This window comes from Pipra filicauda, unplaced genomic scaffold (genome assembly GCF_003945595.2).
Source record: "Pipra filicauda isolate LSUMZ 115617 unplaced genomic scaffold, ASM394559v2 scaffold238_size1193820_pilon, whole genome shotgun sequence".
Lineage (NCBI taxonomy): Eukaryota > Metazoa > Chordata > Aves > Passeriformes > Pipridae > Pipra > Pipra filicauda.
In genome coordinates, this window is record NW_024104352.1 from 492964 (window position 1) to 594742 (window position 101779).

General features: G+C 40.5%; 1 protein-coding gene across 4 annotated transcripts; it reads left to right on the forward strand.

Annotated features, from left to right (window-relative positions):
* The first annotated feature begins 4058 nt into the window (after positions 1 to 4058).
* Positions 4059 to 101269, forward strand: ARNT2 (aryl hydrocarbon receptor nuclear translocator 2). 4 transcript variants are annotated; one of them, XM_027746167.2, is made up of 20 exons: positions 4059 to 4269; positions 28613 to 28724; positions 34402 to 34449; positions 37528 to 37572; positions 40153 to 40366; positions 41789 to 42002; positions 58750 to 58852; positions 60833 to 60898; positions 61373 to 61458; positions 68628 to 68704; positions 70653 to 70787; positions 71596 to 71670; positions 75806 to 75957; positions 81754 to 81826; positions 81981 to 82104; positions 86168 to 86264; positions 88759 to 88897; positions 91388 to 91553; positions 94101 to 94237; positions 96649 to 101269. In XM_027746167.2, exons 1-20 carry the CDS (start codon positions 4239 to 4241, stop codon positions 96745 to 96747), a joined length of 2193 nt encoding a protein of 730 aa, XP_027601968.1. In that variant the 5' UTR covers positions 4059 to 4238; the 3' UTR covers positions 96748 to 101269. The 4 variants fall into 4 exon arrangements, with proteins under 4 accessions (XP_027601968.1, XP_027601967.1, XP_027601971.1 ...); XM_027746166.2 differs by having other exon boundaries at positions 4060 to 4269; positions 86165 to 86264; XM_027746169.2 differs by lacking the exon at positions 4059 to 4269 and adding an exon at positions 23033 to 23137 and having other exon boundaries at positions 86165 to 86264.
* Positions 101270 to 101779: the final 510 nt, after the last annotated feature.

A 101779-nucleotide genomic window follows, 5' to 3' on the forward strand; every position in this document is an offset into this window, starting at 1 on the left:
TTTTGATTATACTGTATTAAATTGTCTGAAGTTTCATTTCATGTCCCCAGAAAAGAAAATTCTACTAGGGAACTGTAGGTTCAAGGTTTCAGACCTTGTTTTTCAATGTTGCTATTAGAGAGGACTTGTACTGGTAAAAAACACCAAAGATCTTTTTTAAACCATTTTTGACACTGAAGGTATGATCTCATTTGCTTCAATTTATTGCCTTTTTCTTTTGTGATTTTTGTTTCTGGACTTTACTCATTCACATCCATCTTGGAAAGACTTAAGTTTTTCAAAGGAAGTAATAACCCCTTTTCTACACTTCCTCTATTAAAAAATATTAGAAATTATTCGTTCATGGCATGGAAAAGTACCACGTCGAAGTATTTCAACTGGCAGGGCAGTGCTGAGCTTTCAAAGGAAAGGTATTAATGGAGAGCATTTTCAGTGAGCTGCAGTGCTCAACTGATCTATTTCTGCTTCTGAAGCCAACACACACATGTATGCTGAGCACTGCTATCAGTGGTAATAGCCCTCTAAATTGGAAACAATCATTGTAAAGACATCTAACAGACATTCTCCGGTACATAATAACAAGATTGAGGTAAAAATCACTTTTCTTAATTCGTTTACTTTCCTGTTGCTACACATCATGTCAACACTTGTTTGTAATTATATTAAAATGGTGACGCACCCCCTGTTGTGAGGCAGGAACAGTGTAAAGTTTGCATATTGCTGTCTTGCCTATCCATCCTATTTTGTGCTTGGTATTGATACAGCACTGTTCAGCCTCTCTGCAAGCGCAAAGGTAAAGTCCAGCACTGTCCCTGCTTTTGTTGTGAGGAGCCCCATTCCACAGGAATTAGGCTTTACACGTACATAGCTTGGCATGAACTTGGAGAAACATGAATTCATCAACTAAATTGATTTCTTGCTTTACTCTGTACATGTTCTTTGCGTTACAGTGAAAGTAAAACACAGAGCATGCATTTCCACCATGACTAGAACATAATTTTAAGAACAGTGATGGTTTCTCTCTCCAGTGACCAACGTTACAGATCTTACCAGAGGTATGGAAAGGCTCAGGACGAGATAACAAGGAAGCAGTTTATTACAGATAAACAGAGAATAATTCCATTACATTTATGGATTGTTTCTGGGATTCTGAAAGACTCTGCTAATACTGCCTATTAAGATAGAGAAGATGGGGAGGAGAAAAAAATCAATTTGTTTCTTAATCTATTTAAGTGAACAAAGAATTGCGAGTGAAACTGAACAGAGAGAGTCAACAAAGCTCACAGCAAACAAAAAAGAAAAGAAGCTCTATTTTTGCATAATTATGTCTGAACCACAGTAGATTTGACAGAACCTGTTCCATGCTAAGCCCTAAGGTCTTATTTAGGCGGAGCACAACATCAAATACCCTGGCTGTAATGTGCTCTTTCTGGGCTAATCTAATATCTCATGGGATATCACGCATGGGGACAGCACAGGCAGTTGAATGGTTTTGTTGGTTTATATTCAGTCATTGTAGGACTTATCCCATATGTTTGTTGAAAGCTATGATAGCACACTGTCAGATCTGTTTGTTTTTTTTTTTTTGGGGGGGGGGGGTGGCTTCCTTATCTCTAAAATAGAAATGAAATAAGAAATATTAGTGCTTTTCTGGCAGGAGAGAGATAAGGTTTAACCCCTAAACACTTGTAAATGCCTTCAGAGGACACTTCAGAAGTGCCTAATGCTGTAAGTTATGGTTTTATAAGGCCTTTTACTATCATTATAGTGTTAGGGGTTTGATCCTTTAACCTTTATGCATGTATGTAACTTGACATAATGGAGGCTCATTGAAAAGCTTTCATGAGCAGCACTAGCCATGCAATCTGAACACCAGATTTGATAGGAACCTAAAGGAATTGAGCTCTGACCCTGCATCAGGGTAAGTCACTCCAAATGTTGCTTTGTTCAAATCACAACGTTTTATCTGAATGGAAATAGCTGTATTTACAAAATTGCTGATATTAACACAGTCTTCCTGTATTAGCAGGGTAAATGCCTCAAGATAAGAATTAAGATTGCCTGCTGAGCATCCAAAACTCTACAGCATCAGGAGGCACTAAAGCAGTTAAGTTGCTCAGAAAAACAGCTCCACATCTGATAGACAAAAGCACAATAAATCAAAGATAAAGTAAACTTTCTAGATAACCAGGAGCGTTTAATGCTGTTCTGATTAAACTCCTCTATAGGAAATCAGTAAATACAGCCTCCATGCTTTCCTCATTTTTCTGCCAATTTGCATCTTAATGGATAAACTGGTTCAGGTTACTCATTCAGCAAAGCAAGGGATTGATTTGCAACTTTTCATTTTGAGTGCTCCCATCAACTACTGCAGGGCTGTTCAGGGCAACTGAGCACAGCCATGGGCAGGCATTTAAAGATTAACAGGCCTTTGTGGCATTCTGGGGAGATGACAAAGCCATCAAAATTCATTAATTTTTTTCCAGTATTACACACATGCTGCACGTGACTGCTACAGTTATTACACCAGTGGCTTTTCAGAAATCTTGTGGTTTAAATCTGTGATACTCATTTTTTTTTTCCTTAAAGACCTGAGTTATGAGATTATGAGAAAAATCTCCAATTCCATTGAAAGTGTATTTTTCGTCCTTGTGTTTGCAATGGAAAGGTTTGAAATGTGAGAAGAGTTACAAAGGCTCAGTTGTTCAGTTGTGCTACTTAGCGTGAATGTGAGTGCAGTGTGAGGCAAAATAAGGTTTTTAGAGGAATATGATACAATTCATATGTTCCACCTGGAGAGGCATAGAATGTCTCTGAACTCCTGGATATTTTTTTAAAGAACTCCAAGAGTTATTACACTTTCCTCTGTAATTCCAGGAAATTAGTATTATTAACAAAGAACTAAGATGTTTCTGTACAACACTGTCCATTTGAAGCACCAAGTCCTCCACCTCAAAGTCAGAGGTACTGTAACATGCAGATTACACCACAGCTACTCTTTTCCCCCAAAAGATCTTTATCTAGCGCTTGACCAAGCTGCACACCATGTCAGCACGTGTGATCCTGAGGAACCACAGAAATGGCTCTCCTGAAACCCAAGTGGAGAAGGTGTTGGAGGTGTATGGACTCAGAGGGCTCTGTTCCCCTTCCACCTCCCAGAGGACATCGCCACCTCAGGGGTGAAGGGATGTCATTGTCTGGGGACAATAGGGATGGCAGTGACATTGTCCAACAGCTTCCCTTCTTCACTACTTAAGCTCTACCACAATCACTACCCCTCAGTTTTGGGGACAGCAGGCGTGGCCCAAGATTCCCCCTTGGTTTGGGGGGTGGTGGACAGCACCCCTACCTTCCACTCGTTTAGAGGGTGATGGACAGCACCTCACAGCTTGCCTTGGTTTTGAGGGCAGCAGGCAGCACCTCAACATTTCCCCTCAGTTTTGGAGGTGATGGACAGCCCCTCAAACACTTCCCCTTGGTTTTGGGTGCAGCGGGCAGGACCCCAACCTTCCACCTCCGCTTAGATGGTAATGGACAGCACCCACAGTTCGCCTCAGTTTTGGGGTGGTGGGCAGCACCCCAGCCTTCCCCTTCAGTGTCAGAGGTGATGGACAGCACTCCAAGCACCCTCCTTGGTTTTAGGGGTTGTGGGCAGTACCCCGACTTTCACCCTGAGTTTCGGAGGTGATGGAGGGCACACTAACCTTTCCCCTCAGTTTCAGAGGTGATGGACAGCGCCCCACAGCTGCCCCTGGTTTCGGGGGTGTTGCGCAGCCCCCCGCCCTTCCCCTAATTTAGGGTGGTGGGCAGTTCCCCGCGCCCTTACCCCCGCCACCGGCGGCCCCTCCCTCGGGGGAGTTCGCGCCCCGGGGGTCGCGGGTTCGAGCCCCGCCGGAGCCGGGGCCGTTGCGGGGCCGTGTCGCGGGGCGCCCTGGCCGGTTCTTGCGGGGGGTCCCGGGCGGGCACCCGCGGCCCGCGGGCCCAGCGCACATGTGCGGCCGCCCGGCACATGCTCACTGAGCGCGGCGCATGAGCAGAGGCGGCGCGGGGCCATCGGACATCTTGGGCCGCCCCGCTCGGAGCGCGGAGCGGGACCCGGGGCGGGAGGAGCAGCCGCCGCCCCCGCGCCGCCCGGCCCGCCCGCCCCGCCGCCTTCCCCCTCCCGCGCCTCCCCCCCGGGCTGCTCAGAGCATCCCTCCGCCCCTCTTGCATTTGTGTTAATTCTTCTCAGAGACAAGATGGCAACGCCGGCGGCGGTAAACCCTCCCGGTGAGTAGCTGCCGCCTCGCCCCCCAAGTGGTACAACACGCCCCCGCCGCAGGCTCGCACCCGCCCGGCTCGGCGCGGCCCCGCAGCCCTCGGGCCGGGCGGTCCTCGCCGCTCCTCCCGCCGCCCCCGCTGCGGGAGAGCCGGGCCAGGAGCCCCCCAGAGCCGGGAGCCCTGGGCGGGTTCCTCGGGAATGAACAGTTTCGCATAAGCATCGCGGGCACAGGGCAGGAGAGGAGCGGGGTCGGGCAGCGGGGCACCGCGCAGACCTGTGCGTGCCCCGCTGCGAGGGGCAGGTTTATTGTCGGGCGTGCGAAGCCAAAACAGGGTGTTGAAACTGACCAAGGGCACCTCGGCGTGTGCCATGTGTTTATTTGTTTCCCAAAGGATGCAGTAAATATTTTGTGTTAGTGCTACAGTTACTAAGAGAAAAAACTTACAAAAAATTTTCCCTTTGAATTTTTGCGTGAGGGAAGACATTCCCTGACGTTTCGTTATGTGTCTGTGAGATGCAACATCTGTTTTGTTGGGTACTTGATGAAATAAAGTGAGTTTGGATGAAATGACATATTTGGATGAAACGACATATTTTGGAGATGTACTTGGGTCAACTTAGTGTGAATCAACAGGTGTCTGACACTAAAAATAAGTGAGACAAGGGATCTTGCACTGAGCTCAATACTAATGAAAAGTGTTGTTATCAAAGGTCGATTCCTGGTTTACTTGTTTTAGTATGTGCTTGCATTGTGTCACTTTTTGGAGAGCCAGGTTCAGTTCTGACAATTAAGGGCTTGCTTGAGTAAATGCCAACTAATGTGTAAAGCCTGTTCATTAGATTAAATCCTTCTGTAGTTGGTAGTGTAGCTGTCATGCTGAAAGTAAATATTGTGATATAAACAATTAATTTGGTTCAGTAAGTGCCAATAAATTAAGCAGGAACTGATATTTGTCAATCAGATTAAGTTTTAATGTCAGAATTCTACATATTAAATAAAAATCAATATTTAATGGAAAGTTATTAAATTAATATTATTTAGTTTCCAGGATACCATGTTGCACATGATAACGGAGAGTTTCACAGTGTGCACTCACAGCTACAATTCAGTGAGTGGTGTTGCAGACAGAGGAGGATACAAATAGCCTTTTTTGACATGGGTTTGGTTTGCCATTCTCCCATCTGCTCCTCCGAGCTACACACTGAAGGAACAGCCCTGACTGCTTAGAGGTCAGTGCTGAAACTGCTGAATTATAGCAGAGCCTGGTGCCCCTTTTGCACCAGCCCTCTCCTCTTTCTATTTCTACCTGCCTGCAGCTGAAGCCACAGAAAGATGTGGTTGCAGGAGGTACAGTGTGCATGGATTGCTTAGCCTTGGAGTAGGGCTTTACCATTGTTCCCACTTGGGAAATGAGAGAGCGTTATGGGATTATGGAAGAAACTTCAAAAAAAAAGAGGGAAAGAAGAGCCAAGTGTGTTGTCTGTGTGCATCTCTGTGCATCTGATATGGTGAAAGTTGACTTGCAGTGTGGTCCTCAAACTCTCTGAAGCACAGATTGATGGTCTGCCGGAAGGATGAGGAAATGTGTTGGTTTCCTGAAGTGAACCAACATCTTCTGTAAGGCTGAGGTTACAGAGCATCATTTCACTCCTTGTCTGCGCAGTTGGGATAGATCTGAGCTGAAAGACAAACTCGCTGGCTGTTAATGATCCTCCCACCTTTTCTGTGTATAAGCATTGTCAGACGCAGCTGTGCATGGACAAAGTCAAAATGAGGGGGTTTTGGGCTGTGAGGAGAGGAGACCTTTGATCTGTAGCATAGTGCTGCATTTGCTCTACCACGGACAGCAGAAGACAGAGCTGTGTGAAATACCTTGATTTGTGCTGTGGTTTTTTAAAGTCATAATTTGTTGCTTCCGCTATTTTTTTGCCTTAACTGTGAAGTGGTGCAGAGAAACAGTCAAAATCTGTAACGAAATTATTTTAATCCTGCTGTTTTCTCTTGGGGACAGATCCTCAGCTGAAGGACCATGAAAGTAGCCCTGTTAGTGGTAGCGAAGCTGTGCTGCCTTGTGCCAGTTGACTTTCTGATCCGCAGTGTTAGGGGAGCACAATAGAGAGATTAACTTGTTAAGCATCTTTAATGATGATTAGAAATTACAATATGATTAAATTTTTATTAAGCAATTGTCTGGGGTTCTAATAACAGTTGATAATTTAGGCAGGACATTAACTTGCAGCTACTACAATACAAATACATGTGATTTTAGTCATATTCTAGGCAGTGGAATGGGGATTAGGCGAGACAGAAAAGCTGGGTGTTCTGTAACTCTGGAACATCTTTCAGTGTGGGATCTCTTGGTTCAGAACCATGCACTGCTCTGCAGTAGCATCTTCTCTCTCGCATTAGATGCAGATTTATCCATTTTCCCACTGTTCTTTTTTCAATGGCGAGTTTGAGTTGGAGAAGTTCATGGGAGTGGGGGCAGTTGGCAGCCTCTCCAGGCTGGGGCTCATGGGAACTGCAGTGTCAGGGACTGAAGTGTGGTGGAGGTCACACTACCTCTCTGGACTTCCTGGGCTGTGTTACATCTAAACTTATAGTTCTTTTTGGTGAAGGTGTTTGTCCATAGCTGCAGCTGGAAATTGCACTGACAAAAATGGGGGCTCTGTGAGATAGGCTTCTTCCTCTTCCTGCATGCTTAGCTTTGGGAACAGATCTGGTTAGAAGTACTTTGTTCGTTTGTCGTAATCTGGATGACTAACTGGAGTGTGAAACACAATACAGGTGTGTGGGAAGCTCATCTGCATTGGCACAAAGCATCAGAGTTAATTTATTTCCTCCTGAAATAAGATTGGCATATTAAATGGGATTTAAGAACAAAAAAATTGTGGAGGTGTAACAAGCATTTCATAAATTATTGCTTGCAGCAAAGTAACTTAGTGCCATGTCTGTTTTAAATGTGTGTATTTTTGGAATGCAAACTTTGTCCATAACTGTTGCTACTTTGGGGTCAAACTTTGGTTAACTTGTGTGCAGTACGTGATGTGGTCGTTTGTATATTAGCTAAGTTGGATTGAAAACATAAAACTCTTAATGAATGTAGGATTTTTTTTTTTCCTGAGACATTGCTTGGTCTTGGGTAATGAGTTCCAGTCTGGCTCAGTCCAATGTGTGAGCAGCAACTTTCTGCTGTGGTCAGGTGATGTGAAATGAACTGCTTGTATCCTTTCAGTTCCTCCTGGTGAGGTATCCCTATGGATTGCCAAAATGCCACAAATTCAGAAGTCAAGTTAGGAGAAATCATGAGATTTTTGAGTTGATCTATAGTTACCTTAGAGGGAAGATCCCTTAGGATGCATTTTTGGCTGTGTTTTAAGATTTTGTGAATCCTTAGGGGTATATCCTTATATTTAATTGAAAAAAAATCCCAAGCCCGGGTTGTTCATGTAATCCCTAAAGCTCCTTTTAACATTTTCTTTTTAAACAGAGAGCCCAAAATCCAAAGGGTATGGAGAACAGCATGTCCTCAAAAGGGCATCTACTAGAGATTGCCTTGAGGTGGTGGGACATAAGAAAAAAGAGTTGCTGGGACTTAAGAATGATCATTACAACCACAGCAGCTCACGAGGGGTACTTCTAGCCAATGGCTAATTCAAGATGTGAAAAAATTGGGGTTGTAACTTGAAGAAAGATGATTAAATAAGCTCTCTTTGCTTCCAGTTTGTAATTTTATGTCATATCAGTGAAAGCTTGTAAATCAGCCCTGCATCTGAGCTCTTGTTCTAGGCAAGTGCACTGGGTTCTGGGAGTTGGTTTTGGTTTGTTTTTGTTTGATTTATCTCCACTAAACTCCCAAGTTGAACGTTCTCCTGTTTCAGCCGGACATTCTGAGAACCAAATAATTTGTTACCCAGTTTTACATTTGCACTCAAGTTACTGAGATATTAAGTGCTGTGGATGAATTTTCTTGATGCTGCCCATTCCATATTCCCCTAAGGAACTGGCTTTCTAAAGCTGACAATCTGGCCATTCTCCAGCTTTCACACAGCTTTGAAAGGATCTACTTCAGTGTATTAGATTTTGAATTGTCTGTTCAACTCATAGCCCAAAAGTTGTGTTTTATTGTTGCAGTTCTACCCTTCATTCCAATGGAGCCGATCCAGTAAACCAGGAAATCAATTTCACAGCATCCTGGGAAGTAAATGGAATGTTCTAGTGATGGAGGTTGTAATGAGTTCTGATGTGTCTGGGATGCAAAAAAGTAGTCTTCATTCTAAGATAAAGTTGAAAAAAAAGGTCTCAAAAATAGAACACTCATTAGCTAATGGGAGGTTTACATTGCAGATCTTTTTGTTCTCTTGTTTTCATAGTTTTTTTTGCTGCAGAGTTGGTCCATAATTCAGTCAAACTATGAGGTGCTAGTGCCTCTTGAATTGTTCTGTGATAATGTTTTGTCCTTCAGGACTGTGTACTGAACATAAACTGGCACTGATGAAATCTCTTCTTTTTTAATAATTCTAATATATAGGTATAACAAAAGATTTCATTATGGGATATCTCTTCTATCACAGAATAGTTATTTAAAATTTGCATAAGTAGCTTGTGGTTAGTTCCAAATGTTTTTTCCAAGTAGAATAATGTTTCCCCATGCCTCTAATAAAAACGCAAAATAAAAGAGAGATTGCTGATTTCTGTAATACCATATGGTGTTGCTGATTTTTCTTACCAGTAAGGAAAATTGCAACAGAGATTAGGTAGCAAAGGGAAAAAACCCAGGCTTTTCAAAGCAGGCAAAATAACTCTGTTGATGTAGTGATTATTGTTATTAAGAGGACAGAAATGGGGCTGTCATTATGAAGATGTATTCAGAGATTATGCTTAAATGGTTGTGAAGATCAGATATGTGTGTCGTTTAGAGTAATTTTGGGGGGCTTACTGCTTCATAACTGACAAGCAAGAATGGAAAATGCGTTAATTCAGTGCTACCTGCAGAAATCACAATGTTATTAAAATATGCAGTAGAAAAGGGAAAGAGATGTCTTTGAGTTTAAGAGATGGGAATTTAGTTCTTGGGTCTTGTAGATCTGTGGCAGATTTTCCAGTCTATCTATAGCAAAGTGTCTTTGGCTGGCCAGCAGTGTCTAGAGACGGATGAATCAGCTCAGGATGAGCTGTTCTGTCTGGCCAGCTCTGTGGAGTGCAGAGATGCTGCCTTGGATGCAAAAGTGTGCACCCACCGACACAAGCTACAGTCTTTTCTGACTGTGAGAGTGTTCTCAGTAAAGGTTATGTGGGAAAGAAATCTCCAAAGACAGAGGTGCTACTTTACTATTCTGTAACATAATTTGTGCAAAAACTTAGATTTGCTGGACGATACAGGCAAAAAAATTGACATTCCAGAAATCGTGGGTGGGCACTTGCTGTACAAACCATTGGTACAATTTACTTCTTGCTAACAGTATTTTCTTTGTTCAGCTGTAAAGCATTTCCTGTCACCCCATCTGTATCAATCATTCTGTCAAGTGAGGAAAAGAAAAATTTTGTGAAGCTGCCTTTGTACATTTAAGTTACCTTCTGATTGTAATCTGAATAAGATAGATGCACATTGTTAGCAAAGCAAAAACTTTAAAAAATTCTTTGCCTTCCATTGCTTAAAAAAAAATACATGTGAAAATTAATGGATTGAATAAAGCCACGTGGACCAAATATCCACTTTTTGGCTGCTCCAGGAAGAACTACTTTGTCACAAAATGTTACAGGATTCTGGCAAAATCTGCCCTTTAAAGTGCAGAAATTACGTGGTTTGAAACTGCAAGGAGAAACAGAATTTTTTAATGAGGGCTGGTTCAAACTTTAGTTTGAGTAGTCAGAATTTCAAATGGATCTCGGTTTTATTGTTTACATGGATTAATGTCTGTAGTCATGCGATCAGCAGTGAATTAGAAGCTGTTTTCAAGATAGATGTAATTTCCATTTTTTTGTACCCAAAGCACGCTGGTCTTCCTTGAGCAAAGCCATCTGCGCAGGGAGAAAGAGAAATCCTTTGTTTTGGATACTCTACATACTGATGAATGTTTCTAAACTTTCTGCTTCCTCTCCTTTTTGTCAGCTTTTTTTCCCATTTTGCCTATCTTTAGTATTTCTGTCCTATGGTTTCAATCCTGCTTTCCACACTTAGGTGCCTCTACCTTTCTCACAGCTCCTGTAAGTACCATATTTTCTCTGTGGAGCTGTGCTGAGCTTTGTATTGACTTCTCAGTCAGTGTTGTTTAAATGTAAATGAATCCTGGCATTCTACTGGTGCTACTCCCAGGTCTTTCAACAGTTTATAAATTCAGATTCCGTTCTGTAGGGAGCGTCTGAAGTTCCCCTTAGAGAAAAGTGGTACTTTTCTGTTGTAAGGAGCAACTGTGCTGCCTTCTGTGTAACCCAGCAGGTACTGTAAGGTATAATGAGTTGGCTCAAATTAGGAGCCTCTATTAGCTTGCATCTACCCTAGATGTGTATGTGTTGCTGTTTTGTTCAAGGACAGCTCATAATATTAATTTCAAATGCTTAGATTTGAGCTGCTGCAGGTTTTTCTCATCTGAATGTCAACTGCATGTGACAAATAGAATAATATAAAATAATTATAATTTTTTTCTCTAATCAACCAAAAGGAGTGTTGAATTGTTTAATTACTGGCTTTACCAGCATGCAGATGGAAAGGCTTTTCAGGTAAGTTGCTCCTACAAAATGCCTGAAATGGATAGTAATTAACAACTGGCTCTTCATTGGTATGTTAATTATGCTGCCATTTGTCCTGGTGCCTGTCGTTCTTTAAATGTTCAGTTACACTGAACTGAAGCGTTCACTTCCTGGCAAACACAGAATGTATCAGAACAGTTTGACTCTCAGATATATGCAAATATTTTATGGGAAGAGGCATGCCAGTAAATCACTGAGCTGCAAAGAACAAAAACAGTGCATATTTGTATTCTTCAGAGGTAAAAGCAAAACCTGTTTCTGAGGAACATGCAGGCCTGATTTTGAAAAATGGTCTCTAGTACTCTACCAATAACAATCCAGAACACAATTCCATGCAAGTAGGTCATTTTAGGGGCTTGTTACTGCTGGCTCTTTCTATTAGTAAAGGTAGGTGGACAGCTGGGTGCTGTTAAACGCCCTTGAAATGCACATGCTTTAAAACTGCAGTATCTGGAATGAAAAATCAAACTGGAATAGAAATACTTTTAAAACTTGGGATAAAACTCATTATTTTGAATGCAAGGAGAATTAAAGTAACTTCTTGTGAATAGATCACAGTCTCAAATGTTATTTAATTTAGAGTTTAATTCTTTAGAGAATGCAGGTTGTCTTCTGTTTTCCGGACAGTACTTTGCAAAGTGCATCCCCAGTCTCCATGTACTACTGCAATAAATAACAGGCTGCATCTGATATGCCTCCAAGTCATTCAGTAATGTCCTGGAGAAGGGCAGGCTGCTGAAGTTATGTGGCTGACCAGCATGTGAGTATGAGTCTAGTTAGTATTTTAATTTGCTAAGCTGCCAGATGCGAAGTGGGTAATCTGCCCAAGGCATGGTGACCCTCAGCAGGTGGCAGAAGTCAACCCCTGAAATGAGGTGCTGATTGTAACAGTAACTGTGGGAAGTGGATTATAGTAATAAAATTAGCTATAAAATGGCACTGTGTGTCACTGCCCTCTGAGTCACGCTTCATCTTTTAATGGACAAAAAATGTTGTTGCTGTTGGTTCTGCAGAGCCAACATGGGCTTGGGGTGAGCTGGATTTCCATTGTGTTGTGTCCAGTGGAGTTGTGAGCAAAGTTCCCAGCTCAGTTTTGAGTTCAGCTTTAAAGTGCTGTTAGCTAGAAAAGCTTGGTTTGAAATGCTAAATTCTGACGTTTGCAGCCACTGAGAGGCAGCTCATTCAGCATCGGTCTGTGGAGGCTTCCCTGTGAGAGAATTTGGGAAAAGAGAGGCCAGTCTGATGACTACTCCCGTGAGTCATGTTCATGTAATAGTGTTTGGGGACACCAATGGTTTCCTCAGATTTAATTTTATTTTTTTTAAAGCATTTTTAAGAGATCCACTGGCTTTCTGCATATTGCTGGCTCACCCTGAAAATGCTCTGCACTTTCTGTAATGCGTAGTGTTTTGACCAGTAAAAAACAAGGCTCTCTAATGAAAACTTCCATTTTTTTAATGAGATTTTTCAGTGGCCTTAGAAATACGATGTCAAATTATTGGAACTATGTAACGAATTAAGGATTTCTGGGGATAAAGTTTCCTCTGCTAATTTTTTTTGTTTTCATAGGCAATGTTTCTGGTTTATGAGAAAAAAAAAAAGAAAAAAATAAGTGTAATTTGCTGTGCAATCAGGTTTGTGGGAACAGCAATTGCATCTTAGTTGCAGTGTATTTTTGCTTATCAGTGAAAGTTTGAAGTGTGCATTTTCATTGTTGAAATTAAAGTAAACGAACCATTGCTAAGAAAAATACAGGAGTATTTTCAAACTCTTTTGTGAGGACTGGAAAATAAGAATCCTTTCTGACTGCATGAGATCGTTAAAAAGGTGCACTCAAGTCCTAATAATTAGTCATCACGTCCTTTCTTGCAGACAACTTAGCAGACCAGAGTTTCTGTGAAAATAACTTTGGGGATATCCAGCCCTTCATTGGCTGTGAAGCACAGTTTGTGGCAGAGGTATCTGTCTGTCTGCACTGCAGGAGGATTGATGCCTCCTGCCCACTGGGTTCTGACCACCCATGATCCTGAGCAGGCATGAGGTGTTGAGGATGTGTTCTGTTCTGGCTCTCCAATCATAGCAGGGATCTCCAGGAAAGGGGAGAGGGGACTGCTGGGATTAAGAATTTCCTAAGTGAACGTTAACCGTCTTTCCTGAGTGCCACGTGTTGAGGCCTACAGAGTCCAAATTTCCCATTTCCAAAACACCTTAAAATGTGTAATGTCTCTGTAGATTCCCTGCCATCTCTGAGTTAAGGTTGGTCCAAGTGGAGCTATTGTGCTGGAACTGAATTCTCACTAAGAACAAAACATTCTAGATCAGACTTGTGCTACATGGAACCGCTGTCCAAAAATATCCCATTACAGACATTTTAGAGTTAAGTATAAAATTTCCATTACGGATACTAACAGAATAAGACAACAATGGAGAATTTTCTTCCTTCTTTGTTGATGGTAGTCACTGTGAAGTACTTGGGTGTTGTATGAGTCTTTGGGTTCCTTGTAGTTTATTCAAGTTTGAGACTTAGATATTGAATGATCACAGCTGTTGGGTTGTTTTTCTTCTAAGTTAAACCTGAGTGTTTCTGGACTTTCTGTACTATCTGATGTCTTCTCGATAAACCAAATAAACCTCTGCCTTTCTGAGATACAGTAGTCTTTTGCTTAAATATATGTTGATACTCTTTCACTGTTCAGACAAGCTAACATCATACATTTCCTGACTCAAGACTTAATCTTACTTTTTAATGGTCCTCCTTTCTGCTTCAGAACCTTTTGGTTCTGAACTGTAAATGGGACTGAGGCTTATAATGGTCTTTAACATTTTAGTGAAAGCTGCCAGTGCCAGTGTCTTTGCTCTTCCCTTTTGTTACTTGTATTTCTCTCTCCAGGTTCCATGCATGTTTTTAAAAAAAAGAGGCATGTAAATATGTAAGTAATGTTTGAGGTTAGGCAGCTGTAGGATGGCACTGTAAATGAAATCTTAGCACTGGTGTACAAGAGCTCAGTTAAAAGATGGGTGGTTTTACTTGTTGGCATTTTGGTTGAGTAGAATCAGTTGGAGATGTGTGAGTGGGTGGAAAGAACATTAACGTGAAGTTCATGCTGAATTATGTTTTGCTTGAGGAAAACTATTCATTACTCTCATAGCTGGCACATGCCTCTTTATTCCTTCTCTAAAGTAGTATCTGACGGCTTTGATGAAAAGGTTGATATGACATTGAGGAATTGGTTCTGCCTCATCCACTGATGATGTGCGAAAGCCTTTTTGCCCTTGGCAGAACTGAACAAGCCACAGGCACTGTGCCAGTCCTCACTTTGCTCTAGGAAGGGCATACATGTGGTAAATGGTTCAGGGTGTGAGGAGTCTTGGCTCCATCTCTGTTACCTGTGGAGGTTAATGACGTTGTATTTGAGTTCAGCTCCAGAGCTTGTTGTGTCTCCACCTAATCCCCTCTGTTGGTACTGGTTTTTCAAGATGGTTTTAAGGACAAAATGTTCTTTCATCATTGCTAAATTTAAAATGAATGTGGTGATTATGAATAAGAATTTCAAAGACCAGTAAATTGTCACTGTGCAGGAAAATTCTTGGCTGTTACAAACTGGCTGCATGTCCCCTGTGTGTCACTGGCTGTCTCTGTCTGAGAACTGAGCAGGGAAAGAAGGCAGGCTGGTGGTACGGGCACAGGACAGGGCTCAGGTTTACTACAGATTTCCTGATGAACCTCTGACAAGTAACATTTGCATGCCACAGTTAAGTCATGTGATTTTTGTTTCCATTTCTCTTACCTCCAGTTTGCATGTTCTGTTTATAAGACTGTGTATTCTGGGATGCTTTTTTACATTTGTGTCCATTATAAAATGACATATTTGCGGGAGAGTGTGAAGTGTCTATCCTGGAGCAAGCAGAGAATATTTTCTTTTTCATTGCAATGTCCTAATTGATAATGTTTTAATAATAGGCTTTTATTGCAACCACATTTATGTTGGATTAGCAGAAATTTTTTTTCCCTTTGGGAAGGAGCAGAGATAAAAAAACAGAATATGTAGCTTCTTTCTCACTGGAAACAGCAGTTACTATTTATTCCAGACACGTGAATAACCATTAATTTGTATTTTCTTTACAGAGTAGATGTGATATTTGGATAGTGTGCTTTTTAAGTGCCTTAGCAGAATATACACATGACGGATAGTTATTTCACTAACTAGCAATGATCCACCTGGCTTTAAAGTATTAATACAGATTTTACAACTTATTTCTTGTTGTCTTGACTTGTGGTTGTTTTCAACACTTAATTTGCCTTTGAAAACACAATAATTTGTTCTCATCCAGTTACCATTTGTATTAAGATTGAGAGCAAAATGTACATTGCTTCATACACCAAAGAAAGGATCAAACTATATAAAAAATACAGTTGCACTGAGTTAAAATTCTGATATAGTTTTCGAGTGTTTATTGTGTGTTTGCAAGTTGAATTTGAAAGTAGGAAAATGCATTATATGGGGGTATTTGGTTAGTGGGTTAACTCAAACTGCTCTTTAATTCAAGTCAATGAGCTGTCACTGGAAGTAAATAAATTTCCAGAAATCAAATTGTGATTCTTTCTAATGTTGAAATATAAATCATAAAGTATTGGTAGTGATTTCTTGGTAAACGCATTTGGCTGCCACTGGTTGTTTGCTTTGTTGTGCAGGGTCCCCTGTAGTAGCTGGAACCTCATCGCCCAGCTTGGAATTCAGACTAATCTTGTGTGTCCTGTGTACTTGTCTGGGCTGCTCTTCAGTCAGCAAATAGCAAAGCAAAAACCTTAGTTTGGTCAATATTTACAGACAAATAATAAGCTTGTTTTTTAACAAACATCCAGTTTGTTTGCAGTGAGGCTTTTTTCAGTATCATTCTTCACTTCTGTGTTTGATATATCCACAGAACTGTCTGTATACTTTTGGGAGCAAGTGGCTTGTAATGGATGTCAAATCATGTTTAATATGAGTATGGTGACATGGAAAAATAATGCTTTGTTGTTTTATGCTTTCTTTGTTTAGTAGTTCACTGGTAGAACATCCAGTGAATTCTTGTATTCTGTACTTCTGAAAAAGCAGTAAGAGCCTGGCTATTACTGATTGCTTATTGAAAGTCTAGCAGAGCCTACCTGAAAACAGCATTTTCTCTCTTATTTTAAGATTGGTAATTTCAGAAAGCAAAGTATAAAATTCAGTATTATAAAAGCTATTCAGGAAATAGCTCTATGAAGAATTTAATCATTAAAATTTCAAAAATTCATGAGACATTTTTGGGTGTGTAGTAATCCTAAAGTAACACTAACAAAATCTTAGAGTTATGCAGCAGAGCATAGCATTTTGTATTTTCTATATGCCATAATGATGAGCTGTGCTATTTGGAGCATTTTTGTGGGAATAAAAAATTCTAGAATTTAATGGGAAACAAAAAGGCAAATGCAGCTACCTTTGAGTATCCAAAAGCCTGTGAGCTTTTGTTTTGGATTTTGTTGTTGTATTTTGTTTGTTTGGTTTGGTTTGGATTCTTTGTTGTTGTCGTTATTTGCAGATATGGAAGATATAATATGTGAAATGAACCAAAAGGCAAAATGTTCTAAAAAGCATTTAGTGAAGGAGCAGTGAAAGGTGGGAAAATCACTAAGACTTTAATTGTCATTTTGTTTATTTGCAGAAAAATTCACAGTTTGGGAAACTCATCTGCAAAGATGAGGGTAGCTGCTAATAAGGGTTGGTATATCAGAACAGTTAAGACTTCAGAAGAAATTCTGAAGGTTGTCCTTGGCGGGAGGTTGAACTGAACACATCCAGATCACTGAGAGGTGCCAGATGAGCATTGTGGGAAGACTGCACTACTCTTTTTGGGTGGCTTTTCGAGGTTCAGTTTGATTTGAATTGAAATTTTCTTATCCACAGCCCTTTTCCCATGGTCTGAAGGCTGGACTATAGTGTTTCATAAACTGGGCCTGGGATTTGGAGAAGTGATGGCTTGGAGTAATAGATTACACAAGCAGCCTGTTCACTTGTACATCTTATTTGAGTCATATAAAGTTTTTGAACCTTGTTGCTACTATGGGAAAGTGAGGTTGGCTGTTTTCTCCCATCTTTAGGGAAAAAAAAAATAAAAGAAATGTTAATCAGAAAATATCCTTTGACCTACTGGAAGTTCAGTCAGGGATAAAATGAACTGAATATTTACTATGCTCAGGCTGAGTTTTTGAAATGGAATTAAGTGTGGGATTTTTCCCCCTGCAATTTTTAGACAGAGAATGCTACCTTAGAAATTGTGAGGAAAGGAAAAAATACTAAACCACACCCTATTTTTAGAATGTGTTTTGTGATGGATAGTTATTTTCTTTTTAAGGTATTTCACATTAATATTCTTATTCTTAGTAATAAATTGGGGTATGGAAACACCTGAAAGGCCCATTAATTATTGTAACATCAAATAAGCATCATTTGCTTGTTGATCATGCAGAACTGAAGTCATTAGTGCTATCAATAGAATGCTGTTTAATGAAAACAATAGCATTCTGATTACCTAACAGTGCCCAAGGACACTGTAAATATACTGATAATTAAGTATTTGGTGATGCAAGTTGCTGTTCTGAATGAAATTTAAAATTAACATACGCTTCTGAGGCACTCTTAAAAATCTTTGTAACAAATAACGAAGGCATTTGAAGGACATGAGTAAGTAATTTTCAATGAGTAATTTAAATCAGAGTGGTTTGCATTTTACATCTTTGTTGTTGGGCCGTGTTGTTCCTGAGCTTTCTGCAGCTCATGGAGAGTCAATGTCTTGGTTTCTGTGGGTGAACCACGAAGAGCTCAGGTCTTTGAGCCCAGCTTGGTCAGTGGCTTGCAGGGCAGCTGGTGGGTCACCACCACAGCAGTGGTGGTGGGTTTGGTGTGATGTAGTTTGACAGTCACCACTTCCTCAGAAACAGGATGTGCACATCTTTCATGGTCTTCCTTAACAGCCCCTCCATGACTTGGCTCACTAAGGTGACGACCAGAGAAGATTCCTCCTGCTCTGTTGCAGGTCAGGTACGACCACTTCTGTCTCGGTCTGGATTCTTGGATTTTCAAATTTTTAAATTTGGGATAAATTTTAGAAATACTTGCACCTGTGAACTTAGACAATGTTTTCTCAATGAAAATCGATTGAGCCAAGTCATGGAATGAATTCATTCACAAAAACATCTCTGCTCATTATTTCAGAAATATCTTGTCAAAGTTCTTCCAATGTGAACCAAAAGTTATAAATACTGCCTTGAATGCTCATGAAATCCCCTGACTTCTACTGTAATTAACAGAAAATACGGACAAGTGATGTTGGCAATGACTTTCATGTGAATTTTGTGCATTTCTGGGTAGAGAGAAGAAGTAAAATTGTTGAGAGAAGACGTTGGATTCCTTGGAAGGTTAGGCTGCCCCTGATCTGCATTTGGTTAAGATCCGGTTTGGTCAGTGTTGTAGACAGATTTATTACCAATTAGCTTTATTTCTTTGCATATTTATAGCTATTGAGTAAGTTTTATGTAGTTATTAGGACTTTAAAGCGCTGTTGTCTTTTTATGATGTAAACTGGAGAACTACAGTATTGATCTTGGTGGTTTCTTTCTTGTGTATTTTAATAGCAGTTTCAAAACAGTTTCCATAAATTAGTAGCTGAACTTGTACATGAACAAAATAGATTTTTGATCAAGCACTGATACTGTTTGAAATCCAAACCAGCTTCTATTGCTGGAAGGTAGTTGCTAGATAGATAGTAAAAAGCCAGACTTCTCGATAGAAAATCATAGAAATGTTATTTTAAAATAAATAGTTTGAATATGAATGAATAAAAATGAAAGCTTAAATGATGTTGTAGTGCATATAAACTATCAAGCAGTTACTATTGGTTTTATTTATTTATCATAAAACAGTTGCATAGGACTTTATAAAAGGAAATTCGCTTGCAAACATTTTTGACTTATATTTTGAATTATATAACGGAGAGGAAAAAAGATGAGTTTGGAGAAGGACAGATAACAGTGATGGTATAAAACAAATAATGAGTGATCTAGAGCAAGGGCATACTATGGAAAACACTTGATTTGATTGCTAATAAAATAAATTATAGTGGTAATTGGCTAATTTCTTATATTTGTAGAAGAAACACGCTTAAGGAATATTCATATCCACTACTCATGAAGTAAAAATGTGCTGTCCTGTCCCAAAAGTAAAAATTTTCAATCCCAGCTTGTCTTTTCCAGCACTGACCAAAAGCAGGTGCTTGAAGGAGTGTAAAATCAGAAGAAGCATGTGTGGTGCTTCCCTTGGGTACCATCCCACCCTCCAGGCATGTGTGACTCGGAGGCTTCTTGAGACAGGCATGACATTTGATTTGTAGAGCTCAGTGAATTTCCTTTCCACAGTTTTGGACAGGCTCTACTAAAACCCCAATAGTTTTCTAGCATCCTCAGGTTCCCATTGCAGGGAGTTTGGGGCGTCCAAAGATAGTTGTGGCTGGTCGGGAAGGCTTGGCAAAAATAGTAAGGGTGTGGAAGATATAAAAGGTGACAAGGGAGAAGTTGTGGGACAGTCTGACTGTAGCTGAAACAGTTCATGTTGCCCTTGAGGAGAGGACTGGCTTGGGGTGACTCCCAAGAGGGGACAAGCAATGCAGTGGGAGAAGGAATCTAGGTTTACTCTTGTGTTTTATCTTTGTAGTCATGAGGGTGGCCAGCAAGGGATGTGACATTGTACAAGGCAGGAAATGAGGAGTGGTTGGATGAGAGGGTTTATCTTTCTGTATAGACGGAAGTCCAATCTCAGTAAATCTTCAGAATGCAGAGGTAGATGTGACAGAACATGCCCATAACTGAAATCACAGTAAAGCTGATGTACAGTGGTGTGGGTTATTTTTTTTTTAACTTGCACTTGAACAAATTGAGAGTTATCCAGTATACTCTGTGTGTTTACTGAGCAGCACTCATTTTACCAGGACCTTTTAACAATTAGTGATAATCTTGTGGGGCAGGGCCATGTGCAAGTGTTTTGCCTAATTCAGTGTTATTATGCCTGGCTTTAGTGTAGCTTCAGCTAGTCTTGCAGCTTCCACTTTACCTCCTGAAGTTTTACTGGATGAAATACAGCAAGTGTTTGTTTCGAAAAGGGAAAAAATTGTCCTGTACATGAATTTCTAATTGAATGCCAGCTAAAACAAGCTAAATGAAACAACCTTGTTAAATGAAGAATTAATGGACTGAGTGTGATCTGTCTCTGAGAAACTTGAAAAAAAGTCACTGCAGTTTATTATTTTTTCCTGGTGTTTGTTTGCTCAGGCTGGGCGTGTGCTTTCACGGTTTGTGTGAGTTCATTAATGGGTCAGCTTTGGGCACTTCTGCATAACAGAACAGCCATATATGCTGTTTGCTCAGTCTGATGCTAAGTAAAAAGTATGGAAAATAACATTGAATGTTACCTTCTGTTTCTTGCACACAACTTATAATTATGCAGTTATTTTTGGCAAATACAAAATGTCAGAGAAGGAGAGAGAATCACCATTCATTTCAAATGGAAATGATGCATAGGGAGCTTTGTTTTTTGGTAATTTCCGTACTACTTTTGCCATGTGTCAGTAATATCAACCAAAATAATGTCAATAAAACCAGGGCAAATTAATGGAAAAGACAATAAAGTGTAGAATTATGTTTTATCAGTGCATGATCATGTGTATAGTGGCCGAAGACTGTCAGGTTCACATTCAGACACCTCAAATGGTCCTGCTGCTGTTGACTACAGTTTTACTGTGACCCTTCGTGTAAGGACCTGCCTCCCTTCTTTTAATAATGTTTCCATCAATCCTGAAACAGCCTTTCAAAGCCAGATTTTCATCCTCTCTGAAAACCGGCCTCTTACAGTTGCTGCCCTACTTCCCTGCGCAATTTGCATGTTCAGTTTCCCACTTGTGACTATTTATACCTGAGACACTTGCCAAGTGCTGGAGGCTCAGGTTGTGTTTTCAATGTGAGTCTACCCCAGGTCCTTGGAGTTGTTTCTAGCTCACTTTCCCTCATGCATTTCCAGACCTTGGTTGTAGAAGTGCTTTTCTTCTAATGCATCGGTCCATTGTAATCGCGGTCCAGACCTGGGCACTCTTCTGTTTGTCACGTCTGCAGTGAGAAAGATGGTCAAATTTTAGAGGCAGGCCAGGTGCTTAAGTTCAGGTGCATCTTCGAGTTCCTTCTGCAGTGCAGGTACAAGCCTTGTTTTAATTCTGAGAGGGCTTATTGTTTTCCAGGACTAGAGACATGCTTTCAGGGCAGGAGCCATTGAAGCCTCTTTTTTAACCTTTCCTCCTTGTTTTGAATTCCAGCAACCTCTTTTGAGGGGAATGGTCACAATTTGGCAGGACTTGTCAGCAGTTGGATGTATTGGCTTATTAGAGGGAGTACAGGGAATAGTTCACCTCAGTCAGAGGCTGAATAGGTCAAGAAGAGATAACAAGGAATTATGAATAAGAAGCGGAAAAATAGCCAGAGAAAAATTCAGGGTCATAGGTGCCATGCCATTTGTCAGGAAGATAAGAGGAATGACAAAGCAGCTACCCCTTCCCTTCTTCCCAACCTAACTTTAGGTAGCAAAGTGCATTTTCTGTCTATGCCTCAAGTTTAATTTTTAGTCTATAGCATTCCCTGCAGTAGGGGCAGAAGTGTGACTCCAGGTCTTCTTCTGGATCATGCTAAAGGCCATCCTGAGTTTATTCAGTTGTATATGGGTTGTTGTTGGTCATGCAGGCACTGAGCATGGATGTGGTCCCCACCCTTTTCTTATGCCCTGATATCTGTGAAAATTGTTGTGCCTTGACCACAGGATAGATATTAGATATGGATGGATGGAATTACCAGACATGACTGGAATAAACAGAGTGATTAACATGAAAATAGGAAATAAAAATAAGAATATTTTCAAAATAGCATTCAAAATCACATAGTACTGTATGAAAGTTTTTTTGTTTAAAGAATCATAAGATTGACATTTTTACAACTGGGTTTTTGGGTACCATGGTTTCTGTATCTAGTTTTGAATGCTTCAGAGGACTCTGATTTTCAGTGTCAGCTGCTCATCCTGCAGAGATCTATCTTGCATTGTCCCTCAAGATGAACACTTGAAGCAAGAATTCCCCTAAAGCAGACCAAATCCCTCTTAGTCAAGGTCTATTTCTAATTCTGTGTCTGCATCCCACCTTCTTTTGCACATCCTTGTGGTGGTGTTGAACTATAGGACACGCAAAAAAGTATGGATTGTACTGAGATCCCAGGGCTCCATGAATGGGTTGTGTGAATACAGCAGTCAGGTGTGGAGGCACTGTAGAGTATTTCACCTCTTTGGCTTCTAATCCTGCTCTCCTGGTCTACTGATGGGGCGTATGGTAAATATCTCTTAGATTTGTCACTAACTCTGGCATCTCCTCCAGAGTCACAGCAGAAAAGGCAGTGAGCAAGATGACTGGATTTGGCATCTGGAACACCAGTTAGATCACTCTCTTAAATTGCTGGTCCCTGTCTCTGCTGAACAGCCCCTCAACTGAACAGCTTCATCTCCCCCCCGCACGTCTGCTTAACATTCACCTGTGATGCAGACGGATGATAAAGCTCTGATTTTAATTTTAAAAAAGGGAACGTTTCTCTAGTAATGTTCTAGTAACTAACCATATGCCCTAGTTTTTCTTCAAGATCAGGGGTGAGCCCCCACACAGACCCCAAAACACAGGACATTGTGGTGGAGGGGGAAGTTTTTAATTAATTAGGGTTTATATATTATTCATAAAAGCCCTTCCTATCTTAGTAGCTATTTCCAGAACCTAAATGGTTAAAGTAGAAAATGTTAGTAATTTTGCTGCAAATAAATTGATCAGTATGCAAGACGGTTGTCACCGGCTGAATCATGGTCCACAGTTAAGGTAAACAGATCTGTGATGACATTTTCTGAGCAGAATACCAATGCTGCTACATTTCTTCCCAGAGGTTTCTGACTCTTCTATATGCGGATAAAATTTCTCTCCTAGAAGGTTTTGTTCACGGGAGAGAAATAGCATCTTTGTAAGAATCTTCCTTAAAGGTGGGATTTCTTATATTTTGTGATTTATTTGTAATCGTGATTCTGTTGAGAGCATGGAAAGGAATGCTTTTGCTTTTCTGCATATCCTGTCGTACAGTAGATCTTTTTGATGTGGAATCTATTTAAAGTGTCTGGCAATGGAATGCAAGTAAAACAGTATTTAACGGAGTTATCAGGAACAATGAAAACGTTTTATTTTTTATAATCTTTGAGAGTGAGCTCTGTTTTATAATCTCTGTAGTTAACACATAAAAGCAATGACTAAATATACAGCTAGATTTCTAGCATTAGTGTTTCTGTGAAATATTTTTGACTACATGATGGCTTCATATTTTAATTGGCATATTCTGAAGTAAGAGATATGATAAATTTTATTCTTAAATGTCTCTGTGCTAGGCAGAAAATCCCCTTTGCAATTGACTGCAATCAAAACCTTTTAGCTGAGATGCATCCAACTCCCGTATGACTTCAGGGTAATGAAAAATACAGTTTCCAAAGAAGTTCTTGAAATCTGCTTTCTCAGAAGATTTAAAAGAACATTTTAAAATCTCTGTGTATGATGCTGTTGATGGGAGAGGGCACGTTCGTAATTCTGTGTTTAGGCTTAGATCCACATTTACTTGGAGGTGATTGACATCTCAGTCATTCTATGGATTAGTGGCTGGAAATCTGTCGCATTTGTATTGATAAAAGCAGAATCTCCTTCGTTCAGTCAGATGCTGGTATCTGACTTTAATCCCATTTATTACAGTAGATGCTGAAGGATAAAAGAGCCCTGTGGAGAGCATGCTCAGTAATAGCAAACCTGGAACTGGTCGTTAAAGTCAATGTCAGGGATTCAAAGTCTCTTGGAGTTGGCAGAAGCATTTCTCCAGTAGACTTTGGATTTAAACCTGGCCCTGTCCGTGTCTGGTGTTTGTAAGCAAGGGGAGTATAGTTTGGGTGCTTGAGTTGCTGAAAACAGTGTAGTTAATAGGACCTTTTGTAAGATGGGCTTGGAAAGTCTTGTCATGCACGGCGTCTGGTTGTATTTCAAAGCTGCACAACAAGATGCATGGCTGTGATTTCTGGAGAGAAGCAGAGCAGGGACCATCAGCCCCGGAGCTGTGTGGTGCAAACTGTGAAGACATCTGGCCAAAGAGCTGAACTTCTCTGGGGGATGCCTCAGCAGGTCACAACATTTGTGTCAGAGACAAGTTAAGGCTGCATTTCAGGTGGTGGTTCTGGGGTGGGGTTCACGATTTAAAGTTTGGCCTTAAGAGCCACGGTTTAATAGTTCTCTGCCTGAGAAGTCCGGGTTCATCGTGGTGTATTGCACTGTCCAGTAATTCTTGCTGTGACTGTGGTTCTCATGCACTTTCACAGTATCTTTGTGCAGCATTTAGCTTGCTCTTTGTGTTTTGCTTTGTGAAGACACAGTAGCTGTTTCTTGTGCAGATCTGTATAACAGAGTTTGAGATGAACATGGATTTTATTGGGAATAAAACCCTATGTTTTATCCCTGTATTTTTAATGTGCATTTGCAGATTGTTTCTCATTTCAAAAAGATCCCTGATTATTTTGGGGGTGACTTACATGTGGCACTGGAGAAAAGTGTAATATCCAAACTTGGAGTGTTCAACAGTGAAATTAATTCTGGATGGAAATGGGGGGACTAATTCTGCTGCTTTTACATTGAGCACTGACATTGTCCCTGGATTAATGAGGCCCCTCAGAGATCCCCAAGATGAATATAAGTATTAGGGGCAGGATCAGGCTTGCTTCCAGTGGTAAGACAAGAGCTGTAAGGTGTCATCTAACTGGAAGAATTGTGAGTGAAGATCACTGAAGATTGTGAGTGTTGTGTTGGGTTTTGTTTTAATAGCATTTCTGTGTTCTTTGGCAGATCTCTAGGTAACTCTGTAACCTTGAAAATTAAATATTGTATACATTTTTTTTCAGCAAAAAGTAACTTCTATTTGGTGCTAAGGAACATCTTTTAAGTAAAGTTATTCAGAACACTGCCTTGATGCTTGCAGATGATTTTCATGAATGTTCAGCTTGACCTTGTTTTACTTTCTGAGAATTATACCCTTATGCTCATGTTTTAATTTTGGGTAAAGTAAGCAGCACTTGCTTTATTTCTGTTGGAAGAAGGAAGGTCCACTCTTGGAACGTTCAATCTCAAAAAGAGAACATCTTGTTTCATAACTTTTGTTGCGGCTGAAACATTTCTGTGAAGATCAATGTTAACATGTGTCTGGATGTGGGTTTGCTTATATGAACCTGGAAACATGATCTTTACGACTGTTGACCTAGCATGTCCTTATATATATATATATATATAAAAATATATATATATATAAATATAAATATCAATAACCAACTTGACACCCTTCTGCAGTGCTGGCCTTTTATACTAGTTTATGCTCCAGCAGAGTAACTGGGACTGCCCTCAGTTTACGTTGATGTAACTTCACACAATTGCAGGTTACTCTTATGATTTTTTTATGTTGGGTTTTTTTTAGCTCTGTGTCCAATGCACACACTACACCTTTTCTTTGTTCTGTTTATGGTAATAGGCTCCCTGGAATGCCACTCTACTACAGTATTTCTATCTGAGACTCCAATTTATGGGTGTCTTTTTTCGTCTCTCTTGTTTTCTTTCCTGAGCAGGCACAGACAGGTAACTTCTCAGGTGCTTGGTCAAAGAAGCAGCTGATGGTTCCATCAGATTTTGCATCTGGCTCTGCCTTCCCAGGTTGACCCTCATTTCTGAGATAACACGTCAAAGTTTCTACTTTTCTCACCAGCTGTATTTTATAAATGTAAAAATATCATCTTGTCTTTTTTTATATGCTTGTGAATGAGTAGAGATGAAAGTAATTTGAGAAGTAGTTCATATCCATTCCTTGGTCTCCTCAGTTCTTTCAGCCTTCAGCAGAGAACTGGTCCTTTTGTGAGCCAAGTTTTTACAACCAGAATCCATTGCTTACGTTTCTGCGCAACCACCCAACTTCGATAGGGCTTCCAACACCCTTCCAACACCAGCACAATGACCTTGGTTTCATTCTCCCAGGACTGTGAAGATGTACGTGAAGGCTATTTGGTGTAAAGAAGTTACTTTTGGTATTGCACTGTTTTCGATGGCCATTCTATAGAATCAAGATACTTATATAGTAACTCTTTGGCTTATACCCTTTTACACCAATGGTCTTTTTTTTGCAGAATGTTTTATTTCAGGTGTTTTTGGACAGTGACATAACTGAGCCTCTGGTTTGGTAGTTTGGCCATTCCTTTAACCTTTTATTTTTCTTTTTCCTTATACACAGTTTCTGTTTGTCCTTCCTACTTGAAACCTGCTAGCTACCCTTGTCTCTTTTATCTTCATACATGAAAGGCTGAATGTAAGAGCAGAAAAGCAACTCATTCTGCCTATCCACAACCACTCAAACTGCAGAATGATCAAAATGTATCTGTCTGGGTCTCCCCAAGTTGACAGTGGTGAGAACAAGTGCCCTATAGAAAGAGGTTTGCTCAACCTGTTTGGATGTACCACCAAGCATGGGATGCATATGGGAGTGCAAGGGGTCTTTGTTTCCTTTTTAGTGATGTGTAAAGTTGCCTTAAATAGTTAACTTTGGCTTTTGGACTTTTAAGAGTAGATTAATCCAGCCTGTTTTTTCATCATCTTTGTTTTAGATTGAGGAAGATGAGGTTACAAGAATTTCTCATCACAGTAACAAAAACGATATTGTTTTTACTCTCTAAAAATACTGCTCAGAGATGATTGAAATTGTTTTACAACTACTACTTTAAAAAAATCTGATCTCCTTGATGATCTATACTGAAATGTGTTTCTGAGTGACAGGGACGCTTTGTAGGTAGATTTATTATGGTTTTTACCATCTGCTTTAATAAATGAGCGAGCAGAGCATTTCAAAATGGCCTTCAGTTCTGTCCATGAAATGTGAGTTTGAATGTTCTGAATGAATTATGGGCATTAGACTGCTAGGGGTACTTATTCTGGAAATACTGATTTACTGTTGTTTGGATGCTCATGCTTTTATTTGTATGGAAATATGCTAATGTACATTAATGTTGTGTTTCCAGATAGCTGCAGCTTTAGCCACAGTGGGACTTTCTGTGGTGTGGGGTTGTAGGCAGAGATCTCATTGTTTGGCCTTGTAGACTTTGTTAAAAAATATTGCTCTGTTGCTTTTTAGTTGAAGAGGAGTTAATAAAAGTAAATGTACTAGAAGAAATTCATGAAATCAGTGAACAGATGAAATGTTATTATTTGAAATGCATAATATTGCATAATGGATGTATATAAAGTATGGCAGAGATGGAAGTGCTCTCCAGACATAATGAAAGAACATGGATTCCTGTTTCCATAATTGAAGGTATTTTGTACTTATCTGTTGGGAAAAAAACCCAGGATTTTTTAACAGATTTGCTTTCCATTAGTAATTATATTTAGCTATAACTCCAGATAACTTGCCAAGATTTTTTTAAAAAGAAAAGTTGGAAGGAAGATGCATTTTCTTTCAAGATAATTAAATGTTTTGACTGTAGATTTTACCTCCAGAGTGAATAAAGTATATCTGCATTTAAAAGTTATAATTGCTCATATAGTTTATAAGAGTTACATAGAGGAAAAACATGCTTAATCCATGGGATAGAAGGAAAAATTATGTTAGGAAAATATGTTATATTCTACTTTTCTTTTTTGAAGTGTTATTAATAGGTTTTATAAATACTTGCATCAGTGGTATGAAAACCATTGCATAAGGTGAACTCTTGCTGTTTCTCGGATCAAAGTTTAGAGGTTTGAGGAGCCCATTGTCTTGTGGCTATACCTTGAGCACTGGCAGAGGGATGAATATCAGCCTGGATTTTGGGCTCGGTTCTGCTCTGCAGGACACCACACAGAAGTGCAGGAAACCTTCAAGCTCTGCTAAGTTCAGTCTGGTCCTCTAATGCCTTCAGAGCATAAATAATAAAAATCAGTGTCATCTGATAATTCATCTCTAAACTCTTGACCTCTCTGGCAAACTGAGAAGGTGGATTTTTTTTTATTTTTCTTGAGACCCTGGTACCACAATCCACAGTTTCATTTGTCTTGGGAATTCAGCTCTGCACTTCTGTACAGGGCACTTTAACTGTTGCAGAAAGGTTGTTGGCCTTTATCTGACAGCCCCTTGGAGACATAAAATGAGAACCATTAGGTCACTTGAAATACAGAGGTACCTACCTGTGATTGTCTCCCAGGCACTGGTAATGGCTATTGACACAACTGGGCTTCTTGTAAGGGAGCTGTAAATCTGCTGGGTTTTGGTAGGAGAGCTTTATTTTTCCTTTAGAAATAAAATGAAAAACTTCCTCTGTTTATTTTGGAAAGGGCCTTTGTCTAATGTTGTCACCATGGGTTTCTCCTTGAAGGTAATGGATTAAAGGATTTCCCCCACCTCTTTCCCTACCTCTGCTTTACAGAAATGGCATCAGATATTCCTGGCTCGGTGGCCTTGCCAGTGGCTCCAATGGCAAGTGGACAAGTGAGGATGGCAGGATCCATGCCTTCCAGAGGGGGAAAGCGTCGCTCTGGGTAAGCCATTTCTTTTTTTTTTTTTTTTTTTTTTTTGAGGTCTGGAACTGGAAATTACTGGTATTGTAAAACTCAAAATGTACCTGTATGTATGTGTACATTTAGTATGTAATGTTTTATGTATCTAAATTACATTATGACATTAGTCACTGACGTGTTGTTTTTCTCTTCAATATATCTACTCCTTCTGCAAGATCAAACGTGCTGCTGTGTGGCTTCTTGTTTTGCTTGTTTCAAAAGACTTCCATGTTTGGCAAAGCATCCAGAAATGGAGCTTGGATCCTGTGACTGTCGTAAATGTAATGAATGCATATTGCCTACATCTGCTTAATCCCAAAATGATTTATCATGTGAATAAAAGCAGCAAGTTTGCACATGCAGACTTATCCAACTTCACCTGAGGGTTGCACTTGGAGTCTCTTAAATGGAGGCCTGTTTAAAGATGTTTTCTTTATAGTTCCAGGTACAGAAATACCATGAACAGTCCTCCTTCACAAATCGTGGATTATGATATTCTGGGTCTCTCTGGAAGTGCAGCAGTCTGCTGCTGGGAGAAGGGCCTGAAGCAAATTCAGCCCTTACACAAGTGTGGGGGCTCTGCTAAAGAAGAAGGAGAAACCAGGGAACTTCAGAGGTTGATGTGGTACAGGGATGGTTTTTCCACATCAGACTGCTCTGTGGCAACTCACAGTAATCCTCTGTGTTAGAAGAAAAGTGTAGCAAGAGCTTCAGAAGAGTAGAAAATTCTTCTCTAGTATTACAGTAAACCCCTGTTTTTATCAGTGGTTGATCACATATAATAATGGTCTTTAGGTGATGCGTTCTCAGAGATACCTGATCTGAGACTGCCTTCAAAAGAGATTGATTTGGTCCTGAATAAGACAATGGTAGGGCTTAACAGGGTTGATAGTGGGAGTAAAACCTTCAATGAGGGGCACCTAAGGAAAAGACATTATTCCTTGTGAGGCTGCTCTAGGGATTGTTTGCCAAGGTACATTGCCAGTTTTAGGTGTCTGCTCAAGTAACAGTGCTGGACTCTCAATCTTGGAGTGAATTAACAAGGGAGAAGGTGGTCTGTGCCTCCAAAGGGGAGTTAAGTTGGTGTGACATGAACACTCCGGCTGTTGTTCCGAGGCAGATTCCTTTGAACAGAACAATCTGGAGATCTGCTCACACTGAGTGTCCTTCCTTTGCTGAGCTAGCTGTATGAAACTGGTCTGAGAGACTTCTGAAATCTGTCTTTTGACAGGCATCACATTTTTATTTTCAAGCTGCTGAATGAAAAAACCTTTTTAAACTTGCACTCAAAAGAGAAAACAAAGCATTAACATATTTTCATTGCTACCTAACATAGATAAGCTTTTGTGCTTTTGAGTTGCAGGATATTTGATCTCGTTTTTGATCATAAACCATGTCAACTGTGAGTACCAGTTTGCAATTTACTGTTGCCAAGGGTTGGTGCTGCTGACTGTGAAATATTCTGATTATATTAAGTACTGACTTGATATTAATTAAAATGCTTTAACTGTTGTGTTTTAAGTATTGTCATCTATTTGCAAGAAGGTGGAGTGAGGGGAGGGTGAGAGGAACATAAAATCAAATTATTTTAAATGTATTTAACATGAAAATTCAGTGAGTCAGTATAGATTTGCTTTTATACCCAGATGGTGGTATTTCATTTGTGCACCACAGCTCTGAACTAATAGCCCTTCTCCAACCCTGAGCTGAGGGTGCATATTTTTTTTTTTTTTTATGCTCAGTATGTGTGTATTCAGACCTTGAGGGAAAGAATGCCTGCTGTGTCTGATTCCTCCAAGCCTGTCTTTGAACAAAGTTGCAACTAACACTTGGTCCTTTCATTACTGTCCTGGCGATACATCTTTGTACACCTAAATCCTTGGGCATTTTAGAAATGAATGCTTTGTGTCAGACATAAAGGAATGGAGCTGGTGTACACAGCCAGCTTTCCCAGTTTGGGTTATCTCTGAAAATTGTTTCTTTTCTCATAATTGCTGAGGCAAGCTGGCAGAATAATTGCTGTATGGACTTGAATGTAGATTAGTTTAAACTCATTGGCTACCCAGAAGGTTTCTCTGCTGTGTAGGCATTTGGCTTCATTGACAGCTTGGAAAAATATTTTTCCTTTCTATAAATTACACCAACTGCTTTATGGAAAAGAGTGACAGCATAAGATAATGCATTGCAGTGGTCAATGACTACCTTAGACTAATGCACCCTCAGTTCTTTATTTAATGTGTTTTTAATTTAGGCTTTGCTGTGTTAGAGAATAAGGGGCTCTTTCACCTTCCTGGCTTGTCTGTACTTGGGCAGGGAGGGTTTGGGGTTTTTCTGATTATTTGGTTTCAGTTGCATTGGTTTTGTTCTGGTCTTTTCTTTGACCCAGAACTATTAAGATCTGGGGAGGAAGAGACCTCATCCCACCATTGTACCCCCACAATATTTTACTGAACAAAAGGCTGTAGTACAGATCCCCATCTGCCTCTCAGCTGCGTCTGCTCCTGACCATTCCTGCCTGTCCCCTTCCTACACTGTATAATCATGGCAAGCATTTTTTGACATTTCCTGGGAATTTTACATAGTAATTTTGTTGTAGTCTTGAAATTCTCTCCCATCTCAATTTTTTAACCTGTGCAGGTCTACCTTGTTGTAGAGTTTTAGGGGGGTTTTGTATGAAAATAATTGAGAATAATTAAATTTTTAACAATATTTTTATCACTGTATTTATGGTACCCACACATCTTTTAAGGAAAATACATTTTAATAAGTACCTCATACATCAGACCTTTTCGCGATTGATGTGAACAGTATGAAAGAGGAAAACAAGATTTATGCTGTCTCTTCAAAACAAGAGAGCATAGTGCAGCTCTTTTTAAAGCCTCTTTTTAATGGGAATTTTAAATGAAGATAAAAGATAGTCTTTCTGAATCTTCTGAAATGATGTCATTTGTCTTCTGGGAGGCTGCTTCTACTGTTTTGCTAATGTGCGGTATATTCTATCTAAACAGAAGATCTTATCTGTCAGGGTATGAGGAGGTTGATGGAATATTATTTTTACGTGTTCTGCTGTGTTCTGCTAAAGGTTACAACTGATTCACTGTCTTCCCCTCTGCCTCACTGTAAAGCAGACACGGTGGATCAAGCAGGACATTGGAATCAATGACTTTATACCTGAGATTTTTTTTTTTAATGTTTCAAAAGGGTTTTTTCATTTTGCACAGGGAAATGTGAAATTAGGAAATGTGTTTATTAACAAAGATGGGACAAAGATACATTTTGCTGTTGCATTTTTACAAGTATTGATAATTTTAATGAACTTTATGTTCAATACCTGGATTTTTTTATAATATTGCGTTTGGGATAAAGTCAAGGGGTTTGGGTAGTTTAACAGAACAAAGGCATTATTTAAAGATTTAGGGTACAGACTGATAGTGCACCCTAAGCACTCAGGTTATGCCATAATGAGCCCACTGTCGATGTGGGAGTTGTTACCTATGGTATTAACCCATGTAAGGTGAGAAGCTGATATCCAACCATCTTGATAAGTAGGTGTGTTAGTCCCCCTTACTCCTTCAGAGGTGGGGACACAGCGTGGGCAGCAGGATCAAGCCTTTAACTGTCATCAGCTTCTCTGTAATTCTCTGCATTGTATTCCAGAAATCATAAACTAGACTAAATGCAGTAGAGCTAATTTTTGATTTTGGGGGAAAATCCACTCAGCTGGAGTATTTGGCTGGAAGCTAAGAAAATCATAGAATCATATCTACCAAAGCATGAGATCTCAGTGTACTGGAGAGGAAGGAAAAGAGTTACAAAAGTCATCTGTCCCATATTAAAGCAGTGTCTCATAAAATCCCTGAAGAAAGGCTTTTCCTCATAGGTGTATATTTCTTCTGCAGCCCTTTCCCTCCTGGTTTGACACTGGAGGTTTCTCTCAGTTGTGTTTCAGTGAAGGACCTGCCAGATGTGATGCTTTTGTGAGAGATTTTGGGTGGTGCCAGCCCAGTGCTGGTCTGATGTGCCCTCCACTTATGGACCAGCAGTTCTCCTGTAACTTTGACTTTCACATTTTCAGTGTGGGTAGAAACACTACAATTAGAATAACTCAGAAGTTTGTTCTGGAATGTCACCTGCAGGCACATTATTATATGTGGGGAAGAAGCAGGTAGGTAAGAGGAGACCTTTGGCTAGGCAATAATATGTAAATGTTAAATTGCTGGGAGTATTGTCTGTGGTAAAAGGGGAATTCAGGCTGCTGGTGTCAGCACTGAAGGCCACATTTGGGGTGACAGCAGCAGCTGGGTCCTGGCTTAGCTGCAGCCCCATGACATGGGTGAGGGCACTGGCCACTGGAGGTCGGTGGTGTTCTGCACAAGGCAGCTGAAAGGTCACAGACTTCGGGACTGGATTTGGTGGTAATTAAGTGAGCAAAGATGTAATTTATAATGAAAATGATGATTGCATCAAAGTTAAGCAAGTTATATACACAGCTTTTCTTACGACTCTTTGGGGAAAATGGTTTTCCCTCTGCTTCCTTCAGAAATGAATAATCACTATAACCATCTGGAAAATATTATTGTGACTTTCCTAATATTGTGTCCAATTCCTGTGCTGATTTGCTGCCCTTGTCCCAGTTGTATGGAGGTTGCTGTGACTTGGACACATCTTTTATGGGCCAGTCTGTCTTGGTTATCAGAGTTAGGAAGTGAGGCAATACTGCTTAACTGGCACTTCTGTATGCTGATGTAGTTCTAGAGAGTGTTTTTACATCATTGTTACCACACCCTAAACATAGAAATCTCAACTTGTAATTGGTAGGAATTCTTTTAATACTGAGATAAATGTCATTGTCACTTTGCAGGGATTTTGCCTTTAATAGGACTTACATGTGTTGTTAATATGAAGAGTGTTACATATGTAATCTGTAATTGTATGAAGTTTTATTACAATGAAATGTTAGAAAGCCTAGGGTGTCAAAGAAATCTGACAAAGTTGTTTGCAAAACAGATCTATGATTTTCTATCTACACAAATTAAAGTGACTAATCAAGATCTGTATATCATACTAATGTATTATCTTATTAAAATAAATACACTAATACAATAATTGTATGTGGTAATTTTATATTGGCTTGGTTCTTACTCTAAATTAGTGGCAGAGTCACCGCCTTGTGATTGGGATATATATATTTGTCCATCTCCTTTTAAAGTATAAAAATGTATAAAATGCTTTGGAAATTATTCTATTGCTTAGCTTTGTAGTGGCTTAATATCAGTGGGAAGGAGACAATCACACTGCCTAACATAGGAAACTAATTTAGATGTCTACTTTAGGAAGTTAATCTTCCCAGTCATTCTGTGTGAGAAGTGAAGAAAGAGGTTCCTGCATTTTGTGGCTCCTTGGAGAAGCCAAACTGGAGGGCTGGGATTTGGCCCAAGGAAGAGCTCATCTCTTCTGCTGACTTAAGAAGGAGGTCTGGGACATAAGTCAGCTAATGAGCTGCTTCTAGGTCTGGAGAATATGAGCAAGACTGGAATCTGCAGTCGTTAACATCTCTAGTCAAAACACAAACCAAACAAGTTTGAGAACCACTGGCTTGAATGTTCATGGCCCCATTGCCTGTGTCTTGATTACTGATTTGGAAATCTTGCTTTCACAGAATGGACTTCGATGATGAAGATGGGGAGGGGCCCAGCAAATTTTCAAGGTGAGCATTTACGAAGAGTCAGCCAAATCACTGACTTCTCTCAGTGAAGAAAGACAGCTGTCTCACTACTGATGTTTTAAAGTCAATATGAATATAGCTGAAGAACTTGCCAGCAACTTGACCCAAATTCTAGTTACTGTTTTTATCAGCTTCCTCTGCAAATTAGGCATCTCGATAGAAATCTGCCTAATGTAGTTATTGGTTTATAAAGCTGACAGTGTGTGTGTCATAATTTCACTCTGCAGCTATGTCAAATGAAAAAAATTGTGATTTTTAGCTTATTATTTCAAATGCTGTAGATGTACTTTGGTTATTTGATATTGCTGAAGTTGTCTTTCTGCCACTGAAAATGGAATTTTATTTCTAATTTATTTCAGATGTTAACTGCTTGTTAAGACAATTTGACAGATCCTAGAGGTGGATTGAGTTTTTTTAAGATTAGTGAGCTTTACATAATGTACCATTAGGCGTAACTGAATAGTAAAAATTGACAAAATAAATGTTAATTAACGTGGAATATTCTAAGCTAGAAATAAACAGTAAAGCATCATTGTCATTTTCTCACTTTTCCTTTTCATTTCTGGTCACACTGTTTGCGTTTTTTCATCAGAAACCAAGCAGCTGCAGTAAGGGGTGTAGACACTTTGAGGCTTGTAGGTAACTGCTGATTATCCAAATTGTAATTGCAGCTCTCTAGCAGCAGCCATGTTGAAACACAGCTGTCACCGTAGGGTTTAACAGATCTTCCTAGTCAGTCTGAAAGATAAGTGTGCTGAAGATATGCTGTAACACTCTATCAGAATTTACTGGACAAGACCAGCAGCACCCCTGTTGAGCTGATGTCATCTACAGAAAGGCTACTCCAGTCCTTGCTGTTAAAACTGGTGATCTGAGGGCTTACTCCTAATATTTGCTAGAAGATACATGTTAAGGGAACAAGATTTTTGATGAATAGGACCTGATTCATGCCTGCATAAGCATCAGGGTTTCTAGGCACACTGGTGCACATGTGTTGGTCTTTCTCCATTCTGGCTTCAGCTTTTCAAAGTTTGCTGGTGGGTTGAGCCAATAGTTCCATTAGTTTTATTGGAGAGGTATGCTGTGATGTGCTTAGACTCAGTTGATTTTAGATGTCAGATCAAAATCTGGTATTCAAATCTGAAAAGCTGTACAGACCTCAGATTATCTCTTTTTAGAGAGTACAGAAAAACAGTGCAGAGACAACCCACAGCTATGTTCAGACATCCTCTTCTAGCTGTGCTCTCTCTCTCTTTATGACTTTTCCCTTCTCCAGGGTGCTCACATGACTGATTCCTAGTTTATCTCAGTCAAAACTATTTGGTTAGCAAAGAACTGCTGTTTAAATGTTTAAGCTAACCCAGCTGGCTTTGACTGAAGTGCCTGAAGGAGCATGTGTGCAGAAAGGTCAGCTGGGAGACTGGAAATAAAAAAGCAGTAGTTGGAGGCAATAACATCTTCAGCCCAGTCAGGCAGAGAAGGATGAGTAGAAAAGCCCCAGGCTTGTGGGAGCACAGGAGTAGTGGTGTAGTACAGTACTCCACGTGAGTTAACACACTTTGCTTCTCAGGGACTGCCAGGTCAGCTCAGGTATCTCTGCATGGCATCTCATCCTCACAGGAGCCGTCTGCATGTGCTTCCCACATGGTGGCATGTGGCCATTCCTCATGGAATCTGTCTTTTTGTTTGAAATTTTTAGTCTCGGTCTGTTCTCTGGGCACAGAGGGGAATAAAGTGGCATTTTCACTTGAATGTTTTGAGGGTGCTGGTGTTAAACACAACAAAAAGACAGCTCAAGTCTTGCTTAAGCTTTGTCTTCAGTGTTTGAGTCTTAATGAGGAAGGAAAATATGAAACTTCATTAGGAACTTAGTTTTAATTCAAGAAAAAAGAAAAAGTTCATTATTAGTTTTTTAGAAGAGAAAAACATGCTTATTTTGTATTATTTTGTTAGCTAATACATGAGACCTTCATATGCTGTCTGTTGTAATAAATTACATTATTTTGGAAAGGTGTAATTCTAATAAAAAATCTCACTTAAATATTCTTGAGCAGTAATACCCTTACTTTTAGAAAAGACATTACCTTATTTTTGTATTTTCCAAAACCTACATTTTCTGTTTTGGAACAAGCAATTTGGTTTCTCCAAAAGTAAGAGCTTTTTCAAACAGATGTGTCTTTTTGTAACTGTGCTAGCAAAATCTAATTTCAAATTATTGGAATGTTTTTTAGGAAAGGGAAAGAGGAGCAGCATGTAATTTTTTGCTGAAATGTCACACTACTGCCTGTCTTTGGGACAATGGTTCAGAAACAGTGAAGCTTTGGTCTCACAGGACAAAAGTCCCATTGGTTTGGATTTCCTTCATAAAAGTGCTGCCAATACACTGCACATACCTGGCTGGGCATCCAACTTCTGTTGATTTGTGTAGGAACAAAGTACCTGTTTACTTCTAGGGATTTAAGCCAGTTTAAAATTTCACTTCTATTTACCGAGCAGTTTCACCTGCCTGCTTGACTTTTGCTGGTCTCCACAACAGCCAGTGCAGTGTCTGTACCTCCAAAACTTTTTTCTGAAGGCGTCCTTACATAACACATTGCACTTCAGCCGAGTCTCTGCCCTCCCATGTTATCTGTAGACCATCAGTGCCCTCTGCTGAATGGAGTGAGCTGTGGTTGCAAGCTGGAACAGAGACAGCTCGTTCACTTCCAACGCAGCAGTGAATATTTCATGGGCTGCTGTCGATAAAAGCTCACTGGTGTTTTCTGTAATGGTGCTGGTTGTCGAGTTTCCCAAGCAATCAGTGTATGTCAAAGTGTTTGCATAAATCCACTGAAACATGTCTTCTACTTTTTTAAATATACAAGTGAAGCTTTTTAGTCGGCATGGCTTAGAAGTATCATCAGGCTCTGTGTTTTCTTTGCTGTGTCATTCTCATTCCCTTGCTTTTCTTGCTGTTATTTGTAATAGTTTGCAGTTGTGCACCTCTTTGCTTTCTACTGTGTGTTGACTATAATGCAACGTGTGACCCTTGTTGACTGACGTACTATCTCTTGTTTCTAGGTATGATGGTGATCAAATCTCTGGTGATAAGGAAAAGTTTGCAAGGTAGGCGTGTCCTGTAGAGCTTTTCTGCTGAGAGAAAAGAGGGGGATGTTCGTGTCCAAAAATGTCAGTACGTGTGCCTTAGCTTAGAGAGCTGGTTATTTTGTTTTAGATGGGACGATGATCAAAGGCCTACTGACACAGGTAGGAAAAAGGGAAGTCAAATACCGTTTGCCCCCATTTTTGCTTTATATGATGCCATTCTGACTGATCAAAAGTCAGAATGGATGGCGGATGCTAAAGTGCTTGAAATCAGAAATACAAACCCTAAGTGGTTTTGAATCAGCTCCCCGGTATCCCAGAATTTAACGTCCTTCCAGAATTTCCATATAAAAACAAGGGTAGAAATGACAGAATTAGGACATCATTCTGTATACATGTTTATGAATGCCAGGGTTCCTAGGACACACACTTTCAGAAGAGGACCACATCTCCTCTTTTTCTTTTAAGGATTTAAATTTTAACAAGTTTCAGGAAAGTGTCAGGGTTTTTGTTTGCTTGAACATTTTCACGGCCAGTAGATTAACATGCTATTACTTTTAGCTTTTATGATCATAAATGAAATGGACTGTTGGGATATTCTTTTCTTCTCGTGAAGTTTTGCAGTCTCTGTTTACTCTGCATAATGGTTGTTTTTATAGTTCAGGAGTATTAAAATACTTTAGTGGCAAGACAATGTCATATGTATTTATAAATGTAAAATGTATGTTGAATATGTCTGTTCTTTGTCTCTCTTTCTTGATCATCGCTTCTGTGAAAATGCTGAACTTAGAGCAAGCTTTCATCATGTAAAATGCTTTTTTTCTTCCCCTTGTCCACATTTACCTGCATGTATAAGCTGACATGTACACAGGTGTGCTGTATGTACGTGTGCACTGTCACACAAGCTTCTCTGCTCATGTGTGTGTACATGATCCAACTTCCACATCTGTGCAGACCCACACAAAGGCTATTTATCAGCCAGGTGAAATGAAAGGTTCACAATTACAGTGTAATAGATAGTAGGCAGGCTTGGCTGTGATTTACTGAGCAGCCAGGGGCTGTCATTGCAGGCACCTACAACTGGGTTTCCTGCTGAGTATCAGACAGTAAGCACAGGCATCAATAGGAGTGATAACTCTGCATGTAGCTCCAACAAGGGGTATTTCTGGAGACAGTGCCTCATGCATGTAACACCTGTATGCAGGGGCAGGATATGCATTGTAAAGCAGGCCAAGCCCATGCATTCCTCTGTTTCAGAAAGCAGCATACAGCAACTCAGATTATTTCCTGCATTTTAAGAAAAGGCTTCATTCTTCAAAGAAGCCAAAAAGTGTGCCAAGCCTATCTTCTGCTTTCATGATCAGTCTTCATAGCAGTCAGCTCTAAAGAACGTTCCAGTTTCTTTTAATGTTGTGTTATCACATCAGTCAGTGCTGGTGGACTCTCCAAGCGATCACCTCTCACGTCTTGTTGGATCAGCCAGCGATCCCACAAGAATATGCCATGCTCAGCTCATTGAAATGAGTGGAAGATGCTGCTTTGACAACTGAAGCATCATCTACCTGTTGTGTACTTGTATTTAGCTGCCACCTGACAGGTACAGTATAAGAAGAATAAGTGCAAGGCACTGAAGCATTCTAGGTCCACTTGGACCATTTCAGATATATTGGTGTGATTCCTTAATAGTGATCAAACTGTGGTGATTTCCAGAAGGGGAAAACTGAACTCCCAGGTCTTTGTTTCTGAAAGATTTTGGTGGCTGTCCATTTTGAGAATTCTCAAATTTGACTCACCACCTCAGTCATATGTTTCCTCTAAAGGATGAAAACATTGGAGCTCAGCCCAATCTGGGCAGCATCAAGTACTGTCATTGTTATTTCCCTGCTGTGCTAGATTGTTTTTGAGCATAAATTCCAGTCTATGTCTGACAAGCCAGATGTTTACTTGCTGTCTTTCATGCTCATTTTATTTATTTATTGGGATTTTTTTTGTGTGTACTGTTATACCATATATAGTCCCAGTGCTGCAGTCTGATCCTGCAGTCATGTAGTTACTCCCTGCAGGGATGTGGGATGTTCCAAAGAGTATTTCAGGACTAGAGATCTGTGTATCATTGAATGGGTTTTTTTTTGTAAGTCAGCACTGATGCTGCTGACCTGATCCAGCTATTAGTGAGAGGTTTCCTCTAAAAGACACCTTTTATAAGCAAATCCAACATCTTGAGCTAGGACTGGAAGCTGAGAGATGCATCTCAGCAAATTTGGGAGTTTGGCTGATGTCAGTTCCTCGTATCTTTCTACTTCATTTTTGTCCTTAAGCCAAAGGAGATTAAGCTGGTTAAGAGATTAAGGTCACAAGCCGATAATTAGAAATATGGGTTCTTTTCACAGCTATGAACAAATCATATTTGTCTGTCTGTGGCCTGGATTTTCTGCCTGTAAACTGGGGGGATAATAGTGGTTTGCTTTGTAAAGGACTTTGCTCTCCTGGGGTTCAATCAGCAAAAGAAGTGCAAAGTATCGTGATTAGTTACCTCCAATTTGAATTCTTACACTGCTCATGTCTCTTTTCTGTTGGTTTGGTGTTTCTTTAAATGTTCAGGGAGAATCATAGTGAAATCGAGAGGCGCAGGAGAAATAAGATGACCCAGTACATCACGGAGCTGTCTGATATGGTGCCCACCTGTAGCGCCTTGGCTCGTAAGCCCGACAAGCTGACAATTCTTCGGATGGCTGTTTCACACATGAAATCAATGAGGGGCACTGGAAACAAATCTACTGATGGAGCTTACAAACCTTCATTTCTTACAGAACAGGTAGAATTTCAACAAATGTCTGTCTTCTCTGGTGTGAATACAGTCAGTTTTTTGTGACCGTTTGGACTTGATCTTAACTCTATGACAGATCTTCCTCTTTGAAGAAGCAAATTGGCGTTCTTACTGTTGAGGTCTGTCTGAAAAACAAGGCACTTGCTGCCTCTCAGAAAGGAATTTTCACCGCCAGGTCTGAGTTCTTCCCATCCTAACAAAGATTCTCTAAAATAATTTAAAAATGAGTCTGGAAAGACCTGTCTGTCCCTCTGGGGGTTAGAGGAAGGTTAAAAACATTGTTTAGTCTTAACAGTGAAATTCCCAGCAGCTGAACTGGGCAGAGATGAATCCCATCTGTACTGGCCGAGGTACTTCCATGGTTACATTTTTGATAGAAGAAGGGAGATGCATCCAGTGCTTGAAGGAAAACTGTGTTTAACTGAGTGCATTTGAAATTCCTACCACCTCCATTGTTTTTGAAGTCCTATGGGTGTAATGTGCATTTTTGTGGGCTGAAATGATTTAAGCACTTACACATGTAAGTTATGACCAGAGGCAATGCTGCTTTCTATTAGAGAGACAGCAGCTGCTGCTGACCTCTCAGTGCTCATTTCTTTAGTTATTCTGGCTTTCCTGAAGTGTGTTTCTGGAGGGACTGTGCCTCCAGGTGGTTTCAGGGCTCTGGGTGCTGCATCTCTGGTGGATGTCTCAGGACAGAATCACCCAGGATGATGAGCAAGGGACCATGTAAAGAAAAGGACGAAGACTGGGTTGCTTCAGACCCTTTGGATCTCTGAGGCTTAATATGCACAGACTGGAAAATGAAAGCAAGGAGTGATACAACCTTCTTGTGTTGTGGCTCAGGCCCCCTAATGGAAGAGGAGGCTGGGGATTCCTTCTTTGTTCCCATTACACTTTCTTTCTTTTATCCAGTGACTGTTTAATTTACAAATGGAGCCCATCCTGAGAAGGGCCAGGGGAAACCAAACTAGAAAGTTTTGTTGGTTTCTTTCCAATTAAATTATTCAGGACATTTAATTAAGGAATGAATTTGCTATATGAGTTAGAGCTGTTCATTTCTTCTGTTTTTACTTTGGAATATCTTTTTTTTTAATATGTATATAATGTTAGATGCCTATCATGCAATATGCAGTGAGTATTAGTTGCTTGGTTTTCCTAAAGTACACCAGATGATCACCAGATGAAAGGCAATAAAGGAAAACAAAGTGTTGTTTGTTACTAAGATTGGCAGTTTATGCCTTGCTACAAGTTTGGTTGTGTTTTTACATCAGCACTACAGTGCAAATTTCAGTCTAGGTTTTGATCAACTAATAAGATCACAAGAAAACAATGTTCTTTGACAGGGACAGATGTTTTATTTAATTCCCTTTTCATGTTGGCATTCTAATCAAATCCTTTCTTTGGAAGGAACTGAAACATCTTATCCTGGAGGCTGCAGATGGGTTCCTGTTTGTAGTTGCAGCTGAGACGGGGAGAGTGATCTACGTATCAGATTCTGTGACTCCTGTGCTGAACCAGCCTCAGTCTGAGTGGTTTGGCAGCACTCTGTATGAGCAGGTTCACCCAGACGACGTGGAAAAGCTGCGAGAGCAACTGTGTACATCTGAAAACTCAATGACAGGTCAGATACGTCTGATGTATGGTTCTGTGTGTTACGGATCCCTGCAGAGTTTTTCCCGACCTTCAGAATGCCTGGTTTAAAAATCTGGTAAAAATGAAATTCAGCAAGATTAAGCTGTTTTCTTGCGGGTAGTGCAGTAATATAAGTCTTCTTTTGCGTGACTGCATTTTGCTCCCTATTTGTTTGACTTCAATCAAACCACCTTCACATAGCTCTGTGTTCAGACTTCTGGTTTGGAATCTGGGTTGTTCTCAGGCTTGGTCTGGAAATCTAGGTTGTTTTCATTCTATCCTCAATGAACTTGTGACTTCTTTACAAATACATATTTCTTTAGGGCAGTGTTTGATTAGAAATTGAAAATCATACTTCAGACTTTTCCATTTTTGTAAAAGTTTCTTGTGGTTTGCTATCTGGAATCCTGGGGAAAAAATCCAACGTTTGGCAACTGAAAATGTAATGGATTTTAAATGGGAGGCTTGCTCCTATAGCAGTGGAGTAAGTTACCTGTAAGTTGATTACCTATCATGTTGCACATAAAACTAAACCATATTCATATATCCACTATAACTCTGGCTTTTACATCATGCTCAAAGCTGCCAATAGGAAACTACCTCATTTTGAATAGGATATGTGTATGTTATAGCTATGAGAATTAGCTAAATCCTGGTTTAACTCAAACTTGGAAAGGAGGGAACCCAACTTCTCTTTTTATTATCCACATATTATGTTTATAGCTAAAGGAAAAAATCTAGGGGATAATATTTAACAAAATCCTGATCCATGCAAAAGTCACATATTTTCTCTTTGCTTTAGTAGCTAAGAATTCTGACCTGGTTTGCTGGAAGTTTTGTTGTGTTTCATAACTCAAAGAACAGTGATCCACTTCTGAGTGAACCTGCACACTGTTTACAGCTTCCATGTCAAAACAGTGCCAAATTCATGATTTCCTGTGGTTTGAATGTGATGTGGTTTTGGCAGAACTTTCATGTATTCACATTGTAAGCTCAAAGCAAAATTCTGTGGTGAAAATCCCGATGGATCAAAACCAAGTGAACAGTTAGGGAAACCTGTGCAGGGCAAAACAGCAGAGTTTCATACCATGAGACTTGCAAAGGAGCACAACCTCTGTTTTTATTCTGTAGCCTGAAATACATCTTAGTGTATGTACCATCTTCCTCCAAGAAGCCTCAGTGAAGTCATGTTTTGACTTCCAGAAGTACTGAGTTATGGGACTTAACCTGCTCAAACTAGAGGAGGACTAGACAGATGCAGAGCACTTCTGAAAACCCAACTCTGTATTTTTCCAGCCTTAGCTATGTGCTTTTCTTTTACACTAAATTCATCTCTAGCCAGTGGAAAGAGATCAATAGTATTTATAGAGCTAAATCTTTTCCCTGCCTGAGTCTTTTGGAGTTGTCAGATTGACACAGGAGACCTATAAATCTGGTGTACACGGACAGCTGAACATTTTCCCAGTGTGAGGAAAGCAGGGTTGCCTGTTTAACTTTTTGAGTAGTTTTGTTTTAAAGATATGGCTGGTGAAGTACACCAGCTATACTAGTAGTTCTGTCAGTCTGTGGAGCATATAGATAAACAGAAAGCTCTAGATTTATTATATTAAACTTGTATTTCCTTGATTCCATAAGGTACCATTAAGTAAGAGAAGCAGTTTTCTGTAAGGGCTGTCAGTCCAGCCTCAGTTTGTTTATAAACAGCAATGCAGCAGGACTTCAGCATTTTACTCTTGCTCCTTTGAGATACCTTTCTGGGAGAAAGGTGATTCTAGAGTGCATTCAGCCAGTTGCACTTTTCTTCCTGTCACACAGATCATACTGAGAGTAGCTGCTTTGTAACAGGTACTAACTGAAGCATTGCGGTGACCTGAAAAAATCTGTGCCTTAGAGACATTTTAAAAGAAGTCAAGTAGGCAAATGCACTTCCTTTAAGTCAGTGTTTATTAAACCATTTAGGCAGCCCCCAAATTTCCCTGGGCTTTTAAAAGTCATGTTTCATGCAGAACAAAGGGCAATGGAGAGTTTGAAAGAGATGGAAACCACTAGCTAGTCAGCTGCGTTTGACGTTTTTCCTGCTCAAAGTGAAATTCACTTGAGGCAGCAGGAAAATCCTCATCTTTTAGTGACCTCTGGCTGTGGAGGACAGGATCTGCTTAGGGAAAAGATTTTCAAATGAAAGTGTAGCAATATGTTATTATTTTTAATTTTACTCTCTTCCTCATCTTCTCAGGGTCCATTTTCTCAGCTCTATAACCTTCTCCTTCAGCCCTTGATCTGGGGAAGCAGTGACAGCATCTTAACAAAGGAGAAACTTCACTTGCCTTGCAGCAGATTGGAGCAGTGTCCTTTGGTTATATTTGTCTTGTTACAAGTGCTGATCATTAGTGCTGTATTGCTGGGATTTTCCCAGCACCTCTTAGCAATCCTGCTACCCAGAGAAGCCACTGCAGACCCTGAGAACTTGGGAGGCTGCCACTGCTAAAGGGGAGCAACAGAGAACAAGCCTGTGGAGAAAGGAGGCTCCTGCTCACATTTCTGCCCCCAGGAGTAAGACTGGGACTGTGCTCACATGAGCATTTCTTTGGCAGTCACACAGCTTATGCAATCCTCACCTCATCTCACCCTCTCCCTTGGCATTTATGTGGTACTACAGTGAGTCACATCAAGGGCCCAGCTAAAAGCTAAACTAAGCTAAAACCCTTGGTTTTGGTAGAGACAGCTCTCTGGCCCACCTTATCACGGGGGTTCTTGAACTCTGAAGAGTGCTAACACCAAGGAGAAGCGGGAAGTGAATAGTTAAGGATAAGGAGAAGACAGGACTTCAGGAGCTGTAAAAATTTATGTCAGATTGAAGTGGCTGTTTAACTATGGCCTCAACCACATAGTGTGTTTGGGGAGTTAATTGCTTGCTCTTTTTTAAACTCTTAGGATTATGGGGAAGGATGCATAGTTTCTATTTCATTTTGTGCCCTTGGAGATTTTATTCCCTGGAAATGGAACAATTGACTGCTTGTTTGTTGTATGTTAATTGCTAACACATTGTAGCAACAGGAAAGCTGAACTGTGAAGTGTGTGCAAGGTTTGAAATGCTCTAGAAAAGAGGGCAGCTGAGGCTTGATGATAGCAACAAATAGTACTCCCAAAGTCTTTACATGCAGTCATGTGCCTGATTAATCAGAATGGGCAGATATGCGAAGTGATAATTCATTTTTCCTTGACTTCAAATATGGATGAAGATCAGATCCCACAGGAGGATCTGTTAGCAAAGACCTCTTTGCCCTTAGGATGCACTGATGGAACTTGGTGGATGTTGGGTTCAGATGCAGGCTCAGTCCTGGTGCAAGTGAGAGCCTCTAAACAGACACCAAATCTCTAATGGTGCAGAGAACAGACAGAACTTAGATTGAAGTGCAGAGAAAAAAACATTTTTGAAGAATTCCTCTGCTACATTTACTTGTAAAAAAATGTCTGAACAAGTACTGTAGTAGACTGTCCTATTAAAATACAGCATTCCAGAGCACTTTGCAAGACTGATTTCTACTAATCTAGTTCTCCATAAGCAGGTAATGAAAGAGTAGAGTGATGAATATAGACATCTTTGTATGGTTGCCTGGAAATACTCCCAAGTGATTCTGTGATATGTCTGAGATGTGCTTGTCAAGGCTGTGAGATCCCTGTTCTTGCACCCAGCATCTCCAGTGGTGCAAATGGGAAACACCCAAGTTTGTTACCTTCGGCTCTGAGGTTATCTTCAATTCTGAGCTCCAGGTAGGACAGCATGTAGAAATCGAGCTATAACATCTGCCTTCAGCCTCACTCTCTATGCTAGGGCAAGGCAGGGGCAGCATATGCGTGGCACAAAGCCTCCTCAGGACATTTGGGTTCAGAAGGTGTCCTTGCAAACTGCTTCAGCTGAACAGTTAAGAGGTGCTGAAAGTGTGGACCCATGACTGCAAGAAAATTATTAGAACCAGAATTTTTACAGCTTTCATTTTCAACTGATTTAAAGATGACTAAGTCACTTCACTTGCTAGCTGAAAAAGATTAATTGAGGTTACTTCTGGACAGAACTTGTATGCCAAGTTTAGTCTTGGCATGATCTTTTATTGCCATATGTTATAAGTGCAAAAAAGTAGAACTTTATGACGGAAATGGTGACTGACCACAGAAAAAACTGAGCTGATAGATACCTTTTGAGAAGAAAAGAGCATTTTGTGACAATTTGCTGTGGTTTGTGTATGTTATGGAAACATCACTCCATGTTATACAAGCAGAGATTTGGATTGGGGAACCTGTCTTGCAGAACCTTCAAATAATGTGTTGTCTTGCAGTGATGATTTCACCACATGCAGTTTTCTGTCCAACTGCAAAGCTCTGTTACCAAGCAGTTTGTAGACACAGCCACAAAATGCAGATGTTGTAGAGTCAAATTGTGTGTAAAAATGAGAAAAATGGTGTTCAACTTGAAAGAGAGCAGTGCCAGAGACCAGTAGCTCACCAGCGGAGAAGCAAAGTAAAGCTTTCCACAGCACTGAACAGATGGGAAGTGCTCAACAAATGGTAGATAACCATGTGAAAGAGAAGATTAGGGATAACTTCTCTCTACAACAGATACTCTTCCTGAAAATCAGCACATGATTTTTATGCTGTGAGCTGCCTTATACTCCCATGTCAGTTTTCCAACTCTGATTTCTGCATGATCTTTCTTAGAAGAGAGGGGGTGGTTCTCATATTGACAGCCAGCCAAGTGAATGCAAATGTGATTTGAACTCTGACTTTCCATGAATTATTTAGAACTCCAGCTGATACATAGAAGAGCTGGATGAGACTCCTATTTGGCTTCACATGTAAAATTCTCAAAAGAAATTCAAAGACCGACTTGAGGCATGACCAGAAACTCAGCCCTAGCAAATATAATTCTGTCATGCCTTAAATGTCATCATCAGTAACAGTAAAACTCACGTCTAATGGAAAAGTAATATATTATCAAAACAATTAATGAGGTGACTTCTGCACTGTATTAGCAAACCACATTATTAGCTTCTCCACATCCACTTAAAAGTTGGATCAGTCTATTTATTAAAAAAAAATGGTAAAAAAGTCTATTCTATTGTAGGCTTTTGTGCCAAAAATTTTATACCAATAATATATTGTCAGAAGCTCTGTCTTCCCCATGTCTTTTGTAGACATTAAGATACTTGTCAAAGATTGATGCTTTTCTACCCAGAGCTCTTAATGCTCCTTGAAAAAAAAATGGAAAAAAACCAAACAAACCCTTTTTTCAGAGAAGTATGTCCTTGCTGAGACAGTCAACGAAACAAGGAGCTGTCATAAAGCTCCTTTGGGACTTTGTTCTCTGGCCTTTGGTTCTGAAGAGCACGTTTCTCAGAGGTTCATGCATCAGAAAGGTACTCTGCGTGTAAAGGGCGGTTTCAACTGACAGCACTTGATTTCTTTATTATTTTTTTTACTTCTGTCTGTGAGCTCTTTTAAGTACATGAACCCTGAAGAACCATCTGTCTCTGAAATGTGCCCAGCCCAGCAGCTTAGGAAGTAAGAGAACAGAGAATTAAAAGCAGATCTCAGTATTTTCGATTTTAACATCTTAGCACAGGATAACTGACCCAGTATGATAGTTGCCTTCTGGGCAGGTAGGGAATGAGTTGTATAATATTTTGTTTATAGAGAGATTAATAGCTACTTGTGCTTTATATCCCAGGATAAAACAATGGTTCCTCATCAGCTCTTTTCACGGAATGTCCATGAAGCACCACAACCTGTAGGATGAAGATGAGCAGACATCCAGTAAACAACATGGAACAAAGCTGGTGGGATGGGGAGGAGAGAAAGTTTCCGTAGACATTATATGAGATGTTCTGAATTCTTTTATGTCTCTGCAGAACTGTCTGAGACTTGACTCAATATTTTATGGGATTTTCCACCTACCCACGCACACACGTACCCACATGGCCCCCACTTTATTCCTTAGGAGAGTGGAGGCTGGAGACAGCTGTGCCAGGATTATTGCACCTGCAGTGGAAGGGAATTGAGATTTTGGAAAACAGAAGCTTCAACACTGTAGTTGCCCTGTAAAAAGAGGGAACAATTCCTGAAGCATACTGCCATGTATAGAATATATATGAGTGATTGTGAACAGAATATTTCAAGTTTCATTCTGTTTTTACTGTAGAAAAAGCCAGTTTTGGCAAGGCATGTTTTAAGTGTGAAATCTTGGAAGAGATTTGGCTTGTTGTTGACAGCTACCAAATCATCATGTGATACCTGTTTTTCAGTAAAGTTATGTGGTCCCACTGGCATTGCGGAGAGTGAAGAGGATGTTTCAGAGGTGAGACTTTCCACACACACCAGCCCATTGCTGTCCTATTGTTCCAAAGCAAAAAATCTGCCCACGTTTTTGTGGACTGTTTGTTCCCATAGCAGGAAAGTCACAGTGCCAGCCACATATGACCTTTGAACTTGGGCAGTGCCAAGCATAGGACTTCATGGATTTTCAGCTTTAGTCTGTTCATCTGACAGGTTTCTTAAATGTAGAATGGAGGAAATGAATGTTCTGCTTCCTCAGTCCCCATTCTGTTTGCAAGGAAATGCATTAGTGCAGTAAGTACTTAGGAGTAGAAACAGGGAATCTGTGACTGTACAGCATCTTAAGAGTGCCATTCCTGCCCTGTCACACACTAGACAATAACACAGAAATAAGACAAACCCAGTCTGCTCTCAAAAAATCAGTACTTTCAAATGGTCATATTTTAAATGTATGGTACATTTAATCTCTCAAACATTCCAAGAGAATTTTGTTTTCTTTGGTCTCTAGGACTGTTTCTGGAGGGAAAAAAAATCCCTAATGTTGGGAGAAGCCAGCTATGTATAAAAAAGTTCAAAAAGCAACTCCTACACAAACACAGTGACCCAGTGGTATCCCTGGTGCTGACACATTCCATTTGGGTGGAAAGTGCTGGAAGGAAAACCAGTGATAATAAGTTGAATTTTTTTTTAAATTACTTTGATAATTATAATGGTGGTTTAAAGAGGTCAGTACATGCTTTTACCAAAATAAGGAAGCAGTTTTAACCTTGTACTCTGAGGCAAACTTATTACACCTGATTAGCATTAGGGAATGCTTTTAGGGTGAATTTTCAGGTGTTTGGACATGCATGTGCAAGTGGGTTTTGCGGTCACTATTTCTTTCAGTCTTCAGTTTCTCACTTGGAAACTGCCACGTACTTTGGTCTGTTGTCACAGATGTTGGACTGGATCATTTTCAGTTGCTGGGTTTCAAGGGTGGTGGGTACTTTTTTAATGTTCAATATTTATTCAACCTGCTCTGTTTAGTTAAACACGATGAGATATGTGAAGTTGATGATTTTTTTTTTTTTACCCCCTTTGAAAAATACCAGTGTTTTACAAATGCTTGACCAACTTCTTTGGTTAACACATCGCCAACAAAGCAGTCCAAGTGTGCATCTTGGAATGTTTTGGCACTGGCCCTGCTTGCAGCCTTCCGTAAATCTCAGGTGTTTCTGTTCTTTGATGGCAGCTCCACAGATGCTGGGAGGGTGCAGTATTAGCCTTAACATCTGCCCTGTGGAGCAGGAGCTTTTCCTTTAGCCTCATTTGAATGTTGTGTTGTCTCAATGCAGTTAATATGATGCACTAAAATATTTTATTATTACGTGATGAGTTGTAACAACAGCCTGGGGAGGCACAGGGAGGAGGAGTGCCTCATGTGTGTGGTAGTATTCCACCCACTTGCTTCAAAAGGGGAATAATTGTTTTACCCCATGCTGCTGTCATCTCTCTGTCCTTACCTGAGGCTCAACTGTTTCATAATACTGAGAGAGCAGAGGCAGGAATTCCACAGTCTTTGATCCTTCCCTGGCCTTCCACCAGCCTGTTGAGACTCACTTGCTCCTCACTGGTACCCTGCACGGAGCTGCAGGGAGGGAAAAGCCTCCTATGTGGCAGCGCATAACCGGAGTGGGAACGTGGCCCACTGGCAGTTTTCTGTGGTTTGATCGGTTTTGTTGTAGCGCCTTAAATGTGAACTTATGTCATCAGACATTCTTCTTTGTATTTTCATAGCGTGGAGACTTTTGCATGTGATTTCTAAGTGTCTCGAGTCTTCAGAAAGAGAGTTAAAACTTACAATGATGTTTTGCCTCACAAACTTTATTTTAATTGAGCTAAAGAAGTAGCCTATAAAAACAGCCAGACAACATCCTTGGGCCTTTTTCTCCTTTCTCTCTTTCCCTCTCATGTGTTTCAATTTCATTCTGTCCGCAGCAAAACATCTTACAAAGTCATCTTGTGGTCAGTATTTATTTCCTCTAATGGACTATTCCGTGGTGTGTCACCACAGCCAGATTTCAGAACCAGACAATGCTAGTGTTTACTAATAAGCATAAATCCCAGTTATTTGAGTTTGATAATGAAGTACAAATAATACGGAATGCCAGGAGCTGAAGCTTTTTTGGCAGAAGGGTTTTTCAGTAAAGCTTCTTGCTGAGCATTCAAGTGAAACAAATAGGTTAATTTAAAAGCTACTTACAACCTTTATATATTGATTTATTATGCAGCTGTGAATGGCAAAAGAATCAATTACGTATTTCAGTGTTATTTTGGATAGCTGTCCTGTCCTGGGAGTATCTGCTGATGGTGCTTTGGAGTTTCTGGGGTTTTACATCCTTTTTCTAGTTACAGCAAGTCTGACTGTCTTTTGAGGAGCCATTTGTATCTTGGATCACAGGCAGGCCTTTGTATGATAGTTTTCTCCAGCTCAGTCTTTCCTTCAAAGACATCTGATATGGTATTTGTAACAGAAGTGCTACCCCAGCTGCCCAGCTCATTGAACCACGAGCTTTGTTGTGTGTATTTGTTTAGGGACTGAGCCTGAAAGTACCTGCAAAGATCAGAGCGTGGCCGAGTCAGGGCTTGTATGAACCTATAGCACAATAAAGCTGCTGCTAAGGTTTAAATGAACTATGCAAAGATGAAAAAAGAAAGGATCATTGCCCCATTTTACAGGTAGGGAACTGGAAACAGAGATAGATGCCCTGTGTTTATGTCTAGGGAGAGCTTATACATCTATATGGGCTTCTATAAACTATTTTCATTAGTACACTGATTATTTCCTATACATAAGGTAACCATTCTCGAGAGTTCAAAATACATTTAGTTCTTAAAATGTTTTATGAGTTGGTTTTTTGGTTGTTTTTTTTGGTGTTATAACTTAACTTTCAACATATGCTTTGAATTATTTGCTCACTTTTTCAATGTCCAGTTTTTCCAGGTCCATCAGCATGCATGTGATCTGTAACACTATCCCTTCAGATAGTCCCTTAAAATTAACTCAATAGCAAGGCTCAAAAGAGCACATAGTTTCCTTTTTAATTTAATTAAAATGATGCATATTTGCCCAGCACTGTGGAGAATGACACGATGCAGACTGGTTAGTCAAACATGAAGGCAGGCACAGCAGAGACCTTTTGGTCTTGTGAGCTTTTATAATAACAAGTTGTATTAAGCAAACAGCTGTGTAACATGAGGGGTTTCTTATTGAAAAACAAGAGGGGGTGAGAAAGCTTTTCAATTCTCCCTTTGTGGGTCAGTGTCTCCAGTTGGTAAGTAGGGGATAGACAGATATTTAAAAATAGCTGCATTTCTATTGCATTACTACTTCTTTTATTTTTTTTTTAACTTTGCTGTTGATTGGATCAACTCTTCATTCTATTGTAAGAATGTCATAACTTGACTCTAATGCTTATACAACGCCTTTTGCAATTAGATGATGTAAACCTTAACATATTTAGAGAGGTTCAAATAATCCCCCTGAGAAGCTAGACTAGTGAGGAGACTGAGCTTTGATGGTTTATATTTATAATCATGGAATAGTTTTGGTTGGAAAGGCCTTAAGGATCATCTAGTTCCAACCTCCTTGCCGTGGGCAGGAACATCTTCCACTAGACCAGGTTGCTCAAATCTCTCTCCAGCCTGGCCTTGAACACTTCCAGGGATGGGATGTCTGCTCCAGGATAGGACAGCCTGTGCCAGGGTTTCACCACCCTCATAGCGAAGAATTTCTTCCTTATATCTAATCCAGCCCTGCCTTCCTTTAGCTTAAGAATCAGGAAAGATTTAAATTGCATCAACCATCTCCACATGATAGGAACATGTCCACTGTTGTTTTCATCCCTATCCCCTCACCCCGTGTCATGTCCTGACTTTCCTATAAACCAGAGATTGGAGTTGTGATTGTGGTCTGTAAATGCTGTGATACCAGTAAGTGGTGACTTGCGCTACCAGACACCTTCCAAGCAGAACCCAGGAGCTCCTGCACCACAGGGGAGACAGTCTGGAGAACAGACCCTTTCCACATGTGAATTAAAACTGTACGTACACGAATCCAAAGTATGAAAGATTCGTGAGCCTGCTGCCTGTTCCAAGCCCATCTGCTCTGCATCATCCCAATCCCTGGCCACAGTCCCACATCGTGGTGCTGTGTCTGGTGCTGGGGAAGGAGTGTTGTGGGGAGTGCCAGTGTCTGCACGCTGGGCTTATTTGTGAACGAGATGAGCATCACGAGTTAGCAAATTTGTTCAGGGAAAACAACCTCATCAGGCTCTTAATTTCAAGAAGTGTGCATTCTTCATGGCCTCTCAATGTGTTTTAAATGTTCAAGAATTGGTGTCTTTTTTGTCAAAGATTTAAAAGACCATTAACTAATCAGCAAATATGAAGGAGTGGTGTTACAATAAACAACAGGTTTTGGGTGGGTATTGCCTGTGGGATCTGTGCCGTAACCTTGATGTGATCAAGGGAGTCCCGCTGTAAAATCAGTGCTGGTTGTAGGTGCACAGGGTAACTGGTGCCAATCATATGGTTCTGCCCTTAGTCTGTAATTTTAAGTTAGGATGGTCTTAAGCTCATCTGTTGTTTTGAGCGTTCAGGCTATTTCTATTCCTCATGTATTTGTTTTCTTTTCAATGAGGGGGCAGAGACATGCACTTCTTATTGGTACAGTTTTGTTAATATTGTATTGTTTGGTGGATTCACTCCACATATGTGGTGGTGTAATGCTGAAGGGATGCTCTGTTTTCCTGTTTATAGAGGATACTTGGATGCCCTGCAGCCTATTTCCGAGCTCTGGCAGTTGCTCTCAGTCTCACCAACTCTACAGTAAATACCTTGATATTTGTAGGGCAGGGACTTGGGCTTTCAGGACAGAGACTGTGTGCTCCAGTGTGTGTATGTGCATGGTAGATAGGTCTTTGCATTTATGAGTGTTGCCTTTATGTAAATAATAAACCCTAAAATGCTGAAAGAAAGACTGTCTATGGTTCTTTTGGGGTTTTGAGGGGTTTTTATGTGTATATTGTCTTATTTGTATATTATGAGCTTCTAGAATCTAGTTTATGTAAATGTGAGTTCCTGAAAGGTGTTTGCATTGCAACTGTGATTCTTAATGTATTCTTGTATCATCATCTATAACTTTTTTTATGTTGGAATCCACAGGGTGGATGTATATTTATTAAACTTAATAGAGCTTAAAGCAGTTGCTGAGCTGCACTGAACATGAGATAAAATTGTATCCCTTACAGTTTTAAGGCTGTACATTTGTAAAGATTTTTATTTTGTTTTATTGTTGAATTAATGCAGAATAATAGCTCTGTCATAAGCTTATCAAGAGTAATTTAACATAAATTGATCAAATTTAGGCTATTTAATCTTATTGAAGACATTTTCTTCATGTATTCATAATGTCTCTGTTGCTTTCAAAAGGGACTCTGTCAGCTGAGCACCTCAGTCGGTGTAAAGCTGAATGTTCAGCTCTAGTCAGGTGTAAACTGATAAACGAAAGCTTAAAAAAGTTTCACCTGGTTTTCTTGAACTTGATTGTTTGTCCCAAGCAGTGACCTGTATCTTGATTCTCTACAAACTGTTTTAGTTGAGAACAGTCATCTTTCAGCTGATCTTTGCTACTAATTTATAAAGACTTAATGTACTAATAGAGCATCACCACAGAAGTCCTTTGTTGTCTGACCCTTCAGTTTGAGGGTGAGCTTGCATTTGAAGCTGTGTTCAGAAGCAACAGTACCTTGACCATCACTTTGTTTTTATTTTTAATTATTTCCTCTTGTTTTCCTGCATCCCTGTCTTGCTTTTTCCGGTTTTATAGTAAGATAAAGATGTTTTTAGTTTTCATAAGGATTTTTGGGTTCAGTATTCCTGTGTTCTGTTTGTCTTCCTTGAGCAGCCTGTGGAGTATTTTTGATGAGCACAAAGTTATCTTTTGTTATCTTGTCCAAACCAAACTTAGTTTATCCTTTATTTTATTTTGCCTGGAAAGAAATATGTGGACAATCTGGTGGCTGAGAAGAATTATGAAATATCTAACTTGTTCTTTGTAAGACAAGACATTATCATCTAGAGAGTGAAATTTGCTGGGTTGCTGAAGATATTGAGGGCAAAGTGAGACTCCATGTATTCATTCAGACTGTTTCCTTATCAGGTCCAAGATTCTGTGCAGGACAGCAGTCCATGTACTCATGAGTTAGAGGGAAATGGAAAATTGTATCTTGTACTTTGCCAATAGTATTTTTGTGCACGAGGCCAAAGCAAATTTCATCCCATCTCTGTAAACTGGGTGTTTCCATGCTGCAAACTGGATGTGAGCACCATATGCCTGTTTTTAGAGGCAGTGATTTCAACTTGCACTGAAATTTTTGCAGAAGAATGTCCTTATGTAGCAACTCTTCCTTCTGGTAACAGACTGAAGGATTCTTAGAACTAGAACTCCAGCAGAGAAAGCATTTGTGGTGGAATTAGGTGTTGAAGTTTATGGGAGTTTCGAATCCACCAAAAAAAAGAGAAAGAAATGAAAAAAGTAACAAAGGACAGACTGTGTTTGATTACGAGGCTATAAACCTTAGCATGCGGTGCATAAACACGGAGTAACAAATTTTCTAACAGGCTGGTGCTATTGTGTAAAAGTGGATTTGAGCCAAACTCCCAGATTTGAAACCCCATGAACTTCAGTAGGCCTGGGCCAATCCTTGGCTTAGGTTCATCTCAAACACTGCAAGCACAGAAAACGTGTTTGAACATTCACAGTAGCAATTGGAGGTCCAAAAGGGGAAGGTTTGTGCATAATCCGGTCACTGTTTGCACACGCAAGGGATGTATCGGTGCCAATATGAACATTTGTCCCCCTGATCATCATGAGAGTGGTTTTAGAGCATCTTTGAAAACACCCTGCAGGGAATGTTTCTGGCATGTATCCTCATTCCTTGAATCTGCTACCAACTTACCTCTTTAGAGGGAAGAGTTTTATATGGCCTCTCTAATTTTACCCAAATAATGAATCACTTGCTCATTGTCCTCACCTCTGTGGCCCCCTCTGACAGCCCTTTCCTGTCATGACAGCTGACATCAGGTTCCTGGATCACACAGCAGGTTCCTGCTCTGAGGACAACTGTTTTTATTACAGGTTGAAGCCACACTGCCTTCTGAATGGGGGCTGTAGTGGGGAGATTTCAACAAATTATCAATTATACCCAGACCAACCGTAGAGATTTATGTGCTAGTTTTACAAGCATTGTGCTCATTTGTTTGCTTTCTCCTTTGCAGCAAAGCAAACTCTGGTTTCCTCCAAGTTGTGCAGCTGCTGTAAGTGGCAATAAGACAGCAGTGTCAGTCACAGCAGTGCTCCTGCACTTGCTGTATCCCACGGTTGTGTCTGGAGCTGGAGAGGAGAAAAGTTTAACATGAAAATGAACTACATGCAATTACCAGTTTGTGGGGAAGCTCATAAGGAGTCCAGCTGGTGGTGGCACTGGGATGTTAAACTCTTCTACTGAAGAAACTAGAAGAAGAAATTAAAAAAATACACGCATGCACTGTTCAGTTAACAGAAGTTGTCAGAGCATCCTGGAATATTTCTTATTAATAAAAATGTAATTGTCAGCTTTAACATCAGATGCACTTCATGTGCATCCTGTGGAGAAACTTAAATGAGTATTTATCATGGAGGATGCAGGAACACAGAGATAAGAATATTTTATGGTTCTGTGACAGAGCTATCATCAGGGCATGCCACCTCCTTGAACTGAGCTGCCTTTGTGACGCTGAGATGTGATTTATGCTGTTTTGCTTTACTTAGTCTGTTGATCTATAATTCTCTTTCTGATACAATTTTATCATGTTTCTAGTACCAGATGAGACACAAACTGCTTGTTCTTTGTCAAAATCTGCAGTATATTGTTAGAGCTCTGCAAGGTTAACACATGGATGATGGACTATTGAAACAAGCTGCTGAGAGAGCTTTGTTGTAATATCTGTACACCAAACATTTCTCTGACTCATACTCCCACATACCCCCTGCAGTGATTTTGTAAGTTAGGGCAAAATTTAGACTTATGTTTGTTATCTGGTACATATTTCTAAGACATTGCCAAACAAAAAAGCTAAATTTAAAAACTCTGTCTTTTGTTGTTGGGGGTTCCACACATGCCAAAGGAACACGTGTCAGCAATTCTAGACTTAGTGGCCACGTAATTGTGAAGCATCCTTTTTGGTTTTTTTTAATAGATGTTCTTGGATGATAAAACCAGAGAAATTCCTTTTAGCTATTTGAGTTACATTTACTGTCACTGCTTTTTGATTATATTAGTGTCTCTTCAAGAATTTATTTTGGAACGGAAAAAAAAAGTTCACAGAAAACAACTTTTGTTTATGTGTATGACAAAGTTAGTGTGTCCAAAGAGAAAAATGCTTTTAATGATTTGATTTGACTGGCATGCTTACATGGACAGCCATTGGGTCCTGCACATGTATTCTATCTTCTTTTGCTTTGTCATGTATTGCCCTCACTTGTGAACAGCTTGCCTTCTGCCTGATGATACTTTATTTTTCTAAATTGTGTGATTATTTGAGGTGATGGGGAAGTAGACTGTGGCTTTGGCTATACAAAATAAGACAGAGAGACAGACTCGAATGCAGGGAAAGGAAGTGTGTTTGAACTTCAGATCCATCCTAACTCATAGGGTCAGCATAACTGAGCTGGGAAATATGGTGGTATGATTTCATCCCATCTCACGCCTGAATTGTAGACCAGTACTGATATACAGCACAGTGCTCTGAATTGAAGCATCTTTAGGAATTGTTCCCAGACTTGTTAACTTCTTAACCATCCAAGATACACCTTGGAGATACACCAAATGACCTGTTGGCAAGGATGGCTTTCCTCCAGAAGGAGTTATTTGGAGTATACCTTAAGAGTTGCTGCTGCCTAGTTCTTTAGCTAAAACATTAATCTTTAAATTATTACGTAATTATTTTATTCTCGTTCATGGATGGAAGCAAATATTTAAGGGTAAAGTAATTCTGAAATTGGTGTTTGGCAGTAGGATTATTTCATAACTTAATTTTTGGACAGAGACTTTTAAGTCAGTCTGGTGAGGAGACTGAATGTATTCTGCATGATTTCTACAGTACAGACAGAGTATGGTATCTTACATTGCTGTAAACTTGGCTAGTTATATAACAGTAAAGACTTAGGCTTATATAGTTTGTTACTGAAAGATACCCACCTTAAGCATGTGGGTTTGCTTATGGTCTGATGTTGTCAGCACTGGTGGCTGTCATTTAATTGCCCAGCAGATGTTGCATTGCATTTCTCTTGCCCACTGTCACTTCTGTGGCTGCCTCCAGCCTTGTAGCATCATGGACCTGGGCCAGTGATTCATTTCTAGTCTGTGCAAGATTTTATACTCATCTGTTATTTGTTATCAACTGAGCTGTAGATACAAAAGTCCATTCTGTTAGATCTTTGGTGATAAACAGAAGGATTCTGGGTGATAACTAGTACCCTGCAGTCACTGATCCGAACCTATCTGTAGTAACCACTGCCTTCTGTTTTGAATGAAAAAATTAATCTGTTACCCCCTGTTTTTTACTAAAGACCTCCCCCAGCTTACCATAGGAGTGCCAGCTCAGTGGTCCCTCTTGACAACTTGGTAGCTGTCTGCACTTTTCAATGCTATGCCTCTGGTGTGTGATTCTGAGGTTTGTAGTCAGCAGGGTCTGGACATGGACCTTGCATGGACTCGTGTTTCTGTTTGGTGAGTCAGATCCTCTCACTGGTCCAGCTGAAAATTAACTTCAGAAATACTCTGACTTATCAGGTTTTCATCAACTATGAAAGGGCCCCGCCACAAGTGATGTATCTCGCTATCCAGGAGAAAAGTTTGGTCTTACGTGCTTCTCACCATCACAACAGTTCTGGCTGTGTGAGGTGCTGCTGTGATGGGAGCATCTGGATAAGCACAAGCACAGGGAAAGAGAGCAGCTGTCTGGGGAATGATACAAGTTGCTTTATCCACAGTTCTGGTAAAGAGTGGAGCGAATCAAGTCAAAAGCTGTGCCTGCTGTCATTGTCTGCCTCCAGACATTTGACTCTGCCTTGGAAGTTGGTCTTGGGCCAATCAAGAGAAGAGCCATCACTGTTGTGACTCAGAGTCAGCCTTGCTGAAATCGTTAGTTAAGCCAGCACATAACTGATCCTCCCCTCTGAGACCAGGATCAAGACTTTTCGTTGGTATTTTTTCCCCTAACTGGGCTAATGGCATTCGGCTTATGAACTTCTTGTTATCTTAGTTTCTAGTAAACGGAATTAAATTTATGCACTGAACACCAGTTGCTCTCCCTGGCATTTCTAGGACGAATCCTGGACTTGAAGACTGGAACAGTAAAGAAAGAGGGTCAGCAGTCCTCAATGAGAATGTGCATGGGATCCAGGCGCTCTTTCATTTGCAGGATGAGGTATGCATTTACCTTGGATTCCATGATGGTTCCAGTCCTGCCTCAGATTGTCTGACTTCAGACCTTGCTTAAAAGCCAAAGCTGTAATGACATTCCCATGAAGCATTGCTAGAATGCTTGCTTTTGGAATTGGAGGAAAACTGAAACCTGTCTTCCTTTACCATTAATGACAAAACAGCACCTTGTTTGTGTGTTGTAGTTATTCTTATTAGTGTGGGGTGTAGGATGCTTTTTTCAGAGAACTTCATGACCACTTCACCCCTGGAATGTTAGCCATTGTCTCTTCCAGTTAAGTTGTTTGAATCAATACTTTAGGAACAAAGCTTTTGCAAGAGTAATGGAAGCCCAACTCTGTGTATTTTTTCAGCAAACCAATAATATTAAAAGAATCTTGAAAATAAACAGGAATTCAGTTGCAAACTAGCCAGCTATGTAGGAATTAACCTAAGCCTGGTATGAATTACCAGATGTCAGCTGGCTGATACTAGATAAATGAGTAATTGTTAGAGGGTTTTTAATTCGCAATTTTCCAACCTCTCCTGCAATGCTTGGGCTTCTTTAAAGATATTTGCCTGCCCAGTGCTTTTCATCGGGGCTCATGAGCACTTCTGTTGTTTTAGGTGCTAACAGGCTAAAATGCCTGTTGCTATTGCAATAAATTTCTGTCTGCGTGGTTAAGAGGGGAAAGTACATAATTGCATCTGCAGCCTAAATACAATATATGTGCTGAAAACAGCAAATGCAAAATTCGTCAGAGAGTGAAAAGCACAAAGCAAAATATTTGACATATTAAAGTACAGATACCTATACTTTGGTTTTGTGGTGAATTTTCTTTGTCGTGTGAGGAGACTGAATGTATGGCTCTTGGGTGCCATTGTAAGGTGTTTATACACTTTATGCTTGCAAGATCAGACTTCACAGATAGAGCACCTAGAGCACTTTTCCCCCCTTAACTGGGAGGAAAGAAATTGAGTTAGGAAGAGCAGCACTGGGAACTTTGCTATTTCTTCCTCCAAGCTGCACACACTGATGGTGTTAGGAGGACTTTTTTTGTACACAGAAAACCAGGCCTAATGTCCTGTTTGCAGTTGTTCCCCAGCTTTCGAAACAATTCACATTGGAGTTATTTCCTAGCACCCTGTTTCTGTAAACTCCAGTGCACCAGAGTGATTGTACATGTGCCAGTAGCCCCATTGTTTTCTAATTCTAAATCTTATTTTAATTGTTCATTCCTTCTCCTTGGCAATGACTGAGAAGAAAAAAAGAAGGGGAACTAAAAAAAACCTTCTGGGAAGAATGAGCCTCAAATAATGTGAACTTTCCTTGTGATTGCTTCTTTCATTGTTATTATTCCTTTTCCCATTGAAAATGAACTGCATTTACCCTTCAAACTATTTACTCAGCTTCAAATGAATTTTTGAAATTATACAGTTAGGCATGGTTAGAAATATAACAAAATGCACATCAATAAGTGTTAAAGTTTCTTGACAGTGTACATAGTTTGATCTTGCAAACATTAGTTTAATGTCTGTTGACATTGTAGCTGGGCTATGGCAGTCAAAATGCTCTGTCCAGGGGAGCTACTGGAAAACTGAGATTGGTTTGTGTGGGTATTTGGTGTCCTGACTTATGTTCTTCTCCAGTTTTCACCCTCGTTTTACGGTATTTTGGAGAGTGTCTATTCTTTAGCCACCCTTGGAATATCAATTTCAAATAATTTTTAGGTTGAGGGAGTGCAGAAGGGAATCTTTTCCTAGTCTCTTCTATTTTTCTAAAATAGAGAAAATATTTGTAGCATACCTAAAAAGCTCAGCCTGCGGAAGCAGCACATTTTGAGAAAACATGAGTCTGCAACTTTTTGTCAGAAATAAGTATCCATTATTGTCTACTTATATATGCTAATAAAGATCTGAAAGTGCATTTTCATCATGTATGTTTATATTTATATTTGAGTCCTATAAACTGTTAATTTACTTTTAGGTGTGGAAATGCTCCTCTGGATCATTTACCTCTGAACAGGATAACAACCATGAGAAAAAGATACAGGTACTATTATTTATTTTACCACAAACTAGTTAGTTGCCATTACCTCAGTGGGAAATGGGAGTGCTCATGCTCTCTCCAGGAGTGCTACCTGGACAAACACCTGCATTAGCACACAGCATAAAACAGCCCTGGGGCTGGGGAGAGGAGAGCTCACCACCAAATTCAGCTGTGCTGGAGTCACTGGGCCTTTTTGCAAACAAAATCTTTTTGCACATGTCACTCAAATTCTTTGTCTTAACCAGCTCCATCTCTGAATTAAGCTTCAGTATCTTTCTTGGAGAAATATTATGCAAGACAGGTAAAGCTTGAATAGCAACGTAATGGAGCTGACAGTGCACAGAACTCTAGGTTGACACTTGGTTGTTTCCAACATAACTTACAGATACCTGTAAGTCATTAACTGTCATAGTTTAAAAGCACAAAGCTATTCTGCATGTCAGTCAACATGATATTTTTGTGTTCTTGTTCATTTAGGAATGGCCTTGGCCCAGTGAAGGAAGGAGAAGCACAGTATGCTGTTGTCCATTGCACTGGCTATATCAAGGCGTGGCCACCAGCAGGTGAGTATCTCTCATGGGAGGTGGTGTGCACCACACTGTCAGTGACACCTGAAAACCTGGCTCAGCTTTCTTTGCTTCTAGAAAAACAGGATGAGTTTTAGTGGGGTCACCGATTAAAGCTCATCTTGAGAAGCTCTTGATAACAAGAAATCAGTTGTTGTTATTTACTCAGGGCATCCCCATTTTTCCATGTGACACCCTTCTCAATTTCACTGGCACAGAGCAACTGTAGGAATTGTCAGTAATGCAGGATTCCAGCAACTGAGAACAAAAGTTTTCAACCTCATAAACCAACATAAAAATGGTCTGATTTGAAGAAGGTGGATGCAAAGCATGTGTACCTCTAGAAAACACCGGCTAATACTTTACACTTAAGTACTGAATTGCAAGCACCTGTGTATGAAAATTTGTAGTTACAGTTTAGGCACGTGGGTCCTCACAGTGATGGTGTTACTTGAGGAATGTTCAGTATTTGTGATAAATTCTGGTTTGAGGCTGTTTTCTTGGGAATAAGTCTTGGCATATTGCTTTGAACTACAGAGAAAAACATTTACCTACTGGAACTCAATATTACATATGGGAGTATTTACCTTTGAAAAATTCAAAGAGGAGACAGAGGAGCTCATCCAGACATGGTTATGAGCAGGGTTATTTGACCTTGGCGTTTGCAGGAGTTGTAGAGGCTGTTTGCAATGTTACAGTGCTGCTGGCATGAATCAAACCAGGAGCTGTCCTGCCCTTTAGCGGTCGTGTACCACAGCCATGAATCACATTTATCCAGAGATGATGAGTGCTGAGAGGTGGTTTGTACCAAGTCTTTGCAGTGGGGTGCAAACACCAGCATGCAGATGTGAATTTCTTGTTGGGTTTCTGCTGAATTGCAGTTTGGGAAGCAGAGGAAAACTTCCCCTCTTGTTGCTAATGGGATTTAATAGGAGTGAAAATGTTCCACTTTCACTTCTATCTCAAAAGAGTGAGAGCACTGTGTGTGTCAAGTGTTCTGAAAATGGCAGGTTTTTTTCTGTTTTGTTTTCTTCCACAAAGAAATTAACTTTTCTATTGGTAATTCCAAACGTAATTGAATTCAACCGTGATATACAGGATGTCTCTTCAGGAATGTGCAGGTCAAATAAGATTTCTTTCAGCTCCTTGCTTAGCTTGAATGAGAAGCTTGCTGCACGTTATGGGATGTTTAAAGAGATCTAACACTTCAGGGGTGTATGTTGCTAGTGCAGAGCTGCAGATGCATGAACCTGCACTAGGTTATGACATTGGCAGCGTGTGCCTTTCAGCCACCATTTCTGCAGGACAGCAGGTGTGCAGTGGGGGAGCGTGGGATTAAAAGGATCTTCTGGATCTTTGAGTGCCCAGTGGCCAGGTATCAATCACATTGTAAGTTCCAGTTTACATTAGTGAGATGTTTTCCCTGTCTCCAACTCTTCCAAAACCTCACTGCTTTCCCGTGCCTAACAATCTCTTTAATTTTCAGTCCTCATTATTTTATGGGAAGTTTTTATTTCACTGAAGATCAAGTGGGAGTTTTCCTGCCTTGTGTCTCTGTCTCTCCCCAGTGTTCTGGTGCATTTCCAGTAGGAGATCATATCCTGACAGCCTGGACTTAGCACAGATAATCCAGCCCTCTTCTTCTACTCTCCATTCTCACAGTGCATTCTCTTTATCCTTGTGACTTTTCTCTGCATTTGTTTGTGTTTTCACTTTCCAAAATGCAGGTCACTGGCACTATAAACTATTGTTTCAGATCAGATTGTAGTGGTGTATAATGCAAACAGTATCTCCTGTCCTGACTGGCAGTGTATGATACAGCATCCTTCTCTTCTGTGTAGTGCATCCTGCTGGCATCCTCAGTCATTTGATATATGTACCAGCCTGCCTTCTCCTCAGTTGTCAGCTGCAGATCTTCTTGCTTTGAATTGTGTGATGTTTCAATTAGTAATACCAAGTTCCATCCCATTTCTGTTGCTGTAGCTTATGACTGTTATTAGTCCCCAAGTGCATGCTTATGCATTTAGTAATGTTGGATTTCATCCCATTTCTATTACTCCACTCCTCAAAGTCACACGGTGCTCCCGTATGATATCCCAGTGCTCCTCCACAATGTTAATTTCTCCAAGCTATAGCACAATCCTAAGGGATGTTTTTGTTTTTGATGGCCTTGTGTGGAATTTCAGTGGTCTTTTATGTTACCATCCAGATTTTTACTCATATTAGTCATGACTGAATGCCTTTTTCAGGGCACATAGTGTTGAAAATTGGGGCCTTTTTCATGAGTGTTTATTTGCCCTCCCAGTCTTCCCTACTTTGTGCTGGTGGTCGTCATGCATTCATTGACTTTCAGGGTTGAGTGGGAATATCCATGGGCTGAATTTTTCCCCTATATTTTTAGGTAAATAAGTGGTAACATACTGCATTTCTTCTCTTTTCCTGTGGTAATTCTGATGTGTATAATCTGCAAAGCAAATGAAATAACTGCAGCAGTAATGGAATTTGCTAAGGCCTTTCTACCCTGTAATAAAATTACATTTGTTCAAATCAGTTAGAGAGCAGCAAGCCCTGGCCTTTGCATCATCTCTGGATTCTTTGAAATAAATGAGCTTGTGCTAAATCACTGTTTAAAAATTCATTTGTGGAAAAGATAATTTTCATTTATTTTTCAATTGCCAAGTGGGCACTCTAATATAAACTCCAGATCCTTTTCTCTCAAAGCATGCAGTGTGGCATGTGCATTATATAGGTAATATACAACACAAAACATACTTTCAAAAACAAAATAACAAATATTTAGCAAATGCACTTAATCAGTACTTAACTTCTTTTGTTTAGCACTTGTTATTTTCTCTTTCTGGGTTGAATTGCATTGTCTGTGGCTGATGTGTAATTTTTTTAGTCCCACACTGAATATAACAATCAGTGGTGATACAGAAATATCAAGAACTGCTCTGTGATCATTATTAGTGTGACAAACTATCAGGTTTGACAGTGTTGCTGCAGTGAGAAGTCTATGCAAATCTGTGAAGTAATCTGGGTACTTCAAATAGGTAAAAAAGAATAAGCTACAGACAGCTGGCACCAGTATGGTGGCATATTTTAAGGACTGGGTTTTTTGTGTTTTGGCTCAGGTCTGTGGTCAGCATGAAAACATTTTGCACATCTTACCTGCCTTTGTGGTTTTTCTCACTTTTATGGAGCAGCAGGTACTTGCAGACTGCCTTCAGCCCCTTTTTCACTGACAAATGGAAGAGGAAACTCAGGAAGCATCATTCCTCATCCTCTGTTCAGGCTATGTTTGTTAATGGTCCCTTCATTTTCCTCCATGGTGCCTGAAAAGAGAAGGGTAAAACTAAGATCAAGTGCAAAACCCAGCATGTGATACCTACACGCTTATATCAGGTAAACTTTGTGTGGAAGTCAAAGGAAAGAGGAGTCAGGTAATCCAGACGGACATTCCAACCAGTTATGTTGTTTGTGAGATTGAATAGTGAGAACATAGAGTTGGGTTATTTTGAACGAGGTAGGAGGATTGCTGGTTTGGAACTGGGTGAGCACCAATTCCAGCCTTTGTCCCTTTGTTCCCAGCAAAGCAGCACAGCTAGAACTTGTCATCCTTAGCCTAGACAGTACTTCAAATTCATAACCAGTCACAAAACTGAGAAATGCTGACCTTCTCTTGATTGTTCCATTTTCAACCTAGGCAAGATTTGCTTTTCTGCTGTGTTTTTTCCCCTTTGAACATCTCCTTCCTGGAAGGAAATGAGTCTTCTGTGGTCCATATGATATTTTCCTAATAGGTTGTTTTTTTCATGCCATAACAATTGATGGAAAATACTTGGTGTAGAGAGAATATACAGTCTGTCAAGATGTTGGTTGTTTTCTGTAAATCAAAGCCAGGACCAGCAGAAAAGCACATAGTGAAGAAAAGGCTTAGATAGATACTTATTTCAAAAGCTTTCAATAAAAAGTCCCAGAATAATGTCAAATTCAGATAATGTTGAAATCTTTTTTTTCTCTTTAGTTAAAAAAGAAACATTTTAATCTTCCAAGTCAGACTTACGGTAACGTTCTTAACCACAGCATGCCGAAGCTGTTAGGTTATTTTTAAAGTTTTGGCCAGAATCTGGACATTTGTGCAAAGTACTCCCTTCTTCCAATACAAAACAAAGTAGTTGCCTGAATATTCCTTGCAGTGCCATCATTTTCAAGGCTTTATTTATTTTTTTAAAGAAAGAAGAATTTAGTTTTTATTGGGATTTTCCACAAGATTTTTTTCCTTGGTATGCCATAAACATGCACAGCTTTTCTTTTTATGAAAGCCTTTTTCCATTGTTGTGCATGGGAGATAAAGTCACACAGTGCAGTTCCATCCCCAAGCAAGTAACCATCAGAAATGGTTCTGATGGAGACAGACATTAGCAGGGGATTGCTAATGATCTCTGGACACTTAGCTTACATCTTTCTAAAGACTTGTAAATCATTTAATTTTTAGTGTAGTGAAATAAAACCACAAGTCCACTAACACTGTTCTGTGTCTCACAGAGAATATGGGGCAGAAGGATAGAGGAAAAAAAGGCAGAAGATGAAGCTGTTCTGGCGTTGAAGCCAAGTGGAAGCTCTTTGGGAAAACTGAAAAGTTCCTTATGTCCACACAAACACAAGCCATTGCCCTGTGGGAAACTGTTTGCTGGCATAAAGGACACTTGGAAATTAAATATAACCTCTGACGGCACCGCATTCTATTTGTGATGCTCAGTTGCAGGCTTAGCTTTGCAAATTGTTGATATTAACTCGAGCAAGCACAGCACTGTGTTTATTATTCAAGAGGAGCGTATATTCGGTGTTGAGAAATAAAGTCTCTTGCAGGGTTACGCATAAAGATTGTGAATAACTAATGTATGTTTATGTTGTTGATGTCCCCTAAAGATCAGTTTCGTGGCTGCATTCCTCCAAGCTCTTACTTTTTTTAGAGATAATGATGGTACTTGGCGGTGTCCAGGAGCAAAATTACATTATGTTAAGAGCTGGACAAACTGGTATTAAGTGCAGTGCACATATCTTTATTTACCTGTCCATATTGGAGTATGTTCAATAAGAAGTGTGCTAAAGCAAAGTAAATTTCTTCTACAAATGCATCCTCCCATATAAGCACAGGCACAGTTGAATCATTGGAACTACCAGCAGAAGAGTAAAGAAAATAATTTCCCTCTGTGAAATGCTGCCACTAATGGCACCTACATTGCAAAGGAGCACACAATCATTTTGTCATATTTTTTCTCTAGGCACTTCAGGGAAGGGTTAGCAGTCCCCCCCGGATCATGTATTGATTAATTCCAGGCAGATTGGTTTTTATTCATAGAGTGTCTTGTGGGATAACCCAACTAATACATTTTCCAATGTGTTATACAGACAGAATGTAATCCACCTTGGGGAGGAAAAAAAAAAAGGGTGAAAATTATAACAACAGCCTCCCTTTGTCAACAGAGTGACGTCAAAAATAATGTTTCTTAGCTAGGTTTAATTTTGGAGATTGTTTATGTTGCTTTGAGTTTATTTGAGTTTATTTGGGCAATAGCGAGCATGGACCAAGTTCCTAAAAATGAAAGCATTGTTGAAAGCTGCAGAAAAAAAAGATTATGCAAAGTGGAAGCCATCCAGCTGTATCTTTGCTGTCCTTTGCAATACTCTGAGCCACTAAGGAAATGATTTAGAAAGCTTTTGAAGTCAAGGGAAAATACTTTAAATTTGTCCTTCTCAAATGAAAAACTCTGTTTAAAAGGGATCTTTTGGTAAAGGTTATCCAACTGCAGTGCCTGGAGTTATTTCCTTGAAACAGCTCTTGTTAGATGGGACAATAATGCTCCTCTGTAAAACTCTTGAGATCCCTTCATAAAATCCTAGTTATCAGTCAGGGGCTGCAAATGAAGCTGTGCCCCCCAGATTCTGAGATTAATCGCAGAACAAGTTTGAATATATATACAAAAACATAAGGGGTTTTCTTTCATACACTGTGTATTTTATTTTATTATATAGCTCAATGAGGACCAAAAAATACCTGTAAAGTGCTATTTGGAAGCTGATTGTCAGATAAGATTCAACTACTTCGATACAAAATAACTTCCTTAGAGATGACTTCAGTTCATTTGGCAGCATTTATAGTCATTTTTCAGAGGTGTCATTTAAGAAAGTGGTGTGTTGTCATCCTCTGCACAGTCCAAAGATTGACTTACATTGGGAATTATAAATTTAGAGAATAAATTGGTTGTTGTTTTGTAATTGATAGCTGCTTTGCAATTAATTTCATTAATGCTTGTAAGTGCCTCTTAAATGATTCACTGCCTGTTGTGACTGATTTATTTGAAATGCCTTGTGAAAGAGTTTACAAATCACTTAAAATAAGTCAGTGGTTCACTCTTGGAAGTTGTTTTTTCAAGTGCTTTATAGGAAATTGGTATCTCAAAACTGGAGTTGGGAAATAGCCTTTACTAAAGGCTTAGCCAACGAGCAAGTAAACAGTGTTAATCTGGATGTTCCTATTTCTGAAACACTGAGATGGAAAATAGTACACATGTATGTTTTGAAATTACTCTTGTGTTTATAACAGTTACTCCTGTTACACAACTGAAACAAGGGCTGTTAGTAAAGCATCCGCATTTTTTCAGTCTTTCAGTGTAACAACCCAGATTTAGTCCATTATAGAAAAAAGTAATACCAGCTGTTAAATATGAGCGTAAAATTAGTGATTAATTTAGGCTGTGCCTTGTTTATAAGGCTCATTATAATATATTATTCACAAAGGAAACTGAACATAGTGTGCATGCACTGACCATTTAAGTGACCCCATGGTTCCAGTAACATGCTGCAGAGCCGTACTCATGGAAATCTTACTGTCCATCTCACTGTATAATGGAATTTTAGTATCTGCTTTGTCTTCAGCAGCCAGAATTGCTGCCGTGGGTCCTGTGTATGCATGTGAGGATTGAGCATAACTGAGAAAGATCATCTGATCTGAACCCAGAAATAATGACTGAATCCTAGAGAAGAAAATAACTTTATTTTTTGTGATTTAGAGCATCTAGAACAGTACAGAACCAGGTTAGCAGCATCTATGTTTAGCCCAATTTCCTAATTGTAACAGTATTTATTATCATTTACTCTAGGAATGACTATACCAGAAGAAGATGCTGATGTTGGACAAGGTAGTAAATATTGCCTCGTGGCAATAGGAAGGCTTCAGGTAACGGCAGTCTTTCCTTATACAAACTATTTCTGAAAGCATGATCACTGTTTTGGTTTAGTTGTAAAAGATTTGTGCAATGTTTTGGTACTGGACTGTAAATTCTAACATGCCTCCAATATATAAAGTGCCTTGATGTCTGTCTGCAGTCAGTCACTTTCAACAGAGCAAAATGAAATTGTAATTTTGGTGTATGTGTGTACTTAGTCCACTAAGAACAGCAGAGATACTTCTGAAGATGCCATTCTTTAGGGTGTGTAGGGCTGCGATATTGTAGAAACTGAGAAACGTGACTGTACAGGTGCTGCAGATAAAGTGGCTCCCAAAGCCCGTGATATGCTCCCTGCCATTTTTCCATTCATTCTCTCTCTCTCTGGCTAATCAACTACTTCAAAAACTGTGATTGCAGTAGGTATTCTGAAAATGGCAAAGATAAGGTAGTCAAGAGGCACTTCAGAAATCACAGCTTTATTCTCAGTGTGTGTTGTGTTGTGCATTCAAATGAGATGTCAGCCGAAGGAACTGGGAGAATAAAATTTTACTTCCTTTTTGTCCAGACAGTCGCAATTGTTGTAGTGTATTTTCTTCCTTTTTTCATTGCTGACAAGAGCTCAGAGCAGCCGTGGTGAATCTCCATCACCACAGCAGGGAGGCTAATTTTTATCTTCCTGGTCTGGGAATTCTGCCACAGGGGAACGTGTCTGAGCCTCTTGCATGATCTCCTGCACTCATTACCATCTGCTGGGATGGTATCACTCCTTCAGAGGAGAGGTAGAATGACCTTTCCTTACAGCAGAGGTGCCAAACCCATCTTACCTGAGGTGAACAGCCTGCCAATGTGAGCACTTCTGTAGCTCTGCCATGGCAATGGAGACCCACTCTACAGAAGTGTTGCAGGATGGTTTTTAGGTTAATCATGCTTTCATAATCAAGAGTAATATATTCCACTAACAGAGAGAAGGAAGTTATGGGGATTCATATGTTACAGCTGCCAAAGGAAGATGATTTCCAAGAAAATCACATTAATAATGTGTGGAGTGTCAAAGCATCTGTTCTGTCAGAAGAGCCATCAGGGTATGTGAGGGAGGGCAAGAGGAGGCTCTGTGGGTGGGTTAAATCACAGAGGAGTCAAGGTGCTTAAAAACTCTGTTAAAAACTGTTAAATTTTGTTCTCTAACAGCAAATTGAAATCTTGCCTACAGTTAACTGGCTAATCAGCTTCAAGGCAGCAAAAAAAAAAGAGATTTTGCTCATTTTGCATTGGGACCGTAGCCCCAGTAGGATAGAATGGATATGAAATGGCCTGATTGCACAGATTTCATGCAGAGAGCTGGAAATGCATCGTTCTCTCTGGTGAGATTTGAGGTACAAATCTCTGGTGAGATTTAGAGGACTGTGTTTTTTCATTATGAGCAGGCACTTGCTGGCCTGACATCCCCTGCCTCAGCCTCTGGAGGACTTCATTCAGGTTCTGTGGTGTTTTGAGTAAGGTTCACATCACCTGAAATATGGGTGCTTATTCTGCACAGTCCTGTAGGATATGTCTACAGATAGTGTGTTGGCTTCTTCTAGAGACTGACCTTCCTATCCTAAAACAGGAGGACTGCATTGTTCTCTGAACATTCTGGGTTGACAGAGATAGGAACCAAGATGCCTAATGTGCCTGCAGTGTGAGATGAATCCAGCTGGACTTACATCCTTACTATATCCCTCCTTCTTGGGAATTTCTGGTGTATTTGTTTTTCTCTTGTGCTGTTAAGTATAGATGAGTGTCATGGGTTGAGGTATTTGGTCTGCAAACTAGACTAAAGGATGTTCTGTGTTGTTTATCTGCTGTTTTGTGTATGACTTCCTTCAGTAGTGAGGAGTGTGCCAACAGATTCTGTTCTTTAGTTACGTAACCAAGTTTGACTTGAGGTGACTGTTGTGTGGACTTCCTTGGTCCTAGGTAACCAGCTCTCCAGTGTGCATGGACATGAATGGTATGTCAGTCCCCACTGAGTTCTTGTCTAGGCACAACTCTGACGGAGTCATCACCTTTGTCGACCCAAGGTGCATCAGCGTCATTGGCTACCAGCCCCAGGTCTGTGACCACTGGGAAGGTGGAGAATGGTTAGAGCTAATGAAGAAAATTCCATTTGCAAACATGAAATCTTTGTAGCTGATAATTCATACGTTATGCACTAAATGCTTTTCATTTTTCTTTGCTGTCCACGCCTCTGTAAAATTTTGTTTTCCCCTTTGGTATGTGGGATATCTTTTTATACCTTTAGATCTGATTAGAATTCTGACAGCAAAGTGCTCTAAACCTTGCGCAGCTTTACAGTGAAGACATTTCTGTGATAGAAAGTTAACAGTGCTTGGAGAGAGTTTTAATCCTGTAGACCTTTGCTTCTGCCAATCTATTGAACAGTAAGCAAACATCGTTTATGGCATGTATTTTCCTTTAGGCTTACATCTGCTCCTCTGAACAGGAGGCTAGTACAGAACTGAGCAGAATAGTAAATGAATTCCTGACTACCACAACTCACCCTCAAATAACTCCCAACAGTTGCAATTTAAAGGCAAAAATAATTTCTTGTTCATTTGTTTTTCAATTTATTTTGATTTTAGATAGCCTTATAATAACTATTTTTACAAAAATCAGTGCCATAAAATGAGCTGTAGTAGAGAATGTCAGTCTCTTCAAGGCACCATTCCACAGTTATTAAAGAAGCACTTCAAAATTTTTTGTACATACAAACAGAAATGCCTGCAAACCTTGTTTGTGTGATTATCCCTGATTAACTGACTAGTCACATTAAGGGTGGTAGACCTGGATTACTTGCACATCTGCTCATGGATTTGTGTTGTGGTTTGGGTTTTTTACACAGGTTTATATTTTGTTCTAGGATCTTCTGGGGAAAGATATTCTAGAATTCTGCCATCCTGAAGATCAAAGCCATTTGCGAGAGAGTTTCCAACAGGTGCTGTGTCCTGCTCCTTTTGTTCCACAATTCGTTATTTTTTGTACTATTTTGATTACAGAAGTAGCTCATGTTTAGCATCTCAAGGTATTCTGTTATGCAGGAGGAGTGCCAAGGTACAAAACAATTTGTTGGTCAGTTTAGAAATTGGTTAAGCTGCATAATAAATGGTAGTTTATTATGCAGCATGTGTTGATAGTATTTTCAGAAAATAAGTCATCTAGTTATATATTTTGTTTTATTCTTGCAAAGAATTGTTTGCTGCACAGGGTGAGCTGCTTTGGAGATGCCTGTGTAGATCCCTTTATGATAAGTGGTAACCAAAAGTATTTACATTCCAAGATGAGTTGTTGATATGGAAGTAGTTACACCTCTCTGTGATGCTGGACTGTTTTTAAGTTAGTTCTCTGCTAGCATAGGCGACGTGCTTCTTCATGTACTTTAATGGACTTACACCACTTTACATCAACAGGTAATTTTGCCCTTTTTCCTGTTAGAAATTGAAGTGTAGAGACAAGTAACAAAAAAAAAAATACAACATATAGAAAAAGTTAATAATTTGGATTAGTTTTTACCATGGGCCACAATTACATCAGCTTTATCAATGGCATCTATTCCATTGTAGAGCTTTTCTGTTTCAGATTGGTCTGGGCCATGCAGGAACAGTGCTTTCCCCAAGCTACTCTGCTTGTTGCTGGGCTTTTCAGTGCCTTTGCTGCAGCACTAGAACACACAGCACAGGACATTTAACTGATTACTGAGGCTCAGTTATCTAAGTGGTTCCAGATTTTCTGACAACAGGCTTACAGCTCATCCAAGTTTTGTTGGTCCATCTCATTTTGGATGCTGATATGTATTTTCAGCTGTGAAACATGGATATGAAATGACTTCTAAATAATTCGCATAACCAGCTATGTATTCAGGCATGGCATAAAAGAACAGAGCTTGAAGAGCCTCTCTGGGGAAAACAGCTAAATTCTGTTCAGTGTCCATAGAACATATTGTGAAACTGAAGTTATGGTCTCTACAGAAGCGTTGGTGATAGTGTTAGATATCAGTACTCCTGAGCTATTTCTCATCATCCCCTCCTTCAAGCAGGGGCTACCAGTCCCATAGCTGATTGAGTGAGCACTGTGCATCCACTTCGGTGTCCCTTGCACAGACTGAGTTCAAACAGCAGCTGAAGGCTTTTTAAATTCAAGATGTTGGATCACATGCAGAAGCCTGTCAGAGCTCAATGCTTGAAATAGGTCACCACACCCAGATATCTTCTCTGCCCCACCTTGGCTGGGGATATGATGCTGTGGCTGAATCCACCCAAGGGGTACCTGTCACCAGGAGTCAGGTCCTGCTCTCCCTCTTCTCTCCTCCCTGAACTGCTCCCCACCCTTTCTGCTGCCCTGATGCTGGCACAGATGGACTTGCTGGGTAGGCCAAGGGACTAATTGCTTTTGCACGGAACCAGCTTTCAGCTGGTTCAGCTCCCTGAACTGGTGCCCGATCGCATCAGCGGCGCAGGAGCAGTGAGAACACATACGCTGTTTTTCACTGGTGCCCAAATGATTGATTCCACTAATCTATCCAAGAGACAGTGACAGAGAGCTGCTGGATAATAACACACCAAACATCCCTCTCCAGTGAATCCATGCAGTGATTGCCTGGGGCTCAGCAGGGCTGGCTAACTAACATTGAGTTAATGACTTGGTCCTCACTCTGTTCACTGGAAGGGAGATCAGGCCTTGGGGGGCGGGCAGAGTGTCCCTGAACTCAGTTGCTGGGGACTTCCCTGTCACTACTCGCTGTTAGGCATGTGCATAAGTGATTTGCTGGATCATGGACCTACATGATTTGCTTAAGGTCATAAAAAAAGACAGCAGGAAAAAATGTAATTAGAAGTGAAAGCTCCTGTTCACTCAATCTGTGTCCAATCTATGAAAATATTGTGCTGTTTCTTTAGTGGGCAATTGCTTTTTGGGTATATTTTTGTTCAGTACAGTAGCAGTGTGATTAGGGCTGTTACTCCAGTCATGCAATAAAAGACTGAAGTAAACAGTTAAGCTTTGCACCAGGTGGTTTTTATTTCGAAAGAATGTAAGAAAGTAAAGTTAAACATTAGCCTTGAAATTTTTTGTGCTATTTTGTTTGTGTGCACTGTTTTAAGACAGTTCAGAATTTTCCCACCAGCACTCTCTGTACTTTATGTATTATTACAGAATTAGTGTTTGCTTAATCGAGACTTCAGGACAATAGATCACTGCAGTTTGTTTTATTATTGTTTCTTTGGCCTTAGAAATATCTTAATTAAAAAGGTAACTGTGATTTCAAGCTCCTTTTTTTTTCTTTTTTTTTTTTTTTGACTAAAACCCTCTGTAAACTTGACACTTCTGATTTGCTGACAGTATCAGAACAAGGTTGGTGCATAACAGAGGAGGAAGGCAGGGTTTTGCAATTTTTGGTCAATTGCCAGTATCTATCTCAGACCTTTACTTCCTTGGGAAGATAAATTCATTCATCAGGGTGGGAAAAATCAGGCCACAATAAGATAGTCTCAAGGCCAAGACCAACAAATAGTATCAAAGGGTCCAGAACACAGCTATTGGATACCCAGTAGGTTACTTTTGGGATTGCACACTTTTATACCAGCTCTGTGGCTTTTACCCTGGGTGTGGTGGTAGAAAATTGCTGATAAAAGAATGTGGCTCAGTGAACTCAAACTACAAAAGCATTACAAAAAACCAATAAAACCAACCAAGCATTTACTTCAGTATGATTTTGAACTTTCCTGGGCTTTGCTAAATCTTTTTGTGTTTTCTATTTGCACTCTTCCCATTTAGTCCTATATCCAGTTGATTAATTTGAAGTGCAAACCTCTGAAAAAACAAGGTTGGAGCATTTTTCTTAATCCAGTTTCTTGTCAATAAAGACAGAAGGTAAATAGTAGGATTTCTACTTTTAGAAAATACAGGCTGCAGATAGCTAATAAAAAGTAAATTCCAGGTGTTAAGGATTAAGAATCCACGGAAAGATGTAATATTTATTTGCAGTAGACCTTCCCTTTCCTTCCTTGAGGCACCTCTGAGATAGCTTGGTGGAAAAGCAATAAAATATAAACAGAGATAGTCCAGGAAAGTGCCAGCTGAATGACTTAAAACCATGACAATTTTCTTCTGGCTTAAGCCAAGACTGTTGGATGACACATGAAATGCGGTTACAGGGCCAGTGTGTGAGGATTGCTTTGAGTGTACTGGAGTTGGCAGCTTCTTAATTCTAACTTGGTGCCCAACTGTTGACTTGAACAAAACTTCAGCTACCAAACCCAGGATTTGAATTGCATGTTGCCAGACACCTGAGTTCTTAGTTACAAACAAATAGACTGTCCATGCAAAGATTTTGCTCTCTTGTTTTCATTCATACTATTAGAATGGACAGTTGCTTATCAGTCTTCTCTCCATTCAAACACTGGATTGCTCTTTTTTTCTTCTGAAAGCCCAAAGAAAGTGTTTGTTGTTAGCACTTTGCCATCCTAGAGAGTCTTTTAGTGTGTTTGGTGGGGAGGAACCAACCCCTTACAGTTTCTAAAAAAAACCCCAAACAATAAACACCATTGTGTTTAAGCATTGTCCTAAATTTTGATGCTGATGTGTGATTTGGTATATAACATGTATGAATTGTATAGCTAGGTATCCAAGCAGAAAAACAGTCAGTCAATGTTAAAATGGGTTTTCTTGTGGTCTTTTGTTTTAGCTGCAGTGATTGGTTTATGGTTTACCTATAAACATTTAAAAGATCCTCGGTTTGGTTTCTCTCGATAAGTGCTTCACATTAAACATTCTTAAAGTTTCCCTGTTGGGATAGCAGCATGACCTGAATGATTGTCCTGTATTGACTCTGTATTCTTTTTCTAAGCAGGCTGGAAAATGGCATTTTATATGACAAAGTGTGAGGATTTCATTCTGAAGGAAAAAGCTGCAAACAGGAATAGGGTTTTGCTTATTCTCTCCACCTGCAGATTTCTCCAATCTGTCCTTGGCTTTCTGTAATTCAAGTTTAAAGCATACCCGTTGCTGCTGTTTACTATTCATTTACACAGCAGGTAGCAATCTCCTTTTATTAACCTTTCCAAATGGCTTTGCAGGTGGTGAAACTGAAAGGTCAAGTCCTGTCTGTGATGTATCGTTTTCGCACCAAAAACCGGGAGTGGATGCTGATCAGAACCAGCAGCTTCACGTTTCAGAATCCTTATTCTGATGAGATTGAATACATCATCTGCACCAACACTAACGTAAAGTATGTGCCTTTCCAGGTGCTCGTGTACATGGTTTTGAAAGAATTGTTAGCATTACTTTTTGCTGTAAAGCAGATTTTGATTTTTTTGGTAGCCTGTTTCTAGCTACCTTTGTTTCTGTATAACAGTAAGTCTGTAACACGGTTTTTCTGCATCATGGGATCTCACAGTGTAGCTGTTTCTCTGTGTCATTATCCTGAGATGCTTCCAGGGCCTGGCTGCACTGGGGGGAAAACGTCACTTATCTGTTATGTCATTAAACAAGCCCATTGATCTCGGTCCAGGCTGCCTTAAACTAGCACAGAGCTTCCAGCAGCAGGCCAGCTGTCCTGATACTGGAGGAAGGTTAGCCTCATTCCTAAGCCAAAAGAAAATTCTGTGTCCATGTTCATTGTGATCATACCATTCTGTAGTCCTGGCATCTTCTACTTGAGCTATGTCTACTCTTTATGACATAATGAAGCTGGGAAAATTATTTCCTAGTAGGCTTGAGTGAGGAGGGTTCCTGGAATTCAGTTTAGGTCTGTGGAATATCCCCAAACATGGGGACAATCCAATCCGTATCTTAAAATGGAAATGAAATCATCCTGTCTTTGCATTACTATTTTCGAAAATCTGTCATTTGGCTTCTTAAGAGGAAGTCATCCTCGGAGTATGATGGAGGTTCGTCACTGTGGACTGAGCAGAGATGCTTTTGGAGCCTCCTGAGTTCTCAGACAGTAACTGCAGAAGTTAATCTGGCCTCAATTGCTTTGTAGTGTGGGGATTTTTTTTTAATAAATGTTTCTTCTTTCCAGTATGAATTTAATGTATTCCTAAAACTCAGTCTGCTTCTGGTCTGACCAGAGTTTTTTTTTGCCAAGTTTTCAGCTGTGAGGAAATTACTGGTTTTAAGATCTCAGCCTGTTAGACTGTATATCCGAAGTGCTGAACGAGCAGTCTGCTAGTGGAGATGCCAGCAAAACCAAACCCCTGGGGCTTTGGCATTTGAGCTTGGAAAGCTAGTGAGTGCCCCTGGGTGTTCCTTGTCCTGCTCCTTTGGACATGGCTCATACCTGAACTGAAAGGGCCGTGCGTTCACTTACATAAAACCCAGCATCACAAATGTTTTGCTCATTTTTTTTCTCTGCATACCCGAAAAGTTGGGCTTAAACAACAGAATAGTTAAGTTCATTGAAAACAGGAAAATGTGTCTTGAAAAGACAGCTAAATATCTTCCTGTCTGTACTGTGCATCAAAAGAGATATTTCTACATTTCTGCTGTCCCGTAATACTTTTCCAAGTAATTTGTATATGCAAAAACAGGCCTGCAAAGTAAAAAAACGACTTCTGAGATTTGTCCCGGGCTGGCTTAATTGTGCTTTGTTCCCAAGAGGCCACAGATGAAAAAGTGGGGCTGGAGACTTATGCTGTGTTGACTCTGGGAATGCTTTTTTCTGAGCCTGCACTACACTGTTCAGCTTGGCACTGCAGCACTCACTGTGAGGAATAGGACAGTGCCAGCTCCTGGCTCTGGTTCCATTTCTCTTGCTAGGTTTGAATAACAACCCAGAAATGCTGACCTAATATGGAAGTTGCCTGCTGCTACTTTGACAGAGGATGTTCCCTCTTTCCTGTCATGTTGAAAATGTTCTGAAATGGGCAAGATACATCCCATTATATGTCTGCTTTTGAATAGTAGAAAGAATGCATTATTCAAACTGGTTTTGTTTTTCCCCCCGTTCTCTCCCAGTTCTCAGACAGATTTCCAAAGAGAACTTACTGTAAAGTACTGATGTTCCTGCCTGTATCTGATTTTATTTTCTTTTATTTTCACATTTGGGGTCATGTTTTGACTTATGATTTCCTAGCTGCCTTGGGGAGTTGTACGTCACGGTGACTGGTGATTTCCGCCTTCTCACTAAGCTCCTGCTGGGACTTGTGGTTTGACCCCATGTGCTTGACCATCCTTACGTGTCACTGGAAGTATCAGATGCTCTGGGTCCAGCAAGGTGCTTCCCATGCAGACCAAGAAGAGCTGCCTGCCTCTGCCCAACTGAAGGCAGTTCTACACAGAGATGTATTTTGATTTACCTATTACTGTGATAACCTAGGCAGCTCCATAAAATACAGGTTTGAGGCAGTTATAAATTCAGCATGAAATTGTAAAGACAATGTAGCTGAAAGATCTAGGTTTAAATCAGTTGGTCAGTGAACAGCATTTTTGCAAAAGACTGTAGAGGGCAGTGGTGGTTCCAGTTGTGGAGGGATTAATTGATTTTTACTTTTATTTGTTGGCTTGCTTTGGTTGTTTTGTTTCTTCTTTTTTCTCCTTGTTTTTAATAAAGATACTCCTTTGAAGCTTCAAATAGTCAACCTTCCAAGCTTGGTTTTGGTACAGAAGGATAAGGAAACATTAGGTTCAAATGTTCACTTAGTTCCTTGCAAAAAAAGAAAAGAAAACTTCTCTCAGTTTCACTTGGGTGTAGGCATCCAAGAGAAACTTCCTGGAGAATTGGAGCATTTAACGTTTTGCATTTGTGCTGTGTTCGGCTGAAAAGAGAAGTCCCCCATTTGACCACGTCTTCCTGTGTAGTTGGGACTGTTTGATTTCCGAAGAGAAATAATAATTATGATCAGCGTTTATTTAATATACAGATAGAGCAGTGTTTGAATGAAATAATGTCATGGTGACAGATTATGTAATATATTTTATATATATGTATATATCTCTCTCAAAATAAAGAAGAGACATATTTTTCTGACCTTCATATAAATTCTGATGTTTCATTTTTGTAAACCTCAAAATCACACACTGTGTGAGTTTATGAATCCTGTGAGTGAATTTGTGAATCCTTGAGTCCTGAGTCTCAAGACCTTCTGTCTCGGAGTGAGCTGGCACAGGTCCCTGCTGGAGGCAGCCTGCTGGATGAAACAGCCTGCACTTTGTGGGAGAGATGCTTTCTGTTTCAGATTCTCTGGGCCAAACAATAGAGCTCAGCTATTCTGATAAAAATCCAGCCTGTGGTAGTGGTGGTAGAGACTTACTTTCTCATGATCTCGTGCCATCTGCAGGCTCCCTGGTCCTGGTGTTAGACAGACCCTTTCACTGGGGTAAGTTGATGCTGTAGGCTAAAAGAGGGAGATACTGACAATTTCTGAAAGAGGATTTTGCAACAGCAGCCCCAAGGCTTTTGCTACTCCACTTTTGTCCCAACCAGATACAGGAAGCATGGGTGCCTCTATTACATAAGAAGAGCTTGGTAGGGATACAGTAGCATTGTTTCTTCCCCACCGTAGAAACTGTTAACTTTAAAGTTTTTTAGTTATTGTGATGCCTGGAAAGGGGACTGGTGACTTCAGTGTTCATAGAAATTAACTCATCAGAAATCCTCTCCAATGACAAAAGAGCTTTCACAGCATCTTCACTTTTCCTCCACATAGCTTTACTGAAGTAAATTTGAATTAACTATCAAGGCCTTTAGATTCGCTGAACCATTCCTTGTTCAAGCCAAGAGCTTTCCCAGTTTCATACTGAACATGTAGGTGAGCCAGGAGTTCCTGCTGTACAGACAGAACCCTCTGTTGACCCAGACAGTACCACCTCACTTGCTGTGCTGGGTATCCTGTAGAGCCAGGCAGTTTCTTTCATTTACTCCTTGAACCTGTGAAACTGAAATTGAAAGCAGGGACAGTTTGGGATTTGGTTTCAAAGTGAGAAGACATTCTGAGTTTTGCCCAAACTGGTGCTAATTCCTTGTTTCTGTATCATTTTTGCTGCCCAGCAGTTGGGTGACTGAAGAGACCTGCCTGTGTTGGCTGTTCAGTCACGAGGGTGGTGAGATGGCAGGGTCTGAAGCGGCCAGCACAGCAGTGCTCAGCTCTCCCTGGTCAGCTGCTCCAGGAATTGCTGCACAGTTTCTTCAGGTTTCAAGCATCATTTACACTATTTATGCTGTAGAAGCCAACAACAGCAGAAGATGCTAACCTGGCTTTGCATTTCAGTCTTAATTAAGTACAGCATAGCTTGCACAGAGTTCAGTAAAGATACACACAACTGTTTGGTTTTTATAGGAAATGGATTTGGGAGGTTGTTCCCAAGTTCAGTGCTGTTAACATGATGTGATGTTTATATTGTACTGCAGCTTAATGAGTATTAGAGATGAAAGATAGAGAAGGGCAAAGGAGCACTAGGTTAGAGAAGTGCCTACAAAACAGATGACTAGTAAGTGTGCTGTTTTGTTTGGCTCATTTGTATGTATAGGGCTGAATCAAGAAAACATACTTTATAAGGAACAGAGGAGACCTAATGTGCTGTTTATTGACACACGAACCGAGTTGGTGGTAATAAAAACAAATGAAACAGTGTAATTAGCTTTCACGTTAACAACAGGATTTAATGGGTGTTTATTGTCCACAGGGTGGTATTTAGAAACTTCCCCATAGATTCCCCATGATTAAATTACCTCCCATAGTTCTGTTGGAAAAGTATACATTTTATGCTTGTGAACAAAGAATGTCTTTGCATTCCAGAGGTAATTTTTAGGAATTTTCTGTTGGCTAAAATAATATGGAAAATCCATGGCTCTCTAATGACCTGGAGGACTGCCTTTATTTTGCATCTTGCTCCTAGGACATAAGTGATTCCCTCTATTATGAGTTCTCGCATACCAAGGCTCGCAGAAGGCTTTTTGCCATCGGCTCTGATCTGCTGTTTGTTGCAGGTCACAGATTTTTGTCCAATTTGCCATGGAACTTCATGGCTGAGCAAAGTGTCTTCTGGAAAAGCATCAAGGGATGGAAAAATCTGTTACTTACTTCGGTAGCTTGTTTGAGCGATTTCACACATTCCCATCAGTTTGTGCCTAATTTGTCATTTGCCTTTGTCTGCCAGTTTTTCTCTTGGCCCCTTGACATTTGAATCTATCTAGTTCAAAATTTAAAGGAAGATTTGGATGAAAATCTAAAATTTAAGCATGTAGCCAAACAGGTATCCCAATTTTCTGGAGTTTCAAATTCATGATCTTGCTGTTTTGTAAAATCTCATCTATTCCCACCTGTCCCATTATTGTGTCTCCTTGGGGAATACTCACATAGTGTGTAATTCCAGTCTGTTGGGTGATTTTTTCCTTCAGAAGGAGGCAAGAAACAGAAACTGTGAGCGCTGTCAAGTATCATTTGCAAGTATCAAATCCAAGCATTTTGTCAATTCAACTCCAATCTTATCCTAATCTCTGAGCTTTAGCATAATTTGGGGGGTTTATCTTTTTTGCTAACTGAGCAAAGAGCCCAACAGAGATAAGTGTGCTACCAGTGCCAGAGGTAATCTTGTTCATTGGGACCAAGCAACAGAAAGCAACTGTTAATGGAAGGAACAAAACATTTGGATAACTTGCAGCTGCTGAGGTGTTTGTCATTAGAGAAGCAGTCTTCCTTGAGACCTGCAATGCCAGCAAACATTCTGTTTGTCTCAGGAGGATCAGAGAAGGGGTCTGGTATATTCATCATTAACATGAGAAAGGTGATGAATTAAGAATAGTGAACTCTAAAAGTCTTTATAAGGGGGTTGTGTTCCATCCTCCATTACTTACCCACCTACATTTCTGTGCTATCACAGCAAAATTCTTCCTATGCCTTGTTGCATTCCTGTGGTGGAGGCTTTCTGAACGAGAAAGCTGTAAAAACAGATGAATCTCACAGGAAAGGATTTACTAAATCACCTGAGAGACATTTCACTGGGAGTGTAAAACAGGAGACCATGACTATTCCTTTTTGTATCTTAACTGGGTTTTGTAACAGTCATTTTGTCTCCCTTGCAGACAACTTCAGCAACAGCAAGCGGAACTCGAAGTACATCAAAGAGATGGGCTGTCATCCTATGACTTATCTCAGGTGAAATTCTTGTGTTTTTCTTTTTGTGCCTCTGATCATTTAAAATGTAAAGCAATGGCAGATTCAGCAAAACTAAAACTACATTGTGACTGTCCCTGAATTGTTTTTGTCAAATACAGTGGAGGGAATTACCTTTCTCTCTGTATCTCAACAGGTGCCTGTTCCAAGTATACCACCTAATGTTCATGAGGGTGGAAAGTCTGTGGAAAAGCCTGATGCTATCTTCTCCCAAGAGAGGGATCCTAGATTTGCTGAGATGTTTGCTGGAATAACTACTTGTAAGTGAATGTCTCTGGTGTTTAATTTTTAACACTATGTTAAGCTTGGTTACATGATGTGGAGCACAGCTTCAAAAGAATGAAAAGAAACTACATCGTGGCAGAGAAATTTGTAAGCAGCAGCAGTCTTGGGGGACATTTCCTGGCATTTGCATTTAGTTGGTGTTTCCCCTAAAAATGATAGGAATAAATTCAAGGAGGGAAGGACAGATTTTATCACCAGAGCTACCTGGTTTTGCTTCCCTTTTCATTTCACAGGAAAACACCTTGAACAGTGTTCATAGATATTAAATATACTGAACAGATCTTGCCGTTTCTAAGTATGTATTTTCTTTCTTAGAAAGCCAGTGTGAGTTCACCTCTCTAAATAGGGATGGATTAAGAAAGTTGCCATATAGTCTTAAGGTAGACTTGCAGTTTTTTGTCAAATCACCAGCTTTTGCAGTGATGCTTTCAGAGGCATATGCCTTGAAGTGTAATAATATACTTGTTCTCTGGTCAGTTGAGGCATCTCCAGTCACGTTACCTGTCGAAGAGTCCCTGCTCTTTTTCCCACAACTTTTAAACTTGTTGGCAAGTTCTTCTAAGAGTGATAGGAGTCTCAGGAACAGTAGGTTTTTCTATATTTCTTGAAAATTACTGTGAGGACAGAATCCTTACTGAGTGCGCTCACCAAAGGATTTCCCAGCCCTGTTCTAAGAGGTAACAGCCAACCTGCCAGTGGGAGAGATGTACCTGACTCAAACTAGCCCAGCCTGTGCTGCCTCTTGCCCTGACAGACAGAAGCCATTGAGAAGACTGGCAGCTGAAGGGGTCATCTGAAATATATCTGTAGGAAACCAGGCTCATTAATTCCACTGCTTGTGGAAGAACTCATTGGTTGTTTATTGTTCTTAACTGTCCTCACTGAAAAAGAGAAATTTTTACATTTGTTTTAAATAAATCACTGTGCAAGTGTCACGCAGTGCACAGAGGAAACGACCCACAGGGTTTGACTCCAGGGGTGTTGGGAGATGACCTCACTGTGTTGGTTTCTTATGTCTGGCTTGGCCTTTTCAAATGGAGAAGGCATTGTAACTGCAGGATAGACCTGATACTCTGTCCTCCTGTTGCTAGGACTTCTCTGTTATTCCTGTTCATCCTTGTCTGTCTACTCTAACAGTGAAGTCAGCAGCTGAGGCCATAAAAGGAGTCCATTAGAAGGTAGCAAGACTCCAACCCTAAACACCAGAATATGTTTTTCCAAGCAAGAACATACTGTTTTGTGGCTGCCTTGTTGGCTCTTTTTCAGGCAGCTCTCAACTGTTTGTGAGGAGGGGTTAGGGTTAGCAAGCTGTGAAGTAGCTGGGAGGTTATATTCTTGGAAATGCCATTTCTCTTTTCATTCTTATATTCTTGGAAATGCCATTTCTCTTTTCATTCTTATCAATTTACAGGCTGTGCTTTTTTTGGGACATTCTCCCTGTCTGAATTTCTCATGGAAGCTGTGATCAAGGTCTCCTCTGAATGATAAAAGATGGTTCACAGTTAGAGATGAGATACCCTGTCCAAAACCAATATTGACAAGCCTGCATGCTGCCTGCAAGACATTTGCATTATGTTGATACCCGATCTCTTTCTCTGCTACGTTCTGTAAAAACATGAGTTGACACAGGGAGATTGCTGCCATTATTGCATGTAATGGCCACACATCATTAGAAAACCAAAAGCTGGGAGTGGAAGCCTGGCTTTACTGATTCATGCAAATGCTTTGAAGCCCAGGATGGTGCAGTTTTTAGAGATATTCATTCCAGAAGCAGAAACACTGGTTCTACTGGGAGATGGGCCATCATTGACCAGTACAGTGGTGGAGTTTAGAGAGGAACAGGTAAAACATACACAAAAAAAAGTTTCCAGTGCTGTACCAAAGGTGAGAGCAGAGAACTGTGTGTAAAGTCCTGAGCAGGAATACAGCTGGGAGAGATGTGGGCCAGATTCAGAGGCTAAAGAGCATTCAGGGTAACTCAGGAAGGAGAATTAACTGCTTGCGATTAGTCCCCTTTGTCTTGGCCTCATCCTGTGGCACCGACCCTGGTAGCTGCCATGGCAACTCTGCTCCACTTGAGGAATTCCTGTTCATTTAGGGCACTCTCAATTTTGCTGGTCAGTTGTTCTCAAATATCCAAAGTACCCACAGGATTTTGGCTCAGTCTCTTCCAACCCTGAGAGTTTGGTGTCCCTGCAAAGAGTGACCTTAGAAAATGGGACATCTCATGCAAGAATGACATTACTACATAAAAAGGAAAAATCATCTGCCCTTCTCAGAGAGATCCTGAGCCATTTTCAATTTTTCCTGCTACATACACAACATTCTCTAGATCTTGTCCCCATTTCTCCCTGGTTTTTTTGATATGAGAGCGTAGGTTTACAGCCAAAACTCGGTGACTGTGCTGGGCAATATGTAGCTGCCGAGGAATTTTTACAAATTTCTAGATTCCAAAGGAAAAGCAATGGCAGCTTTCATCAGTGGCATGCACACTCCCTCTCCAAGACTCCTGTGAGGTAATTTGAGGTGACTTTTTTCCTTGGGAAGGAAAGCTGGTGTGTGTTGGAGGCCTTTTTCTGAGTCACACTCAGAAGGTCTCTAAAAGCTAGTGAAAACTAAAAAATACTTCTGTTACTTGTGAATTGACTGGGCCTTTTGTCCAGGAGAGCATCTTGTGAAATGAGTGGGAATCTGAAAGGATCAAAGGGGAAAATGAGGAGGCAGACTTGATTCCTAGGCCTGTCAGGTGTGTAGCAACAAGTGGTTGCAAAACCATCAGCGAGTTGCAGGGTGTTTTGTGCTTGGAGGGAAGGCTAAGAAAGTGAATAAAGGATGGTGGAGCAGACCTGGAAATTATTTTAAGAAAAGTAGTAGTAGTGAGATTTCCCTGGGCTTTGGAATAATGCAGTGCCAACTAATTAAATTAAGGGACCAAATGATGCTGTTCACCCAACCTCGTTTCATTCAATTAGGGATTGATCTCCAGTTGCCACATTAAGAGTAGACTATAAAAGTTAATGGCATCTTCTTTTGTGTGTTATTCACTACACTGATTTGTCTCACATCCCACTGGGATTCTTGCATCCTATTTCATGGCCCCCTCAAGCCACATATAGGACAGCAAAATCCTTGAGAGACCAGTGTTTTGCCTTGCTACGGCTCAGGTGTGCACTACGGCTTGTGGCACTCAGACACCTGTGAGACTGAGATGCAGGTGGGGGCTGCAGGATCACCCAGGTTCTCAGGTGGTCGCCCTGAGATGTGCCACCAGGCTGCCTGGGAGGTGGGTGCTACTCTCCAGCTATCCCAGGGGAAGCAGATTGTCACCTGGTCAGGAGAGAGGCTTTTTGGCACCCTTCCTTGGGTCGTTTAACCCAGCAGGGTGGGGGCCCTCAGCTGCTACCTCAGTGCAAGCAACCTGTGATAACAGCAGTAGCCCTGGGGGGAGTTTCCTGGTGCCAGAAATGTACCCTCACCTGAGGCCACTCCCAGGTAGCCCTAGAGGTGCACGTGCATCAAACCTTCTTCAGACCATGTTTCATGTGACATTCCTCCATCCCCCTGAGCAGACCTCACATCTTTCTTCCAGAAAACCTTTGTTCCCCTTCCAGTCTGTAGCTGGGACCTGGGCACCCCTCACTCCCCACTTCAGCCAGAGCTGTGCTCTGTCTCATGTTCCTGCTCCTGCCTGCATGGTCAGGAGCAGCTTTCAGCTTCCAGTGGGTCGGGGCTGTGTGGCCAGAGGGCACGTCCCAGTGCTGTGTTCCAGGCAAACAATGGCATTAATGAGGTATGGCCTGTGAGGAGGGTATGAAGGAGACACAAACCAGCTGTGCCTCTGGTTTCACACTGAATTGTCATACAGCCCTTTTGTGTCATTCCTAATGTGTTCCCCAGGGCTTCTTCATAAAGCTTTAAGAAGGAAAGAAAACTCCCTGCTGCCTATATACATTGCAATTGTCTTTAAATAATTTTTTCTTAATTTTCTCATCCCCTAAATTAATTTTTTTTCCGTGCATTGTTTTTCTTTTGTAGCAGATAAAAAAATGATGGCCTCGGCATCTACAGCAGGAAACCAGCAGCTTTACTCACAGGGAAGCCCCTTTCAGCAAGGACACTCTGGAAAGACTTTCAGGTACTTAGTCCAGATCCTGAATGTATCAGTTTCTGTCTGAGAGTGGGGGACTGCTCCCCTTCGATCTGATGGAAAAAAAACCAACCTAAGGGTGTTCTTTATGTGAATGAACTTAGCTGTGTCTGCACTTCCCTGCTACGTGGTGTCTCAGCACTTAAACTGGGTTTACAAGCTGGGGTGATTTGGGTATCTCAGAATTATTGGCTAGTAAGTAGATACTTTTTGCTGTGATCATGTAATTGGAAAAAAGCTAAGAAGCAACAACAAATCCTGAAGGGAAATAAATCTGAGAGGTGGTGGAGCAGGCTCAGAAATCTGAGGAATATTCAACCAAAGTAGGAAGGTGCAAAGATTTGTTTTGCACTCGCAGCTGTCAGTACTCCTGCAGCCTGCCTTGAAGGGCATCAATGTGGATACCTTTCCAAAGGGAACAGAGTGATGCTGCATCCACAGTCCCAGGTCAGGACTGGGACACAGGCATGAATAGTTTTCTAAGACAGCTCCCAAATACACATAAGATGGCAGTCTGGCATTTTCCGAGGCATTTTTGAGTTATTCTGTGTGCCTGTCATTTCCAGGCACTTTCTGAGAGTGTGGTAACGGCGATGGTATTTACCTTAGTGCCTTTTGGTATCGCTCTGGGATTGTCATACTGGAGTTTCATTCTCCTATTCAGACCAACCAAGGTTGTGGAAGTGAAGAAACAGCCATTCAGAGCCTCTCAGTTCCAGGAACTGGAAAACATCTGCAAATGCTGATTTTATTTAAACCAATGTATTCTTAAAGTTATAATTGCTAATAATCTCAGTGGGGAGAAATAAAATCCCCATGCATGTGTTTTCCAAATTAAAATCAAGAATAACTTGGGGGAATATGACAGTAAATTAAAATGTCTTTTAATTGGATATTGTATATTACCGGATAAGACTTGGCATCTTGGGGTTTGGCATGTGTTTTGTTTGTTTCTTTTGTTAATTCCTGATGTTTAACTATAGCTTTTTTCCTACTACTGTTCTGTTACATCAAGCACTTCTGCCAGCATTTCCACCCTCAATGAACTGTCCTCCTTGAATAATCTCCAGCCTGGCCCATTCAGTTACTGAGCCTGGGCAGCCTCTGGCCACTGTTTTGCAGAATCCTGTTTTCAAAGTACATATTCCAGATATAATCCAAGCTCCTTAGATGATGGGACTTGCCAGTCCAGCTGAGAAGGCAGTAGGGCCAGCCCTCCCCAGCAGCTGCTCTGTGCTTCAGCCAGGTTTAGATGGACTTTCTGGTCTACGTTTCCCTCTTTGGAATCTCTGTGATAGTAAAAAATAAAAATTAAAAAAAAAAAAAGAAAAACTCTACAAAGAATTTCTAAACACACACTTTACTTTTAGGCATCTTAAGAAATAACTTAGAATAACAATGGCCATATTCAAATGCCTGCCACGTTTTGCTTACACTCTGGGAGGGATTCTGTCAGCCTTTTCCAAGGATTCTGATTCCAGCTTTCTCTCTGCTCAGTCCTGTTTACTTCTTTTCCCAATCTGCTCCGTTCTTTCTCTGTAAGATTGTGAAAATAAACAATAGGGAAGGGGTTGGAGAAAAGAACAAACTGTTTCAGTTGATGCACAAAAGTGGTTTTGTATGCTGTGTCTTCATTTATATTCATTTATATAGCACATGTAAAGTATTGAATGTTTCTATATATAAAAGCCCATTCACAATGTGTAGTTGTGTAGATTCAGTTGCTCAAGGATTCCATGAAAGTAAAATTAGGAAGCGTAACAGTCCTTCATAGAATTTTATTTATAATTAGGAATTTCTGGGTATTTCTCTGTAGTGAAATTCAGTAATTAGGGAACAGCTAACATATAAACGAGTTCCTTTGGAAATACTTTATTATTCCAGAGTTGTTACATTAGTTTAACTTCCTGTCTTGATTATTCTTTTGCCTGGGTATGTAACTGCATGCTCTTCTTTAGCATCAGTTAGCGAAAAAAAGGAGTTAAAAGCCCAGCTTTTAATATATAACACATATTTCTTCATTTCCCAGGCAGGAAACAAATAAAGAAGTACTTTTAAGTATTGTCTTTTGTGCCCATCTTCATTTAGAGTGGCATTTAAGCAAATACTTAAATACTGTTGACTTCAAGCACAAATTTACAATGAAGTACCTGCTTGAATACTCTCTGCAAGGAGGTTTTTTAATGTGTTAAATGCTAAACTAGTATGGGGCTAAGTGTTTATGCACTGTATGTGAGAACAATTTTATTCTTAGAAACCCTTCAAAGAGATTACTGAAGTCTAATTAAAAATAATTTTGCCCACTGTGTCTATTTGAACTGACATTTTAGGATACCAGTATGTTTCATAGTTTTGTGATGGTTTCAAGTAATTTTTTTATCAAGACAGATTGAATAATTCATTTTAATGTTACTGTCAGCATTTTCATATGTGGAGTACAGATTGAGAATATGCCCTACAAATGAGGTTTCTGTTCCCTTAGTTCATCTGTGGTACATGTGCCTGGTGTGAACGACATCCAGTCTTCCTCATCAACAGGCCAGAACCTGACACAGATATCTCGCCAGCTCAACCAGAGCCAGGTGGCCTGGACAGGAAACCGGCCACCATTCCCAGGACAGGTATTGATTTAAATGCTTTATTTTCATGGTCAATAAAGATTTGCAATCTCTCTGCTTTTTGCAAAAGAATTAGTAAACCCCATTTATAACGTGAATGTGTTATTAGTTTGTGGTTGGAGAGGAATCAGTACCTTCCTTCTGTTTCTTGGCAGGTTGTAATAATCTGAGCCAGCTGCCCTGTGTGTAACTGCACTGGATTTTGTGCTGACCTAAAGCCCAGGAAGGTCTTTGTCCTGCATTTGTTGTATATGTGCACTGGATGAAGTAAAAGAGGACAGATCTTCTGTTTTAGTATTAAGCCTGTGAATTAAATCTTTCTGGGACCAGGACCTTGCACCCAGCAATGTTACCCACAGTTATCAGGGTCGACAGAAGGAGCACATAGAAATCCAGGCATGAATTCAGGGCAGAGGCTGCTCAGCCTGTTGCCCTTCCATTAGCACTGCCCAGTGCAGCTCACACTGTGTCGTGTGCTGGAGGAAACAGCACATACCTCCATCAGATGCCTTGTGCTTGTCAATGTTAGCCCAGAAATCACTTCCTGTTCTGTGTAACAATTAAAAAAAAACCTATTTGAAACTCTGTTAGAAGACAGATAATATGAAATGGTCAAGTTTGATCTTAATAATGCTGCTCTTAATCACTCTTGACTTCCCATTGTTTGGTAGGCTGGAATGGCATGTTGGGGTGGGCACTAAGTAACTTTTCAGCAACTGAATTGTTTCCACATCAATCTCTGATTCTTCCCAGCCCTCAGTGTGCCATGATTATCTGTCACACCTGGTTAAGGAAATCCTGTCATAACATTAACTTGTTTTTTTTAAATGATATGGAGGGTGCTGAAAATGGCTGAAAGAAATTAGTCATCCCTCCTACTGCACAAATTCTGTTCAAGTCAATGGAGTTTGTGTGTGATTATAAGGAAATTGAAATTCATTTATCCATCTTAAATAAAGTAAAATAGAGTTAAGCCTTGCAGAAGTGACATGGCATGCTCTTACTGCCATTGTGGAAACCTTTAGAAATGTGCAATTTCTAAGCTTGTAACTGAACTGAAGACTTAATAGCATCTTCCTCGTGTTATGTGCCTGTAGGGATCTGTTTTAGTCCCACAGCTTCCCTGCATTTTTCCAAAAATCATAGAATCATTAAGTTTGGAAAAGACTTTTATGATCATCAAGACCAACCGTTAACCCAGCGGTGCCAATTCCACCTCTAACCCACGTCCCCAAGTGCCACATCTACACATCTTTTAAACACCTCCAGGGATGGTGACTCAACCTCTTCCTTGGGCAGTGTCTTCCTGTCCCTGACAACCCTTTTGGTGAAGATATTTTTCCTGCTGATAAATGATGGAAAGTGGCTCAGTGAGCACTTCTGCCAACTCCCTCAGTGCCCTTGAATGGTCCCATCCAGCCCCATACACAAGACACACTTGTGTGTGTCTGACAGCTGTAGCAGGTCACTGACTTTTTCCCCTTGGATTGTGGGGCTTCATTCTGTTCCCTGTCCCTGTCTTCCAGGCAGGAATAGCTTCACTTTTGTGCATTGATTGCCAGTAACAGTGCACATCATTATAGGCATCCAGAGATGTAGTCACCTTTAATTTCTGTTTGTGAAATTGGTTAGCCAGTGAGTTTTTCTTGCTACTGCTGCACTTGTTCATATTGTGGGAAATAGTTTATAAGCAGATTCTGTCTGTAGCACTATACATTGTTGTAGCACATGACTTTGGATGAGACACTTCACCCCTTTAGTCTTTGTACATGTTGTTTGTGTCTCAAAGCAGCCTGCAGTATTTAATAATTTGTGTAACATTCTTGGAGATCCTATGATGAAGCCACTGTGTAGGTGAAATGACAGCAAGTTGGTTTGTAGTACCCTTGCATTAACTCAGCTGCCCAGTGAAAGTAGTGTTAGACTGTTTCTTCCCATCTCCCAAGGCTGGTGATTCACCCTCCCAAGCCTTCTACAAGGCAAAATTACTGCTGCCTGTATTTCATAGGCAGGGAGAGAAGGGAGCTCATTAGCTTTGAAACTTCTTTGGCCATTTACTACCAAGCACTGGAGACTGTGGTCATCTGAGAACTGGGTGTATTCTGCAAGATGTTCAGATAACTGTGATTTTACTGTGGCACTGCAAAATCAATACACCTGGAAAATAAAGGTAAATTCTTTATACATGCTCAGTTTGAGATTCATCTTTGTAATAGAGGTGAAGGATATCCTGGTTTTCCATATAGCTCTGATACAGAGTACATGTGAGTTAATCAGCAGGAGAGCTGTAAGTGTTGGTTTACAGTCTGTTGTGTTCCTTCTGCAGCAGTAAGCTGGCTTTGACAGAAATGAAATATGGCTGAGACAGGAAAAACGTGCCTGTTCACATCTACAGAGTTTATTTAGTCTTTGCTGTATGTTGTTAAAAAGTGATTCTGCTGTGCTGTTCCTCAACAATAAAACTTATCCTTTTTTTTACCCTTTATTCCTCAGCAAATTCCATCTCAGTCTGGCAAGGCTCAGTCATCTCCCTTTGGGATTGGAACAAGTCACACCTACCCAGCTGATCCATCGTCATACAGCCCCCTTTCCAGCCCAGCCACCTCTTCTCCAAGTGGGAATGCCTACTCCAGCTTGGCAAACCGAAGTGCAGGGTTTGGTAAGTTTTAAATGATGTAAAACAGAAATGCGCATAAAAATGAAACTCTCCAGTATTAACTTCATTAAAAATCCTCCAACGTGTTCTTTTGGTGGGTCAGTTGGGAAGCCCAGGTGATGAGAGCATTTTGCTTTCTCCTACTGAGTACAGGGAACAAAGCTGACCTGTTTCCTCCACACTGCATCTGCTCCACATCCAACACACTTCAGAATATTGTGGCATTTTATGGCATGAGGGAAGTTTTCTTATTTTTTCCTGGTAAATACTATCATAAAAGAATCAGAAGTTGCTTACATTACTAGTACAAATCCTCATTGATTGTGGTCAGCAGGTTCAGTTTCTTTTTACTTCTCAGGAGAACACTTAAGTGGCACAAATTTGCATTCAGTTCATTTTTCATCTTTTCTGACTGCACGGCAGCGTCCTCTTGCAACAGAGATGGTGTGTTGGACTTTGGCTGGAAACAGGATTTGTTTTGTACTGCTACTGACCTAATCAGAGTAGGTGCCATGTTTTGAAATTGTTTTCTTTTCCTATTACATGCTAATTTAATGGCTTTCAGACCATGACCCGGTGCAGAATAATATTCAAGAGTAAAAAATACAATGAATCCATCCATGATAAACACACGTGAATTCCATGAAAAATGTCACTGGCTGGTAATAATGTGCAATTCCTAAAAGCATAGGTAGCAGTGAGCTAATGTGTGTCATTTTTCCCCTGTCCCTTGGGAACATAGCTGGTGCAGACCCACTGCAGACCTGTGCCTAGAAAAAGTGAATTGAAAGGGAGCTCTTCCCACAGAGCTTATTTCTGCCTCCATTTCCATTTCCACCAGGCATTGTACATTTGTTTATGAGACAGACTTGTATTTCAGGCCTAAGCTACTTGGCAAGAACCCTTTCACCTAATGAGAAACATCTCCTGACCTACATCAGCTTGGATGCTATTAATAACAGCCTTCACGGAGACGAATGGCTTCGACCGCTGGCTGGCTGTAACTGCTCTGCTGAAAAGAAGCATCATTTGCTTCACTGAGTTAATTTCAGTGTATTGTTCTGAGGGGGAAAAAAAAACAAACACCAAACTTGCAATCTTTCTTTTAAAGGGTAACTTGGACGAATTTTATTTTGGCCCTTAAAATGGCTGCAGGGTTTGTGAGTCAGCTGAATTACTGGTTGTGGTAATGTCAGTAAGGGAAGAGCTGTAATCATCTACTTCTGATGTGATAGAAATACATCACTACAGCCTGTTTACTTTCCTGTAAAATGTTCCCTTTATCTGTGTTGCATGGCTTAGGTGGTAGCCAAAAGGACTGGATTGAGCAGGTGTTTCTGTATTTTCTGAAGCCATGACTGTGAGTAGTGGCTGATTTGACATGACTGAGTCTGGTTATCAAAGACTTGACATAGCACATGTGTGGAAGTTTGGCACAGGAAATTTGGCACCCTTGGCAGAGGACACTGATGATCAGGACGAAGCAGATATACACAGCTTGATTCTCTACAGTGAGAGGAAAACAGGCAAAAATACTTGGAGTAGTTATATAGAAAAACATATAGAAGAAAAAGAGGAAAAAATGTTTGAGGAAAAGCATAAGCCTGGTGGCAGGCTTTCTAAAGTGCTAATTCTTAGAAGGACATACTGTAAATAATGGAAGGAAAATTACCCAGAAATATTACACATGCAGTACCAGTCTGTAGAAATACAGGGTAAAATGAGTTCAGCTTAAGTGTGCTCTGTGGCTGTACTCCTGAAAAATGTATGTGTAACAGGTAACCAACATATGTTTTTCCTGGTAGACTATCCAGAAGAAATTAAATCTCCCTGAAATCATCATTTTAAGTGTATTTACTATAAAGCCTTGCTGTTTGTGTTACTCTGTGAAATGTAAATGGCCTCAGACTTTTAAGAAACTATCACTGCAGGAACAGGATGATAATTTGCTGTAAACGGTGTGTTAAATAAATCATTTTGCATCTATAATGTTGGATAGTCCAACAAACAACACTGCATTTAATGCAGTAATGATTGCATTTAATACTGTGAGGCTGTTGTGTGTTGATCTCACTGTTTCTACATCTGCTTAAGAAATCTTACATCTGCTTACATGCTTCTTAGATGGGTAGAGAGCTGTGCACCCACTGCTCTGCAACAATTCAGCCTTTTGAAGAGAGAGAGCATTCAGATGGTGCAGTTTGGTTTTTAAGTGAAATGGCAAATACTCCTTATAGTGATTAAAAAATGTTGGCATGCTTGAAAATTGTCTTCCCATGCCTGGCTTGTGGTGTCACTGTGCATTCTGCTGTGGGCAGTTCACCTGCCAGGTTGTGCAGCCATGGCCCTGAGCTTCGCTGCTGGGTTGGCCCCCACCCTGCAGTCAGGGCTGAAACTCCCTTTCACTTCCACCCCACAGGGCTGGTGTCCCTTGGGGTCTTTTCTCCAAGACTTACTTGCAAACCCAGGCACTGATGGATGACGCCTCAAAGCAGGCAGGTGTTTTGGAGGAGCTGCTGTCTGACTTGTGCCCTTTCTCCCCTCCTCCAGCTGAAGGTGGCCAGAGCAGCGGCCAGTTCCAGGGGAGACCTTCCGAAGTCTGGTCGCAGTGGCAGAGCCAACACCACAACCAGCAGAGCAGCGACCAGCACTCACACCCGCAGCCCAGTCAGACCGAGGTGTTCCAGGTGAGGAGAGTTCAGTGAGCCCAGAGTCCCTCTGACAGCCTCTCCCTGCTGAGTTCAGAGCCGTGGCACTCAAGGGTCAGGGTGCAGCAGGGCTTGGGGCCGTTCCCTCCTGCTGGGTGCTGCTCTAGGTCTGCACTGCTGTTAGCTGGCCTGAGCTACTGAGCTGGTTTTGTTTCCTGACACAGAACAGCATCTTTGCTGTATTAAAATGCTATTTCCCCATCTCTTTGCACTCTGCACTTAGGGCTCATGTCTTTTGCAGAGAACCTAAGAAATATTCCCAGGTGTAGTGTCTCTTATCCTGATTCTGGCCTCTAACATCTCAGTCAAGTCCAATTAGACATCAATGTGTTTGTCTTTGATAGTTCAAGCAGGAAAGGAGTCTGATACTGTGTAGAAGATAGTGGCCAATAATTTTTTAAGGTTAAACCCAGTCAGATATCAGATAGATGGTAAACAATCCTCTTCAACTATCTAATTTTGTAATTAGATAATTTTGAGCCTTCACTACAGGTGGAGTAGGACTTCATAAGTTAACTAATACCATCACTATCCTTGTATAACTGGTTTTAAATTAGATCAAGAAGACAGTTTCCAAGAAAACAATGCAGATAAATGCAGGAAAGACAGTTCAAGCCCCAAGCAAGGTTTAGAAGTGGGGCACCTCATTATCTTTTAGAAAGTAAATTCACCTGCAAGACCAGGCTCGTGCACAGTTGCTTGTAGGAACGCTGCAGAAGAGATGTTAGCATGGAAATACTCCTGTGTGAATGAACCATTGCTTCACACAGAAACAAATAACAGCACTACATCTGTCTGCATGCTTTTAGCCCATGACTCAGGCAAGATTAATCTGCTGCATCTCTTTGTGTTAGTGAAGTTTAATCGCTTTGCAAGTACTTTAAACCAAAAGAATATTCAGAGGGATTCCAGTGGAGCTGGAATCCAGTGACAGTGTGGTTTGATGGCCAACAGAGACACTGGGCTCCAAGCAGGGTCATGCTTGTGTCTCAGACAAGTGCTGTGTCCGAAAAAAATTCTCAATAAATTAGTGGGAAGAAGACCAGAGGAGAAAAGGAGAGCTGGGCTCACCTGCAGACCTCTTGGAGGTGAGTGTGCATTTGGGGGGAATTAGGATAATAACTGGGTGTGATGAGAAACTTGGATGAACTCAGTTCAGAGGCCTCCAAGAAGCTGCTTGGATTGTTTGTGCCCAAAGCCAGCCTTGGGTTAGCTGGACATAAGGAGAGAGGCAGACTTGAGAGGGGACCCTGCTGGATCTGTACCTGAGGAGAAGTCGGCCTGGAGGCCCCAGCAACAGAAATGCCTTCAGAGATAGAGATGTAAACAGATGGGGGCATCTACAACTTCCCTTTGGCTGGGAGAGAATGTGGGAAAACATTAAATAAAGTGCAAGTTTTGGTCAGAAAAGGAAGGCCCTCCCTGGCAGCTCAGACACTGCCAGTTGTGTTCACAACCACATCAACAGGGATACTATGAAGACCTCAGATGGATTTTAATCAGTCTTTATTTTGAGGCGACTTCCCAGTGCTCAGCAGCTCTCAGAGTTATTCTTTCACAGAGCAGATCCTGTGAGATTTCTTGTTTGTTTTTTTGGTTTTGTTTTATTGTGAGGATAATGAGCCATCCCTGGCAAGACTTGGCTTTGCAATAAGGGCTTATTATTGTAAGGACTGACAGGAAAAGCAAGCATAAACTCTGGTTTTCCCAGCAAGGGATATCTTTTCCCTGTGGCTTCGGTCTCCGGCTGAGAGGAAAGGTTGAGTATTTTTTGAAGCCTCCTGCAGAGACCTTACTTGGCTCAAGACACGTGGGAGCAATTACCATGAAATCCCATTTCTCCTGAGAAGTTCCTGCTATTTCCTCTGCTTCTGTACAGTCATGAAGGCTGCTTGGGCATCCTGTGAGCTGGGGTGGGTGTCCAGTCTTTAGTGTTCTGCAGAGCACTAATATGTTCGCTTAGAGAGTGCTGGGGAGGAGACCCTGCCCAAACCCACCCTTATACAACAGGAGCTCGAGCCTGTGAGGTGTTTCATACTTCCCATGTAATGAAACCAGAGAGTTTGCCTCTCTCCATGTGTGGCTACCCATTCCAAGGGGAGCTTTTCCAGTCTGGAAGGAGTAGGATGCAGCTCAAGTGTGCCTCATTCAGAGGAGCAATCCAAAACTTCTGCCCTGCGTAAGTCCCACCTCTTGCTCAGAAACACTCCAGCAAACCATAAGTAGCACATAAACCTTAGCCTGGCCCCCTGTACAAGTCTGGTTTTCACCTTATTTATCTAAACTTGGCCTTTTCTGGCTTTACACTGAAAAGATGAACAGGAAACAGTTTGTGTCTGGATAACGTGTTAGCAAGTGACACTTCACTTTGATTTTTCCTTATCGTGCAGGACATGCTGCCGATGCCGGGGGATCCGACGCAGGGCACTGGCAATTACAACATTGAAGATTTTGCTGACCTGGGCATGTTTCCACCATTTTCTGAGTAGCTTGCAAAGCAGAAATGGAAGTTCTTCTCCAAGGCCATTTCAGTGTAATTTTGGCGCTGCTTTTTCTGTGTTGCATTTCTGTAGAAGCTACTAAACCAGAAGACACGTTTCTCATGTTTCAGATAGTGGTGTAGGGCTTGCTCTCTCCTCCTTGGGGTGCATCAGTGCCGACAGAGGAGCTCCAGCACTTGTTAGTGTTCATTGACAGCTCCATTTTTTTTTTTTTATTTTATTGTCATCTACCTCAGAGATGAAAAACTTTGCTTGATTTAAAAAAAAAAAATCTCTGAGTCTTAAATATTTGAATGTGAATGATACCTAATATTTCCTTTGAATGGTAATTTTTAAATAGATAACAAAGTAACAAAGACTAACAGAGAAAAGGTAAGGTCATGTCTTGTTACAGTGCCTACCGCTCAATTTTGATGCCTTGCTTTAAGCTTAAGTTTCTGAAAGCAGACACAATATTCTGTTTTCTTTGATTCTTGTAGTTTTTAGGTCACTTTAAATGTTGAGATTAAGCAACATAATGTAGGCCTCTCTCACCAGAAGATTCAGCTCTGCCTTTTCTAACTTAAACTTGAATGTGTGTACATTTTGGTACTTTATGTATATCTTGTGCTGTATGAAGTGATTTCCTGTACTGGTTTCTTTTGCCTTTACAAGGGTCCATTCTGGAGTGTACTGAAAAGTTTGATGATGTATGTGACGGATTTGAATATCGTGAGAATCTTCATCACTTCACATAGGTGTTCTTACTTTTAATTCAGGTGGTTCTCTGTTCAGAACAAACATTTACTTACATAAGCTATTAGTCTGGTTTTGCACTGAATTGAGGCCTATAACCTTGTACATTTCTCACTGGCTGCTTTAATTTCTATTGTTCTTGCTTTCTCAAAAAATTGCCTCGTAAAAAATGACTGTAAACACATTGATATTGCATTTTCTATATTAGCTGCATTTCCTTTCTGTGAAGTACTTTTTTATACTGTGAAACCTCACATTTTAACAGTGCAGGGTGGTGGCCTGTTACTAGGAAATCATTCAAGCTCATTTGCTGCAAGCAGTGAGATGGTTTTGTAGTGTATAATTTTTTTAGAGTGAGTTGGTAATAGATATCGATTGGACTATTGTCCACTGCGTACACAGTGATAACTTGAATTTTTGCTTGGATTCCCAAGCAATTGCTTCTGTTAAACCCTTTTAACCCTATTATGGTAAAGATGGGATTTTCAGCTTACCAAGTATGTTGAGGACTCTTGACTACTCTGAATGCCATATGCTTTTCTGCAGAGGTAAGCTAGTCATCTTCCTCTTCGATGAGTTGCCTACCATATGTCTTCATCAGAGATGTGGTAGGAAGTTTTTTTATTCAGTATTTCATATGCATGATGAGTTACAAAGGTTGGATTGTAGAGTCGGAATTTTTATCCAGATCATTTCTTCTGGAATGGGAGGAGAAGGAATCGCTCACGAGGACAAGAAACCCCAAGTTCCCACGTGCAGGTTGTTCACGACCTTTGAGGTTGGACAGTGGTAGCCAGCCTTTGCAGAGGAGGAAGGGGACAGCTTCCCTCAGCTTTTGCATATTCAAGGGCCATCAGGGACCTTGAAACAGCAACCCCAGGGCACAGTCCCATCCAGAAGATCTCAGTGTGTGCAGTAATTCTTAGACCTCACAGCACTAAGCTCTTCCTTCTCGTAGCCACTCTTGAATTCTGGGGTGCCTCTGACAGAGGGCACGGTGCACATCACCACAGTCCATCCTGGCAGGATTCTGTCCTGGGAAGCAGGCAGGCCCTGCCCTACAGCCCACTCTGGCCATGCAGGCTTTGGGCTGTGAGCATGGCCCAGGGACACAGTTGTCACAGGTGGCCATGTGGTGGTGTGCCCATCTGACACTGCTTTCTCAGCCTTCTCCAAGATCAGTATGTAGGTTTCAGTATCCAGGAAGATCCCTTCCTACTATTTCTTTCACTAAATCTGGGACCAATCTCTTACCCTATGAGCAAGTGGGGTTAGAGACTCCTTTTGTAGGAAATTTTTGTATATCTCTAGGTGCAGTACTTGAGAGGCCTCAGATCTCCTGGTCTGTACCCGCCTCACCAAATCACACTGAAAACAAACAAAAAACCTCATATCTCTTCTCTCCCAGAGATCAGGAAAACACCTTTTTAGGTGAGCAAGCCATGCTCTTACGCACATCTCCCTTTTCCCTCGTGCTACTGGGATCAGTGAGTGCTCATGGAATTGGACAGGCAAAGCTCTGCTGCCCCAGAGTGAAATTCAGTGATGTCTGTAAGAGGTGCCTGGATGCTGCGCTGGCTGAGCGAGGCGCTCAGTGTCTGTACAGGGACTTGAAAGGGGCTGATCACGAGGGAGGGAGCAGTAGGTGAGCAGTTTGTGTCCCTGCACAGAAGATGCTTGACATGATAAATGTAATTTCTTATAAAATTCTTAAAAAATATTTCTCCCTAAAGTGAAGAAATATTGGAAAAAATGCTGTTCCTCTGTCTTATTTTACCCAACAAACTGCTTTAAGTATGTGTAATTTACATTACTTCCTGAATTCAATTTAAAAATGGGGTTTTTAAAGTAATTTTCTTTCTCCTGACCTCAGCATGGTAACTTCCTCAGCATATCGTGGTTTTTATACTACTGGAGAAGGCTTCTCATGTACAGAATTTGGTTGTGCAGTTAGAAGTGCACTGTTAGCAGAATTTGAAGCACACCTCTTTTTTGGTTGTTGTTTTTAAATACAGTATTATTTTTTTTTAAATCAGTGTACCTGAGGGATCAGAGCATGGACTGCTTCTTACCTTGTGGACTACTCCTGCCTTTCTGGTTGGGAAAGGTGAGGGCTACTCTGTTAAGGGCAGTCTGGAGAGTGCCAGGTTTGGGATTTCCCCGTGAGCCATTATCACCCCCCCCGTTTCTGTTTCTGTTGTGCCATCCCGAGCCGGTGCTTTATTCTTGGCATCTCCACCCTTCCTCCCCTCCCGTTCCTGGCCATCCCATCTCTGCAGTGCTCTCCCAGCCTGTGTGGGAGGCACTGGGTTGCCATTCCCGAGCCAGCGAGGAGGGAGCAATTAATGAGCTTAAAGAGTTTGGCAACTTTGTGCTTCTGACCAAGCAAACGATCAAGTCGAGCCTTTGCTGCCGCCGGGCACCTGCGCTGCCCTCCCTCCGCGCTCTCTCGTGTCCGTGGCTTGCTCCTCTCCAACAGCCACGCCCCAGGTCTTGTGGCTGACAAAGCTGTGTAGCCTTGGCTGTGCTGTATCTTTTTGTCATGTGTTTGGTTACTAAAGCAAACTTACTTATATCCTATAGGTGAAGTTATAAGGTGCATTGGGAATGCTGATGTTTTTATTACGTGCCGTCGGTGTAGCTTTGCTGGCACTCTGGTTTCCAGTTTCCAGAATTTCACAGGTGGTGGATTTCTTGTTTCTTTTGTGTTTTTTAAGCTGGAAATAAAGCCGTGATTTCTGATCAAACTGTTGCAAACACAGTGTTTCTTGAAACTGAATCTTTTGGGGCTTAAACTAAGGGAGCAAGAAACTAAAAATAGTGATGGTCTGGGTGAGTTATTTCAAGGAGCAGAGATGTAGACTGAGAAGATTTTAGCTATGAAAATATTTATATTCATTTATTCAGACAAGAAATCCTGTTTAACAAGAGGGATTCCATCACATTACTTGTGCAAGTGCTACTGGCAGTACTACAGTGATGCTTTAACCAGATAGTTCCATTTGTAGCTTTGTTGCCTTTTCTTTTCTTTTGAAGTACAGTATGAAACTGTAAATACTTCTTGCAGAACTGCCTTTTTAACTCTTAATTACTTTTGGCACAGTGTTAAATAGTGTTGGATTTACCCAATTGCTATGACATATATTTTTATACATAGGTGTACTCTTTTTTCGAGAATAATACAGCCATTTTGTCATTAATGCCTTATCGGTGTCATACTGCTGTTGCTCTTTGTTTGCAAGGTATCGAGTGGACTAGTTTCTAGTTCAGATATTTTCACTTTTTCTGGCAGTGCTCAAGTTTGGCTTCAGGTGATTTTTGCCAGAGTCCCATTTTTCACAGTTGTTAAATGTGAGAAGAAGAAGAGAATGTAGGCTTGGTTTTGTTGCTGTTAATGGAGCAAAGAAAAGGTGATGGCATCTAATTGTCTTTAAAAGGTCAGTCTTTTCCAGGGTGCATTTCATGAAACTGATGAGTGTGGGCACTGATTACTTTGTGTAGATTAATGGTATTAAAAAAAAAAAAAAAAAGGAGAGAAAAGAAAGAAAAAGAAAACAACTCCAAAAATGGGCTTCTGCCATTGTTAGGCACTTGGTTACATATCTGTTTAAACTCTTCATATTGATGTGAAATTGTGCTGTGGATAAAGTGTATTTTGTACTTCTGAATGTTCTATATTTATGACTAACAAGTACAGAATCAGTTGTGTGTATGTATAACTAATAACTGCCTTTTTAAATTTCATTAAAATAAAAATGTCATGAGCTGTTGTTAATTCCTGTCTTTCTGTAAATAAGTAAGATATACTGTTGGGAATTGTCAAGTAAGAAGTAATCCTGAATTATAAGATTCATGCCAGAAATCAGAAGATGAAGCATTGATCTTTGTCTTTGAAATCTCCTCCTGCACTTTGTGGTTGGGGACAGGATGTTCCCCTTTTATCTGTCTTGTAAAGGCTGTCCAGAGGGAGCAAGAGAGGAATGATAGTTTGAGAGCTCAACTGCTAAAAGAAGTTCCAGAAAAACATTAATTCACAGCCTGTTTTGCTGAGGTGTGTGAATCGGTGTCTGTATTATACAGGGTTTCATTAGAGCACAATTGATTTAGAGTTAATTCATGGTCTGTGGCAATATTTATTCACTCCCTGGGGTGATATCACAGTGGTTTCCTTGTCCACCTTTTGGTCCCATTGTTCAGAGTTGAAAAATACTTGTATCCTTCCCACAGCCATTCTGGTGACCTTTTCAGCCCTTCTTATGTAAGGCTCATTTGCCTTTCACTCTGG

What these genes read in the sequence shown, in the direction of transcription:
- ARNT2 (XM_027746166.2), top strand. Translation starts at nt 4,239, where the DNA reads ATGGCAACGCCGGCGGCGGTAAACCCTCCCG. An exon ending in CAAGGCGTGGCCACCAGCAG is followed by an intron (nt 61,459 to 68,627) that starts GTGAGTATCTCT and finishes CATTTACTCTAG; the next exon opens with GAATGACTATACCAGAAGAA. An exon ending in TGGCAATAGGAAGGCTTCAG is followed by an intron (nt 68,705 to 70,652) that starts GTAACGGCAGTC and finishes CCTTGGTCCTAG; the next exon opens with GTAACCAGCTCTCCAGTGTG.